The sequence below is a fragment of the Myotis myotis genome, unplaced genomic scaffold (assembly GCF_014108235.1).
Source record: "Myotis myotis isolate mMyoMyo1 unplaced genomic scaffold, mMyoMyo1.p scaffold_m19_p_4, whole genome shotgun sequence".
Taxonomy (NCBI): domain Eukaryota; kingdom Metazoa; phylum Chordata; class Mammalia; order Chiroptera; family Vespertilionidae; genus Myotis; species Myotis myotis.
The window spans coordinates 41,576,444-41,690,512 of record NW_023416346.1 but is presented as its reverse complement, the minus strand read 5'-3'; the positions used below and the strand labels follow the sequence as shown (position 1 = coordinate 41,690,512).

Sequence of the window (114,069 nt, the reverse complement as noted above, 5' to 3'; positions counted from 1 at the left end):
CCATACATGTTGTAGTATGGATTAATAAAAAGTAGTAATGAATCAGTAAAAAGGAACTTCATTCCTTTTTATAGCTACATAATATTTTCTTGTATGGATATAGTATATTTTGATTATTCATTCATCAGTTATGAATATTTGGGTGGTTTCTACTTTTTGGATAAAATGACTAATGCTACTATGAACATTGGTGTACAAAGTTTTTGTGAGGACATGTTTTTAGTTCTCTTTGGTGTATGATTAGGAGTGGATTTGCTGGATCATATGGTAACTTGATGTTTAACCTTCTGAGGAACTGCCAAGAGTGTTTTCCAAAGTGCCTTTACCATTCCCATCAGGAATCCAAGGGGGGAGGGGCTTCTGATTTCTTCACGTCCTCACCAATGATTATATTTGCCTATCTTTTTTATCATGGCTATCCTGGTGGGTGTGAAGTGGTATCTCACTGTGGTTTTGACTTCCCTTTCCCTGATGGCTAATGATGTTGAGTACCTTTTTACATGTATTGGTCATTTATTGGAGAAATGTCTACTCAAATCTTTTGCCCATTTTTAATTGGGTTGTCATTTTATTGTTGAATTGTATGAATTGTTATATATTCTGGTTACTAGACCGTAACCATATAAACGATTTGCAAATAGAGGCATCTTAATGATCCTGTTTGCCACAGGTGTAAGCGAACGCCTTCCACTATTTCTTTTCCCCAACCCAGAAACTCTCCCAGAATGCTTTTTGTGGAGGACAGATCCTAGAGCAGTGATGGCGAACCTTTTGAGCTCAGCGTGTCAGCATTTTGAAAAACCCTAACTTAACTCTGGTGCCGTGTCACATATAGAAATTTTTTGATATTTGCAACCATAGTAAAACAAAGGCTTATATTTTTGATATTTATTTTATATATTTAAATGCCATTTAACAAAGAAAAATCAACCAAAAAAATGAGTTTGCGTGTCACCTCTGACACGCATGTCATAGGTTCACCATCACTGTCTTAGAGCCATCCAGAATAAGGACATTGAAACAGTTTACATTAAATAACTTCAATAATCAAAATGCTGACACCAAAATAATGGGTTTTTAACAGGGAACATACTGAAGATAGCAGGAGTTTATGACTAGAAAATTGACAGGTTGGCTGGAAGAAGTGTACTGTTCAATATACACAAGATGTAAACCAATGGGAATTTTAAGTAATCTGCTAGCCCTCAAATAAACCCAAGTTAAACAAAATATAAAAGAAATATCAATGCAAGTTTTAAAGAATCACAGTGTTTGCTCCTTGGTCTTAGTCCAATGTCATCCCTATAGTTCTATGTTATTTGGTATTTATTGATCTTCTACTATGTGTCAGGCACTGTGCTATATACTGATTGTTTAGTGATCAATTACAAATAGTTTCACCCCCTCGTGTGGTTTTGTTTAGTGCAAGGGTGGCTAAACGTTTTTTGTAAAAGGCTAGAGTAAATATTTTAGGCTTTGAGGGCCAAGAGGTAAAATCAAGAACATCATATAGGTATTTGTATAACAAGAGAGAGAACAACTTTCCACAAATATTTTATTGATGAAATTAAAAATATAATAATTGAGTATAAATTTTTGTAATACATGTCCATGAATGAGCAGACTGGCATTCTTTAATGGATGGGGATAATATTTCACTTACTTAGGGTTCAAACCGAGTGTTCCCTGTCATCAAAATTACCTGCAATCTCAATACATCTTTAAAGGTTTTTAAATTGTTTCATATGACCAAATTGACATTTTAAGAACCTCATTTTTACTTTGTAATAAAGTATATAACTTGATTTCTCAAAAGAATCAACAAGTTGTATGCACCTGTTAATAAAGGTATTAAATACTTTTTTAAAACATTTAAAATATCCATCTGTTAATGCTTATCTGTAATGAGAGTTTGTGTATTTCATCTTTGGAAAAATAGAACAAAAATAAATACTATCAAATACTGATATCCATCCATAAGCAATCAATTTTAATTCATCATATTCATCTCTTAGAAGGCATTTTGAGAACTCAATTAGATTCTTATTTTAATATTTGCCTTTTAACATGTCATTACATTGCAGAGTAATTACCTTCAATTGAAAATTAGGTGGAAGCTCCTCAAATGCACAATTAATTTTAAATTATAGAAATTTCCTTTGCACTTTGCATCAAGGTTTTAAAAATGCCACTCGAACTATAATTTGAGCTCAGAAAATATATCCACTGCAAATTTGTGTGGGAATACAAATCTTGATTTTTGTTTTAACTTTTTACAGCACAGGAAGTAATTAAAATAATGACATTACTTTTGACTCAATGTTAGTTGTCATTGAAATGAATTTACTGCAGTACAATTTTCACATATAAGCAGTGGTTTGCCTTGTAATTTTAGGTTAAATTTATTAAGTAACATTATCAAGTCTAGAGTAAAAGCTAATTTCAAAAAACATTCAGTATTCAATAACAGTGGTTGAGAGTGAATCTTCTCATCCAGAAAATGTTCAATCTCAGTCCTGAGCTTTTAAGTAACTTTTTTAAAAACCACTGCTAAGCTAATAAACTGCAGTTAGTAGGGCAAATCAGAATATTCAGCTTCTATTTCTGACACACACAAAAATTCATGAAACTGACAATGGTTTAGTTCAGGGGTCCTCAAACTTTTTAAACAGGGGGCCAGTTCACTGTCCCTCAGACCGTTGGAGGGCCGGACTATAGTTTTAAAAAATCTATGAACAAATTCCTATGCACACTGCACATATCTTATTTTTTTAATATATTTTATGATTTTTTACAGAGAGGAAGGGAGAGAGATAGAGAGTTAGAAACATCGATGAGAGAGAAACATCGATCAGCTGCCTCCTACACATCTCCTACTCGGGATGTGCCCGCAACCCAGGTACATGCCCTTGACCGGAATCGAACCTGGGACCTTTCACTCTGCAAGCCGACTCTCTATCCACTGAGCCAAACCGGTTTCGGCCACATATCTTATTTTGAAGTAAAAAAACAAAACGGGAACAAATACAACATTTGTATTTGCATGTGGCCCGTGGGCTGTAGTTTGAGGACCCCTGGTTTAGTTCATGAGAGTGAATGAAGTACATTGTTGACACCAAGGTTGAATAACACAAGAGAGATCCAAATATTTTCCTGCAAAGTACCTGCTATTTAATAATGAAATGAATAATCATGGGATTTAAACAACTTACATTTTCTCAAGCTTTGTTCATTTGTCCAACTAAGCTGTTTTCTGCTCTGTACATATTTGTAATGCACATTAGCAGATTCTACTTCAGCTTGTACTGAATCAGGGTTTTCTTGATTTCTTTGGAAATAGTCTCATTGGTAGTTGTTCCACACAAACAACCCGTACAGGTCAATCCTTCCATCACTTTAAACTCAGCATTGACTTTTGAGTAAACAACTGAACAGTATTGGAAGCATCTGTGAACTCAGGAGTCAAGGAAAACCACTTGAAATCATTTGCCCTGTTTATTTATTTATATTGATTTGAAGGGGGAGGAGAGAGAGAGAGAGAGAGAGAGAGAGAGAGAGAGAGAGAGAGAGAGAGAGAGAGATTCGTTGTTCCACTAATTTATTAATTCATTGGTTGAGTTTTGTATGTGCCCTGACTGGGGATTGAACCCACAAACTTGGTATATCAGGATGACGCTCTAACCAAGTAAGCTAACCGTCCAGGGTTGCCCTGTTTTTTGGTTTGTTTTTTTGTTTTTTGTTTTTTAAATGACTATTGATGTTGCTTCCAATGTCCTTCAGTCTTTGAGCCACTGTTCTTGTTGAAAGGTTAATAGTCTTTAAAATGTTTATTTTCCCTGGACACATTATTTGGCTTCTGCAATCAAACACAATTTAATTAACTGATAATCAGTAAATGGTCTTCCTTCCTTGGCTAACAAATGAGCCACTCAGAAACTCACTTTAGCCAAAGCCACATTTCATCTTTTATTTTTGTGAAGAATTCTGCTATGATAACATGTTCCGTTTTAAACTTTCTAATTTTTCTAACCATTGCTTTCCCGTGAGCTGGGAACATTGCAATGAGTGCTTAGTTTAGTAATGTTCATGTATATTATATTCTTTTAGCAACACTACAGTATCACTGTGTAATAAACAGTGCTTTGACATCTAATAGATAACCAAGTAGTCTACACTTAAAAGGCTGATATTCAGCCCAACAGTGTGGCTCAGTGGCTGAGTGTCAACTTATGAACCAGGAGGTCACAGTTGGCTTCCTGATCAGGGCACATGCCCTGGTTGCAGGCTCAATCCCCAGTAGGGGGTGTTCATGAAACAGCTGATCAATGAGTCTCTCCCATCATTGATGTTTCTATTTCTCCCTCTCCCTTCCTCTCTGAAATCAATAAAAATATTTTTTAAAAGCATGGTATTAAAATTCCACTTTTATTTTCTTGTTTTGACATGATAAATATGCACTTTTAATTTTAAAATTGCCACAATATGATGATATTTCTTCAAGATGTAGAGGTGATATGAACCAGGAGGTCAGGGTTCTATTCCCAATCAGGGCACATGCCCAGGTTATGGGCTTGATCCCCAGTAGGGGGTGTGCAGGAGGCAGCCAATCAATGATTCTCTCTCATCATTGATGTTTCTATATCTCTCTCCCTCTCCCTTCCTCTCTGAAGTCAATAAAATATATATTTTTAAAAAGATATAGAGGTGATATTTCACTAAGTTTCAGTTTTTCTTTCTCTTCTCCTTCCTCCCCTACTCTCCCCCCTCTATCTCTCTTTCTCTTTCACTTTGCTCTCTCTCTCTCTCTTTCTCTCTCTATGTCCTAGGGGCTCTAAATGAACAGCATACTACTATGTTTTTTAAAATATTTTTCTAGAGAGAGAGAGAGAGAGAAACATTGATGTAAGAGAGAAACACTGATCAACTGCCTCCTGCATGCCTCCTGCTGGAGACTGAGCCCGAAACCCAGGTATGTGCCCTGACTGGGAATCAAACCCAGTGACCTTTTGGTGCACAGGACGACACTTAACCATACTACTACTTTTATTGCCCAAAGCCACACTGTGACAACTTGTTTCCTATGTGATTCTCTTGACTCGTCTTCTGAGATTATTAGAGTCAAGGAAGGCATTTTGTTTGATTTTCTGTCGTTTCTTGGTTGCCGTTTGGACTACATTTTTATCAACAGAAGTGATAATAAAATTGCTTGCCTTCACTGGCTAATAGAAATACAAACTCACAGCCTCACAGGCAGGAAATGATCAGTTATCCAGTCTCTCCTTCCAACCCAAAATAGTTCAGGAAAATCACAATCCACTCTGCATTTTGAAAGCTGCATGAATGAACTTCTACAATTTCCCTAGTCATGTACTCCTATATTTCACAGTCCTCCTTTTAGGAAAATTCTCAAATCCTTGCCTATAGACAATTTTTTTTTATCTTCCCTGAAGCTGCATTGCTAACACGCTTTCAACTGAAAAGGACTTCGTTTCTTTTTTTTCTTCTTTTTTTTATATTTTTATTGATTTTTTTTACAGAGAGAAGGGGAGAGGGATAGAAAGAAACATCGATGAGAGAGAGACATTGATCAGCTGCCTCCTGCACACTCCCCACTGGGTATGTGCCCGCAACCAAGGTACATGCCCTTGACCGGAATCGAACCTGGGACCCTTCAGTCTGCAGGCCGACGCTCTATCCACTGAGCCAAACCGGTTAGGGCAGGACTTCGTTTTTTTAAAAAAGATGATAGATAGATAGATAGATAGATAGATAGATAGATAGATAGATTTCAGAGCAAAAGGGAGAGAGAGAGGGAGAGAGAGAGAGAGAGAGAAACATCAATGATGAGAGAGAATCATTGATCAGCTGCCTCCTGCACACCCCCAATTGGGGATCAAGCCTGAAACCAGGGCATGTGCTCTGACCAGGAAACAAACCATGACCTCCTGGTTCATAGTTGACACTCAACCAAAGAGCCACGTTGGCCAGGTCAGAACATGGTTTTTGTTGGTGCTATCGCCCCCCCAGAAACTGCTTGAGTTCTTCTCTTCCAAGCCCTGCTTTCATCTCTTTTGAAATAAAGTTTATATAGATCCTTTCCAGGAAGCTTGTTCTAACCAGACCAAACCAATGAGTCACCTGCTGGATTCACATGCTTCTGCTATGTATCTTCCTGCTGCTTTGGTAGGCAGAATTCTCCAATGCAACCCCCTCCCTCAAGATTCCTGACTATTGATGTACACACACCTTCTTTTAGTTATTCAATCAGACACTAATTTAGGTTCTGTTGTGAGGGAATTTTGCAGATGTAATTAAGGCTCCAAGTCTGATGATTTTTTAAAATATATTTTTATTGACTTCAGAGAGGAAGGGGGAGGGAAAGAGAGAATCACTGATCGGCTGCCTCCTGCACACCCCACACTAGGGATTGAGCCCACAACCTGGGTCCTGATCAGGATCAAACCATGACCTCCTGGTTCATAGGTCAACACTCAACCAAAGAGCCACGCCATCTGGGCCCAAGTTAGATGATTTTAAGATAGGAGATTATCTGAGGTAGCCTGTCCTAATCAGATAAACCTTTAAAGTGAACTGGGCTCTTTGTGAAGAAAGACATTCAGAGTGTGAGAGGGATTGGATGAGAGAAAAATTCTCTGTTGCTGACTTTGAAGAAGGAACAGGCCACATGGCAAGCAATGTGGGAGACCTATAGGAGCTGAAAATGGTCCCTGGCTGGCAAGCAGTGAGAAAATGGGGAGCTTAGTCTTATAACTACACAGAACTGAACTTGGCCAACAGTTTGTGGTAATTTGTTCAACAGCAGTAGAGAATGAATGCATTTGCTTTTGTACATCATGCTTTTGTTGATTTCATAGGTCTTAGTCCATGTTTCTAGATGAGAGGAAAAGGTTTTTAAAATTTATTTTTGTCCCCCTTCACACCACAGCCATAATGTGAAGTTACTGGGGACACTTGCCTTAACTGATATTTTGGAGTTAATGGGAGATATAAATCCTTGGCATAAAAGTACTTGTTGTTAAGCAGCAACTAGAATTACTACTATTTTCAAGTGTCTCCTACCTCCCATATTAGAAACAAATTTCTACACATCTGATATCTTATGGACATCTTCATCTGTATGTCTCACCAGTCCCATGAACTCAGTAAGTTCCCAAATTTCCTCTCCCAAAGCTGCCCCTCCCCCTCTATTTTCTAATTGTTTTCATGGCACCTTCAAATCTCCAGTTGCCTCTGCACTTACAACTCCAGCCATTGATGACTCCTTCCTCTGTCTATTCCCCATCCACCAGTCACTCTGTTGCCAATTCCTCTCTACTCTCCCCCTCCTTTCCATTTTTATTGTCACTGCCTGGTTCAGTATCTCTCACCTAGAATACTTCAGGAATCTCCTAGCTGCTTTCCTGGGACCAATCTCTGATTGGCACAGTTGTAATCATGTCTCTTCTCTGCTCATCCACCTTCCAAGAAATCCATTGGTTTGGCATTCAAAACTCTTCAGGACTTAACCCAAACCTACCTTTCTCATATTTTCAAAATCTCTTTTTAAAATAGTATTTTTATATTTATTGATTTGAGGGGGGAAGGAGAGAGAGAGAGAGAGAGAGAGAGAATGAGAATGAGATCGATTTGTTATTCCACTTATTTATGCATTCATTGGTTGATGCTTGTTATGTGCCCTGACTGGGGATCCAAATGGGCATCCTTGGCCAATGCTTTAACCAACTGAGCTACCAGGTTAGGGCCTCACAAATTCTTTTTTTTTTTAAAGAATTTCTTTTTTTTTTTTAATATATTTTATTGATTTTTTACAGAGAGGAAGGGAGAGAGATAGAGAGTTAGAAACATCGATGAGAGAGAAACATCGATCAGCTGCCTCCTGCACATCTCCTACTGGGGATGTGCCCGCAACCCAGGTACATGCCCCTGACCGGAATCGAACCTGGGACCTTTCAGTCCGCAGGCCGACGCTCTATCCACTGAGCCAAACCGGTTTCGGCCTCACAAATTCTTAAATGAATATTTTGCCTACCTTCTAAGTTATTTGGGGTTAACCTTTAAAAATCATTCTTTAAAACTGTTATTGGTTTTGCAGGTCTGCATCCCAACTGTGACTCTTCCCTGCAATCTGCAGCTTCTTCCACTGCCCTTGCAGTTCTCTGCAGTCCAACATTCTCAGACCTTGGATTTTTCTGAACATATAGCAGCAGTTTGGCTTGTTGAACTGCCAAGGGAAAATGTGGTTCCAGAACCAAATTGTGAGTGCTCAGAGCTAAAACCTCATTATTGTCTTAAGCTCTCATTCCTGCCCCCCCCCCCTCCCGTCCAGGACACACCACCATTTTATTTTGCTTGGGAGTGATTATTGGCCTAAATGTTGGGACTCAAATCCCTCACATTCATTCCACAGAAAAGGGACCCACAGCCCCTTTCATAGTCGAGGCCGATTTACTCTTTGGATTTTCAGTGATTTTGACGGGACACAGAGCCCTCCCCAGTGTCCTGTGTCCGCAGAGGATGTGCATGCATTGTTCCCGCTTTTTGAGAACCTTCTGGTTTGCCTCCGCCCACTCCTCCTCTTCTAGTTTGGGATTTTATCCTTGTCCCCCCAGCCACAGGGCGCACTTCAAGTGATCTGGTCTTTTAATAAAGAAAGACAAAAAAAAGATAACTGGAAAAAAAAAGCTTCCCAGGATTCGTCTTAGACTTGACAAGTGGGGGTACAGCCCATTCCACTACCCAGTCCTGGAACTATAGGCTCCCGTTGGCCAGTGAAAAGCCTCAGCCCCGCGTGCCTCTGGCCGTGCTTTAATGACCTAAGCAACTTCCTTCCACGCCCCCCCCGCCCGTCTTGGTACGGCCCGTCCGGCGTTCGGCGTTCCATTCCCCCCCCCTTCCTTCCAGGTTGGTTCAGCCCCTGTATACTCCGGGGTGGTGCTTAGCCGGCGCCAGACCGACCCTCGACTTCGGAGGGGCAGTGCGGTTCCTCTGGGCGCTTCCTCCCAGGCTTCTTCGGCTTCTTCAGCCTCGTCGGCCTCCTTACCCTCGGCTGGGACCCGCGATTTCAGTGTATGCCCCAGCCCTGACCCCGCTCGAGATATGTCTACCCCGGCTCGGCGGCGTCTCATGCGGGACTTCAAGAGGTAACCGGCGGGGACCGCGGCGGCCGCGGGCTGGCTACCGGACTCAGGGCGGGTCCCCAGGCGGCCCGGGGGCATGGGGCGGGGGAAGCCCTGAGGTAACCGGCAGCGTCGCGGCTGCCCGGTAACGGGGCCCCGTCGGTTTCTCTAAAAGGTTACAGGAGGATCCTCCTGCTGGAGTCAGTGGGGCTCCGTCAGAGAACAACATAATGGTTTGGAACGCGGTCATTTTTGGGTGAGTCTGCTTTCCGGGCGTTGGCGAGAGATGGGGGATGCTAGGCGGCTCTTCCGGCTCTGGGGACCGGCCCCTGGTGCAGGCAGGGTGGGAAAGGGAAAGTGTTGGGGTCTGGCGGGGCCTAGGCGCCTCCCCGGAGCCTGTGCCTCGATTAGCTTGATTAGCTCGGTTCCCGCTGCCAGGGGAACCGTTTGGGGTTCTCAGGGGGGCGGGGCGGGGAGTGGTGGCGGTTAGGCGCGGCGGCCTGTACTCGGTTTCTAAGCCTGAAACAGCTTTTGTAGTGGCTTTCGACCCAGGAATCGGGCTTTTTACCAGAGGGGGAGTTAGCAATGCTTGGCAGAGCCTGGAATAGCCATTTCCTAAAATGAACCAGGGTATAGGGGACCCCTTAAGCGGGAACTGACATGTTTTTCTCTGTATTTCAGGCCCGAAGGGACCCCATTTGAGGATGGTAAGAGAGTTTCTTTACACACCTTTCCGGAGCCTGATCATTTGGGGAAAGGGCTCCTAGTCATCCTGGAAGTGCCTCCTACTTAGGAACCTGCTTCTCTCTAGCCTCTGCCTACTAAAGGCTTGAGTGGAATCCAGTATGTGGCAGGTTGTTCAGTCTTGTCTGCTTGACTAGAATTGCACCTTTTTTCTTGCTTGCTTCTTTAAAACTAAAAATCTGGGTAAGGCAGTCACTTTTTTAAAGGAGCATCGTAGCACTGATATTAAAGACTTCTGAGGTCTGGGCTGTGATCTGCAATATTCAGGCCCCCATCAAGATACTGAATATCAACCCAAACACTTGCTGATAGACTCAGAGACCATCTGGTTAGCATTCTACCACAGGGCAGGAACTGTGTACAGCAGGTGCTTAATAATATGGTTCTCAGATGTTGAATGGATGCAAGCATCCCTTGCACACAACTATCTAGTTTCTACAATCTGGCACTGAATGCCTGTCAGCTTCGCTGCTTGCTCTAAAATGGTTTTTAGTGGCCAGTTTGAATATAATAGTTTCTTATTTTAAATGAGTTTTCAGAGATTTAGATTTGACTTTAAAAAAACACGTGTTCATTGCTTTTTAAAGATTCTTTTTAAACTTCCTATTTTGAGGTAAGTATAGATTCATGTGCAGTTGTAATAAATAATAATAGACTGTGTGTATCCTTTACACACTTCCCCACCCCATTCTTTGGTAACATCTTGAATTACTATATTACAATATCACAAATAGGAAATTGACAATGATATGGTTTTATGTGCACTCAATTGTGTGTGTAGTTATTTTTTTGAGCGTTTAATTCATTTAAAAGATGATTAAAAGTATTTGAACCTCTGTCTGACATCTTTAATATTTGAGGTATTTTTTTAAAGAAAATCTGTTATTCTTTCTCAATGACTTATCTTCCTTTAGTCATGTAGTCATAATTCAGTTTGAAGGTAGGAACAAAAGCATTGTTGTTGCAAGCTACTGAGTACATATTTATGTTGTCAAGTTGGACCACTCTCTGATGCTACCAGTCCACAAGGTAGGTCAATATCAACCAATTCTATAATTTGTCTCAAATACTCAGATTTCCCTAGGAGGTTACAGACAGTCATCTAAATACTTATAGTTTCCTGTCTACCTTCATTCCCTGGGTAAATATCACTGCTCTTCAGTCCTGCAATAAAAAGAAATGACAGCAGAAGAGGGGTCCTAAAAGCACACTACTTTGGTGCAGTAAATCATTTGAACTGATCCATAGCAAGACAATTTTGCTGTGCAGCATTGGTACTAGTTCTTCCTTACCTAAGCTTTATATGCAGATTAACTGTGTATTTGCTTTAACTTTAGCAGGCTTTGTTTTCATTGGCTTCATTTTTTCCCCCTCCTGATTTTACTGACTTCTTTATCCTGGGCACAGGTTTATTAATAGTACATCACTGCCAGGGGTGACTACTTAAATATTTCAAGGGTGCTTCTCTTGTTTTAAGTGGTAACAATTGAAAAGGTACTTATGGAATCCATTATCTATCCGGACTTTCCCTCTTGACATTAATGACTCTGTTTTTGATGATGTGTATCTCCATGCTGGCATTACTGAAAGGAATTACTCATGCTAAATGTCAGTACTCTTTTCTGATTCATTCTGTTGAGCAGTCTGCTATCCAAGAATGCTTCCTCAGGTGTCTAGAACACTGACAGGGGCTACAAATATATTTGACCGTCTGTTAATACCTCTCATTTATGGTTAAGGAATTTACTGAAAAAGACTGATTAGGGACAAGTGGGGTAGTTGGTTTTTCCCTGTTTCCAATGTATGTTATAAATTAACAGCCCCAAAACTATTTTTGCTGCTTCCTTGTAAACCGTTTGTAATGGAAGTTTCTGGAATTGCCAGGCCCTAGTTAAAGAGATGAAACCTTAAGAAAAACAACTCTGATTTAATTTCACACTCTCAAAGTAAGAGGACAATGTTTCCAAGAGCTTACACTACCAAACAAAGCACTGGGGGCCGGAGGGTAGTGCTTCCTCATCAAAATATGTGGTTATGCATACTGAATGCAAAGGCTATGGAACAAAGCATTCTTCGTCACATATAAATTTTGTTAATAGACACAGTAAGATATTAGTATTTGTTTTTCATAATAGGTGTATGCTTAAGAATTTGGGTGTAAGATTTTTCAAAAAAAAATGAATCACTTAAAACCAGGGGTCCTCAAACTATGGCCCGCGGGCCACATGCAAATACAAATATTGTATTTGTTCCCGTTTTGTTTTTTTACTTCAAAATAAGATATGTGCAGTGTGCATAGGAATTTGTTCATAGTTTTTTTTTTAAACTATAGTCCGGCCCTCCAACGGTCTGAGGGACAGTGAACTGGCCCCCTGTTTAAAAAGTTTGAGGACCTCTGCTTAAAACCCACTGAGGATGTTTTTAAGCTAAATAAATCCTATGATAGAGGACTTGAGTGTTGTTATCTTAAAAATTAGAATTTTCAGTCGTCAAACATGTTTTAAGTATGTGTACTTTGCTTTATTTTTCTCTGTTTTATTTTATTTTATCCATCACCATTTATCTCCCCTATACCCTCTTCCATCTCTACCCACTCCCTCCCACTCCCCCCACCATAGACACTGTTATCTATGTCCATCAGTTTTTACTTTGCTTTCTTTTCAGGGGTCACTATCTAATGGCCAAGTGGCAAGAAATGTCTGCAGAGGTGTTTCTTTGGCCAACACAATGTTTTTAAAAATTTGAATTTGTGAATATCTGTAGCAGGACATACACTCTATTAGTTTAACCATCACTCCCTTATTGCCATACACCTAGTCATTTAACACATTTATATAATTTTCCTGGTTCCTACTTATAGATGGATTGATTGATACTTTCCTTAAAATGTTTTGGCCTCCTCAGGTTCTTGAACAAAATCAGTACAGATTGTGTGTTATTTTGAGGCTTAAATTTTAAGCCTAGCCTCCTAAATATTCAGAGGCTAAGCTCTGTCCTCAATTGCATAATATTAATTATAAGATTTTAAATTTCTTTAATATTTGTTTTGGACCTCAGAAATTACATTGAGGGTTATACAAAAGAGGTGTTGATTGTTTAATCTGGCTAGCAATATGAAATATCCCTTCTTAAATATGTGCTTTGAATAAGATTTGGGTAAGTCCTAATTTATATTCAAGTGGACATAGCAGATTATTTCACTTCTCAAGATATTAAATGAGCTGCTTTAAAAGACTTGCCTCTTTGGTAGCTAGGTAAGCACCTTGTTGAACTTCTAGGCAAATATTAGACAGAAAGCTCAAGGGATTTGAGAACCACCAACATAGGTACTCAACTTGCATTTAACTGAGTGTTTGATATAGATCAGAAAGAAAGTACTATTTAATATTTGAATCCATTAATTGTTTATTTCTTACTAAAAGTGAAGCTTGGATTTTGAGGTTTTGCCTTCTTTAGCTGTGTATCAAGATGTGAAACTTTAGAATTATTAATATTTATAGAGCACTTATTTTGTGTCACTGTGCATATTTCCCTCATTTAAACTTCACAACAATGTTAGGTGTTGGGTACTATTATTAACTCCATTTTACAGATGAGGAACTTGAGGTTTATTCAAGCTGAGTGGCTTCCCCAAGGTTTCACAACTAGTCAGTAGCAGAGCTAGGATTTGAGCCTAGGTTTGTGTGACTTCAGAGTTCCAGTTATGCCAGCCTTAGTGTTGTTTTACTACCTTTAGGTATTGTATTTAATGGTGGTTTTAATTTAAAGTACCTGAGAGCTCCATGTGCTATGAAATCTGCCCAATTGTAGAGCAATTCCTTAATGATAAATCTCTTGCCTATAATTTTATCAGATTTCAGCATTGAGCCAAATGTTACACTCGAGATACATATGGAAGCTCCAAGTTTGAACTCTCTTAAACACTGATTCCCACTTTTTCTTGCATATTATAGTATCTATAGTACTGAAAAGGAAGAATATGCTTTCTTCCTCAAAAAAGGAAAGATTTATGACCAGGTGGTGATTAAGGTGAAGTATGTTCTGAAGGACTATAGCATGTTTGTCCATTCTAAAATATTTTACCTTTTGTCCTTAGGGAGGTTTAACGATCATTTGGAGACTATTAATGGAAGCAAGAAATAAATAAATTGCCTACTCTGAAGGAAACAGTACCAAATTATACTCTTATCTGAACTGTGATCTATTATATTAGAATAAGTGATTTATTTAATATACCAGAGTAATATAGTAGAACATACATCACCTTATACTAGATAGTAACTGATTTCAGAAGTTTACTTGAAGAGACTTCAGTCAGGAAAAAATAGTTGCCCAATTGTTTTCTTGAATTTATTAAACCAAATTAAAAATAATATTTTTTAAGGAAATAATCTCCCCAAATCACATCATCCTATAATTCTTTTTTTTAAATATTTTATTGATTTTTTACAGAGAGAAAGGGAGAGAGATAGAGAGTTAGAAACATCGATGAGAGAGAAACATCGATCAGCTGCCTCCTGCACATCTCCTACTGGGGATGTGCCCACAACCCAGGTACATGCCCTTGACCGGAATCGAACCTGGGACCTTTCAGTCTGCAGGCTGACGCTCTATCCACTGAGCCAAACCGGTTTCGGCCATCCTATAATTCTTGAATGAGATCCAGTTTATCCTTTACTTATAAGCCTATAATCTAGTGTGCTTTAGAGCCTCCTGCTACCTTAGTTGACATATTTAAGAAAAATAAATTCATCATTAGAAAGATAAATTCTCTGGAGACATGAATGTAATCGAATGAGATTTTTAAATTACTTCTGCCATTAATTCCCTCCATTAGTGTGAATGATTAAGTTGATTTTATAGTGAAGTACTTTGTGAGTCATACTTAAAGGTTTTGAGAGGGACTATGAAGTTTTTTTCCCGATTCACATTCAATTATATTTTCATTATAGAGTTACCATTATATATGGAAAGGAACCAGTGAACACTTTTATGCCTATTCCCTTCTAATTTAAAAATAATTTGATTATTGATTTGTGTTTCTAGCATTGATTTTTGAACCTTTGTAATTCCATTCTCTCTAGTCCATTTAAAAATCTCTGGAGAGCTTATGATGGCAGCTGATTCAAATGGGCCTTTAAGATCTTCCAATTTTCTAAAGGAAGGCCACATTTTGGCTTTAGTTTCTTGTCATTTTAAGGCTGTCTTCAATATGCACAGTGGTTAAAGTTATCCTACAGGTAGTAATTTTTAGTTTTAAGATGGCTGTGTTTAAGTTTGGAGGAGAATAATGTCAAAACAAAAAACAAATATCTGTCCATTTTTAGAGCCAATTCCTGGAGATGTATCTCTTAGCTGGTCTCTCTCTCTCTGCATTGTTTCATTTAACAATTGGGGAAAAGTCACATAGCATTAAAAAAAAAATACTTCTGAACAAAGTGATAACTATGTTTTCTTAAACCTATCTTTTCTAACTACAGGAACATTTAAGCTTATAATAGAATTCACTGAGGAATATCCAAATAAACCACCTACGGTTAGATTTGTCTCTAAGATGTTTCATCCAAATGGCAAGTATCACTTTTAATACAGTATTTAAAACAACTGCACTGTTTATTAGGGAGGTGTTTGTTCCACGTTCCTATGGATTTGTCTGTGGTACCTGAGTATTTAGGCATCCTGCTGTTTCCTGAAAACTGAACTTGTTCATGGTGTGCTATTGCGGGCTTCAGCTATAGTCCTAGAACTAAAGCAAGGAAGCTACTTTGCCTTTGCTTGGAGTCTGAGAGCCTCCTGATTTTGATGATCTTAGTCATTTACTTATTAAACAAAAGTAAGGATGCTCTTGAGGTTTCCTTTTAATGTTAGGCCAGATTGGGGTAGTCTTATGTTGTAATTTTTCACTAGTGTTTTTTTTTTAATATTGGGAGGAAGGGAGAGGGAGAGAGAGATAGAAACATGAGGCCTGGCTGGCATGGCTCAGTGGTTGAGCATTGACCTGTGAACCAGGAGGTCACGGTTTAATTCCTGGGCAGGGCACATGCTGGGTTGCAGGCTCGATTCCCAGTGTGGGGTGTGCAGGAGGCAGCCTATCAATGATTCTCTCTCATCGATGTTTCTATCTTTCCCTCTTGCTTTCTGAAATCAATAAAAATATTTTTTTAAAAAATAAACATTAATAATGAGAGAGAATCATCACTTGGCTGCCTCCTACATGCCCCACACTGGGGATGGAACTTGCAACCTGGGCATATGCCCTGACAGGGAATTGAACTGTGACCACCTGATTCTTAGGTCAACTCTCAACCACCGAGCCACACTGGCTGGGCTCCTTAGTATTTAAGACAATAGTTGCCAACTTTGGTTACAGATCAGAATTACCATGGAACATTTAAAAAATACAGATGCTCTAGCCCCAGTCCAGACGTACTGAATATCTGTGGTTGAGGGCCAGGTATACAATATTATATTGGAAAAGCACCACAGGTCATTGTAACTTACCATTTTCTTCTTCTTTTTTCCCTAGTAGTAAGCCTGGAACAGCTTGCCTTTTATTCAGGTTAATAAAGTATTTTCCAGGTTATCAAATATTTATCTATCTTCATGCCAATATGAAATCTTGTGAGCTATCTTTTGTTATTTCATATAGGAGATATAGGTTACTACTTTGATGGGATGAATTTCTCACACATCTCTGGATGGCTGGGGACCCTGTTAGAAAATGTTTATGATTTCCTAGATAATGGGGCGCTCTTTTCAGAAGGAACACTAAGTATCTTCCAGTTTTATACTGATTACATTTGACATTCTCCTATCCTGATTATTTCATTAGTAATGCTTCTGACTATTTTTAGGAAAGTAACTGAGGAGTAGCTGAGGAAACCTTGTTAAATCTCAAAAGCAAAATATTCTTGACTGTGTTGTCTTGACTATGCTGTTAAAATCGTAATGGTTTTGTTATGTTTAACATAGATACTTCTCTGCTCTTAGTCTATGCAGATGGTAGTATATGTCTGGACATACTTCAGAATCGCTGGAGTCCAACTTATGATGTGTCTTCCATTTTAACATCAATACAGGTGATTTTTTCCTTCATGTGACTAACTGGCCTTTTATATGTTTTTATTAGCAACTGAATTGTTTTGAAAGTCATAACTTAAGGTAAAAGGTTGGTCTTAAGACCTCAGCCACCAGAATGTGTATATTTGCCTAGCTACTAGCAAATACATATACTGCATCTAGGAACTGACCTTTTACAAATTGTCTTTGTAGTCTCTATTGGATGAGCCCAATCCCAATAGTCCAGCAAACAGCCAGGCTGCTCAGCTGTATCAAGAGAACAAGCGGGAATATGAGAAACGTGTTTCTGCGATAGTAGAACAGAGCTGGCGTGATTGTTGACTCGGGTGCAGCAAATGAAGAGGCTGGGCATATGAAAACTATATATTGATGTGTTTGTCACCTTCTTATTCTTGTGTCATCACATTTACTTCATTAAAAGCAAAATAGTTATTCTGCTGTTTCCATCTTTCCTCGCCAAACTTTTCCTACCCCTTCTATCTTCTTGAACATCAAAACATCCTCTATGAGATCAAATGTACTGTACCTGGGTTACGTGCAAAAATTACTAATGCTTAATTCCTTTCCTGTTATATCTCATCTCCAGCTGTGAGGCAGTATTTTGTTACCGTACTTTACACTAAGCTTTTTAAACAAATTGTTATACAAGTGGTGCTTCTGCATAGCTTGATAACCGGGAAGTTTAACAAAATGATTTAAATGTTTCATCCTGGCTGAGACACTTGTGTTGGACTTAGAAGTGAACATTTGGAATATGGCCTATAGAAAATAGGGAAAGAAATCCATATAAACGTCCATTTTGAAAGAAATGAAAGTTAAAAATGCATTATTTCTAAGATCTAACCAATATGCATTACTAGGTGGTTTTTATTGGTAGAAAGGAGAGTGTTAAAGGACTCAGCCAAAGGAGTACAGTCATTGTAGCCACTGACACATACTCTCCTTGCAAGATATTCATTGGACACACTCATGCTAAGTGTCAGACTACAGTCAGCCTTCTGTATCTGCAGGTACCACATCCATGGATTCAACCAACCCCAGGGGGAGGAGTTTTGTTGTCGCTGATATGTACTAGGTAGTTAAGCCTCTGCTGGTTGTGTCTATTCTGATGGATACTTAGGGACAACTGTACTGGAAGTATTCTGGGTTTTACTTTTTAAAGAGGTGTAGGAGCAGAGGAATGGAAACATTTTTAAGGTGAGGAAGGTTGGTGATCCTTTAATCTCTTTAAAGTAGTGCTACCTTAGATGAACAAATTTGTAATCTCCCCTCATTTTTTAGAGTTTTAACCCAATGAAAAGAGCGTATCTGTGGCAAACTATTTTCCACGCAAATCCTGAGTTAATGCTGCATGCTTTAGTTTCTTCTTTCCTTTCAGTATTATAAGAACCTTAAAGTCAATGTTTGCAATCTTTCTTTGGATATTTATACTTTTAAATAGTACCTTTTAAGTAGCAGTGTGGGGCAAGGCTTGTAAATGTTTTGTCTAAATGTTCCATTGTCACCTTGTGTGCATTTATCACTCTTCTAAATCTAACTTTGCACAAGTAACCCATGTAAAAAATGTACATTTTTCAAAACTTGTAAATAAAAATAAACTTAAAATTTTGTAGTCAAGGTATAATTATATTTTAGCTCAGTATGAACTTTTAGTATTATTGAAATCAAATATCTACTTTCCCCCCTTTGAAATAAACATCTTAAAAGCAAAAATACAGATTCTGGGAAAAGAATAGATACTGTTAGAATCTTTTTTCTATTCAGTCATAAGTATTAATGCTTTTCAAAAAAAAAATTTAACAGAATGTAAAACTTAAAACAAAGCTGCTTTAGCATTAATATTATGATCAATCAAAGGAATGAAATTGGGATCAGAGGAGAGAATAAACAAACCCGGATTTTTACCAGCACCCTCAGAGACTAACACCTAACTTGTCCTGACATCCACCTCTTTTAAAAAGCCCTAGCTTAAAAACAAACAGCACCAAACTATTCAAGTGGTATTTTCAGTTCTGTGTAAAGTTTGGGAGTACAGGTATCCTCAAGTTATCTTGCTTAAACAAAACTCTTCTGAGAAACATCCCCTTCCTTTTTATATAGACAAGAACAGTGACTTTGTGGAAACTTACCTCTTGTTTGGGGGAGGGAACTAAATAAAATTAAATCCTTAAGGTATTGTACCCATTCATCCTTTAAGACATGGCACTTTAAGGAGGCTCAATGTGGACGAGTTCATTCTACACTGACCACATTAACTGGTTTGTTTCACTTAGGAGCAGTATCCTTATTTACTTTAAGTCCATTTCTGCTTCAAAGTAGAAACATTAAATTGGTCTCCACTTGATATATTAGTTTTACATTTACTTTTTTATCCTATTGTGGTTGGGTATCTTACTGACACTGTTAACCACACTTTAAAAAATTAAGGTGAGATCAGTAATGTGAAGATCTTATTTTTTTATTTTATACACCTCCTGAGAAACACTAGTCCCAATCTCTCATGGGATAACCCTTTCAAAACCTCACAAGTCAACAAGCTGACCTCCCAAAGCATCATACCCATGGTAAAAGGTATCAGAAACCATTCATTTGACATTTAATGCTAATTTATCTTTTTTCTTTACCATTTTTTTCCCCACAAATGCCTCAGGCTGCCTGCATATAACAATAATTTATAAAGTTAAAAGTTTATGTGAGGCTCCTTTTAAAATGACAGATCTGAACTTGAGTCTTCAATTCTGCACCTGCTGATGTGGGAAAGGGGGCATGATAAGGAGAAAAGTTGTAATTACAGTCCTTTATTTTAGGGCTCTCTCCAGCTTCAGGGACTGTTAACTGTCAAGTGATGCATTGTACTAAAGAATCCCAACAGAATGCATAAAATTCCATTCATTTTGCAGTCAAAAGGGAGTGGGGAAATTCTAATATCTGAAACTCAGTGTGTGTGTGTGTGTGTGTGTGTAACTGAAAACAGTTTCTTAGTATAACATTTAAGTAACTCAAAACTTAAAACTGGTCATATACTGTGCAAGGTTACTGGGTTAAAACTTACTATTTCAAAGGAAGGGGAAATACAGGAACCAATAGGGGACAAAAACAATAGCAAGGTTGTCAGCAGCTCATTATTGCCAAACCCATTTCTCAGCATACTTTGTTTTCAGAGTTAAGTGACTTCACCCTATTTCCACATCAATACCAAAGCTGATCTAAGAAGTTGGGAAATCTTGGGCCCTCAAATCCAGAACCAAATACATACTTAGCCCAATTACTTGGGAGTCTTAACTTTAGCTAAATTAATATTCTGCTCTGTCAAACTTACCTAAATAAGCCAGATTTATATGTAACATTCCCCTACTCCTTCCCCCCAAAAAATAATTTTGGGAAGAGGAAAGAAATGTAGAGAGAAAAGAATTTTTACATTCCTTAATCCCTAACTCACTAATTGAACCATAGCTTCTCAAGGTTGGTATGAGCCTTTTAGGTACAAAAAAAAACCAAACAAAAAAAAACTATAAACATTTTAGCTTAGTTCCCTTTGCCATTGTTAAAACATTAGGTGCCAAATAAAATGCACACCTCACTTCTCTTCCTACCAACATTAGGAAAGGGCCACACACGAGGCAGAGACTTAGTGGAAAGCAAGTATCATATACTGTGTCAATCATTGTAGGTGATTAAAAGTTAAGAGATCCAGGTATAAAAGTTAATCCCTTTATATTTTTAAAATACTGATTTAACTACAACGGACAGCTTCTTAATGTCAAATATAAAAAAGAGGAGAAAAGAAATTTCTGTTTATTGTGGGACAGTTACATGTCAAGCATGGTGCTGAATGTTTTAAGACACTGCAAACAACCTAATTATACTAAATATTTCATTGGAGGTGTTTAACATTAATATTCACTTCTGAATATTAGTAGTGTGAATATTAATACTTGATTTATCTGAGATACAAAAACATAAAATTAAACAGCCTGAGATTTGGTTGCAGCCAGCATATTGGTCCATAGGAAAAACATGAGTGACTGATGAGCCGTTCCTCTCTGCTAAGTCATTACGTTCATCCACGTGTGCTCTGGTGTTGAAATACTTTGTGCAAACACCACTTCCCCTCTTCAGATCCCCAAAGTGTCGCTACTAGGCTACTGCCCAGAAATAAGCACACCGCCATTTTGATCAACTTTGGCTCCTTTTTATTCAGGAAGCACACACATTCTTTTTATATACTTTCTTTTTACATTCCAGAAATAAGCGAAAAATAGCTGTTTTAAATATGTTACAAAGTTGGCTTTTGAGCTTAATAAGCTTTTTGAGAGAGTGACCAGCCAACAGACCTTTTCATCAAAGCACCAATGTATCTTCAGTCTTTTACCAAGTTCTACTACAGCTCTGGCCGCCCTGGATGCGCTGTACATCCAAACTGCGTGAAAGCTACAATGGAGAGTTGCTGTGAGTCTCTGCAAGGCACCAAGAACAAACAGTTCCAGCTTCCTTTCTTCAGGTTAAACCAAAGTCTCTGAAAGTTTTCAAGTGCTCTCTCAAGTAGTGCTCGTTCAGCATGAAGACTAGAATTTGTTAAAACTGATATATCACAAGGTACAATACACACTTCCAATATGCTGAAAACCACATGGTAGAAGTTATAAATAAGCGAACACTAAATTCATTTTAAGAAAGTTTTACATCATTTAGTCGATAAGGACATTTACACGTACAGCACAAGTTACTGTTAAACATTCTATAACTGGATTCACACAAAGATGAAAATAGATAATACAAAATGATCTGACATTTTAAGTCTGGAATTAAGTTTAACTGTAGTTAATATCAACTTCACATATTGTTGCGGGTTGCTGTGCTATGCCCTTCAAGATGGGAATTTCTTTCTCAGGGTGAAATTTCACTTGGATATGCGCTCTTGCTTTGTACAAACTACTAAAATCTGAGGGACACAGCAATATCAAAGACACAAATGGTAACTGCACAAAAGCATCTGCTGGATTAAGCTAATACAAGTGGACATACTTTTTCAGGTTCCAATATCTAATAGAGCTCTATATGAAATGAACAAGGTGAAACATCTTGAGAATGAATATACTCTGCAACTGGAACATGTAGCATTTCTTTAATTCACAGATATGCCTCATTAGGCATTTACAAAATAAATTAGTAAGATCTCAATTTGCTTGAGGCATCACAAGCTCATAATGCCCCACTTGGCCTTCCTGTTTGAGCTGATCTAGGAGGTCTTCCTTCCGTCTTTTTCTACCTACCACCAGGTACCTGTCATGGCCTACCCCATGAGACTTACTTTTAAGACCATACTTCTGGGCGATTTGATGTATTTGCTTCCGCTCGTCGTTAGTCAGCTCTGTAGAGAAAGTCAAATCGCTGTGGCTCTCGGAGCGGGCGTAGTTTCTGATGATCTGTTCAATATCTCTCTTGGCAATTTTGTTTACCCTTTCTACATCAAGACCAAGCCCTTCCCGCTTATGCTGCTCTTTGACAGAGATTGGCTCCCGAATGCCCTCACCAGATTTACCTAAACCACCACCCGTCCAACCCATCTTTCTCAGCAGCTGATTCCCTATGTTATCTTCTTTGATTTGTTGCTTGTAAGCCTCCTCTGCTGAGCGGCCCTGAATTTCATTTCTTGAAATCACATCTTCAATAGCTCCTTTCTTCAAGTTGTTAATGACAGTCGGCTGGGTCTTCTTGAGGATTTTCACAGCTTCCCCAGCAGCTTCGTATTTGACAGTTTTCTTCACCCCAACTGCTTCTGCAATGACTTCACTCTCCAGAATCACCTTGCATTTCCATCGGAGGCCTGTCATTCTTTCATAGACGTATTCAACTGTCATTCGGTTAAACTGAGCTGTGTCGTTCATCGTGCACACAGGATTTGAAGAATTCTCATAAACTACAAGATCCTTTATATCTTTCTTCTTGCCAGATCCCTTGGGTGAAGAGCCTGCTTGGCATTGTGAACTTTTGACAGATGGGTAAGTGGGTTGTGTTTTTTGAAGGATTTTCAAAGCCTCATCAGCAGCTGCATGTTTACTTGTTTTTTTGGTTCCATAACCTTCAGCTAAGCAATGATCTTGCAAAAACACTCGACAACGCCATGTGCGGTTTGGCATCATCTCATATTTGTATTCAACTGACATTTTGTTGAATGAGGCGGAATTGTTAAGGATACCAATAGCATCGTTTGCATTTTCTGTAAGGACAAAATTGGTCCAGTGTTTGGCAGAAGCATTATAAATTGGCTGCCCAGAGGCATCCTTAGCCAACACCACCAGCTCCTCTGGCGGCTTCAGAGCTGGAGGAAAGTCATACGAAGGCATGCCAATCTGACACACTACAAGGTCCTCTCCAAATGTGTGTTTGAATTTCCGCCGGATAACCCTAACTTCAATACGCTTCTGCAAGAGTTTTACAGCTAGCTCAGTAGCTCGATCCCTGGACCCATTCTTGCTGCCAGCATACCCTGTAGTTAAGTAGATATTTTGGCATCTAACTTCACAAGCATAACCATCTGTCAGAAGTTTTTTATTTTTAGGGATGTCAGCAGGGGGGATTTCTTTTAAAGGAACATATATATACTCAGGATTTGTCTTACATGCCTGAATACAACGAGTTAACATGTATGTATAATTAATTTTATCAGATCCGGAAGTCATCTCTGGATTAGAAAGGTTGCTCCAGATGGTCGCTGTTAATTTTTCAATAAAATACTGCTTCTCGGCTACCACTGACTCAGGAAATGTCTGTGATAGTGAAGGCTCAGGAGCTGACTGCAAGTTTGCCTGCTGTGCTGTGCTGCTTGGGGCAGGGTTCCCACGGTCAAAATACATGTTGGATGTTACAGGCTGGTCTTTTGTGAAAAGAAATCCTGCTGAATCACAATACTGAGAATTCCCATCTTGTGCACTGAAAGAGTCTTGAGTATAATCTTGGTAGATGTTTCTTGGCATTCTGGCAAAATGTGTTTGTTCATTTACCTCCTTTGTTTGAGAGCCATAAGGATCTTCCTGTCTTTCAAAATCTTTTGAACTACTAGCTACAAAATGTACAGGCTCAAAACGAGGTCTCACATGGAATTTGGAACCGGCTTGCTTTTTAGGAGGATTTTGACCTATAGAATGAGTGAAATTTACAATTCATTAAAGAGGGAATATTTCAAAAGAACCAAGCAGGAAAACAGTACCAACTCTATTATTTGCAAGCTGCATTGTTGGTACAAGATACTTTCTATCACAAAAACTTCAGATCATTGAGGTGACGGCAATCAAATAGCAATGTAAGGTTCCAGCATAAGTGGGGATGATTCCTGTCCTTTTGTGTGTAAGGAAAGGAACTTGATAGAAAATATGCCATTGAATCAAGTATGCAGGTCACGGCCATGCACGATGGTAGTTGCCTTTGCGTCTAATAAGTTAAAGCACAGGAGATGTGTACAGACTAAGAAGTTGTTCCAGTATTAATCTCATACCACCTGTGCTGAAAAGCTCCCTTCATAAAGACTGCAAATGGAACAGATGGCTCTGCTGCAACACAGATGATGACCAGAGGCATTAACAAAGCTTCTCTCTTTTGTGTCAGAGGTGAGTGACCCTGTGATGGCGCTTTACATGTAGTTGTGACTAAAACTCAAATAAAAATAATTCTCAAAAGATCCAAAAGGTTTTCAACTTCAAAATCTTAGTTCTGACCTGTTATGCACCAAAGAGTGTTTGCTACGTTTTATTTCTAGAACAAGCAACAGCTGGAAACTAATGTTTTATGAGGTATATCAAATTTAAAGCTATGGAAGAACTCTGATGAAGCTATACCAGACACTAGAGCTTCCTCCCTACAACAGTATTCAGTAGAAAGCTGGTCCATCTTGGACCCATCCAAGAGGATTTAGTTACTTAGATGCTCAAATGATCAGAGTATAAGGTTTTTCTATTTAGAGGGAGGTTCATGGCATGGACTTTAAGGATAGCATTATAGTGTGACTTCAGTATTCTTAGTCTTCAGTTCTATTTAGCATTCTCAAAAAAAAAACCAACCCAATTGTGCATAACCAGAAGTTAAATTTTTTTTACATTTGTGGAAGATCCAATGTCATGAATGTTATACCACTCATATTGTTTTTTTTGTTTTTTAAAAAAGGCCATGCCGTTTCTTCAAATCCCATTTTCCAGAAACAAGTATACTCACCATCATATGTTGAGAGGTGACGTTTATGACCCTTAGAAGGTTTGGACAGCATCAGATCATATGAAGGCATCTCCCCAATATCAATACCTTCAGCCATTTGGAGAATTTTTTCCATCAAGCGTGGGCTATACCTATTTAAATTAATATAATCTACCATTAAAACAGATAAGAATGTAGTTTTTTAAAAAGCTTCTAAATGAGCCAATTTTATAATTGTTCCCACGGGACATTTTTAACAGAGTATCTTGGCTATAAAACTGAAGAATCTGCCCTAAAATACTTACCTATCAAATGAGTAATTATGGTACTGTCATTTCAAGCCATATAAGCATATAATCAAGAAATTTAAGCCAATATCATCAATGAACCCACAAACAAGTGCTGGCAAGGATGTGGAGAAAAGGGAACCCTCTTGCACTGTTGGTGGGGATGCAAATTGGTGCAGCCACTATGGGGAACAGTATGGAGGGTCCTCAAAAAACTAAAAATGTGCCTGGCCAGTGTGGGTTAGTGGTTGAGCATCGACATATGAACCTGGAGGTCATGATTCAATTCCTCGTCAGGGCACTTGTGGGCTTGATCCCCAGTGGGGGGCATGCAGGAGGCATCCGAAAGATGATTCTCTCTCATCATTGATGTTTCTATCTCTCTCTCCCTCTCCCTTCCTCTCTGAAATAAATAAAAATATATTAAAAACAAACAAACAAAAACAAAAACCTAAATATGTAACTGCCTTATGACCCAGCAATTCCACTTCTGGGAATATACCCAAAGAAATCTAAAACACTAATTCAAAAGAATATATGCACCCTTATGTTCATTGTAGCGTTATTTACAATAGCCAAGATATGGAAACAACCTAAGTGCACATCAATAGAAGAATGGATAAAAAAAATGGTGGTAAATATATATAGGATGTCCTCAAAAATGTATACGCACACTTTGAATAATTATTAAGGCAGTGTTTATTAAAATACATTTCATTTGCCGAAACCGGTTTGGCTCAGTGGATAGAGTGTCGGCCTGCAGACTGAAGGGTCCCAGGTTCGATTCCGGTCAGGGGCATGTACCTGGGTTGTGGGCACATCCCCAGTAGATGTGCAGGAGGCAGCTGATCGATGTTTCTCTCTCATCGATGTTTCTAACTCTCTATCCCTCTCCCTTCTTCTCTGTAAAAAATCAATAAAATATATTTAAAAAAAATACATTTCATTTTCAAAATTGAGCTATGAGCTGTTAAAGTATGTATACTTTTTTGGGACACCCTGTATATACAATGAATATCACTCATCCACAAAAAGAATTAAAAGTTTACCATTTGTGATAGGATGGATGGACCTAGAGGGTATTATGCTAAGTGAAGTAAGTCATACAGAGAAAGACAAATACCGTAAGATTTCACTTATATGTGGAGTATAAAAAACAAGATAAATGAACAAACAAAATTGAAACAGACTCACAGATACACTGAGTGGACTGTTGGTTGCCAAAAGGGAAGGGCAATTGGGAACTGGGTGAAGGAGGATGAAGGGACTGAGAAGTACAAATTGTAGTTACAAAATAGTCATGGGAATGTAAAGTACAGCATAGAAAATGCAATAACCATGTATGGTGCCAGGTGAGTACTTGAAATATTTGGGGGAACACTTTATAAAGTACATGACTGTTTAACCACTATGCTATATACACCTAAAACTAATACAAAATAATACTGAATGTGCCCGGCCAGCATGACTCAGTGCTTGAGCGTCAACCTATGACCCAGAAGGTCAAGGTTCAATTCCAAGTCACAGCACATGACTGGGTTGTAGGCTCTGCCCCCAGGGTGGGGCATGCAGGAGGCAGCCAATCAATGATTCTCTCTCATCATTGATCTCTCCCCCACTGTCCTCTCTGAAATCAAAAAAATAAAAATAAAAATACTGAATATAAACTATAATTGAAAAATAAAAATTTAAGTTCTTTTAAAAAAAGAAATGTAAGCCCGGCTGGTGTGGCTCAGTGCTTGAGCACTGACCTATGAACCAGGAGGTCATGGTTCGATTCCCAGTCAGGACACATGCCCGGGTTGCGGGCTCAATCCCCGGTGTGGGACATGCAGGAAGCAATTGATCAGTAATTCTTTCTCATCATTGATGTTTCTATCTCTCCCTCCCTCTCTGAAATCAATAAAAGAAAAAAAGTGTAAGCCAATACCTTATCTTTAAGTTTGAATTGAAAATATCCGTATAAATTCATGATTTATTTTTCCTCTATCATATATGTATATTATATGCAAATAATTCATTGATATATTTATCAAAGTACTAAGAGTGTTAAGAGCTGCTGGGTTAACATCCAGATTGTGATCTCTATCATTTCCATGAAAAAGAATCAAAGTCCTTAGAGAAATGGCTGATTCCAAGTCTGGGGCAAGAAATGTGTAAGATGAACCTGGCAGATATTCTTGTGCCTGAAAACAGGGAAGCTGTCAAAGACTTCAGGAATTAGATCAAGTGGACTCAGAAGCCAACTTGAATAGCCTCCCACTGGCAAAATAAGTCAACTTGAGTATCAATAAGAACAATAATAGCAGTGGATTGAGACACATCAAAGATGTTAAAAATCCATTATCTCAAAAAGGTACTTACAAACTCATTATTGGTCATCTTTGGAGGATGGTAGAAAATCAAGTCATTATTCCAAAAATGGGTAATATTAAGGAAGAAACCAAGTATTTATTTGGCATTTTCCATATAAATTATACCTCAGAGGAACTAAAGAGTTGATGAAGAAAGTCTCTTTTACAGAAGCAGCCCAGCTATTAAGTGTAGGAATGAAAGAACACTACCATTTTGCAACCCATAATGCAATAATAAATGGTCATCAATGGCTGCTAAGCCTATTAGGTGAAAAGTTGATGGGGAAAAACCCAGAAATAGACCCGCACAAACATGCTCAACTGATTGTTAACAACACTGCAAAAGCAGTTCAACAGAGGAAGGACAGCCTTTTCAACATATGGTACTGGAGCAAGTGGGCATTCACAGGCAACAAACAAAACCTCAACCTACACTTCAAACTTTATACAAAGATTAATTCAAAGTGCATCACAGACCTCAATGTAAAATGTAAACCTATAAAAGTTGTACAAAAAAAAAAAAACACACAGGAGAAAATCTTCAGGATCTGGGCCAGGCAAACAGTTCTTATACTTGACACCAAAAGCATGATCCATAAAAGGAATAGCTAGCTGATAAAATGCACTTCATCAAAATTAAAAACTTTTGCTCTCAAAAGATCTTGTTAAGAGGATGAAAAGCTACAAACTGGGAGAAATATTTGCAAGCCACACACTTGACAAAAAAACTAGTATCTAGCCCTAGCCGGCTTGGCTCAGTGGATACAGCATCAGCTTTCGGACTGAAAGGTCCCGGGTTCAATTCTGGCCAAGGGCCCATGCCTGGGTTGCAGGCTTGATCCCCAGTGGGGGGCGTGCAGGAGGCAGCTGATCAATGATTCTCTCTCATCATGGATGTTTCTTTCTCTCTCTCCTCCCTTCCTCTCTGAAATCAATAAATATATTTCAAAACAAAACAAAAAAACCTAGTATCTAATAGAAATGCCTCTCAAAACACAACAGTAAAAAAAATCATATTTAAAAACAAACAAAAGATATGAACAGAACATTTTACCAAACAGGAAATATAGATTGCATATAAGCACATTGAAAACATCATTAACCACCAGAGAAATGCAATTTAAAACCACAACGAGATATGACTACACACATCACAATGGCTAAAATAAAAAATAGCGGCAACACCCAATGCTGGCAAGGATGCAGAGAACCTGGATCACTTACACATCGCTGGTGGGAATGTAAAACAGTCTGGCCACTCTGGAAAATCTCCAGCAGGTCTTTAGGGTTTTAAAAGGTAGCTTATTATGTACCAAGATTTTGGAAATCAGGATGCTATTCAACTGTCCCACCATGCCTAGCACATAAAAGATGATTTCTAATAGACAAAAAACATCTGAGTTCATGAACTTACATTCTTGAACAAAAACAGGTACATGTAGGTGCATATTTATGATATATAATGGCACCTGAAATTTAATAAATATTCAGTAATAGATGCTTTAAAATTTTTTTTAATATATTAAACCGGGTCTACTAAATCCAAGTAAGAAAGCTGAAGTTTGAAAACTCAGCAAAGATTAAGATGGCCAATTATAGCCGAAACCGGTTTGGCTCAGTGGATAGAGCGTTGGCCTGCGGACTGAAAGGTCCTGGGTTCGATTCCGGTCAAGGGCATGTACCTGGGTTGCGGGCACATCCCCAGTAGGAGGTGTGCAGGAGGCAGCTGATCGATGTTTGTCTCTCATCGATGTTTCTAACTCTCTATCTCTCTCCCTTTCTCTCTGTAAAAAATCAATAAAATATATTTAAAAAAAAAAAGATGGCCAATTATAAAATTACTAAAGGCCCGGTGCACAAAATTCATGCATGGGGGAGGGAGGGGGTAGGGGAGAGGTTCCTCAACCCTGCCTGTGCCCTCACAGTCTGGGAGCCCTCAGGGGATGTCCAATTGATGGCTTAGGCCTGCTCCCCCTGGCTTGTGGCTGAGTGGTGCTCCCCCTGTGGGAGCACACCGACCACCAGAGGGCAGCTCCTGCATTGAGCGTCTGCCCCCTGGTGGTCAGTGCACATCATAGCGACCAGTCTTTCCACCGTTCAGTCAATTTGCATATGAGCCTTTTATTATATAGGATTTATTCAAAACCATTCATAAGACTCTTAACATATGTGAATAACAAACAACCAGATTATTGATAAATCTTTTGAACACTCACACTTCCACTTCATTAGTGGTGACTAATGCCCTCTACCTACTGTGGGCAAAGTTAGTTTTACAGCATGAGCCCACTGGCATCTGCAACAGCCTCACATCAACAAGGAAAAGAAGAGACAAATAATCAAGGTGGAAAAGCTGGTTGCATTTTAAGATATATCTTCCTGATTAATTAATATCACATCAAAGATCAATAGGCCAGAATTCTGATTCTAATCCTGTCGATGAAGAATGATTGGAAAACAATGCTCCAGTTAACCAAACATTCTGCTTCATTAAATACATATACATTTATCCACAATTTAAGTACATATCATGCAGATCCCTAGGCATTCATATGAATAATTATTTAAGTGCTACAGATATAACTTTTCATTAGCCACAAGATTTTTTTTTTTTGGGTCAATCCTCACCTGGGGATATTTTTCCATTGATTTTTAGGAGGAGTGGAAGAAAGGAAAGACAGAGAGAAACATCAGTGTGTTTGGTTGCCTCCTGCATGTGCCCCAACCAGGACCCAGGCCAGGGAAGAGCCTGCAACCAAGGTACGGTACGTGCCCTTGACCGGAATCAAACCCAGGATCCTTTGGTCCCCAGGCTGATGCTCTATCCACTGAGCCAAACCGGCTAGGGCACAAGATATATTTTAGAAATGGCTTGCAGAAGAAAGTTCTTGACAGATTGTTTTCTTTTATAAAACAGAGAAATAATTTCAGCTATTTTGAGCTTCCTAATTGCCTAGACCAGCGGTTCTCAACCTGTGGGTCGTGACCCCTCTGGGGGTCGAACGGCCCTTTCACAGGGGTCGCCTAAGACCATCGGAAAACACATATATAATTACATACTGTTTTTGTGATTAATCACTATGCTTTAATTATGTTCAATTTGTAACAATGAAAATACATCCTGCATATCAGGTATTTACATTACGATTCATAACAGTAGCAAAATTACAGTTATGAAGTAGCAACAAAAATAATTTTATGGTTGGGGGTCACCACAACATGAGGAACTGTATTAAAGGGTCGCGGCATCAGGAAGGTTGAGAACCACTGGCCTAGACTACGATGGAAAAATGATGAAAAGGCAGACTGGAAAACATTGTTTTATTTTATCCTTTATTATAAAGCAGTGGCTCTCATAGTGTAATCTCTGGATGGCATCACTCGATTATCAGCATTACCTGCAACTTGTTAGAAATACAAATTCTGAAATTCTGGGGCCTCACCTCAGGCCTACTGAATCAGAAACCCTGGGGATGGGGCCCAGCAATCTGTGTTTTAAGAGGCCTGGCTGGTGATTCTGATGCCTGCCTATATTTGAGAACCACTGTTAGAGTTAAAGAGATACAGTATTCAAACTTGTACCTTGAAAATCATTACCACCAAAAAAATGAAACATGTTTTGCCTTCCTGCACATTTGAGCCCCTCCTGGCTTGGTCTTATAATTAAGAAATTTTCAAGATATCCTCGAGCCCTAACCGGTTTGGCTCAGTGGATAGAGTGTCGGCCTGGGGACTGAAGGGTCCCAGGTTCGATTCCGGTCAAGGGCATGTACCTTGGTTGCGGGCACATCCCCAGTGAGGAGTGTGCAGAAGGCAGCTGATCGATGTTTCTCTCTCATCGATGTTTCTGGCTCTCTGTCCCTCTCCCTTCCTCTCTGTGAAAAATCAATAAAATATATTTTAAAAAAAAAGATATCCTTGACCAAGGAGTTGATACAGTTGATACCTAGAACTGAAACAATACAAAAAGTCCTGCTAGATGGGGGAAAAAATGCAACAAGTTCCCTTCTTGCTACTGTTAACAACCTGTTCTAAAAGTCAAGGGTGGACTGTAAAGTTTAGAATATGCACTTTCGCCGTGTATTCTGCAGTTCCCTTGAGAGAAAGAAGACTCTTCTGTCACAAAAAAAGACCATAAAACAAGAGCTCTGCCAACATCAACATTAACAAGTACATAGATTTTCTCCACCTGAAGATGACAGCTAACATAAAAGTGGAAGACTGCACTTGGTTCCTAGCTCCCAAAATTCTTTATTGCCTCTTCTTTTTCCTATATCTAAACTAGATATAATGCAAACATTACTTTTCTGTTATGGTATATTTTTTGGTGTGTTTTTTTTTGCTTTTGTTTTTTGTTAATCCTCATCTGAGGATATTTTTCCATTTTTAAAAAGAATGGAAGGAAGGGAGACAGAAACATCGACGTGAGAGACACATCGATGTTTTTTATCGATTGGTTGCCTCCTGCATGCGGAGGGGCCATGGATGGAGCCTGCAACCAAGGTACATGCCCTTGACTAGAATTGAACCCAGGACTCTTCAGCCTGCCTATGCTCTAACCCAGGGGTGGGCAAACTTTTTGACTCGAGGGCCACAATGGGTTCTTAAACTGGACCGGAGGGCCAGAACAAAAGCATGGATGGAGTGTTTGTGTGAACTAATATAAATTCAAAGTAAACATCATTACATAAAAGCGTACGGTCTTTTTTTTTTTTTTTTTTTTTTTAGTTTTATTCATTTCAAACGGGCCGGATCCAGCCCGCAGGCCGTAGTTTGCCCACGGCTGCTCTAACCAGTTGTTCTAACCAGCTAGGGTTGTTATGCTATTTGATAATGTTATGGCAACTTGTGTTGACTGAACTGACTTATGTCACATGGTGACTATAGTATATATACTATCCACAGGTGATGTGCTTTGGCAAGTGCACATACACATATAAAATGCTCTGAAAGCTTGAGCTTTTAACACTGACTACCATTGGCCTGGCTTGTGTTTTTAATGCCCTCCTTATATATAAGACTGCTGTTTTTGGAATGAAATCCTGAGGCATAATAATGCGGTGGTCTGTGTGTGTCAGTTACTTGCTTTCATTCCTGGTCCATCCTTCCCAAATACAGCAGCTGTATTTCAGTGGAAAGAGTATCAGAAGACTGTGGGACCTTGGAAAAGTCACTTAACTTCTTGGCCTCCATTGATTCAGCTGTAAAAAATGAGACACCACCTAATTCCCAAAGCTGTTGTATTAAGTGAGATACATAAATTTTAAACTATTTTGTACATTATAAACCTATATTTATCCATTTATTGAGCATCCATTACACAGAAGGCACTCTTCTAGGCACTGAGAATAAAGGTGTGAACAAGAAACCATAAACCCTTTCCCCAAAGGAGCTTACATTCTAGTGGGAAGGTAAGATTTATTAACACAAAGGATAGATATTATCCTACCATGTAAGATATTTTTTAGGATTCAGATTCCCCATGGCCTTCTGTAATATTAAGATCTATGATAAAGGTACCTTTTTAACTGCAAAAACAACATTATTAAATGAAGGTCAATTAGATTTTTCTGACTTGATTAATAACTGAGGCTTCCCCAGTTGTAACCAGCTCCTCCAGTGAAATAATCATTATCTCTGGAGGCAGAAATTACACTAACCTAGAGAAGATAAAAAAAACACACACACACACACATTAATTTTTGTGATGAGTTCAAAGTACCACACTGAATACCATGTTCAACAATTAAGGGTAAGGGGGACAATCCTATTTTTCTGTATCTGTTAGTCATTTCTAGACCCGAATTGACTGAATTTTATCTGATAATTTTCCAGAATATCTCATCCTTCCTAATAAAAAATTCACTGTGAGGCAAGAGTCAAAAAAGCCTCTCAATCGATCAAAGGAATGATTAGTCTAATATAAGACCGAGTCGGGGGCTCTGAAATATAGAGGTCCAAGTAGTCCTGTTTTTTAAAAAAAATGCGTTGGAACCATACTGCAGTCTCCAGTCTCCATCAAATGCAAAGAGCTTTCAAAGAGGCCTGTTCAGAATGCGCACTAGGTTTTAGAAAAGGGGGGAGGGGCAAACACACACACATAAAAGCACACCTAAAATCTCACCCAATGCTAAATGTTAATCCTTCTGATCATAATTAAGGTGAAAGGAGGGCAATCCATTTTTATAGTAGATATATCCATTTCTTTGTTTGCTTCCACACATATGCGCAAATCTACAAGCAAGGCGGACCCTGCGGCTGAGACACCTCATACAAACCGCCTTTCCAGGAGGAGACAGTAAAACCCAGCGGGGGGGATGTTTTATTTAATGGGGATGGAAAGACAGTGGTCAGGAGACTAGGATTAGAACCGCAGCGCCCCCACCCCCGCGGACCCTGGAAACCGCGACTGTAGGATGTTCTCTGCGGATACCGCATCCTTGGAAGGTCCTACGCAGGTCTCAGGTTCTGCTATTTGTCATTTCCCACGCCCTCCAGAACCATCACCACAATGTTCACCTCTCTAATGGTGATGATTCCTCTTCCAAGCACACCTCTATCTCCATTCCTGGTCTTGGAGGGGTTTCTCCCGCGACCCCCCGCACCCTTCTAGCCGTTATGTCATCAACCCCTGCCACCTCACTCGGCCAACCCCCTCCCCAGGACAACAGTGTCCTCCAGCATTTCCAAATCTCCAGCCTCTAACCCTCTGTATCCTGCCCCAGTCCCTGTCCCAATCCCCATCACCGTTCTCCTATCCCTGTTCCTTAACCGGATCCGCGCACCTTCCTCACCTGCAACCCAGGAAAACGTGGTTGGTCCAGGCGGCGGAGAGCGCTAGGAGCTGGTCGAGGGCAGCCCCGGGATAGCTGTGCAGGTGCCGACAGATGAAGCTGCGTCGCAGAGCCCACTGCCAGTCACTTTCGTGGCTATAGCGCCACTGCTCCAGCACTGGATCAGGCGGGGGCGGCGGCGGCGGGAGGGGGAGCAGCGGCGGCGGCGACAGGAAGTCGCCCCCCAACAGCAGACGTCCGCCAGCCATCTTCTCCGCCCCCAAGCAGGGCCACCAGGGATGAAGCCAACTACGGACCTGGAGCGAGTTGGATCGGGGGCCGGTGGGAGGGGCCGGGTGAGGAGGGGCGCGCCGTGGCGCGAAGACCAACTCTCTGGGGACTAGGGTGTGTGCTTGGAGGGCGAATGCTAAAGAGGAAAAGGAGCTCAGGTCCCGATGCCAGGGCGCGCGCCTGCTGCACTCCAACTCGTGGAGGAGCAGGAGGGCGCCCACTGCAGTCCACGCGCGTCGGGGACGCCGAGCCAGGCCCCGCGCTCCGCACTTCCAGCCACCCGCAGACCCACGCTCAGCGCGGGGAGGAGGGGGAAAGCCACCAGCACGCTCTGCTCCCCCTCCTCTGAGTTCCTGCCTACCTACCCGCGTGCAGCCCAGCGGTAGCGAGCCAGTGCGCATGCGCTGCGTGAGATCCCTAACTTCCAAATCCCGTGACCAAATATCGCGCGATGTACATTTCCCCCTTCTATGACGACTACGGGCCTTTGACGCACTACGGTCACTAGCGGAGGGAGGGGACTACGGGAAGTAAATTTTGGAAGATTCTCAGAGGTTCTGGAACATGTTTCCATTGAATCTCGGGAAGACGACCTCAGGTGATTGTTGGCTGCAATGACTCCTCTGACGCTTTCCCCTGAGTTTCTGAGCAGCACGACAATGCGGTGTTCTTTGGGAGGGACTTAGGTTTGTAATGGATTTTACACTTTTCTTTTAATGTCAGCTCTCCGAGGTTCCTTTTCTTTAGAGGATAGCTTGAAAAGCTATGTGCGTTATGTGTCGTTAGCTTTGCATTTTATTGTGAGAACATAGGCGAGATTAAATACTTGCAAAGAAAATAATCCACAATGCCACTTCTCGTACATATTCCATTCCAATTGCTGACAAATAGAGACACCGTGCTTACACAGTTCTTATCATGATTGCAAGTAATTTTGCATTTTCTGTAGCAATTTAAAATGTGAAAAATATTACAAAATACAAAAGGGCCCCCAAAGAGCCTTAAAAGCTGCACAGCAACAAATGGCAAAACCACTGTATAGCTGAACACTTCGCTCTAGCAGTGCTCCGGTCAGTTCCCTCAGTCCCTGTCTGCCAACCTGTGTTATTTAAGTAGTTCATCAATGAGTATCTGTCAACAGGAATTTACACAGCACTTGTGTGCCCAATACAGGGTGGGGCAAAGTAGGCTTACAGTTGTTTGTATGGAAAATAATACAATTAATAATAAGAAATAATAAACTGTGTTTCCAGTACAGCAAGCCTACTTTTGCCCCACACCGGCAGTAATAAAAGGAAAAAGAAACTGGGTTTTCTCTGTCATCCTAGAACTGATTACAGTCTTGGTGGGGAGAAATAGTCCTCTATGAAACTCAATGTCCCACTGGCAGCAGGTCCATTGGATGAGGTGGCTTTGACCCATTGCCCTGTTTCACATTTTAACGACACATTTTTCATTATATGGCACATCTTATGTGTAGGGTGTATTGGATTGAGAAGAGAAGATAACATCACTTTTCACACCGTTTCATAATTATTTATTTCCATGTCTGTCTTGCCTATTTCCTACCTAGTGAGTGTTTTGTCTTTGACTCTATAGCAGGCATTCATGTTGATTGAAGTAAAGGCATTCTTTGAACCACAAGATCAAAACACGATATGAAATAGGAAGCTTAGAGATCATAAATTAAAGTCATTGCAGTATGAGTGAAAAAATTAAGGCTGGAGAGGTGAGTGACTAGTTGAAGACTGTAGAGACTGTAGCAAAGCTGAGATCATAATCTGGGTCACTTGACTCCTCATCCAGTGCTTTTCCAGCCATTTGTCATTGAATTGCCCTGTTTTTAAAAAAATGTTTTTCTTCACATGTATCATCTTTTGAACTCTTTAAGAAAGTTTGACTTCCCCCTGCCCAGTGTCAGCTCCATGAGAACAAGGAACTCACCTGCCTTGCTTTTTGCACCTATGCCTGGCTACTGTGGGCACTCCATAGATATTTCTTGAGTTGAATGAATGAATGAGTAAAGGCTCTTTCCATTGTCCCAATCTTGTGAAATTCATTTTCTTGGAGTCTATATTTTAAGCTGATTTGTTATTTTACAGTTGGATTAATTTCAGCCTAAGTTGCCAACCTTCATCAGCAAAAGCATTGTCATCAATACATATTGTTCCTAGAAAAAGATTTGAGAAAATAAAAGCTACATCCTCTTAGCTTTGATGAAAACATGTTCATCAGATAGGAACATATAATTGCAATCTGACTTTTGAACTTGGATTACAAAATGAAAGGCAATGAAACTGATGTTAGAGGCAGGCCATTTACTTTACAACAGCCATAACTGGACTCCATTTGAAATTCCCACTGTGGAATACAGGTTCATCTCTAGAAAGCGAAACAAAAATTTGCATGATTATCCATGACCTTATTTCGCTAGTAATCCTTCTGATCAAAATCCTCCAGCCAACCTATATCATCCAATTCCCTTTTCACAAGCCACATATTTCTCTGTTACCAGGAATTGAAACCCTAAGCTGAAGTAGATTATCTAAAACATTGTTGAAGATAGGTATAGCAAGGAATGATGATAAACGTATCCATTGCAATCCTAAAACAATCCAGAAATTGGTAGTCATCCATCCTAGACACACACACACACACACACACACACACACACACACACACACCCCACACTGACAGCTCTGAGCTTCTCTTGATGCCCTTTCCTATGGGGGATTCAGTGAGTGATCACAGGAGGAAAACTTGGAGACTGGTTAAGCACCCCCCATAAACTATCCCAGAAATCAGACCACCAAAAGTTCTTGACCAGAATAGTAGTCTGCACTGCAATATTCTCTTTGAGGTATGTTTACTAACAGATTAAAAGCAATAGCTAGGAGCTCCCACTGGTCACATCTTGGTAATTTGAGTACAAAAATTATTAAGGACAGTAAGGAACCATTGAAACAATAGGAAACTATAAGTCAACAATGACACTAAGTTGACAAATAACAAAGGGAAAGGGAGGGGCCTTGCTTACAATAGAATATCATAAATTTTTATAGTTGTTGAGCCCTGAGTATGGACTTTCTAAAGCTCAAGCCAAATAAGCTAAGAGGTAGTGGAGGACTTGGAGGGATACTGATGGAAGGTAGGTCTAGGTGGCAAAACTTCTGTGACGTACTATTATTGTTCAAATGCACAACTCTTTGAAGGGGTACCCACATTTTAAAAGAATGCCCTTGCAAGAAAGCTGTCCTTTCAGTAAGAGATGAATCTCTTGAAGTGGGGGCATTTCAGACAGGAGAGAACACTGCTTAACCTCAGTGCTTAAACAGGAGCCCTGGTTGCTTTGTGTTTTTGAGGGTATTAGAGGCACAGTCCTCTATCTAGAAGTAGTTGGGGTTCTCACCTGCTCAGTACCCCAGGAGCAGGAGCTCGACACAGCAAGCCCCTGCCTCCCACCTATGCTCTAGCAAAACTGTGTGCAAATTTTAATTACTCCCCACTCAACTTGCATTAAAACTTCAGCCATTTGTCTTCATTTCTGATTTATTTTGACCAGCCAGTCGCTTCTAACACCTTTAGTCTGATGATGCATCAACAAGCATTAAAATGCGTTACAGGTTGGGTAAGCATACTATGGCCTGCAGACCAAATCTGGTCCCACCGCCTGTATTTGTATGACCAGCATGCTAAGAATGCTTTTTACATTTTTTAATGGTTGAAAAGAATAAAAATTTATGACATGTGAAAATGAAATTCAGATGTGAATGTCAAATTTCAGTGTCTGTAAATGAAGTTTTATTGGCACACAGCCACACTCATCCTTTTACATACATATTATCTATGACTGCTTTTGTGCCATAGTAACAGTTAAATAGTTGCAGAGACCATCTGGCCTGCAAAGCCTAAAACATTTATCAGCTGGCCTTTTACAGAAAAAGTTTGCTGACCCGTGGCCTAGAGTAATGATTCTCAACATGGGGCTATTTTGTCCTCCAGGAGACACTTGGCATTGATAGGAGACATTTTTGGTTGTCACAATTGGGAGTGGGGTAGGGTGCTACTGACATCTAGTGGGTAGGGATGCTTTTAAACATGCTACAATGAACAGGTCCCTACAGCAAAGAATCATCTGTCCTCAAATGTCAGTAGTGCTGAGGTTTAGAAAGGGTGCATTAGAGGGACCCAAGATACTTCTAGCAAAGGGGAAACTCCATCCTTTAATAAAGGGTACCGTTTATGGAACACCTGGGTCTTTAATTTACATGAGTTCATGTAGCCTTCATGATCATCCTGCAATGGAGTTGCTGATAGTCTCCTTTTGCAGGGAAGTTTTTAACACAATTTTCCCATAGCGCACAGGCTAGCAAGGCTGTCTGGCTGCAGAGCCTGTATTTTTCCACACCTCAATGCCTGCAGCTACTCAGTGACGTCAGAGGCTAATGTTGTCTCACTCGGCTGCCCTCTAGTGTGCAAACTATGCATACGCAGGCCAGTGTCGCTTCCTTCAGGCCTGGGCACCAAGAGGATATGGACCACTCTCCTGACCCCAGTATCTGGCCATCCAGGATACGGAGCCAGGGAAAGGAAACCCCACACTTGCAAGCATTTATGAAAACTGACCATGCTCCCTCTTGCCCACTTTAATGCTAGGAGTGGGGACTGAGGACAGGAGCTTTCCCTCCCTGGTGGATCCAAGACACAAAATACTGCTTGCTATCTTTTGAGTCATAAAGAACAGCCATATGCATGAATTTTTGGGATGCTCCCATCACAGGATTAAATAAGAGAATCTTGTTCTGTAGGATCTGGCACTCCACTTCCTCTGTTATCATAGATGATAAGGAGCTCAACGGGTCAGATAAATATATGCTAATAAAGAACAAGTAGAGGACTTCCTGTCTACCCCATCCCACCCCACTGTGGGAATTTCAAGCTCAAATAGAGGAAGGAGGGGGCACAGCAGCCCACCTAGGAAGGTTGCATATGGGCTTATGGTGCCTCCCTGAGCCCTTCAAATCATCCACTTGGAAGGCAGCCACCCACTCCTAAGGCAAACCATGATGGGTCGAATCATCTAATGGTTAAATATCAGATCACACAGCCATTGAGCATTTCTTTGAATTTTATTGAAAATTGACATGGACATTAGAAAGGTATCAAGCTAAACAGTGCTGGTTTTGGGATGTTTCTCCTGGCGAATGAAAGCCCCAGAGGGGCAGTGAATGGCCACACCGTTGAGCAAAAAGAACAAAGGAAAAGAAAGGAAAAACAAACACAGATTCTGGAAAACATGCAAAGAGGCTCTCTCAAGAGACACCGGACAGTGGGATGGTGATGGTTGTAGGGATATATGGGAAGGAGCACACTTACATGGTATTTTGATGCAAGTTAAACCAACAAATTCAAGGCAGATTTATCAACATCAAAGCTCTCCAGCCAGATCCCAGGTTGAGCAGAAACCTCTCAGAACCCCAACTAGCCTTGGAAGGTTGAATGAATTAATTTTGCTCTCACTAAGCTTAACCCCCCTCCCATCTTTCCTTTCTCAACCGGTCAGTTAAATCCATGCTAATAAAGGAAAAGTAGAAGACTCTTCCTCTACTTTTGAGTGTTAGTGGATCCATTTTCCCCTTGGCAGGGGTCTGCAGAAGGTCTGGGAATGCTGAAGAAGATACAAATGTCACTTGACTTTCTCTTCCATTCAGAAATGTTTACTAGTGGCTGTGGACAGTCAACCCACTGAACCGGAGAATTCGTGTTTAAAAAGAAAAACAAGAAACTCAAACGAAAACTTGTGAACAGCGCTTCCACACCCACAGCTGAGGTCTCCTGCCCCAGTCACTTACACTTGGGTGAGTCATCCTGAAGTTGTCTCTCTGAGGTTACACTTGGTCCATTCTCCAGCTCTGATGGTTCTTTTCCTGCCTTGTTAGGCTAGGACAAGACACTTTCGTTTAAAATACCATGTAAGTCAGGAGAGAGCTTCTTGCCTGGACACAGGGACACATGGACACTTGCTGAGTGTGTAGTGTGTGTGTATGTTTGCGCACGCGCATGGAGGGAGAGGGAGTTGGTTGGTTTCGGGTTTGAGACAATGTGGAACCCTAACTCTTCTCTAATGGCAGTCTTCTCCTTTAGACTTAGTGCAGCTGCTGAAGACAAGATTAAAAAAAGCTGGAGAGGGAGAGAGAAAGAGAAAGAAAACATGAAATTAGCCAAAGAAAAAGGATATTCAAAGTAAGACAAGGCGAGGGGAGGGGGCAGTGTGAGGTAGAACAGATTATACTTGCAGAAGACAGGTTAGAAATGGGGTCACTGACGGACCATCACCACCCGGAAATCTGCTGACAAGGCTTTAAGAACAACACACACCAGTTTAAAGCTTCTTGTTTTAATTAAAAAACAAGCACATATTAACAGCCACATGGGAATACCATATGATTAGAACAGGAAACAAAAACAAAAGTGATCTGCACTGCAGCTAGGAAAAGCAAACTTCTTGGCTTAAGAAATGAGGTGTGTGCGTGTGTGCGTGTGTGCACATGCACACATGGGGATTTTTCAGGAGAGCCATTCCATTCCAGAATGGAAAAATAAAAGCACAGACCATTTTTAATGACTGGTTTTGTATCACCAGAAGTAAACAGAGTAGTTAGGGTATTTCTAAAAAACAGCAACAGCCTGGCCGGTGTGGCTCAATGGTTGAGCATCGACCTATGAACCAGGTGGTCACAGTTCGATTCCCGGTCAGGGCACATGCCTGGGTTGCTGGTGCGATTCAATTGTGCAGGAGGCAGCCGATCAATGATTCTCTCTCATCACAGATGTTTCTGTCTCTCTCTCCCTCTCCCTTCCTCTCTGAAATAAAAAATATGTATATTTTAAAAGTAATAAAAAAACAAAAAAACAGCAACACTTTTACTAATTAGGAAGCTTTTTCACTGAAGGGGAAAAAACCTTTCTGTCTTACAGTGAGAAAACTACCATTAATCAATGTCACCCCAATCAATGCCATAAAATAAAAAAAAGAAAGAAAACTATCCAATAAAATACAATTTTAATTCTTTTCAAAGTGTTAATCGACTTCCTAAAGGCTTTATGATCACTCAGAGGTTAGATTTTTGTTTACTAAACTTTCTTGATTATGAGCATCATCTAGGGCACCAGTTAAACATATGAGTGCCTAGGCCCCATTCCAGACTTCCAGGAAAGCTGACCAGCTAACAGGTGCTGGTGACCCCTTCTGCCAGCAGAAGCACTCCCTTCAGGAGTTGCTCTGGGGTCTTCAGCTTTGCCTGCCCCTACGTATCCATCCTTGAATATTTTTCTATGGGAAAAAAATCTCAAAGGCCCTCTAGGAGCAACTATGCAGTTTCTCTGAGCATCAGAAGACCTGATCTCAGCCCTAGCTGGTTTGGCTCAGTGGATAGAGCCATTGGCCTGCAGACTGAAGGGTCCCACATTTGATTCCAGTCAAGGGCACACGCCTGGGTTGTGAGCTCGGTCCCAGGTGAGGGAGGGGGGCATGCAGGAGGCAGCCGATCAATGTTTTTCTCTCATCATTGATGTTTCTATCTCTCTCTTCCTTTCGCAAATCAATAAAAATATCTTAAAAAAAAAAAAAGACCTCGTCTCCAGGAACATGAACAGATTGAAGCCCTTTGTGAAATGGATCTGGAGTCAGGAGACACTGAGTTTGGCCTGGCTCTACCAAGAAACAGCACTGGGACCTCTGGCAGGTCCATTCACTTCTATGGGTCTCAGTTCTCTTAAGAAAAAAGTGGGGCCCGACCAGCGTGGCTCAGTGGTTGAGCATCAACCTATGAACCAGGAGGTCATGGTTCCATTGCTGGTCGAGTTGCAGGCTCAATCCCAGTACGGAGCGTGCAGGAGGCAGGTGATCAATGATTCTCTCTCATCATTGATGTTTCTATCTCTCTCTCCCTCTCCCTTCCTCTCTGAAATCAATAAAAATATATCTTTTTTAAAAACGAAAAAAGTGGGTCATGTCTGTCTTGTGGACCAAAATTTCTCCCTTAATACGAAATTCCTGCCTAGGCTCTGAAGGTCTTTCAGGCTGTATGGCTCTAAAACTTTTGAAGTTTTCAGAGCTCTTCAAGCCTCAAGTACTTAATCTGTAAACAAATGCAAATGAGGAGGCTCTATTTGTGACAAAAATAATTACCCAGAGGGGATGGAAGCCAGTTGGTTGTTTTAAGTTTGGGATTTGTGCAGAAGCATCTGTGAAACTGGACTGGAAACATCAAAGCTGCAAATAAGCCTTTCTCCAGAGGGCTTGACAGCCCTAACTTAGCATCTCTCTGAGCTACTGGCTCAGTATCCCAGTTCTTTTTTTTTTTTCAAACTGCTAAGCATAGAGTCTCCTAAAATGCTCCATGAGACTTGGATTTTTCAAGAAACTAGCTTAAGCTTTGGCAGCAACCCCTTCCTTTTTTGCCTGTGGCCACTAACAAATCAGTGACTCACCAAACAATACGTATCAAAGCTGTACTCTTGCTTAACCAACAAGAAAAGGTAACGTGTGCATATGTTTGCTTTTCATTTTTTCTACTTTTCGCTTCCTCTTATCTGTTATTAAAGATAGAAACCCTCTTCCCATGCTCAACTCTTCAAAAAACGGCCTATTTGACATAGCCTTGATAGACTGTTTCCAAAGAAAGTAACAACAACAACAAAAATACCCTCAAAATTTTTTTTTTTTAAAAAATGAAGTCATGGTCAGTGCCAGTGACACTGGGAGGCAGAACTCAAAAAAAGAGGTGGTGCTTGAAGTGGAAGTACATGGTAGGGGCAGGGGACCCAGCTTCCTGGCACCGCGAAGGAAAGCTGTCAGTTAAAATAGGAACCTTGGCTTAAAAGGCTAAATGGAGTCCAGTCCAGCTGTAGCCGGGAATACTATTCAGTACACAGCCATAGATTACTGCAAAGGAAGGGCAGAGAAAGGGCGGGTTAGCCACAGAGTATTGCCAGCTCACCTCCAGCTCTCACTCTTGCCCTGGCTAAACACCAAAGGCCACTGTGCCTGACAGTGGAGCACTCTCTACTTTAAAGGGTTTCCCAAAGCCATGACCAGAATTAGGACTGGAATATTTATAAAATATCAAATCCTTAGACTGCAGATAAAATTAGGGACCTTCTGAGGATTAACACTTCTTTTCTCTTCTCCAGCTGAAAGATCCATGTCTTCTCATTGTGGGGGGTACATGCAAAATACAGATTAAAACTCATCACATTCACCAAACAGACAGGAAGACTCATCAAAGCAAAACTGAAAACATTGACTTTTTGACCACTCAGTTTGACAGCTTATGACAAGGGTTATTATACCTGCTACTGGCCCTGCCGTTGGGGAATGGCGTGGAACCCTAAAGGAGATTACAGAGGCGATGCCCAGACACCTCAGAATTCCTTAAGCCCATCATTCAAGACACTAGGCTGGCAGTAATATGCAGGTTTATTTCCCCTTCTGCATCTGTGGGGTACTCGGAGTTGTAGGGAGAGGACATTTATGCTATTTTCTTCAGCAGTCATTTTTGGGGGAGGGGGTATGGGGGACTTGGTGTAAACTTATTCTGGATTTTTAACACAGCTTGAGTACAGTCACCTTGAGTGAATCAAAACTGGAAAGGGCTGGGAGGCCAAAAGGAAAAGGCATCAAAGGATCTCCTTCTGGAGCCCTCTGAGAAGGAACTGTGGCTGTGCTGGGAGGTGGCGAGTGCTCAGGGAAGCCCAATGACTAGGGGCCAAGGGGGAAAGCCTTGTTGACTGGTGCTTACCCAGTCACGGTGGATGCAAATACCTCGGGGAAGCGAGCAGCCATCAGAGTTCGAACAGGGAAACTGGCGGTGGAGAGTAGCAGATAGGACCCCTGAACAAGTTACACTCTGGCAAAGTTGGAGATGGGGAGTGGCTGGCTGGGAACACTAGGAGGGGAAGCGGGATGCACGATGCATCTCTAAACCACAGAACTGCTGGCTTCTTAACCAGAGGCCAGACACCATCCTCAGACTCTCAGGCTTCTATAAACTTTGGCAGGAAGAGAGGAGAGGGCACGGGTTGTGTGCCCCCAGTCGTGTTAGGGGTAAAGATAGGGAGGCCCAGCTCTGTTGTGCAGGAAAAGAGCATCTACAGGAAGCCCAAACTGAAAATGAAAAGAGAAGGTAGGTTAATGAATGGGTGGATTAATGTACCCCAAACAAAGGTTAGAAGAAAACTGTTTGTCATGATGACTAGTAGACAAATTAGAATATATACCTATGTTAGATGGTTTTAAGGTTCTATATTGCATTGGCTCCTGGGAACATGCTTTCTCGCCCGTACACCCACACACACACACCTCTGAGTGGCAGCAGTAGTGGTATTAGCTAGCAAAATAATTACCAAGAGTCTCAAGAAGACATTCTCTCTCTTCTTAATTACTAGGTCCTGACTAATGCCCCACACCCAGACACCTTGTGCAGGAATACCTTCAGCAAATGTCCAGGTGGCCTCAGGCCCCTGCATAGAGCACCAGGCTCTCAGCTATTAATTGCCTTGTCCCATAGGGAAAGCAGAGGAGGTTGAGGTTTCACCTCAGGTAGCCTTTGGAGCAGTCCCAGTCAGCTAAGTGGTACCCTGGGACAAGAGCTGTTTGAGAAGTGTCTGGTGTAGACCACAGTTATCTGAAAAACTGAACTACGGAAATCCACTATTGGCTTGTGTTCACATAGCACTTTGACCTTTTTTTTTTTTTCATTTAAACTTCATCCTTGTGACATAATCATGGCAAGTAATATCCATCCCCATTTGACATATGAGGAGACTGAGACACAGGGAAATCAACTGTCTTGCCCAGATCACAAAGAAAAAGATGCAGCCAGAATCAGAGTCTGAAACCCTTGGCTGTTTAATCACACCACAGTGTCCCTGAGAATGCCTTGGCTGTGGATCTAAGCCCCTGTTTTTTATCTGAAGAATACATTTATTCCATTAAATAAAAACTATTAGATATTTGGGAGGGATAGTTAAAAGCATTTGCATACGTGAGTATGTAAAGTCACTACTTCCTCAGAGTGAATACATCCAAACACCTCAACACCACACACACACACACACACACACACACACACACACACACACACACAGGAATAGCAATATACACCAAGAATTAGGAGTTCTACATTCTTATATAGTTTTTTCAAATATTTTAAAAATTGATTTCAGGGAGGAAGGGAGAGGGAGAGATAGATAGAAGCATCAATGATGAGAATCATTGATCGGCTGCCTCCTGCACACCCCCAACTTGCGGTTGAGCCCACAACCAAAGCATGTGTCTTGAATGGGAATTGAACTATGACCTCCTGGTTCATAGGTCGATGCTCAAACACTGAGCCATGCTGGCCGGGCAGGAGTTCTCCATTCTTGTTCCAGTTCTGCCACTAACTCACTGTGTGATCCTTGGTCAAGTCTATTAAATTCCCTGCTCCTCCATGTACTCATTTTGTCAACGGAAGATTATTCCTTCTGTACCACATGACTGTTGTAAGGTGAAAATGAGATATCATGTGGAAAAACACTTTGAAAAGTATTAGAATGTTATATGAATGCTTCTTTCTTATTTTATCCTTTGCCTAATTCCTAGGGGAAGGGAAACCTAAACTACGCAGCAACAGCCTATTTTCTGCTTCACAGGAAGGCTGACATATTTGGATACACGTACACTCTTCCCTCTACTGTGTACCCCCAAGAGTCAAGGGTCAGTAACCATTCAGATATAGTATCACAACTGTGTACAGGTCACAGGAGTTATTTCCTATTACAGTTTCCGACTGTACCGTTTCCAGCTACAAGTAGTGCCTCAAGCAATTTCAAGATCAGTGAGGAACAGTAAGCCTCATTCAATTAACGAGAGGTAGACTTTGTAATCCACCCCATGAATGAGGGCTCTGGAGAGGGGACAGGCTGCCTTTGCTGCTTTCAGATCCCAGGGAGTCAAGACCTCTCTCCCCTATTTGGTTTGGAACTGCTTTTGTGGTCTTCTGGGGAGAAGCCTGCCAGAAAGAAACAACCTACTTGGGTTGAGGTTGGCTGTTCCCGCTGTTTGTTAAATTGCCTCTCACCTATAAAGTAAGGTTTTAATTATAGTTTTGCCAGAATTCATTTTAGTAATGGCCACTAACAATGGCTCACTCAGGGAAACCTGAACCAAACTGTGTTAAACCACATTAATTCAGTTCCATTAACTGAAAGCTAATTTACCAGAATACATATTTTCTACTCTCCACATTGACACTGGGGAACAAAGAAGATACACGTGAACTGAGCTTCTACAGGTGTCAGACCCTTTGCAAGGCACTGGGACCACAGCAGAGGACAGATACTCTAGGACAGTGGTTCTCAACCTTGGCTGCACATTAGAATCACCTGGGAATCTTTTTAAAAATCCTGATTTCTGGGCCTCATCCTCCGGAAGTTCTGTTTCTTTGTTACTAATATTGTGGCCTCACCCCATAACAAAGAAACAGAACTTCCGGAGGATGAGGCCCAGAAATCAGGATTTTAAAAAGATTCCCAGGTGATTCTAATGTGCAGCCAAGGTTGAGAACCACTGCTCTAGGATGTGATAGTCTTCCTTAATGGAAACCTGCTGTTTAATTCCAGTCAACTAACAGGGGCTCTAAAGACTTGCCCTTAAGCCAGACAATAAATCTTTTCATTGTTCTTTTAGGGTTGTTTCCTTTGGCCCAATTTCATGGGGCTTATGTTTCAGAAACCTCTATGGACTTCCTCTTTGGAACTTGCTTGAAAATAGGATGTTTTGCCAGCTGCTCAAAGTCCCCAGTGCAATAGCTGTAGCACTATTTGGTGATGAATGGCAGGCTCTCCATTTAAATTATAAACTGGTTTGGCTCAGTGGATAGAGCGTTGGCCTGCGGATTGAAGGGTCCCAGGTTCAATTCTGATCAAGGGCACATGCCCGGGTTGCAGGCTCAATCCCCAGTGTGGGGCGTGCAGGAGGCCGCCAATCAATGATTCTCTCTCATTGATGTTTCTACCTCTTCCTCTCCCTTCCTCTCTGAAATCAATAAAAAATATTTTTTAAAAATCATAAACTACATTGCTGAGTGGGGAGAAGCCCTCTCAATATTTTATATTCCCTCCCTGATTCAAACAAACCAAATGTAAAGGCATTTATGAGACAACTGGGGTATTTTGAACACGGACTAGGAATTTTATGTTAATGATTTGTTAATTTTGTAGGTATGTTAATAGTGACATTGTGGTTATGATTTTTTTTAAAGAGTCATTATCTCTTAAAGATACATGCTAATGTATTTGCAGATGAAATAATGTGGGTTTTGCTTTATAATAATCCAGCAGGTGTGGGATAATAGATGAAACAGGATTGGCCCTGTGTTGACAGTTGTTTGGGGGGCGGGTTGTGGGTACCTGGGGCTGCACTGTGCTATCCTCCCTCTTCTTTTGTGCCTGTTTGAAAGTTTCTATGGTAAAGTTTAAAAATAGTAATGAGCTTAATATGGTTAAATTAACCATATTCATTTTCCTTCCCTACTACCTGAGTCTAGTACAGACAGAAGGTGCTTAATCATTGTTATAATCAACCTATAAATTACATGACGCCAGGGACTGCTTTATCCTTTTCTGTAGATACAGCCTGCAGCCCTTAGGAACCCATCTTATCAAAGGTAGGTGTTCGTGAAGCTGGTACTTGTAGAATTAAATGTAAGGAATTTTTCTATAGTATCTGATAGCGCTTCAGTTTCTTCACTTTCATTATGGTTTTGGGGGGTTACATAGCCAAAGGAAATTTGAGAATTTGAACCCTTTGGATAAAAAATAGACACCAGCCTGGCTGGTGTTGCTCAGTGGTTAAGCATTGACCTAGGAACCAGGAGGTCACGGTTTGATTCCCAGTCAGGGCACATACCTGGTTGTGGGCTCCATCCCCATTGTGGGGCATGCAGGAGGCAACTGATCAACGATTCTCTCTCTCCCTCTCCCTTCCTCTCTGAAGTATATATAAAATAGCCACCAGAGGGAAACAGAGAAGCAAGTTTCCATTAGTTTGGAACATTCCCAACCTGGGGTCAATGCCACTGTGACAATTGCAGGACAGGGCTGCTGAACCCAGCAGTTTCCCTCCTTACTACAGCCTAGTTAATTTTGAAACTAATCATTAAGGCTTTTTAAGAAAAAAAAATGGCCAAAACTGAACCTCAAATATTAACCCACTTATGCTACCCAGCTGTTCTGGCAGCAGAAGTCTGAAAATACCCGGCTTTTAATCAGGCAGGCAAACACTGCACCTGTACACTTGAAACCACACCAGACTACTTAATATTCTAACTCACAAGAGGAAACCAGCTAGGACAATGAAGCAGCTTCTTTTGTGATGGGATATGTGTTTGGGGGGTGGGGGTGGGATTTGGGGAGATGTGTTCTAGGAGCCACTGCCAGTTCTATTTAGAGTTAATAAAGCTTACCAGGACCCTGGGTCTCATGCAGCATGCAGCAAACAGCAGAGTTAACTGTAAAATAGTTAAGAGCTGATGAAGATGGAGTGAGCTTGAAGGAGAAATTAAATATTATGAGTTCACACCAATAATGAAGAGTTAGAGGTCAAAGGAGATTAGGAGGAGTAGGAGGGGAGGGTGGGAAGGGGGTTGGTACTCTTTCTTAACCTCTTTAAGGGCAGCCCATGGAAATTTTAAATATGTGACTCTGTTATATTCAATCACCATCTCTCCAGAAGAAATGCTTATCATCATCACTTCTACCCTCATACCCCACTACCGCCATCATCACTATGGACCAGAGGGACACAGGTGTCATGATGGGTCTTCCAGAAGTTAGCTGCCTGTAAGGAATTATATAAGAAGCCCAGGCCTGTGGCCACCTACACATCTGGAAGTAAGAAAGAGGACAGTCTATTTGTTCAGGTTTCGACTCACTCAGAATAGTAAAAGGGTACCTCCACCAACCCCAAATATTCCTACAGACTGTAGAAAGGGTCTTCTGCCTGGAGTTGGGGGGATGTCAAGTAATTTGAGGCAACTGGGGGGAAACCTGGTCTGGAATAAACTTCTACTAACACCGGAATAGAGAATATTTAGAGCTTAGTGTCTGTCAGAGGGGTCCAAACAAATGAATCTAATTCCTACAAGCAGGCTGTGCAACTACCCCAGGGATTGAGTTAACAAATACCACAGGGCTATGAAGACAGCAGGTTAGAGCTGGAAGACAAATTTAGACCTTTCTGATCTTAAAAATAGGAATTCATGCCTGCTGGTGCAACTGATATACCGTGACTGATCAGTTAATATGCAGTATTTCCAAAGAGGCTTCTTTTCTGGCTAGTTGAACTTTATCCACTAAGTAATACCAAAAAGAGTTCATTAGTCAGTGAATTTGACATACAGTGTTATGGTTCACTAATAAAAATCTTTAGACTAATTGGTGAAAATGTTCAAATTATATTAAGAATAATGAATAATCAAACTGGAAAACTGAGTGTCTTCAAATATATTTTAATGCTGTACAAAAATTACAGTTTTATTCCTAAGTGATGAGCCAGGCACCGAGGAAAGGAAGATGTTTCCTCCTGGCAAATATCCAATAGTTGAGCCCTGGCCAATGTGGCTCAGTTGGTTGGAGCATCGTCCCGTGTACCAAAAGGGTTGCAGGTTCGATTCCCAGTCAGGGCACATACCCAAGTTGTGGGTTCATTTTCTGGCCCGGGCATGTACAAGAGGCAACTGATTGATGTTTCTCCCTCACATCTATGTTTCTCTCTCCCTCTCCCTTCCTCTCACTCTAAAAAAAAAAATCAATAAAATTATATTTTGTAAAAAAAAAAAAAAAAAAAAATCCAATAGTTGAACCAGGAACAAGTGGCTAAAAACAGAGGGCAACGGCCATGGACATCTTTCAGATCCTCAGGCCTCTTTAATAAGGACATTGCCTAACCAGGGGTTCCCTAGTCACACTGCACAAACAACTTCAGAGCCCAAGGGACCACTGGGGTTTTTCCTGCTGTTGAATAGGTCCTGTCAGAAAGGCTTTTCTCTTCTCTGGTTCTGGGATGAGGAATGGGTTGGGTCAGGATAATTGGCCCACATGGTAACCAAGAGCCCATGCTACCCTGCCTTACCAAATACCAGGGGAGAGAGATAGATTGTAAAATCATTCCCCAGGTTGAGGATGGGGCACCTAGAATATACTAACATCTAAAGGCTCCCCACCAAGTTTTTAGTTGTACCCCAGGCCAGGAACAGCTAAGCAGTTAACAGGATGGACAGCAAAGGGGTGAGAAATCAGAACGGGGCTACAGCCTTCAGCAACAGCAGTTAAACTCTGCTGGCTGCAGCTAGTGAGAACTGAGGCAGAGAGAGGGTTGGCCTGCAGGCACGGAGAGTTCACCTCAGGTATGGGGCGAGCGAGTGAGCGAGCACGCCTGGGAGCCCAATTGGTTCCAACCTCTCAGACTCTCTCTCCCACTACCCTCTATCTACCCTCCTTTTTATCTCTTTCTTACAACTTTGCAGTGTTCATTGTTTCCACCCTTCTTCTTTCTACTCTCTCACATTCCTTTTGCTTTTTCTCTCTTTTCCTTCCCTCTCCTCCTACCTGACTTTGCAGGACTTTCCTAAGAAGGCCAAACAGAGAGGGCTGGGCTTCTGGGGCCTACTCTCAATTGCCCAAATCCAGGAAATCCGAAAATTGTGTGGGAACACGGAGACCAGTTATAGGCACCCAAACTGGTCTGACAGCTCACCTCTCTCTGCTCCCCATCCGTCAGACCCCTGAGCCTCCAGGTCCCGCCCTGAGGAGCAGAGAGAAACCACCACCCCAGAGCAACCTCCCACTTACTTTTTCTTCTCTTTGTCCCTTTTCAGAGTCTGTGAGCCTCCAGCCTGGGAGCCCTGGGACTGGAGCAGCTCGGCTGCCGACTTTCTCTGTTTGAAAGCGTTCACTTCATCATCCAGGGATTTCTTCTTATCCTCCAGCTTCTTCTTCTCATCCTGGTGTAGTTTCTTCAGACGGTCAAACTTCTCATGCAGCTGGCAAGAAAGCACAGGGAGTTTGGGGGGAGTCCCCTGTCAGCAGCTTCCAACTGAGCTGAGTCCAGGGCGGCAGTGGACTGGCACGGTTACAACCCTGCAGGAGCCCTGGACCTCAGGAGACATTTCTGCTAGAGACAGCTATGATGGCACCAAAGGTCTCCATGTTCTGGATAGTCCCCTTCCCCTGCCGTTTTACCTCCAAATTTCTGCTCCTGAATAGGGGACTGTGCATTCTGCTTAATCAAACATTTTATTTAAAAGAGTCACCACACACGGTTAGTAATAATTCTATCCTATATAATAAAAGCTTAATATGCTAAGTGTTCGACCATCTGACCAGTCGCTATGACGTGCACTGACCACCGGGGGGCAGACGCTCCAACCAGTAGGTTAGCTTGTTGCTGGGGTCTGGCCGATCAGGACTGGGTGAAATCGACACGCCTGGAGCCCTCCTGCGGTCCCTCCCCAGCCCAGTCGTGCACCGGTGGGGTCCCTCGGCCTGGCCTGCGCCCTCTCACAATCTGGAACCCCTCGGGGTATGCTGGAGAGCCGGTTTCAGCCTTATCCCCTCAGGCCAGGCTGAGGGACACCACCGGTGATCCGTGCACTGGGCCTCTAGTATCAGTTATAATAGTATAACATTTATTGAGTGCTTATTGTAGGCCAGGCACTGACTTTTTTAAGCACTTTATATGTATTAACTCATTTAATCATCACAACATTCCTATGAGGTAAGTTCTGTTATTTGCATTTGATGTGGTGACAGAAGTTAAGAAATTTGCCCAACCAAGGTCCATCCATTCTATAGAGGATTATAGAGTGAGGTCTCCCAACATGTTAGGGGTCCTGCCATTTTTTATCCCCTCCAGTCAGGGAGGATCACCATGGAGCACAGAGCAAACTGAAGCAATGCCAAAGCTGTTCAAAGGAAGTACTTGGCCCTAGCCAGTTTGGCTCAGTGGATAGAGCGTTGGCCTGTGGACTGAAAAGTCCCGGGTTCGATTCCAGTCAAGGGCATGTACCTAGGTTGCAGGTTCAATCCCTGGCTCTGGTCAGGGCACTTGCGGGGAGGCAACCAATCGATGTGTCTCACATCGATGTTTCTCTCTGTCTCTCCCCCTCCCTTCTACTTTCTCTAAAAAATCAATGGAAAAATATACTCAGGTGAGGATTAACCAAAAAAACAACAACAAAGGAAGTACTTGTTCTTGGACATGAAAGGAGATTTTTTTAAGTTTTATAACATGGCATGAGTGTGGAGACCTCAGCCTTGACCAAGGAGAGGCTTAACTAGCCCTGAATAGAGCCAGAGTCCAGTAAGAATATTCTGGCATGCTGTTGCGGTCAGTGGATCAAGAGGTAGAAGTGGGGCCCTGCCAGTGTGGCTCAGTAGTTGAGGTCAACCAGTGAACCAGGAGGTCATGGTTCAATTCCGGGTTAGGGCACATGCCTGCATTGCAGGCTCGATCTCTGGTAGGGGGCGTGCAGGAGGCAGCTGATCAATGACTCTCTCATCATTGGTGTTTCTACCTCTCCCTTCCTCTCTGAAATCAATAAAACTATATATTTACAAAATAGGTAGAGGTGGTATGTGATACTACCCTGAAGAGTAGAGCAGACCAAGCATAATTTCACTTTCTTTTGAGGATTCAGATGGGATTCTGTAGCAGTTGCAGCACACCATGAAGAAGGTATTTGGGACTGTCACTTGGTAAGGGATGGTGGATGACATATTCACAGGGTAAGCCAGCTTTTATTAGTCATTTGGGGTAGCGGGATAGAAGCTCTGCCAGTCAGTTGCTTTAACTTGGCTTTTGTCCATTGGCTTTTCATTCATTTCTCTTTGAGGTTCCCTTACCACTCCTCCTAAAAGTACTGGGTGATATTTTTCTTTTGAAAAGTGAAATTGAAGTAAATCCAACAGCCTTGTCCTGGGTTTTGGTGATAACCCTAGAGAGTCACAGCAGATTACAGGGAAAGATACTTGGGCAGTAATTAAGTGCTTCCCTTCATCATGGGCTCCGAGGCCCAGAGAGTGAAGCAGTTGTTAAAGTCACCAAAACTGTAGCTGAGGCCACAGTTAATCAGGCAGCAGTGGATGTATTGGTAGGGGGACCTGGAATACAAGGCAATAGTTGTAGGACCAACTGCACTCTATTAGGCACGGCTTCAGTAATGGAAACCCCAGGGGGACCATCAAACCTTAGTTTACAAACTCTCTAGATGCGCACAGATGTTTCTTTAATGCCACCATGAAATGGAACAGAATATCCAAATGACTCAGGAAGTGCCCAGCTGTTACTGTTTTAGGTTTCAACAAGGTACCCAGGATTGCCTGGGACCATCTTTCACCATGGCCGTCAGAGAGCAGTTGGATTGGGCAGGACAGCCAAGAATCAGTTTGCACCTGACCTCAAGGGGCTATGTGAGGTCTTTTGTTGTTGTTAATCCTCACCCAAGGATATTTTTCCCTTTGATTTTTTTAGAGAGTGGAAGGGAGGGGGAAAGACAGAGAGAAACATTGATTTGAGAGAGAGACACATCGATTTGTTGTCTCCTGCACATGCCTGACTGGGGTGGGTATTGAGCCTGCAACCGAAGTATGTGCCCTTGATGGGAATCGAAACTGAGACCCTTCAGTCCACAGGCCAATGCTCTAACCACTGACCCAAACCAACTAGGGCAAGGTCTTGACTCTGGAGCACTGCTGCGCAATAGAACTTTCTGTGGCAATAGAAATGTTCTCTATCTGTGCTGTCAAATACGATAGCCACTAGTCAGATGAGATTGAGCATTTGAAATGTGGCTAAGGTGACTGAGGAAATGAGTTTTAAACTTGTTTATTTTTAATTAATTTCAGTTTAAATAGCCACATGTGGCTAGTGGCTACCATATGGACAGTGCTGCTCTAGAGAACTAAGTAACACGGAATGAGACAACATCCTGGTCTTGGAGAATGAGGGATTAAGAAGACAAAGATCCCTCGCAGCTCCCTCTGTGCCAGCCGAGGCAAGGCCTCAGATGCTGTGCCCCATTTCTTCCTGGAGGCTTCGAGGCTCTGGCTGGCTGTGCTCTCAGGGCAGAAGCTCTTGCCATGCCCAAGCTCAGCTTCCTTTCCCTTCCTGCCTAACCGAGGCTCCCATTTACCTCTTTCTCTGCCTCTTTGAGTTCAGCTTCTTTCTCTTTGACTCTCTGGACGAACATCTGTCTCATCTCCTCTTCTTTTTTCTGGAGCTCCCCTAGGAACTCATTCCTTTTGGCCTCATACGTCTCCTGCAAACTGGGAACATAGGTTAATTCTCCTGCCTTTGGAATGGCTCCTATTGGATGGAAACTGACTCCAATGATCCTCCCTGGGTTCCCCCATCCTCCCCTCCCTGATTTTGGGAGAGGTGCAAACACAGAACCACAAAGCTGTGGGCAGCTGACTTGGCACGTGACAGCAGAATCACAGGGCAGCTTGAGGGTAATGGGGCAGTCCTGGTGAACTGGAGAGATATTTAGAACTGGGAGTGACTTAGAACATCTGCCTCTATACTCTCATTTTACAGGTGAGGAAACAGGCCCAGAGAGGTGAAGAGACTTGCTCAAGACCACACAGCTAGTTAGAGGTACAACTGGGACTGGAAGCTGGGTCTTTTGTCTTTCACTCTGGGGCCCTCCTATTCCACTTTGCTGCCAGGTCCTGGCTCTGAAACTGACCACATTAATGAACTATTGCAATACACACTTGATGAGACCCCAATACGTGCTAGACACAGGATTGAGTGACATGAATATTAGTCACTCAACATCTAGAGCCAACAGCCACAGTGCCTGCCATCAAAGAGCTTACAGTCTAGTGAGATGCCTGGGCTATGTCTCCCTGCCTCAAGCCTGGGCTTAGTTTAAAAAAAAAATAGGAGTTAGCCTGGTGAAAAAGAAGGAAATGTGCTCTGAAGAGAGCGGCATGTGCAAAGGCACATGTGGAGAGAGACTGGCATACTCGGGGAGCCAGGCCTAGTTCCACATGGCTGGAGAATCTAGTGTGAGCTGTGGAGTGGTGGGATATGAAGTCCCTGAGTCTGGCAAGAGAGAGCAAGCGTTGGAGGCCATATTAGACTGGGACATTTATCTACACTATAAGGTTTTAAGTTGGAGGACTGACTTGACCCAACTTGAAAATGAGAAAGAACACTCTGGCTGTTGCATAAAGGACAGACTTTCCAACAATCCAAGTAAGAAATGACAGGTTCTTAATGTTAAGAGTTGGTGAGGACGTGAGGGACCTGAAGGAACAATAAGGGAAGCAGAACTCCCAGGACTGGGGAGGACTCAACATTTATTTCGGTTTTTGGCTCGGGCAACCAGGTGAATGGTGGCACTGTGAGCTGCGACAGGGAACACTGGAGAAGAAGTATGGTTAAGAGGGGAGAAGTTGACTTAAATTTTAGACAGCCCGCGTTTCAAGTATGCCACCTATGGAACATCTGAGTGAAAACATCCTGTATGCAGTTAGCTCTATGGGTTTGGAGCTCAAACATAGGATTTTAGCTTGGGATTCATCTATTTCTGGGTGGTAATTAGGGCTGTGAGAGGAGAAATAACCAGCTGCAAAGAGAATAGAGATGAAAGGAGCAGAGACCCTACAAAAGAATCCTGGGGCACAACATTTAAAGGAGTAAGCTGAAGAAAATGAACCTGCTGATGAAGCTGAAAAGGAGTAGCAAAAGCGATTGGAATAAAACCAGCCAGACCAGTGCTAGAAAAGCCAAAGGCAGAGAGAACTTCGGAAGGAGGCAACGAAGGAATTTCAAACGATGAGATTAAAAAAAGATGGGACTTAGCCTGGCAGGTGTGGCTCAGTGGTTGAGTGTCAGACCATGCACCAACAGATCACTGGTTCAATTGCCAGTCAGGGCACATGCCCAGGTTTCAGGCTCAATCCCCAGCAGGGGGTGTACAGGAGGCAGGCGATCCATGTTGATGTTTCTCTCTCATGTTGATGTTTCTCATGTTGATGTTTCTATCTCATCTGTGTTTCAATCTCTCTCTCCCTCTTCCTTCCTTTCTCTCTTAAAAAAACACACACAATAAAAACATATTTAAGCCCAGCCAGCATGACTCGGTGGTTGAACATCAACCTATGAACCAGGAGGTCATGGTTTGATTTCCGGTCAGGGCACATGCCAGACTTGCAGGTTTGATCCTCAGTAGGGGGCATGCAGGAGGCAGCTGATCAATGATTCTCATCATATCTCCCCTCCCCCTCATCTCCCCCTCTCCCTTCCTCTCTGAAATCAACAAAAATATATTTTAAAAACCACATTTAAAAAACAACAAAAAAAGATGAGACTTAGAAGCCACACTGTAATTGGCTCTAAGTATGTAATTGCTGATCTTGGAGGGAGGCATTTCAGTGGTGTGGTGAGATCAGAAACCAAAAAATAAGAGCAACTCTTTCTCCTTCCTGTCAGAGCCGAACCTCTTGACAGGGCAGAGGCTGGTGAGGAAGAGCAGTTAAGCGTGAATTTCTTTAGGATGAGAATATTTACATGCAACATCGAAAGGAGCTGGCAGAGGAGTGCAGAGGGTGAAGACACAGGTAACAGGTGTTCAAGATGGAGCAAAGGAGGAGGGGAGGGGACTAGAAGAATAGGTTGAGGCACATCTCTTCCTCCACAGATGCAGATTAAAGCTGGTGGAGGGGAAGGACAGAGAAAGCTAAGGAAGCACCCACTGGGGAGACAAGCATACCTTCCTCCAACCCCAAGAGCTCCAGTGGCCCCTGTCCGGGATGGGGACTGAGTCTGCCCCTCCAGAACCAAGCAACCCTGAAGGACTGGCTATGCTATGCTCCCTGGCCAGGTTTCCACTGTGAGCAGGTACTGTGGATCTCTGACAGCCTTCTTAGCCCACAACTCTCCCCATCACTTGCTTATCAAGGTTTGACATTTCCTGAAAGAAGACCAAGCCGTGGTAAAGGCAACACATGGTCATTTAAAATGTGGGGCTTATATCAGACATCGTGCATACAGATCTGACAGTTGGGACATTGGCTCCTATTAGCAGAGTAAACTGCTTTCAGAAACATTCCTCTTCTGTGGAAGCATCTTAAGATTCTGATTTAAGAAGTATGTCAATGACTCTTAGCATCCTTTGGTCAAAACAAAACCTGCACTTGACAGTGAATGAAGAGCCTCAAGTTCATCAGTGCATGTGCAATGACTGCTAGCTGAACCCGTCTGGTTTTGATAATGGGCAGGAAGGTAAAGAACACACTGGACATCTGACAGAGCAGCAGGAGCCTGATGAAGAAAGTGGGGCATAGGACAGGCAGAAACTGCTCCAGCTCAGGGCCTCCTCCATGGCCCACTGCTTACCAAGCCCACCTGGCTACAACTCCCCCAGGAAGGCAGAGAGGGACTGGCAGGTAAAACTGGCCAATGACTGAGTCCTGATGCTCTTGGTTTCAGCACAGGTGTCTGACTCCTTTGTGGAGGCTCTACAGCAGTGGTTCTCAACCTTCCTAATGTCACGACCCTTTAATACAGTTCCTCATGTTGTGGTGACCCCCAATTTCATTGTTACAAATTGAACATAATTAAAGCATAGTGATTAATCACAAAAACAATATGTAATTATATATGTGTTTTCCAATGGTCTTAGGCGACTCCTGTGAAAGGGTCATTCGACCCCCAAAGGGGTCTCGACCCACAGGTTGAGAACCGCTGCTCTAGGGTAAAGCCTCCATGCCCCCTGGGTTGGCTCAGCTGAATTGGGCGGAGTTGGGCGTGAGAGATACCTGAAGGGTTTGCTGTCAGGGTCAGTGTCCTTGAAGCCCATCTCCTCCAGCTTGCAGCGGCGGTACAGCTCATAGTGCCGGCTGTGGGTCTGCTCCCGGAGGTCCTCCATGTTGACCCGAAGCAGCATCTCCCGCAGCTTCACAAAGTCACAGTGGGCCTCATTTTCAACTGCATAGTAAGGGTTGGGGAGTTGAAAGTATATTGAAAGGAAGGCCAGAAGAAGCAGAAATGGTTAAATAAGCCCAGCCAGTGTGGCTCAGTGGTTGAGTGTCAACCTATGAACCAGGTGACAGTTCAATTCCCAGTCAGGGCACATGCCTGGTTGTGGGCTCAACCCCCAGTAGGTGGCGAGCAAGAGGCAGCGATCAATGATTCTATCATTGATGTTTCTATCTCTCCCTCTCCTTTCCTCTCTGAAATCAATAAAAATATATATATTTTAAAAAAGAAATGGTAAAATGAGAAGCAAAATGTCTTACAGCGACACAGCCTTTCAATCTGTATACAGAGCTTATGAATTTGCCTCCTGATTTCCTTTTCTACTGATAAGACCAATGAAAAGTTACAAGAATGACAGTCATGGAAACCGCAATGCCATAAAAAAAAACCTACAGACATTCAGTAGCATCTCAACCCCAATTCACCGATCAGACCCTCCCAAGAGTTTCTGCCCTGCACCATTCTTAAGACAGTGACACACACATGTTCAGCCACCTGTCCGGTAAACATTTGTGGAATCTCTGTTCCCAGTATTGTATGAGGCACTGGGAATTCAGAAACGAAGGCATGAAGTCTTGCCCTTGGCAGTTTAGTGGAAGAATAGATGCAAATAGACAAATACAACACAATGCAAACATTATGAAAATAACAGTAGATAGCCAAGGTGCAATGAAAGCCCAGAAAAGAGAGGGGCTTAAGAACTCATGGGAGAGTGAAGGCTTCACCAAAGAGGCAACCGCTAAGACGACTCTTGAAGGAAGAATAGTAATTTATCAGGCAGAAGAGGAAATAGTCTTGGCAAGGTCTCAATGAGGTCAGGCAAGGTTAAGTAGCTAATAAGTTGCAGGGTTAGGCTTCCAATACAAGTAATCTAAAGCAGCGGTCGCCAATCTTTCGGGCCTCACAGACTACCAGTGGTCTGTGGACCACCGGTTGGTGACCGCTGCTCCAAAGGTTTCCTTAAACCAGCGGTTGCCAACCTTTCAGACCTCACGGACCACCAGTGGTCTGCAGACCGCCGGTTGGCAACTGCTGACTAAAGAATAAGCAAAGTATATAACTAGGTGTCAAAGTCCCCAAAGAATAAGGAGGAAGAAGTAGGACATCAATAGCTGACAGTGACAAGGAGGGGTATGGCCCATCTGGATGGTAGAAGCTTCAAAGGAGGTGTGTTTTAGAGGGTGGATACGGCCTGACAGCAGCAATAGTGACCGAAGAGGACCCCACTTTCCAGCTTGAGTGGGTAAGCCCCTCCTCAAAAGAGTGTGGCAAAGGTCTGCATTTGGGGCAGTGGCCAAGAAGGACAGAGATGTGGACCAAATAATAGCAATGTGGACTTCTGGCTCAAACACAAGTTTGGGAGCAGTGCTCTGCCTCATGTATCCAGGCATGGCTGTCCTGTGTCAGAATGGGAGTGTCTAGTCTGACCATGTGGGGAAAGGGGGGCTTGAGATGATGAACAAGCACAGTCACCCCATACCCTGTCTTGCAGGGTATTTTGGAGAAGGTAGTGAGGGCAGGGAGAGGGTCCGGGATGACACCATGGGACATAGTTGCAGCCAGCTGCTTTGCAGTCAGCAGAGTCATCTTTCCAAAGCCCAAATTAGCTCACATGACCCCTCTGTTTAATGCCCATTCCCTTTGGGATAAAGCCCCTCACTGTCATAGAACATAAGCTAATATGAAATATAGCCTCTGTCAGGCAACTTTTCAGGACTTTCACCTCCTCTGTCTCCGGACCGTGACCCCTGGTGGTCGGTCAGAAGGAGTGACTCTAAGGCCCCTATATGCTGCCCAGACAACAAACAGCTTCTTCCTCACTTGAATACAACAGTTAACCCCGACTTATAAGAAAAATGTTCAAAAACCACTTTGTTGGTTAGGTGGGGAGTGGTCTAAGTTGGAGGAAGTACTGGAACCACACCTGCTAGCTTCACCTCAGGTTCCTGTCTCTCAGACCACAAATTCATTCCTTCTGTTGGCCTATTGGTTCAGAAACCATTTGCAAATGTTCCTAGTGGACCATCTCCAGCCCCAACTGGCAGAGAAGACCAAAACCTGACACAGTTCTGACGACCAGTCTTGTCTTAGCCATGGCAAATTCCACTACTGCGGAAGGGTCTCTGTTGTGCCCTAAAGTATGCCGGCCTGTGGGTGAGATATGGACAACTTCCCACTAGCTTTCACTTGTTTCTCAGCGTTAGGGATGAGTCTGCAGTGAATCAGCCACCCTGTCACACATGGTGCCCCTGCAATCCCAGACCTAGCTTACAGCTGCAGGCTCGGGAGGCCGGCCACCTCTTCCACCCATGGCAGAGTCCTAGGCCTAGTTTCATGTACTGAATTGACTAGTCCGAGTGTAACTTCACATGCATCAAGCAGACCACAAAAGGAACTTTCCTGATTGTATATACGTTTGTTTTTAAATTGCAAAATAATCCATCACACATACAAAACAGTGTATGAAATGTGCAATTTAAAGAATTTTTTAAAATGAATACCAATGTATCCAGGGCCTTGGTGAAACATTACCAGCACCTTAGAAGCTCCCTAATGGCCTTTCCTGAGCTCATGATCCTCCTTCCTCACCATGACATATAACCTGACTTTTGGGTTGATCATTCCTTTGTTTTTCTTTGTAGTTTTACCACTTACATATGAATTCCTAAAGATATATATCTTGTTTAGTTCTGTCTACTATTGAAATTCATGTAAATAGAATAATACATGTATTCTTCTGTGACCTATTTAGCTTCTATGACCTATTCTTCTATGATCTATTTCTGAGATGTATTCATGTAGATGTAACTATAACCCATTCATTTTCACTGCAGTATAATATCCCATTATATGAACATTTCAAAATTTACTTTTTTATTGATTTTCAGAGAGAGAGGAAGGGAAAGGGAGAGAGAGAAACATTGGTGTGAGAGCAAAACATTGATCAGCTGCCTTCTGCACGCCCCCTATTGGACACTGAGCCCGTAACCGAAGTATGTGCCCTGACCAGAACCAAACCAGCAACCTTTCGGTGCATGGGACGATGCACAACCAACTAAGCCACACCGTCCAGGGCCATCTAATTTATTTTTAATGGGTATATGAGTTGTTTCTAATTATTTACTATTATGAACAACTCTGCTTTGGACATTGTTGTAACTCTCCTGATGTGCTAGAGCAAGTACACATGCTCTCTTGCACACTCCTTCCCACCTTGCAAGAGGTACATTTATTTTTGTTTTAGGAATGCTTTCTCCATTGGAGACAAAGAGAGCCTACTCATGGCAGAGAATCCCGAAGCCAGAGTTTGCCTGCTGGCAACTACTATGGCTGTTTGAGGCCCAAGATAAAAGAGTAGAGACCTGGAACAAGTTAGGGACTGGTCAACCAATGGGGTCAAGCAAAGAGACAGATAGAAGGAGCTTCCTTCTCCCGGTCTCCTGGAGACTCACCCTGCACTGTGCCCCAAGGATACTGCCGGGCCCTCATCATCTTGTTGCCTATCTTCAGTTCTTCTGTGCTGCCAACGACAGCAAAAGGCAGGTGGGCCTGAAACAGAAGGCAAACAAAAGCTCAGAACTCCAGGAGGAAGGCAGAGCTCCCCAATACAAATGCTGCTCATCTCCTGGGCCTCAGGCCCTCACACTGCAGCGTCCCTCACTGTCATCAACAATCAAGAGGCACTTCTAAAGCTCCTGGGGTGCCTGGGGATAAGAGGCCTAGTCCAGACTTCGGCTGTTCAGAAATTCACAATAAAAGGTAACAATGACATGGCCAAATGCATAGGGAATAGACAAAGACAGCAAGCAAATCAGCAGAATAATAAGCAGATATACACATTAGTTCACAGTTGCTGAGGGAAAGAGCCTTTGGAAGGTGGGTGAGTGGGATGAGGGGGGTGTGTGGGGGGGACCATGAGGCTAAAGGAGAACAGTTGTACTGGGATCACTGGCCCTCTCCCTTCCCTAGAGTGTGAGTATATACACACCGAAAATAGGTGTATACTGAAACCAAACTGCTGACTGAGCTGTATGCTCCTTGTTCTTGTCCTTCCCTGGAGGAAGAGCTCACACTGAACTCTTGAGCCTAGAAGTCAAGTCCATACGTATTTATCCACATGCCCATGACTGTGTTAGATTCTGTTTTAGGTGCTGTAAGGGAGACAAAAGAAGTAGAAAACATATTCCCTCGCCCTTTAGGAGCTTACAATCTTGTTGGGGAAGCTCGATTTACATACCCCAAATCACATAAGACAGAATATGACCAAGGGCTCAAATGTATGCTTTGGTGTCTGGCACATAGTAGGTGCTTCATCAGTACTCCTTGAATGGCAGTGGCAAGGCCATGGGAATAGTAGAGAGGAAAGAAAGACCAAGTATGAAGAGGGGTCTGAGCTTGGTGCTTGCAGGGGGTAATGAGGAGCGAAACCTGGCTAATGAAGGCTCTGTGGGTCAGAGAAGAGGAAGCTGCCCCCAGTTGGTAGTGTGGGGCCTGGGAAAGCGCCCCTTCTGCAGGGAGGTGGTCAGGTAATAAGAGCTGAGTGACCACTGGCCAAATGGAAGCACTGAATAAATACTGTTTACAGACCGGGTGATTCCAAGCGGGGCTTTCCCTAAAAGGACTCAACAAGGGCAAGTAAAAAGTCCACTAGAGCTTTCTTAGCCTGCTTGGAGAAACAGGCCTCGATCGCAGATATTTTGATCCATGGCTCATTCTTCCATTCTATAAATATTTACTGAGTTCCTGCTATGTACGAGGCATTAAAAAAAGAATACACTATTAAAAAAGTTCAGAGCCTGCCCTTGGAGAGTGCACAGTCTGGTAGGGGAGAGACATGCCAACAATGATAACACAGTAAGGTCCAGATTATAAACAGAGATTCGAGGGCTGGAAGGACACAGAGGAGGGAGCAGCTAACTCCGTGGGAAGTCAAAGCAGGCTTCGCAGTAGGCAGTAGCAATAGTGCTAATAGTATTGTAGCTGTAGAACTGATATTAGCAGCAGCAATTCACTCAACTCTATGTACGCCATATCAGCTGCTCTATCTTGCATTATCTCATTGAATCTTTACAACAATGCTTGAGGTAGGTATTTTTTATCCCGTTTTACAGAAGAGGAAACTGACGGCCTGAAGGGCTAAGTGACTTGCCAGCAATCACACAGTAGTAAGGGGCAGAACAAGAGGTGGAATCCAGGTTTCTCAGACTTCAAAGCCCACCCCTGCTGGTCTGCCACCCCCATTTCGAGGTTAGAGCAGCAGATGAGGTGAGCACTCCAAACCCTAGGATGAACTGGTTGTGCAAAGTCAGATTAGCAGAGGCGGTTCAATTCTGGGAAACCTACAGCAAATGTTTTTTGTTTATTTAATTTGTGCACTGATCTCAGAACCAGCCTGTCCTCTCCATTCTCTTCTAGCTCTGCACCCCAAGAATGTTCTTAGGAGTGGAAAAACACCGGACTTAATCACGAGCTCAGCTCCAGGACATCTGCTAATCCCCCGTGGTGCTTGACCATCCAGCTGAAGTGGCTCACCTCATCCTCTCTCAGCTGCTCTCAGAGTAGCATCTAAGGCCACCCCTTCACATTCAGCTGACCGTCCCTGAAACAGGGACATAGGGAAGAGGGAAAGAGGAGGTTATGGATACGGAAGGTGAGAAAGGGGTAAAGGTGGGAAATGTTTCATCAGTCCTACTAGGGGAATGAATGATCAAGAGGGTCATTGGGGCCCGGCTGGCGTGGCTCAGTGGTTGAGCGTTGATCTATGAACCAGGAGGTCACTATTCAATTACTGGTTGGGGCACATGCCCAGGTTATGGGCTCGGTCCCCAGTGTGGGGTGTGCAGGAGGCAGCCAATCAATGATTCTCTCTCATCCTTGATGTTTCTGTCTCTCTTCCTCTCTCCCTTCCTCTCTAAAATCAATAAAAATGTTGAAAAACAAGAGGGTCAATGGGCATGCATGTGATACATGTGGCATTAGGGGGGCACTGAAATCTCAAAAACCCTGACCAAGTGCCAGAGATCTCTGACCTCTGCCAGCTGGCTTTGCCAGGGGGTCATCTGGGTATAATTCATTCTCACTCAGGAACCAAAGACATGTCAGGAGCCTCAAACCCACCCCCAAACACTTTCCAGGAAAATGTTGCCCTTCCTGCAGAGACCCCAAAGCTTTGGCCACATGATACAAAAGAACCAGGGGGCAGGGATAGTGGAGGGCTGGATGGCGGAGGGCTAGACTGAGGGAGGAGGTGAGAAAGAAAAACCACATTGTATCATTTTCACACATCCTGGGCTCTCAAAGGAAGTGATGGAGGAGGAGGCTGTGTGAAGTGGGAGGTTTTTCTCTGGGCTCAAGAGAAAAGCAGAAAAAAATAACAAAAAGAGAATAAAGGCATAAAAAATGTGAGTATTCCCTTGGGCCTATTATTTTTATCTCCAAAAGACATTGTTAGTTAGAATGACAGGGTCACTTGCTTCCTCTCTTCCTTAAACTGCTGTTATTTTACCCCTCCCCATTCAAAAATTCACAGCCCCCGCCCAGGCAGCTTCAGAGGGCTCAGGAAACCTCCCACGGCCCACTCCTTTGCAATTGGCATCAAAGTCTGTTCTGATAAGTATATGCAAGGATAGCATGTCCTAGTGCTCCCAGGCAGATTTCATTTGATTCTCACAACAGTGTTACAGGACAGTTATTATCAACCCCATTCATGATTTGGGAGAACTGCACACAGAAGGGTTAAATGAGTTGCCTGGATCCCTAACTCTCCAAGCTTTAAATGCCAGCTTCCCCCCAGTCACCCACAGCCGCTTGCACTGTGCCTCCAGGTTAAATGGCATTTGCTAGAAGTTAGCTAACCTGTGAAGGGCAGGAAATCATGGGGCCAGGCTCAGGCCCTCTTTCTGCTGCTCTTGAGAGGCTAATGGCTATGACAGCCAGAATAGAGTCAAGAAGCTCAGAGAGAAGCTACTCCCTTCATACTCCCAGGGGTGACATTGGGTATGTGTGGGCCCAGGGAGGAGACTCTGATGGATGCAAGACAGTGCTGCAGCTGAAACAGCGACAGACTCCTAAGGGGACTCCGTCAACCTGTCTCACCCAGAAAACCTCTGATGAGGTGCCCCCAGAGGTCAGATGCCCCAGTCTCAGAAAACTTCAACAAGAGAGAGCCTCAAGCTTCATCTTGTGAGTCTAGCTCCAGATTCACCACCTTTCCTGTCTCATGTCTACCTTCAATTCCTCTTGGCATATTTTAAAGTGTTTGATAATCCAGTTGGCATGAATGATTCTCTCCTGGTTCCACTACATCTGTTATACTTTGGGAGGATAGATGATCAGTCCCCTCAGCCTGGTGAAATAGAGACTGTCGGGGCCCTTTTCTCCTCATCTGACAATATCCAGTTAGGTGTGGCTTCCTCCCAGGGCTGACAGTATTTCCCAGTTGTGCTGCTAGTTATGTTCGCCCCCATTTCAGGCTCCTATGGCGACTGAGCAAGAGCATTGACTGATTTTCAAGTCAGTCCTTGGTGATTCCCACAAAAGTGTGTGCAAACGATGGAAAGGGCACTGCTGCCTCCGGAGAAAGAACAGGCTTGTGCCTGTGGGTCTCCCTGTGACTCTACAGGTCACCCATGTGACCAAATGCCTATATAAGGGTCAAACCCAGGACCTCACAAGTGGCCACTCAAGTGAGACAAGTAAAATAATTGGGCCTATTGCCTGATCCCTGGCCATGGTTTGAGCCATACAAAGAACAACACTGAATTTGAAAAACACAGCAATTTTTAGTATTAAAGTCTACAATCTTGAGAGTTATCAGAGCGTGGACTGAAAGTAGCATGCCATGAGATCTCTCACTACTTTGCTCCCTAAATCTGAAACCAGGGTTTTCAGAGCCACCAGAAGTCAAGGGGAAGGCTGAGACCTCATTATTTTCATTTCCTGCCATGAAATGGTGGGTAGGGGAATGGCTACACGGTCCTCTCCACTTAGGCAAGAGGCTTCTCCACTTTTTCCAACCCAGTTCCCATGTTAATTGGCCGGGGTGGCTGAGGCTGTGGGGCTGGAGTCAAATCCAGAATTGAAAGGCCAGCACCCATTCCTCTTCCCACCCAAGCCCAGGTTTCAGATGATGCAGCTTCATATACGCTTGTCTGAAGGCCCTGGGGACTTTTGACACAGTTGTAACGGTGGCTAAGCAATCCTGTGTATATATTTTATAGCATCCCATCCCCCAGCACAACACACATAACACATAGCATTCACATGCATGACCCCTCCCACAAGCATGCCCAATTCCAGGCACAGTAGCTGGAGGCCACCCTCTCTTTCCCATTCAAAAAAGCATGGTGGAATGCCAGGGAATGAATGCTGAGTGATATTGTTATAATGATAACCCTAAACCCACTAAACCTCCAGTTATTGAAAAAAATAATGAGTCATGGGGATGTGTACAGCAAAAGAAAAATAATCAATATTATTATAACTAGAGGCCCAATGCATGAAATTCATTCAAGAGTAGGCCTTTGCAGTCCCAGCTGCCTCGAGGCCCCACGGGCTTGCCCCCACCCCCCGCCCACTTGTCGTTCTAGAAGGTTGTTCTGGAATGTTGTTCCACCATCCTGTCTACTTAGCATATTAGCTCTTTATTATATAGGACTAGAGGCCCAGTGCACCAAATTCATGCACTGGGGGGGGGGTTCCCCTCAGCCCAGCCTGCACCCTCTTCAATTGGGGACCCCTTGGGGGATGTCCGACTACTGGTTTAGGTCGGATATCCCTCTCACAATCTGGGACCGCTGGCTCCTAACTGCCCAGCTGCCTGCCTGCCTGATCGCCCCTAACTGCCTCTGCCTGCCTGCCTGGTTGCCCCCAACTGCCCTCCTCTGCTGGCCAATTTGGTTCTGATCGGTTGGTTTCTATGCCAGTCAGTGTCAAAAGCTCTGCCTCCTAGGCAGCCATTGGAATCACACAGCACCCAGATTTGGTTCTGGTCAGTGTCTATGCCAGTCAGTGTCAGAAGCTCCGCCTCCTAGGCAACCATTGGTTCTTCACAGCACCCACATTTGGTTCTAATTGGTCGGTTCCTATGCCAGTCAGCATCTCCGGGCCTGATCAGAGATGTGGGGCTGAACAGCAGCCCCGGCAGAGGCCTGGCTGCTGGTGAAGCCTGGAAAGAAAGAGGGAGAGAAAGAGAGAAGCAAGTACTGATCAACAGCTGCCACTGAGGCTGCGGATCAGACCCAGTCGCCAGGCTGCAGTGGGGCAGTCAGTGCTGGGTCTCCATGGCAACCCAGTGCTGACTGAAGGAATTCCAGGTTGATCAGCCTTCGGTCGTGATCGGTTGTTAGAACCCTGGGCTTTCATATATTAGGATAATTCTGTATAGTGACAGGTGGGGACTTATGGAGGTGATCACATCATAAGGAATATAAATATTGAATCACTATGTATGTTATATACCTGAAACTAATATAAATTTCTATGTCAACTCTAATTTTTAAAAAGGAAAACGATTTAATTTTTCAAAGTGAACTACTGGCAACGTTTAGACTAGCATAAAAAGGACCCCAACCCCTTCACAGCCCAAACAGTGTGGTTGAGAACTATTGCTTCATAGCATGGGAAGTTTCCAACCCTAGCTGTGCCTGCCCCAGTCAAACAGGAGGACAAGGTTGAGCTGGGAGCAGGGGCCAAAATAATTGCCAGTCCTGATCCACAATGTAGTGACATGTAGTTTTGTGTGACACCTTAAAAATTCAGAGAACTCTTAGCCCCTTTCCATTCTTAGGAAAGCAAACCACAAGCCTGAAAAGTTTCCTGGTGACTTAAGGAATCCATGTTTAAAGATGTCTATGAGGTCCTATGTTCTGAGGTGACAGGTGCTTCCAGACATCAGTGCCAGTGACAAGTGACACTTCTCTCTGGGCTCCCATTTTTCTGTAGGCTAGGCACCCTTTCAGGTTTTCTCATTGTGACAGAGCCTGGTTTCGATTCAAACATCCTGACTTCTTGAGAAAATAAGTACTAATCTGTTTTTTTTTCTTCTTTTTTTTTTAAGTGCTCACGGCTGGTTATAATTTCATCTACCATAATCCACATAGCCATCCTCTTGGGCCAGATTTGTCAAAGGTGATAAGGGACTTCTCATCTCAGGTGTACTGATAAGCAGGAAGTCAGGACAGACAATGACTTGCTGCCCCACTATGCTAATTTGTTGGTCAATTCATAGGAGGTGGCAGCTGAAGATATAACGATAACTTACGGGGCAGCAGCAGCAGGAAAGTTTCTAAAAATGGTTTTTATTACAAGGCTTTCCTGAGTTTGGCTATACCCAGGCATTATGTCATTAGGAAAAACTGATGCCTCTCAGTAGAGAAAAAGCAATCTGTTCCCAAAGCAGAGGCTTTCCGCAAGCTATTAGCTGTCTCCTTGAAATCATAACATTGAAGATTTCACAGCAACAGCATCAACACATTGTAAAGAAGCATGAGGCGATGTTTGACTCTCTGCCTTCTTCATTACTCACTCCTCTAGGGGAGGGGGAAAGGGGGAGGAGAAGCAAGATGGCAAGTTGCTTTTTAAAAAAAAATTCATTGACACTTAATAAACCAAAGCATAATCCTGAAACTTTAAAAATAATATTCCTCTAGTCACCAGAAAAATGGGGGCCATATAGCATTTTTCCTCCCAGGAGCAGAGGGCTTGATTATCTGAGTACAGATTACCCCCGAGTCTCCAAAGCCAGCCAACATTTTTAGCCTTGTCTTCTTTCACCGCATCAATTGTCACAGCATTGTTTTGGTCAGTGACAAAGAATGTTTGTCTTTCCAGCAGTCTCTTGGGGCTGCCTGGCCTAGACCAGAGCAGGCATCAAAGAGGAGGGCGGAAGGGGAGGTCTGAATCTCCTGCTCCAGACTCTTTCTGGAGTCAGCCTTTCCATCCTTTAGTCTCTGGCTATTTATCTCTGAATCACTGAGGCTTTGAAGCAGCCACCACTAGGAAAGAGGAGCTATCTCATCCTGGATTCTCTCTCACAAATACTCAGCTCATCCGGTGTGGCTCAGTGGTTGAGCATTGACCTATGAACCAAGAGGCCATGGTTAGATTCCCCGTCAGGGGCATATGCCCAGGTTGTGGAGTCAATCCCCAGTAGGGGGCTGGCAGGAGGCAGCCGATCAATGATTCTCTCTCATCATTGATGTTTCTATCTCTCCCTCTCCCTTCCTCTCTGAAATCAATAAAATACATTTAAAAAGAATATTTAAAACAAACAAACACCTGAGACTCAGATAACCAAGAATTAACTACACTAAAATGGATAGTGAAGATGTATGACAGCTATTTGGTGAAATAATAACAATAATAAAAATAAAGAGCAAATGGCTAGAATGTTGAACCCCTGTGCTCCCACTCACGTTCATGGTTCCGTTGATCTCTGCCACCGACTCGTCATCCGTAGGAAACTGGTAAATCTGGACCCCGTTACTGACAAGCTCGCTGGTGATTTTGATTTTGAACTTTGTTAGCTCACTCTTAGAAATGGCATCTGATTTGGCAATGATGGGGATTATGTTCACCTACGGAAGAGAGGAGCACAGTAGGAACATCGTTGGTAATTTGCAACTGATAGCAGCATGGCTTAGGACTTCCACCAGCTGCCAGAGGGAGCAGCTCAACCCAATGGTCTAGGACTGGCCAGCTCTATAGCCAAATAATATAATCAATGACAATGAGTGCTTACGAAGTGCTGGGCGCTGAAGTAAGTGCTTTACATAGATTAACACAATCCCGACCATAGCCCTCCCAGGAGGTATCATTACTGCTATTTTACCAATGAGAAACTGAGGCATGGAGAGGTTAAATAACTTGTCCAAGGCCACAGAGCAGGTAAGTAGCAGAACTGGGATCCAAATCCAAGTTTAGCCTTATTCCTAAGTCCACAAGCTTAACCATGAGCTGTCTACCAGCTCAGATCCAAATTGATGAGCCGTATGATATCTTCATGTCAAGGTCACTGTTCTGGTGATTTGCAGCAGAAAGATGAAAGGCTGGAAATCTGTGGTTGACAAGGGGAGAGATAGCCATTCCTTGCTAATAATAAACTGTCCCAACCCATCCAGTGCATGCCAGCCCCAGGCAGGGTGATGGAGACCCACATGGGGGATGGTAGGAAGGGGAGGTTCAGTGAAGATGCACACTTGGCCCTCTTTCTAGCAGCAAACACTGATGAACCACCCCCATTAGGTGAAGAAGACCCTCTCAGTTACCAATTTGATCAGACATATTAAAAAATAATGCATATAAAATGCCATCACAGTGTCAGGCACCTATAAAACCTTAGGAGGAAATGCACTAGCTGCCTGAGGCTTGTGGTTAATTTCTGCATAAAGAAAGCAAGCAGAAATGCCCAATTTCAAACAGCAGAAGAAAGACTTAATGCTACCCCCCAGATTCAAGCCACCTGAACCCCGATCCTTGAAATTCCCCCAAGAAGGGACAAGGCTTTAACTGCTGGAAGGTAAAGAAACTTGAAATGCACATGGCTTAATGAAACAGAGTGCCCCAAGCTCAGGTTCACATGAAGAGCAAGTCATTCCTGCCAGCAGCCTCCGATGGGGTGGCATGGATGGTGCTGGGGCCCTGAAAGGAGCTCTGAAAGCAGGGCCTGGGAGCTTTAGACTTGGAAGACAAATTCTGTCTCCTTTGCACGTTGCCTCAGGAGACTGTTATCACACAGCGGACCTTGGAAGCACTTCCCTTGAAGTCTTTTTTGGGAGAGGAGGGGGCCAAAGCCCTTGCCAAGGTAGAACAGCAGGCAGAGCCAATTCTCCTCATCGCTGTTCCTCACACCTCCATCCGCACACTATAAATATGCCAAAGGCTGCTTACTTAACCTGCCCACTCACCGGGCCACCAGCTGTGTGGCTCTCTGCTGCCCTATACAGGGCATGCAGGGCGTGGCGGCATTTCCAGAGCAGCCTCTTACTCATGGGCAGTTAGCTCACTGCTGCAAAAAATGAAAAATTGCTTCTATTTTTATTACAGCTGATTTTCAGTTTTCATAGTGGATGTGCTACTAAATAATTGCACATAAATTATGTTTTTGTTAAAACAACAACCTTGGAGTCAGAGAGAGCTCAGTCTGAATCCTCTGTGCCTCCATTTCCTCATGTGTAAAATGGGAATAATAATAGTACCCACCACACTGAATAATTAGAAAGGTGAAATAAAATAATGCCTATAAAATGCCATCACAGTGTCAGGCACCTACAAAACATCAGGAAGAAATGCACTAGTAATTGGGTTTTTTAAAGAATTCCATGGTCAAGTCTTTTGTACAGCAAATAGTCCTCTAACATGAAGAATCATCGTCTAATTTATATCTGGAGTGGGATTTGCATTCTTCATTTTCTCTTAAAGTGGGACAAGCCCAATTTCCGCAGCCATCTGTTTCAGGTATGGAGGCAACAGAACATGGTGCCACAGATCTGAATTCCACTCTAGACTCTGCCAATAGCCAGCTAAATGACAACGGGAAGTCACTTAACCTCCTAGAGCCTCGGTTTTCTTCTCTGTAAAATGGGGGATATCGACTGTGTTTGCCTCATAGTGTTGTTGTGAGGATTCATTGAGATGCTCCATGAAGTACTTAGCACAATGGTGACATATGAAAGCTTAACAAATGTTAGCTGCGATTAGAAAAATCAGTATTGATGATGAGAATAATAACTTTCAACGTCAAGTTTGCACGTTTGATTTTAGTACAGGTCAGTTAACATATGGACAAAGAAAAAACATCTTTCCACTGCCAAAGCCCGAGCCCCTAGACCGGGACAGCCATCTTGATTACATGTACCTTTATGCCCAAGAGGGATCAGGGCAGAAAGGTGGCTCAGGGGAAACCTGTGCCTCATGTTGGGAAAACAGTGTGTTTGGCACAGGGTCTGAATCAACAGCACCATCTTTATGGAGGGACAGGGAATAAAGGAGAGGACGAAGAGACCATAAAACCTCTCCTGGAACTCACTGCTACTTTGCATGAGAGACCAATAAGAGTGATCCAGCTTGCCTAGCCTCGCCCCTGCCCTCGCCCTGCCTCCATACCTTACTATCCAGCTTCTTCATCGTCATTAGGTCCAGAGACTTCAGGGAATGACCCGTGGGGGCGATGAAGTATAAGCAGACGTGGATGCGAGAGTCGTGGTAGGTGTGCAGGACCCTGCGGATCTTCAGCTCCTCCTGCAGGTAGGCTTCGAATTGGGCATCGAGGAATTCCACGATGGGCTTGTAGCTAAAGGGGAGAGAAGGGAAATGGCCTGGCCACTTCAAAAATGGGGATTTCGATACAATCCCTTGTCGAAGTTTAAAATGTCCTCGGTAATTGACTCTCCCCATCGAGCTGGATTTTTCCGTCTCCTCTCAGTGCACCTCCAATCCCATCTGGCTGGTCACCTCCTTGATCCTCACATGAACCAAGCTTATGCCCATCTGTGCACCTTCGTTCTGGAATGCCCATTTTTCTCTTCTCACCACAATACTGCCCTCCCAGACCCCAGGGCCCAGTTGAATGCCCATCTCCTCCATACAGCCTTCCCCGATTATGCCAAAAATCCCTTCTGTTCTGTGCTGGGTACCCAGTGGTGGCCAGGACCTCTCCCTGACCCTGTTGCTGGGGAATCCCGTCAGAATGCTCTGGGTTCCACTCAGTATTGCAAGGTTCAGTGGCGCTCCCCACTTGACTCCCCTAAGGTCCAGATATGTTTTCAGTTCTCATTTCCTCCAAGGTTGTGATTTTAAAATCGAAGTAATTGGGCAAATTTTGATAAAGATACTCGCCCCCACCACAGCCTTCACAAGTGCACCCCCCAAGCTCACTGAGTCTCCTCCATATGCAGCCCCCCTTTGCGGCCCTCAGGTCTTGCCAGGACTTCTTAAACAACAGCTCCCTGTCCTAGGAAGTTTCTCCCTTCTCCCTTGGGCCATTCCTGCTGCCCCTGTGGCCTCTTTCTGCTCTACCTAGGTCAGCTTCACTTCAGCCCGGACTCTGTTCTCATCTCCCTGTCTCTGCTGTCTCTCCATCTGGGGCTAGAAGAGCTGGGGCAGTGAGTCTGCAGATACCACTGCCAGAAGGGAATCTGATCAAAGGAGGAGTGGGGCCTAGGCAGCACCTCCTACCTGCAGCAGACCCCAACCTGAGCCTTTTTGAAAGATTCCCCCTTTTAGAGAAAGGAAAACAGCTTTATAAAAAAGAATCACTGCCCTGACCAGTTTGGCTCAGTGGATAGAGCATCGGCCTGCGGAGTGAAAGGTCCCAGGTTCGACTCCAGTCAAGGACATGTGCCTTGGTTGCGGGCACATCCCCAGTGGGAGGTATGCAGGAGGCAGCTATCGATGTTTCTCTCTCATCGATGTTTCTAACTCTCTATCCCTCTACCTTCCTCTCTGTAAAAAAATCAATAAAATATATATTTTTTAAAAAAGAATCACAGCTCTAGTTGGTGTGGCTCAGTGGATAGAGCATCAACCTGCAGACTGATGGGTCTTGGGTTTGATTCTGGTCAAAGGCACATGCCTCAGTTATGGGTTTGATCCCCAATAGGGGGTGTGCAGGAGGCAACCAATCAGTGATTCTCATCATTGATGTTTCTCTCTCTCCCTCTCCCTCTCTGAAATCAATAAAGATAAATTTTTAAAAAAATAATTACAGAATCCTAGATTCTAGGAGCCACATACAGAGGAGAGATCCAGGTGCAGGTTACCTCTAGAGCCCCAGAAAAAAATCTAAAAATATAGTCCTTTCTTCCTTTGATCCCTCTGAGCCAAACATTGTTCTGAAGGGTAATAGCATCAAAGAATCTTTTTCTTGCAGAGAACCTTAGAAGGTTCCTGAAGAATTAGGAGTGAGGATGCAGGGTGCATCCCTTAGACTCATATAATTAAATTTTGGATGATCAGCTGGTTTGAATGATCTAATCATGGCACTGCTTCATTTTTTTTGTCCATTACATAACTTTTTTACTTTAGTATTTTACTCTACAAAAGAGATCAAAGGAGGAAAGAAAAGTGCATTTTTAGCTTTCCTCCCCTGAATCTCTGGTGATGCCCTGGGCCTATCTTTCTGCTGCTGCCTCTGGCTCTTAGGGTCTCTTTAGGGGTATATGAATCAGACCAGGCAAACTAGCCAATCAACCAAGAAGATTTGGTTCAGTCTAATCCTAAATAGGTGATTCATCTTTGTCTCGTCCGTGTTCAGCATGGAATCTGAGATAATGGCTCTGCCCCCATTCCCAACAGCTCATCTTCCCATGGTAGTCATCTCTCCCACCCCACTCTGTTGTGCTCAATGGACTTCAAAACACGGTAAACAAGATCCTGTACTCTCACAGGCAACCTCTTCACAAAATGCTTCCTTCCTGTGATACCTGTCTCCTCTTCAAGCAAGTTGTTTCTCTCATATCCTTCTCAACTAGAAACTGCTACTTCTTTTACACCCAAGTTCCATGGGTGTGAGGGGTAGAGGGAGCGTTCTCCTAGCTAGTCATTCCCTGACTTATTATGATTTCTTCCATCTCCTACAAAACCAGCTCTAATATACTCTCCCCCTCTTCATCACTACTGTTTATCTTTTACATTTTAGGGTAGGAGTTCTTCAACTGGCGTCTACAGACCTCTAAGGGGTCTGTGGGTAGAATTCATAGTGTCCATGAATTTGGACAGGACAAAAACACATCTTTTTCACTAAATTTTAACTAAAGTTTAGCATTCTCTTTAGGTGCAAACGTTGGTAACACTCTACTGTAATTTTAGCACTACCCAAGATTTCATAATCAATAGAAATCACTGATATTTTTGTTTCCTATTATAGTTCAGCAAATATCTCAAAACAACATTTATACTCATCAAACTTTTAAGTTATGATACTTATTAGACCTGCCTATAGATATTGTTATTTCAGGAATTAAAAGAAGTACATGAATTGTTAAATCACAATTTAAAAATATTTCAGTATTAACTATATTTTAGTATAATTGGTGTATTTTAGGCATTTAAAAGTGTTATTTTGAAAATGAGCCCATAAGTCTCACTAAAGAGTCCTAAGGCACAAAGCAATCCCTGCTCTAGACAGTTCTTCTTATTTATTTCAGTTAGTGACATGCATTATAAAGACAATAAAATAGGATAATTGGATAAAAGGTGACTCAGGGTTCAGCTACTTTAAACATAGTGATTAGGCTTCTCTAAGGATGTGACCTTTGAGCTGCAAAGATGAGAATGAGAGAGCCAAGGAGAATCTGGGAGAGGAGCATTTCAGGAAGAGAAATAACAAATGTAATGGTCCTGAGGCAAGTTTGAACAATAGGAAGAAGGCAAGGGAGCTGGAGGCTAGTTAACAGAAGAAGAAGAATAAACTATTCACAATAGCCAAAAGGTGAAAACAGCCCAAATGTCCATCAGTTAATGGCTGAATAAACAAAATGTGGCATATCCATACAATGGACTATTAGCCATTTAAAGGAAGAAAGAAGGTTCTGATACACTGTAGCCACATGAATGAACTTGAAAACACCATGATAAGTGTAAGAAGCCAGTCACAAAAGGACAAATATTGTATGATTCCACTTATCTGAGTCCTAGAGTACTCAAATCATAGAAACAAAAAGTAGAATAGTAGTTACCAGTGGCTGAAGGGGAGGGAAGTAGGGAGTGTTATTTAATGAATTTCCTTTTGGGTTGATGAGAATATTTTGGAACTAGGTAGAGGTTGGTGGTTGCATAACATTGTGAATGTATTAAATGCCACTTAATTGTTCACTTTAAAATAGTTAATTTTATATTATGTGAATTTCACCTTAATAGAAACAAGAATAATAAGAGATAAAGCAAGTAAAGCAGCAGGGAACAGGTCACATAGGGTCTTGTGGGTAAGGTATAGTAAGGTTTTTGTGGGGGTTTTTGCTGTGAATGGGGTCTTTTGTTTCATAATGTTTTCAAATTGGTTATTGTTGGTTGATCAAAAGTCTGTGGCTTGAACTAAAATACAGAGCAACCATCATTCAGAACCACCTGAAATCTAGCTGAATGGAAGTCCTACAACTAGAGAATTAAAGAAGAAAACACATTGGAACTGGAGACATAGCAGCTCTACCTAACACATAGAAACAAAGACAGCAGCCAAAATGAAGAGACAAAGAAACATGTCACAAATAAAAGAACAGAAGAAATCTCTGGAAAAAGAATTAAATGAAATAGAAGCAAGCAAACTACTAGATACAGAGTTCAAAACAATGGTTATAGGGATGCTCGAGGAACTTAAGGGGAGCTTCAAGCGACTTAGTGAGACTTTCAAGGAAATTAGTGAGAACATCAAAGACATGAAAAGAGACTAGTCAGAAATGAAGAATATATTAACTGAAATGAAGAATAATTTACAGGGAATCAATAGTAGGGTAGAGGACACTGAGAATCAAAGCGATTTGGAATTGAGGAAGCAAAAAACACCCAATCAGTAGAGCAAAAAGAAAAAAGAATCAAAAAAAGAAAAAAAGAATCCAAAAATATGAAGATAGTGTAAGGAGCCTCTAGGACAACTTCAAGTGCACCAATATGTGCCTCATGCTTGAAGGAGAAGAAAAGGAGCAAAAAATTGAAAACCTATTTGAAGAAATAATGACAGAAAACTTCCCCTACTTGGTTAAAGAAATAGACATACAAGTCCAGGAATCACAGAGAGTCCCAAACAGGAGGAACCCAAAGAGAACCACACCAAGATACATCATAATTAAAATGCCAAAGGTTAAAGACAAAGAGAGAATCTTAAAAGCAGCAAGAGAAAAGCAGTCAGTTACCTACAAGGGAGTGCCCATATGACTGTCAGCTGATTTCTCAACAAAAACTTTGCAGGCCAGAAGGGAGTGGCAAGAAATACTCAAAGTGATGAAAACCAAGGACCTACAAACAAGATTACTCTACCCAGCAAAGCTATCATTTAGAATTGAAGGTCAGATAAAGAGCTTCAAAGACAAGAAAAAGCTAAAGGAGTTCATCGCCACCAAACCAGCATTATATGAAATGCTGAAGGGTATTCTCTAAGAAGAAGAAGAAAAAGATAAAAAAAAATACTAACAATAAAATGGCAATAAATACATACCTATCAACAATTGAATCTAAAATAAACAAACAAGGAATCTTATGAACAAAATAAACAGATGAATAAAATAGAGCCTGAGGCATGGAAACATGGAACAAATGAATCTCAGAGGAAAGGGGGGTGGGCAGGAAGAGATTAACCAAGGATCTTATATGCATATGTGCATTACCCATGGACACAGACAATAGGGAAGGGATACCTGGTGAAGGCCTGGGGCAGGGCAGGATCTGGGTAGAGGAGGGCAATGAAAAAAGGAGTATTACATCTGTAATACTCTCAACAATAAAGATAAAAAATTATAGCAGCACAAAAAAAAGTCTATGGCTTTCTGCATGTTTATTTTAAAATTGGATACCTTACTGAACAATTGTTCATTAGAATTGTTTTCCAGTTGATTACTTTGGGTTTGCTAAACAGACATATTATAGAAAAATAATAATTTTATCTCTCAGTGAACACTTCAATTTTCATCTTTCTTGCTAATGTTGACATCCCTTCTTTTAAAAAAATATTTCTTTTTAAAAAATATATTTTATTGATTTCAGAGAGGGAGAGGGAGAGAGAGAGAAATAGAAACATCAATGATGAGAGAGAATCATTGATCAGCTGCCTCCTACATGCCCCCTACGGGGGATCAAGCCCACAACCCAGGCATGTGCCCTTGACCGGAATTGAACCCGGGAATCTTCAGTCTACAGGCTGATGCCTATCCACAGAGCCAAACCAGCTAGGGCACCAGTCCCTTCTTGAAACACTGTCCTCTGGCTTCACTGCCACCATTATATCCTACCTCTATAACTCTTACTTTCTCACTTACCCTACCTTGGCCTGTTTCTAAGCTTAATCCTGGACCACTTCTGTTGTCCTTCTACACATTACATGCATATTATCCCTGAGTGGTCTCACTTATTCCCATGGTCTCACTTATCATTGTCTTCCTATTACACTTCCTAGACACCTGGACATCATCCTAGTATCCTTCCTCCCCCATGTGCCAGTTCTCCGCCAACACAGCCATCAGAGGCTTCCTGCTGGAAACCTGTAAGACCTGGTCACAGACACTGTACTTGAACACCGCCATCTTAGACAAAAAGCCAAGTTACCACAAGGTCAGGTCTTCTAGAACAATGCCAAAAGTGACAACAGCTAATTCACTCTATTACCATCCTTCCAGTCACCTCTTCTTCCTTCTGCACGCATCCCTCTATGGGTTCATCCTCCTGTAGCTCTCTTCTTTCAAAAACATTTCCACTGTGCCCTCTGAAATCCCTGTGCCATGATAAAACAAAATTGCTTACATTTTTGCCATTCAGAGTACAAGAGTGTGGTTCTTGGACCAGTAGCATTAGTATCACCTGAGAGCTTGTTAAAAATGCAAAATCTCCAGTACCCAACACAGACCTACAAGATCAGAATTTGCATTTTATTAAACACCTCCAAGGCTTGCATACAACATTAAAGTCTGAGAAGTGCTGGCCTATATCATCTGCCTCTTTCTAGAACTTGCCTACCTTTTTCCCTTAATGGAAACCTCATTCTTCCCTGGGGACACCACAACCCTGAGGACACTGATACCTGGAAACCCTCTTCAGTGTAGGCATCCCATTCTCCCACAATTGGGGTCACTAGGGTGGGCATTCACGGGGATCCTCAGAGCCACTTTTAGACTGAGACTGTTACTCCTCTACCTCAGTATAAAGCCCTCTCTTCATTTGAGACCTCTTCCATCTTCTTCTGGTAGCACCTGACCCATAGTCTTTCTCCCCATTCTGGGTGATTACAATGTGCTTTAGATAACCCATCAACCTTCAACCTCTTAATTCCTTGATTGCCTCAACTTCACAACCTTTAGCTCCTTCTGCTTCAGCCACCTACACACCTTACCACTAGCCATATCAGTTTCACCCAAGACATACTAGTACTCTCTCTAATACCCCACTATGTGACCACAACCTCACATTTTTCCAGCTCTCTTTTGCTTTCAATCCTCTTAAACCTGATCTTTCACTCCATAGAGTCCTCTTGTACCTTGACCTCTCCTTTATCTCACAAGATATCAGCCTCTTCCTGGCCTCATCGTTTTTCTTGGCCCAGGATCAACCCCATAATTGATTACCTGAACCACTTTTTTTACCAACAACCTCATTTCCATTGTATCCCGCCTTCTATCCTACTTCCCTAGCAAAACTGCTGTGCTGAACAAATTTTAGTATCTGCTCTCTCTGCTCCTACACCACTGCTGCTGAAGTTGGCTAGAAGCAATCACAAAACTGTAGGTCTTGGCACCACTACAAATTCATGGCCTCCAACCTCTCATGGGCCTTTAGAGCAACATGACAATCCATTTACTCAGCTTTCATTGGCTCCCTTCCCATTGCCTTTGTGGACCATTCCAAATTTTTACTACTTTCCTCAAGCTCCAAAACATATTAATAACCCCTTCACTCTCACAAGATGATCTTACCTCCTGTTTTACCAATAAAATTGAGGCCATCAGGCTCACACTACCCCAACTTCCTGCCTCACTCCCTCCCCTCTAAAAATGAATCAACTCTTCCTGGTTTCTCTTTAGTCTCTGAAAATGAAGGGATGCTCATCCTGTCCAAGGCCCATTACCCCTGTGCAGTTGATCTCATTCCTTTCATGCTCTTAGAACCTTATTTCGTCTATAAGCTCCTCACCTCCTATTGACTCCTTCTTCTCAACTTATAAACATACTTGAGTTTTCTCTCATCTCCAAAAAAAAAAATCCCCTCAACCTAATCCTCCTCAACCACACATTTTTCTCCATCTACTCCTCTGTCTGTTTTTTCCTTTAACAGTCAAGTTTGTTTTCTGCCACTATCACAGGGCCTGGCCTACAATAGGTGCTCAATAAATATTTAATGGATGGATGGAAATGTTTTTTAAAGAATAATCTATTCTTTTTTATTTTCTCTTGATTTGAGAGAGAGGAAGGGGGAGAGAGACAGAGAGAAAGACAGAGATAAGGACAGAGACATCGATGTGTTGTTCCACTTATTTACACATTCATTGGTGTTTCTTTTTTTTTTATAATAAGGTGGGTTTTTTTAAAAATATATTTTACTGATTTTTTACAGAGAGGAAGGGAGAGGGATAGAGAGCTAGAAACATCAATGAAAGAGAAATATCGATTAGCTGCCTCCTGCACACCCCCTACTGGGGATGTGCCTGCAACTAAGGTACATGCCCTTGACTGGAATCGAACCTGGGACCTTTCAGTCCGCATGCCAACGCTCTATCCACTGAGCCAAACTAGTTAGGGCTGGTGTTTCTTTTATATGTCCTGACCAGGGTTGAATCCAAAACCCTGGTGTATTAGGATGATGCTCTAACCAACTGAGCTACCTGGCCAGGGCTTAATCTATTCTTTTTAAAAATTTACTTCTCATTCACTGCTGAACACATTAGAGACATTTTCTACCCTCATCGGCATCCTAGTTAACACATTAATTGAATACTTTTGGTTTTGAATGATGTAAATTTAGAAGTATTGTCTTTAGTGCTTTATTTTTTTCCATCAATGTATATATCATCCATTCATCAAATATATACTGAATACTCACTACATGCTAGTTGGCTAACTTGTATTCATACTACAAAATGTCAAGACATAGTTCAGCCATTTCTGATCACATTCTCTCCCCTTTCAGCAACCTCCACCCTACACTCCACCAGGCTTGGCCAATTGCTACTCTTCCTATTCCTACAGCCCCCTTCCACATGCCTCTGTTATTATATTTAACATATTATATAAAATTCGTATATGTATTTGTCTCCTCTTCTAAACTGCAAGTTCCTTAACTAAAGACTGCCTTATTTCTTAGTATCCCTGGCACTTGACACTGTACCTGTCACACAGTTGACATTTAGTATTTTATAAAGTGAACCAGATCCCCCACCTCAATTTGGTTACTAAGTCTTGTGGACTCTTTCTCTCACACCTGCCCCCTCCTTTCGATTCTCAAAGCTTCTGCTCCTGTACAAGCCCTCATCATCTCGCCCATCCCGACCTTGTCTTCCCCTAGACATTGTTTTATCTCTTTTTTCCCAGGTCAAAAAAGCTTAAACGAGTAGTCTACACCCACTTTATCTAACTCCTTTTTAAAAACTTCATTCTTTTTTATTTCTTTTTTTGTTACTTTCCATCTTTTTTATTTTCCTTATTGATTAAGGAATTACATATGTGTCCTTATCCCCCATGCCCTCCTACCCCCCCGCTCATGCCCTCACCCCCCTGGTGTCTGTGTCCATTGTTTATGCTTATATGCAGCATACAAGTCCTTTGGTTGATCTCTCCCCCATACCTCCTCTTTCTTATTTTTAATGATGCAAGCAATACATGCACTTATTCTCCCCTCCTCAGAAGTAATACTATTTTCAGTTTGTTGATGATCCTTGCAAACATTTTTTATCCGTTTACATACAGAGAGAGAGAGAGAGGGAGAGAGAGGTGGAGAGAATGTTTGCTGTTGTGTTGGGAAGGGGCAGACTTACACAAATGACATCATGATCATATCATCCTGCAACTTCTTTTTTTCACTTAACAACATGCCCACATTTTGGGGCATATAGATCTACCTCCTTCTTTTCAACTGCCAAATACAAGTCCATGGTATGGTTGTATCATAATTTATTTAGTTGCTCTATTGGTGGAAATTTAGACTGTTTAAATTTTATAAATTCCATAGCAAATGTTATAGTGAATATCCTTTTTGTATGTTTTTCATGAACATGTGCAACTGTTTCCCTAGGTTATACACCTAAAAATGGAACTTCTGGATCACAAGGTATTCACATTTTACATTTTAATAGATTCTGCCAAACTTGCCCTCCAAAAAGCTGCATCAATTTATAGTCCCAGCAAAATGAATGAAATTACCTGGTGTTAGTGGATATATTTTTATCTTTTATTTTGATTGGCCATTTGTATTTCCCTTCTGTCAATGACCTGTTTATTTCTCATTGAATTGTAGAAGCTTTTTACATTTTATTTTTTTAAAAAAATATTTTTATTGATTTCAGAGAGGAAGGGAGAGGATAGAGAGAGAGAAACATCAATGGTGAGAGAATAAGTGACCAGTTGCCTCTTGCACACTCCACACTGAGAATCAAACCGAGACCTCCTCATTCACAGATCGATGCTCAACCACTGAGTCACACCAGCTGGGAGCTCTTTTACATTTTAGAAAGATCATTTGTCTGTTATATAGGTTACAAATATTTTCTCCCAATTTGTACTTTGTTCTTACTTTTGTTTATGGTATCTTTCAATATACAAAAGGTTTTTTTTGTTTCAATGGATTTACATTTGTCAGTCTTTTCTTCTATAACTTTTGGATTTTGTATTATAATTAGAAAAGCCTTCTATACTCCCAAAGTTATAAAATATTCCTCTACATTTTCTTCTTATATTTTTAGAACTTGTTTTTAATCCAACTGGAATCTATTTTTGTAAATGATGTTTGTGTGGGAGGGTCTCTTCTTATTTTTTCCTAATGGATGGCTTATTTTCCCAGCGCATTTCCTTGAATAGTCAATTCTCTCCCTGATGACTTCCTTATGCTAAATTTCCATATACACATGACTTTGCTCTTGGAGTCACTTTTCTGTTCTATTACTCTTTTTGCTATTCTGACGCTTTTACTTCCTTATCTCCCATTCAGTCACAGCAATCTGGCTTCTACCCACAATTTCCCTGGAATTATTATTCCTAAATGTGTTAATGACCTTCTTGTTACCAAACCCAATGGATATTTTTCAGTCCTTATCTTCCTGGACACCATTTATCATTTCCTCCCATATGCTACATGATATAATTCTCCCTTGGTTCTTCTACCAATAACAGTCATGATTATAGCAGTATCTTCTGTTCATTAGTTACTCTGTGCCAGGCACTGTTTAAGCTTTTCATATGCCATACATGTCAACTATGCCTCACCACAACCCTTTAGGGTAGATAGTAGTATTATCATCACCCTCACTTTACACGTGAGAAGACTGAGGCATAGAGAATTTGTGTCTTATGGTAGTGTAAGCCCTGACAGTTCTCTTTTTCTCTTTTGTAATACAAGTGCCTGACTTGAGTTCTGATTGCCAAGGCATCCACTTCAAAGTTGGCTATCTGAATAAACACATCACCAGCCACTTAAAGATGGAGAGCTAGGCTACCCCCACCTCTGCCTTAAACTCCTTTGTTTTAGGGGTCTTGGTTGATTTCCATAACTGAGCTTTTGGACCACTAGTTTTTTTCTCTTCACACACTTTATTTTATTATTATTATTTTTTTAAATCCTCACGCAAAGATATTTTTCCATTGATTTTTAGAGAGAGTGGAAGAGAGAGGGAGAGACAAAGAGAAACACTGATGTGAGAGAGACACATCAGTTGGTTGTCTCCCGCATGCCCCCAACCAGGGCCGGCAGCCTGCAACTGAGGTAGTGCTCTTGATGGAGTAGAACTTGGGACCCTTCAGTCTGCAGGCTGACGCTCGATCCACTGAGCCAAACTGGCTAGGGCTCTTCCCCCACTTTAAATTCCTGCTCCTATGTTTTAAATTCACCAGTAAAGACTGAGCCGACAAAACCTTAGCCCCAAACCCTCAACCTCAATCAAAACAGAATCCCAGGCCCATGTGCTCCCTCTCTTTCTCACAGTGTGGCCAGTATGCCCTGTGCTTTCCAGGATCTGTGAGTAATAAACCTCCCACACACACACACCCAAAGTTTCCCAGTGGTTAATGCAGAGGGTGTCTTCCAATCACAATAAGAATCACTAGGGCCTATCTGGCCACAATACCACTGGAGTTGAGGCTGGCACAAAACACTTGTCCAAAATCCCTGGGCTAATTAGTGGCAAAATGAGATTTGAACCCAGGTCTGTCTGAGACCAAAGCCTAAATTCCTAAGCCTATGCCCCTCTCCAGCCAGTCCTTCTGTCTCCCTCTTGGGTTCCTTTTGCTCCAGAATCTTTTCAATGGTGACTTTTTCCAGGAAAAATAAATGATGGCATTCATCACTATCCCTCTGTTTATCTGTGCACCCTGAGTAAAGCAGGCATTCTGATGCTCTGTTTCCATGTAGTTGCACTGACATCTCTATACCCAAATGGCCCTATCTATATGGAGAAAACATTGGGGTTTTTAAATTACAGATCCCTGGAGTTTACTCCACCTCTGCTCTCCAGCCATTTCAGGGAGGCTTTTCATTTCTACTTATTTTTTTAAAATATATTTTTATTGATTTCAGAGAGAGAGAGAGAGAGAGAGAGAGAGAGAGAGAGAGAGAGAGAGAGAGAGAGAAGCATCAATGGTAAGAGAGAATCATTGATTGGCTGCCTCCTGCACGCCCACACTGGGGATCGAGTCCCCAACCTGGGCATGTGCCCTGACCGGGAATGAAACGGTGACCTCCTGGTTCCTAGGTTGATGCTGAATCACTGAGCCATGCCAGCCAAGGTCGTTTCTACTTATTTTAGTTTCTATTGCAGGAGTCCCCCCTTATCCATAGGGAATATGTTCCAAAACCCCCAGTGGATGCCTGAAACCACAGATAGTACTGAACCCTATGTATACTGTGTTTTCTTCTCTACATACATACCTGTGATAAAGTGTAATTTATAAATTAGGCACAGTAAGAGATTAACAACAGTAACTAATAACAGAACAATTATTACAATATACGGAAATAAAAGTTTTGTGAAAGTGATGTCCTCTCTCTCAAAATATCTTACTGTACTGTATATACTAGACTCACCTTTTCACTTAAAGGAAGCACTTTACAGCTTCTCTTTGGCATATCCAAATTGCCAGCATCACTACTCTTGTGTTTTGGGGCCATTATTAAGTAAAATAAGGATTACTTGAACACAAGCACTGCAATACCGAGAGTCCATTTGATCACTGAGATGGCTACTAAGTAATAGGAGGGTAGCATAGACAGCTACCCTGAACAAAGGGATGATGTGCTCATGGGCAGGAGGGAGTGGAATGATGCAAGATTCCACCATACTACTCTGATGGTGTGCAATTTAAAACGTATGAATTGTTTATTTCTGGAATTTTCTATTTAATATTTTCAAATCATGGTTGACTGCAGGCAGCTGAAACCGCAGAAAATGAAACCACAGATCAGGGGGACCACTGTATTCGATTTTGTATAAGTATGTATCATATTTATAATCAGGAAATACAATTAAGATGATACAAATATAATGGGAGTAGATTAGCCTCTAAGGTGTTGTATCAGTTCAGTCCTCCCAAACCACCATCAAGACGTTTTCCAATGTTAGATTTGCTGAATGTATGTTACTGAGAACTGAAAGAAATTTAACCGAGAACTTGAGCGATGTGCAGCTGAGATTAAGCATTCGTATTGTGACCTGAATATCCCTGTTTCAGAGTGTCTAATTCATTCTCAACCAAATAAGATTAGCACAAAAAACAAGCCTATAAAAAGCAGAGATGTCCTTTATTTAGAATTTTAAATGGAAAACAGAAAGCAGTTCAATTTTTAAGAAACTAAATATATTTATTCAGTCCAGCCGGTGTAGCTCAGTGGTTGAGCGTCGACCTATGAACCAGGAGGTCACGATTCGATTCCCCATCAGGGCACAAGCCTGGGTTGTGGGCTCGATCCCCAGTGCGGGGCATGCAAGAGGCAGCCAATCAATGAGTCTCTCTCATCATTGATGTTTCTATCTCTTTCTCCCTCTCCCTTCCTATCTGAAATCAATAAACATATATTTTATATATATTCATTGTAAGGAAATAAGAATGGCTGTTGTAACTTGAAGGGAGAAATAGAAGAATTTGGGATTCAGTTCATCTAAGAAGCAATAGAATCCTGAAAGAATGAGCAGAGACTGCTCAAAATGATAAATGGCCTTGTCTGGGATGAGCATATGTGATAACCATGTAACTTCCAGTTAAATGCAGATGGTGCCTGACCCCCATTCCTGGCCCTAGCCCACATCACATCCTCATCTCTGAGCTCTCCCCACCCCTCGTTCACACACCATTAGAAATACCTCAGACCTCCTCCTATCTCTCTGCTTATTCCTGAACTGTCTCTTTTAGGATGTCTTTTCCTCCATCTGCTCACTTAACAGCCTAAGCTTTTCATCTTTAGCCTAGTGTTCAACTCGCTCAACTCTGATCCCTAAGTGATCTCACATACGTCTGCAGTTAAAATCTCTATTTCCGGTCTAGACCCTTTCCTGACCTCTAACCCTGTATATTCAGCTGCATACCACTGAAGGTCATCAAGTGTCTTCATGGTCCACAGACAACTCAAACTCAACATGTCCAAAACAGAAGTGATTCCTTTAAAAGCGTATCCTCTCTTACTGAATTCTGCCACCATTTGTCTACTCTTCAAAGCTGGAAATCTGTCCCCTCATCCTATCTCAGCACCTGATATAACTCTGGCCTAGTGCAATTGGGCCAGTAATCTCCTAATTGATCTTCCTACTCTCCAGTTTATCTCAAAGTACCTTCTTCAAAGGCCAATCAGATGACATCATTCTATTCTAAAAACCATTCAATGGCTTCACATAGGCAGTTCTGTAAATCCCTCTAGGACTTGGCACCTGCTAGTCTTCAGGATCATCTCCTTTACTTTTCCCAGCTTATCCCAGCACTAGCTCAGGGGCAGACTCGGGTTTATTTGTTTGTTGTGGAGTCTTAAGCTTATATGATTTGAAGGGCCCTCCAAGAAAGATAATATAATATTATGACTAAAAATTAGTTACATGGCCTTGAAAGGAGACTGTGTAAGTGAGGGCCCTGAAGCTTAAGTTTCATTAACTTCACAGTAGCTCTGCCTCTGGTCTGGCAAAGAGAGCAAGCTTCAGTTCCCTAGAATATACCATAATCTTCTACATCTCTGCCTTTGTACAAGCAGTTACCCTTGCCTGGAATGCCCTTCCCTCCCTGCCCTTATCCGTCTGGCAAAACAATTCACTCTTCAAGGGTCAGCACAGGGACACCTCCTATGTGAAGGCTTCCCTGACCTCCCCACATGGAATTGACTGTTCTCTCCTTTGGGTTCTCATTGTAATTTGTCCTTTACCTCCTTGTACCCTGTTCTTTACAGAGCATATCACTCTGAATTGATTTGTTTAAAACCAGCCTTCCCCGTGAGTGCCTCAAGGGCAAAGACAAGGTCAATCCTTTTCAGATTGTCAGAGCACAGAAGTACCTGACACAAGATGGGAGCTCAGTAAATGTCTGCTGAATGGAATGGAGACCTCATCCATGCGTACTAGAAAGACACCCTTCTTTTGGCAAAATCTGTAGAGTAGAAAAGTTGCTGTACACAGGGACCCTGGGTGGAGGTGGCACTTATGAGGGATCTGCTGCCTGCCTATACCATTCTGAGAAGAGATCGAGGCTGGACCAAGACACCTGTGGTCTCTCAAGACTGTTGTGGTGAGCTATTTCCCATGGCCTCCCACCAGCCTCCCACCCCACCCCTGTCCTTACCTGTCCTCCTTGTTGATCTGGTCCCCAAAGCCCACCGTGCTAACAATTGTGAGCTTTAGCCCCACGTGGCTCTCCTGGAGGTCATAGGTATTGGACCGAAGCTGGACACCTGGCTGTGTGTGGGTGGCTGGCTCCCCCTCGAACTTAGTGTTGAACAGGGTGTCCATGAGGGTGGACTTGCCCAAACCTGTCTCTCCTGAAAAGCAAAAGGATAAATTATGGTCCATTCACATAGTGACTGTGAAGCCATTCCACATCATGTTTTGGATGCATATTCATTGACATGGGAAAGTGTACATGATAAGACACTAAGTGGACTGTTTGATCTCAATTAAGTGAAAAAACTGAAAGGAACTGCATCAACATATTAGCAGTAGTCATCTCAGGATATTGCAATTGGAGTAATTTTCCTTTTATTCCTCATTTTTTTTGTTATGTGAAAATTGAGTACACATTGTTTTATAGTTAGAAAAAGAAACTGTTCTAGGCAATGATTGGAGAGGTAGAGTTATGCCTAGAAAAAGACTGGAAGGAAATACAATATATTCCTTACCAATGGGTATATGTGGTTTTCATTTCTTTCTTTATGCTTTTCTCTACTTTCCAAACTTTCTGTGAGGAACATGTATAGCTTTAGTAATAAAAATTAAAAGCTTATTTTAAATTTTAAAAGAAAGGTACAGCAGTCTCTCATCAAATAAATATCCCCTTAGTCCCCATGTCACCTCCCTGCCAGGACCAGAGTGCTCTGCCGATGATGCCCAAATGAATGTGTGTCCCAGTGGGGAGACTGTGTGGCCTTCGGCTTCTCCTCCCAGGGGGTTGAGCAGGTTTGGGAGGCTATTTCTGGAAGACCTAAGGAACTCAAGCCACTGCCATAAGCCAAGGAGTGTTCAGGGAATGAGACATTAGAGGGAAGCTGGTGGCATGGGAGTTAGGCCAGATGTTAAGCCACAAGCTGGGCTGGGTATTACAGCTGTTTACAGTCTCTTTGAATCCAGACTGTTTTTGGGTCCCTGCCCCAAGCAATTCAGGAATACAAGATTCAGTAGTTAATTACCTTGGATTGCCTTTGACTACCTAGACTACCCTGCCATTCTGTTATCATCACCCCTCTTCTTCCCTCTCCCTCCCAACCGCTGAGATGTGAGTGTTGACTGTCTTTATAGTCAAGAGCAGGTTTACACTGTGCAAATCCTGACCTGGCAAATCCCCCCTGTGACTGACAGCACATACTAGTATCTGCAAGGCAGTCCAGGACTAGGGTTAGGGCTGCCTAATTGCAAATGGTCCATCTCCCCTCCACCCTCTGGGTGCGTCTAGCTTTGGATCTTCCATGCCTCTTTTCTCCCAACTATGAATGCAAGAGGTGCTTTTTAAAATATCTGTTGATGAGAGCTTCTGTGTGTGGAGAGATGAGATGAGAGAGAGAGAGAGAGAGAGAGAGAGAGAGAGAGAGAGAGAGAGAACAAGGAGAACATTCAATTCAGCCAGCTACCCGGCCCCCCAGCCCAATTCCATAGCCAGGCCTGACTAATGGGGTTGATTGTCAGGGTGCAGGAAAATGGTTCCTCACACAGATCATATTTCCACCCAGGGCCTGCTATACCTATTAGCAGCAAAGATTCTCCCAGAAGAGGCCCCTTTGTTCCTCCCCAAAGAAACAGGAAGCATTTGGGTCCCAAGAAAAATGTGGTGAGGTGAGGCCTTTGCAATGGGAGGTGACAGACTTGGCCAAGCAATGGAATGTATCACCCCCTCCCCGCCCAAGGGTGGGGAGCAGCTAACTGCAAATGGGGCCAGCACCTCTGAGGTGGAAACACAGGGTGGCTCCCACACCCTAACTCGCCTTCCCTCTGGGCACTGAGGTTCAAGCTACATTTTAGCCTGGCTTTGTACATTCCCATCTCCACCCCCTCTTCTGTTCCCTGAGCTCTTTGTTGAATGCCTGGCAACAACTAAAGAGTGGTGGGTCCTGCCTCCCCAACACCCAGATCTGGCTCCCTGGCTCTCTGATCCAAAGGGTTCTCAGAGAGCAGGGAAGGGGACAGCTTCCTGTACTCCAGAGGGTGCCTAGCTCGGCCTCAGGACCAGGACTACAGGGTGAGGGGCCCACCCTGTTTGCACAGCTGAAGAAATAGAGGCCTGCAGGCAGGGCAGAGCAGCAGGGAGTGGCAGCAGGGAAAATGACCACCCAAATGCCTGCCAGCACAAAAAGGCTGTGGAAACTGTATGCCCAAGGACGAATGTCTGGAAGAAAAGAACCCGTGGGTGTCTAGGGAATCGTGATAAACGCAACATGAGAAGAGGACAGAAAATCAAGTGAGCTGTCCCATGGCTATTGAGTGCCCCCATTCCAGCTTTCCCATCAATGTGGAGCCTGGGGGTGGATAGAGTAGGCCCTCTCTCTCAATGGCTGGCACAGCCTCAGCCTGAGCCTAGGAAGATGTCCCCTCCCATGCTGCCCCGGGCCCAGTATTGAGTGGGAGGGAGGGCACATGTGGCCAAATTCAGATCAGGTCAGCATATTCCACACCCCTGCAGGAAGGTGGGGCTTGGCAGTTAGATTTCAGTAGGAAACCTGAGGAGTCCCTAGGGGTCAATTTCTCTCTCCTCCTCCCTCCTCATAACTGAGCAGGGTTTAACCCTTTTAAAGTCATCACCATCAGCCAGGAGGATTTCAAGTCACTGCAGATAGCATTCTGGAAACACTAGATTTTTTAAAAAATTAAAAAAACCCCACATACTATGAAATATGCTTTTTCAAACTATACTCCCTAGGATAGTCCAATGTTGACCTCTGTACACTGAGTTAAAAACCACTGTAACAGCCCTGGCCGCTGTGGCTTCGTTGGTTGGAGCGTTGTCATATACACCAATGGGTGGCAGGTTCAATTCCCAGTCAGGGCACATACCCATGTTTCAGGTTTGACCCCTGACTGGAGCAATGATTGAGGTCTCTCACATCAATGTCTCTCTCTCTCTTCCTCTCTCTAAAATTAATTTTTTAAATGTAAAAAAAACCCTGTAGCCCTTTTCTTCATCTGCTGCTAGTCTTTGTATCCTCTGGCACCTGTGCAATGAAGTCCTTGCCAGTGATGAAATGCAGAGCCCCAGCCATGTCATCACTAAATGAATGTGTGGCCTGAATGGAGCCCTTTCCCCTCTCTGGGCCTCAGTCTCCTTCTCCATAAGACGATCAGGTTAGAGTAGTAATAACAGCTATCATTTATGGAGCACTTACTATGTGCCAGGCACTGCTGTAAATATTTCGTATTTTCTTATTTTATCCCCCAAATGAGCCTATGAAGTAGATATTACTATCTGTCCTTAATTTACAGATGAGTTAACCAAGCCACTTCCTAGCGATGTGCATTTGCCCCCGTTCTCAGCCTCTCTGCACCTGACCTTCCTCATCTGTATAATGTAAATGAAGTAACTGGCCCAGGGTTACAAAGTAGTAAGTGGCAGAGTCAGCATGTGAATTGAGGCAGTTTGAACTTGGAACCCATGCTTATAACCAATATGCTCTAGTGCAGTGGTTGGCAAACTGCGGCTCGCAAGCCACATGCGGCTCTTTGGCCCCTTGAGTGTGGCTCTTCCACAAAATACCGACTTCTGCGCATGGGCCACGAAGTTTCAATCGCACTGTACGTGCGCACCCGCACGTGGTATTTTGTGGAAGAGCCACACTCAAGGGGCCAAAGAGCTGCATGTGGCTCGCGAGCCACAGTTTGCCGACCACTGCTCTAGTGCATCCCATAGGCATCATATGTTGGCTCATTCGGTCATTGAGCAAATATTTACAAAGCCTCTAATAGGAGCCAGACAGCGTTTTAGGGGCTGGGGAATACAGCAGTGGACAAGAGAGCCCCAATCCCTGTTCACATAGAGCTCAGTCACATGGAACTAAAGTTTCTTCCAGCTCCAAATGATGGAATAAACCAAGAGAAACATCCCTGAGTTCAAAAGGGAGGAGTCCAAAAGGAAGCTCTCCAGGAACTCCAGTTGGCCAAGGGAGCCTGTGGACAGGGACAAGGTCATGCCTGGCTTTGTGACCTTGATTTTTTCTCCTTCCTGATCTGGCAGAGCAAACTGCTGTGCAGGAGCCAGCTTGCCCAGCTTCCTGCAGCTCTTCCCAAGCCCATGTGCAGTGACGACAGGTTGGCAGCAAAAAAAAAAAAAAAAAAACCAAAAAAAACCCCAGCTATGGTGGGAATAATGACACAACGGAAATCGGCAAATGCTGCACACCATGGCAATTTTCTCCTGAGCACAGATGGTGAAACACTGACGAGCACACCGCTGCTGGCAACTTGTCTTTCCCAATTGACCCCTGACCTTGATAGAATGCTAGCTGCCCTTCCCCTCCTCCTTTAGTGAACCTCAATCCTGTTTCTCTTGTATGCTTTTTTCCAAGTTCGACAGACTCCAGTTGTGACTGGAATCCTGAGCAGCTTCAAAGTAAATATTATCATTATGACTCTCTGTGCTCCTCGCAGGCATTACTGTTGCTGGCACATTCGGAGGGCTGAGTCGTTTTGGGGCTCTTTCCCAGCAGAACATTTGTATTGCTGTCTCTGGCGGCTCCTCTGAGGCCTCCTGCACTATATCGAGGATCATGGGATCCTAGCAATTTGCAAAGCTAAGCGACCAGTAGATATTTTTTATTAGGAGAGGAGAACATAATCAGTAATTATTATCAATCCTAGAGAATTTGTTGAGGAGGAGTCTCTTTTTGTTGTTGTTGTTGTTGTTAATCCTCACCTGAGGTTATTTTTCCATTGATTTTTAGGGAGAGTGGAAGAGAGAGGAAAAGACAGAGAGAAACATTGATGTGAGAGAAACACATCAGTTGGTTGCCTCTTGCACAAGCCCCAACCAGGGCCGAGGCCAGGGAGGAGCCTGCAACCAAGGTATGTGCCCTTGACCGGAATCAAACCCGGGACCATTTGGTCCGCAGGCCGACGCTCTATCCACTGAGCAAAACTGGACAGGGCTAGGAGGAATTTTAATATGCTCACACCCATATGCTTAGCCCTCTAAAAAAATAATCACTGTAAGTGCCATTTATTGGTATTCTGACATATAAATTGGGCTCTGGATTCATAAAAATTATCTCTTCCAATCTCATTATACACACATGCACACATGTACATGACAGGTACCTACTCTGCTAGGCTTGGGCCTCTGTTCAGCAGCCCAGCACCAAGATAAATAAATACTGTGCTAAAAATACCCTGGGTCTCTGTTAATAATAGAAGCTAGTGCTACCATAATTTTACACTTAAACTGCCTTATTAGAAAAGAAAAGAAATCCTTTGGGGGAACATATTCTATGCCCAAACAGTCATTAAGGGAGTAAACCTGTCAGTTATGCACAGGCGGTAGACAGGCGTGAAAGCATGGTCACTGAGTCCTGTGAGAGAAAAGATCACCTTCAGCAGCTAAGCTGCAAACCCTTTGCCAAGTCAGCAACAGCACCGAGCCCCATGGCTGAGCTGAGAATTGCAGGCTTGGAGCCACTCTTAGCTGCTTGTGACCTTGGCCAAAATTGTGGGTTCTCTGAGCAATGACAGGGTCGCAAGCACAGTCAGAGAACAGAATGCATGAGCTGAAGGCTTTTTTGCATCAAGGATGAAGAATGAAATTAACTCAGTCCAGGCTGGTGCATTGAATGGTTGCACCTGCAGGGCTAAGAGGGGAGCTATTAGGGCAGCCATTTTATGAAGCTTGACATTAGGGGAAAGAAAGAGACAGGGTGACTGCTTGGGGATGAATGTCTCCTTCCTACCCCACCCCTCTTGGAGGGTCTGTCTCGGGCAGTTAAGCAAGGCTAGCCCAGCAGGTGCACGCTAAAGCATTCACAGTTGTACAATGCCTAGGCTGGAACTCAAGGACAGGGGTTTACTATTTCTCCCACTTGTTTGCCATGACTTTGGCTGCCTCTTCCTCTGGGCCGTTGGGGAGCCTGTGACCCACATGTCCAATTACCCGACACGTCCGACCTCAGAGAGCTATACTTGTTTGCATGGCCTCCCTCCTGAAGCTTACTAGCCCACCCAAATTGGTTGAAAGGTTGCTTGGTGTGGGTATGTCATTTCACTTCTCATCTCCTCAACTTCAGTACAGGTCATACAAAGCTCTGGGAGGAATGCCAAGAGAATCTAGTATGTTTGTGTGGAAATTTTTAGTAATCAAATATTATGTAAAATAAGTTGGCCATCAGCCAAAGATTGGAGAGATCTGGCAGCCCTCATATTACATGTGATAGCATTTCATCTTGATGTCAATCATCGTGACTTCTATTTATGTTGTATCCTTCTCCTAATAGCAACTAATCATAACCATCAGAGAATTTCTGGCATTTGATGAATTAACAGCCTAGATCAGGGGCGGGCAAACTTTTTGACTCAAGGGCCACAATGGGTTCTTAAACTGGACCGGAGGGCCAGAACAAAAGCATGGATGGAGTGTTTGTGTGAACTAATATAAATTCAAAGTAAACATCATTACATAAAAGGGTACGGTATTTTTTTTCAATAGTTTTATTCATTTCAAACGGGCCGGATCCGGCCCGCGGGCCGTAGTTTGCCCACGGCTGATCTAGACTCTAAGACCCATGATCTGAAATTTGTGAAGCACTTATTTTCATTTCATAGGTTCCAAAGCTGGTGTGTGTGTGTGGGGGGGGGAGCCATTAAGCTAGTGAGTGAGCTTAGCTGACAGCCTGTCGTCCATATTTAGAAGTGACTTTGTTGTGCTCCACTTGCCTTTGAGTGTGCAGTTATTCTCCTATAGACAGTGATATGGAAGAGTGCTGGGGATGGAGGAGAAGAAAATGAATGACCTTGGTTAGAAAACTTTACATTAAAGAGTAAAATATCCAATTCAAGAGTGGCTCAACATGATCCTCAACATGAATGAGTTCCCATAAGCTCTATACAAGAATAAGAAAAGGCAATTACCAGAGGTATTTGAGTGTTTCAACCAGCATGAAAACGGACTTTATTATGGTATTATACAATTATTAAGGTTTGGAAGTAGGTCAATGAAAATATGTAGGTATGCTCTACTGCACTGTGTAGTGAAAATTATATGCTATGATCGTGTTTGCAAATTTGGGATTTTTTAAGGTCTAAGGAGAGATTCTTAAAGAATGTCAAGGAACTTTTGTTCCTCATATTTGGTTGGTGCTTGAGTTTTTACAATGCTTTTGTGTTCTCAGGACATGTTGCTAGCAGCGGTTAGAGAAGTAGAAGGCGGGACAATGGGTCAGCTAGATGTGGGTCCTTGTCCTTGCTCTGCCACTTATTCTGTGTTGCCTCAAGTAAGTCCTTATCCTCCCAAGCTTCTGGGTCTCCATCTGTTCAATGAGGATATGAATGCTACTCACTCTGCTCACTTCACAAAGCCCTGTTAAGGACCCAAATTGCTAATGTGGGAGTGTTTGAGAAGCATAATAAGTGGATCCTGTGGGCTTAACTCACTCATTCCTTTCATAAACATTATTGAACTCTGTGTGCAGAGATTAGCATATCAGAGGTGGCTAAGATGTGGTTTTCCACGTTTGAGACTACAGGTCCAGGCAGAGATATACTTAAAGGGAATAAAAGAACTTTGCACACAGCTATGTGGTCCGTGCATTTGAGTTCCAACTGTAGCAAGCATCGCAGGACTGCAGAGGAAACAGACGGACCAACCCACTACCCAGTAGCTGTATGCATATTTTTGCAGCCATTACCTCCATCCCAATTCTGCCCTGGCCCCCATTTTCTGCAGTCAAAACAAACCTGACAGCAATAGCTGAGCCAGCAAGCTCTCTTGCAAAATTTCCACAGGGTATCACACAGCTCACTTTCCCTCAAAGTATGACCCCATATTCTGGTCTGACCAGCGGAAAATGTCATTACAGCCAGGTGTTTAAAAAAAACAAGCAGAGGATAAAAGAAGAAAGCAGGGGGAGGGACGCTCTTGCAAGTAGATCAGAATGACATACTATTTAACCTAATTACCTGCAAAGCCACATCCAGCTATTAAGTATCTATATTCTGTAATAGAAATTTCTGCTGTGAAAATACTCACCCACACACATGATGTTGAAGCAGAAGCCCTGGCTGACTGACTTATTCACCAACTGGTCCGGCAAGCTGTCAAACCCCACGTGTCCAGCCAGGGGGAGAGTTCGGCAACCTTCACCCTAATTTGGAAGGGGATGGAGGGGAGAAAATGAACATGTGCTCACAAACAATCTGAGCCTCACTTCTCCATCCAAATAATATATGTGTTAGGAAGTAACATCCGCCCAGGCTCCTGTCACCATAGTTCCAGGCAAAGCAAACTACAGAGGTGCTTATAAGGGGTGGGAGGGCAGGGGCAGGAGATGAGACCGCTGGCTCCAGAGGTTCACAAACTTGGTTAAATTCTCAACTCACTTACAAGCTGGATAATCTCTCAGAAACTCCACTTCCTTCTCCGTCTGTCATATGAGATAATATTACTTATCTTACAGGTGATTGGGAGACTCAAATGTGCTCACACATGTAACAAACTTAGAACAATGCCTGGTACGTGCATACATGTTCAGTAAATATTACAAAGGGATTTTAATTACTCCTCTCCTAGGGCATTTTGGGGATCTACAATGGTGGTACCATGTAGAGGTTAAGAGACTAAGCTTTGATAAAATATGGAAATAACCCGAATGCCCATCAATAAATGAGTTGATTGCCCTGACCGGTTTGGCTCAGTGGATAGAGCGTCAGCCTGCGGACTGAAAGGTCCCAAGTTCGATTCTGGTCAAGGGCATGTACCTTGGTTGCGGGCACATACCCAGTAGGGGGTGTGCAGGAGGCAGCTGATCGATGTTTCCCTCTCATCGATGTTTCTAATTATCCCTCTCCCTTCCTCTCTGTAAAAAATCAGTAAAATATATTTTTTAAAAATAAATGAGTGGATTAAAAAAGCTGTGGTACATACACACAAAGAATACTATTCAGCCATAAAAATGAAGTCATACCTTTTGAGACAGAAAAAAACAAGTATCACGTGATCTCACTTATATGTGAAATCTAATGAACAAAATAAAGTAGAAATAGACTCATAGATACAGAGAACAGACTGACAGCTGGGTGGAAAAGGTGAAGGGATTAAACAGTACAGATTGGTAATTGTAAAATAGTTACAGAGATGTAGATTACAGCATGGGGAATATAGTCAATAATATTGTGATAACTCTCTATGGGGCCAGGTGGGTACTTGAAGCATCAGGGGGGGACACTCTGTAAAGTACATGATTTTCTAACCACTTTGCTGAAACTAATACAGAATAATATTGAATGTAAACTGTAATTTAAAAATGTTTTAAGTGGGGGAAAAAGAGACTAAGCTTTGAATTCAGGCAGGAGCCCCACCTCCTCCACCTTCTAAACTTGGACAAGTTACTTAACTTCTCAACGTGTCCCCATCTGTAAAATCAGGAACTAGTAGTTACTACTTCATAGGACTGGTGCGAAGATTAGATAGGCTAATACTCCTGAAGCACTGAGCTTGGGGTAAGCACGCAGTAAGTATCTATCAACAGTAGCTGCTGTTCTGATTTCACTGGAAGGTTATCCTTCCACTCAGACATCCCAAATGACATGTGATACTATGGCACAGTGAGAGAGAGAGAGAGAGAGAGAGAGAGAGAGAGAGAGAGAGAGACCTCCTTGCTTCCTCTGGTCCCCTTGTCTCCATCAGGATCAGCCAAGCCATTTGTAGCTCTGGAAAGCAGAGGGCCTTTGCTTCTTACTGTTAAAGGTTTTACAAAACAAGGAGAACCTCAAACTGGGGCAGGCTTCCAAGGAGCCAGCGGGGACGACAAAAGGGGCCTGCATGTACTAAAAAAAAAAAAATTAGTGTTAACTGCCAATCCGGGCAGCAAGGGAGGGAAAAAGAGAGGAGAAGGAAAGCTGGAGACAGTTAAGCTAGACAAGAGGGGCTGGGGGCTAGGTAAGCAGTCAGGGGTTCTGTTGTGTGGGGCTACACTAAGATTTCCATAACCAGAAGGGTGCCAAGAGTAATCCAAGAAGGACATGGTTAGTGCCAGGAGGCCTGTGCCAACATCCCAGGCTGTTAGCAGGCAGCTCTTAGCCTGGACTGGACCTGTTTTAAGACTAGGTCCATAAGGGTTCACTTCACACTATGATGGATGGGCTGCATTGTTGGGGAAGCCTCACAGAGGCTGACATTGTCAGAACTGGTTCCCAGATAGCCCCTTCACCCAGCTTGGGATCCCACTCCCATTGGTGCCATCAGATACTCCAAGAGTGAGAGACAGGGATAGGTGCCAGTGACCGCCACCTGGCAAGTTCATTACCCTCACACATCTCACCCCACACATGGTCCCAGTAGAGTATTCTTGGAACACAACCATCTGCCATCATTCAATCCAGGCTGGAGTATTCTGGGTCCCAGTGGGGCACCTGAAGACAGCTGGGTTTCCTGAGTGGCCCACATCACTCAGGGCCTTGTTCTACATTCACCCCTTTCCACACCCCCTCACCTCTTTCTCCTTATTCTTTTTATTAAAGCAAACAAAAAGATCTAAGTTTCCCACTGTTCATTCTTGTTCCTCAACACTGCAGGGAGACAGGGCTTACGAGCCAATATGCTTTCTCGATGGAACCTCCTACATAGCAGGCATCGGAAATTGGGAGGGACTCAGAGTTGAGATTTCCTGAACCATATTTTATCGCCCCTGGATGCCTCTTCCTGTCTCCAAATGCAGCACCATGCTCCAAGGCCTCTGGTCCAAGTGCCAAAGGCAAGGGAAGGGAATTTTCAAACTGAAGACAGTGGAGGGCAGTAAGGAGAACACCACACCGTATCCTGTGTGTGTGTGTGTGTGTGTGTGTGTGTGTGATTGGTTGGTTAATCCTCACATGAGGATATTTTTTCCATTGCTTTTCAGAGAGAGTGGAGGGGTAGGGAGGAGGAGGAAAGGGAGAGAGAGAGAAACATCAGTGTGAGAGAGACCCATTGACTGGTTGCCTCCTGCACGCGCCCCAACCAGGGGTGGGTTCGGGACTCAAACCCACAACCCAGGTATATGCCCTTGATAGGGAATCGAACCTGTGACCTTTCGGTGTGCAGTTCGATGCTCTAACCACTGAACCACCAGTCAGGGCCATACCTTATTCTTAAAGATTTACTTTATTGTCAGAGACTGACCAAGCACCTCATATGTGCCCACCTATTACCTGGCACTTAGCACAGTGCTGGAAAACACTCTAAACAGCAAATGGAAGGATATGGGCTTTATTCCCTAGGCCATGAGGTTTGGGGGCATACAAGTAGTTTTTTTGAAAGATCATTCCAGAAACAAAGTGCTTCATTGATTGGAGGAGAGAGAGAGAGAGAGGGAGGAGGAGGAGGAGGAGGAGGAGGAGGAGGAGGAGGAGGAGGAGGAGGAGGAGGAGGAAGAGGAAGAAGAAGAAGAAGGAGGAGGAGGAGGAGGAGGAGGAGGAGGAGGAGGAAGAAGAAGAAGAAGAAGAAGAAGAAGAAGAAGAAGAAGGAGGAGGAGGAGGAGGAGGAGGAGGAGGAGGAGGAGGAGGAGGAGGAGGAGGAGAATTAGCAGATAACTCCAATAATGTTGAACTGGCACTGAGACAATAAATGCTTGCTGAAATGAACTGATCTGACTTGAGACTCAGGAGGGAAGAACAAATTTGAGAGATGTCCTAAAGGGATGAGACTCAATGAGTGGGCAGAGGGAGTGAAGGAGCAATCAAAGCTCTAAGGCTGCAGTATTCTGATATTCTGAGCCTGGAAGCTTGCATTGATGACATTGTTCAACATTCATCCCTTTGGACCATGGCCAGAAAGAGGGAAGCCAGGAAAGGGGGCTTGTTTAGTGGGGAAGTTGAAGAATCTGGTTTTAAATAAGCTACTACTAAAAGAAATTACATTGATCAGGTTTTTTATTTTATAAAAGTAATCAATGTTCATTGTAGATATTTTAGAACATGGGAAATTATAAAGGAGAAAAGTACAATCACCTATATCACTCTCCAGAAATACTCACTGTTAATATTTACACGTATTTCCCTCCAGTTTGTATATGGTGTGGGGGTTTTTGTTGTTGTTGTTTGTTTTACAAAATAGGGATAATTTTGTATAATCCTTTTCATAAACTGACTTAATAACCTGATATTCAATATAGTGTGGATGTTTTCTTCGGTGATTAAGTATACTTCTTTTTTAATTTTATTTTTCTATTACAGTTGACATTCAATATTATTTTATATCAGTTTCAGGTGTACAGCATAGTGGCCAGACAACCACATAATATTAAGTATACTTCTAAAACTTTACTTTTATTGGTCACATAGCATTCCACTGTAGGACTCTACAGATTTTATTAACCAGTCTTCCACTGCTAGACATTCAGCATGCTTCCAAGTTTTCAACAACATACTAGTAAACAACAATTCTTGTTCTTACAGAATAACATATCTCTGATTATTCCTAGAATTGAAGCCCACTGGGCCCAAGGACTCACACATTTGAAAGACTGTGGTACACACTGAAAATCACTCAACAGAGAATAGTACAAATGTCTACTTCCACCACCAATATACAAGAGTGTCTGTTTACCCATACATAGACCAACACTGAGTTTCTGAGGCTTTTTAGCTATTGTGAATTGCATCACTGAAAAATGGCATCAAGTCATTTAATTTGCATTTAACCATTATTTTTATTGTTCAACTATATATGTATATTGTGCATATGCATACCTACATGTGAGTTGCCTGTGCATGTCTTTGCCCAGTTTTTAAATAATAGGTGTTTGTCTTTCTCTTCTGAATTTGTGAAAGCATTTTATATGTTAAGGAAAATAAGATAGTTTTGATTTTATGAGAGATACCAGAAGAAGAAATTCAATAAGTACTTAGTAACATGGGATTGTAAGCTCCAGGAGAAGTCAGGACTGGGATATAAATTTAGAAGTGAAAGGTATGAAACTGGTGTGTTCGCCAAGAGATAGTACAGGGAGAAAAGAGCTAAAGATTGAATATAGGAAATGCCCACAAGTAAGGAATGGGAAATTGAAGAGGATTCTGCCAAGAAGAGGAATTGATCGGGTAAGAGATGACCCAATAGTTTTCTATCACCGGAGGCCAAGGTTGAAGTCAGGTAGAATTACAGAGAAATAACTGTTGATCTGGACTTGGTGAAGGTCACTGGTGATGTTTAGAATCCTTGTTTCTTCTGTATCTTTTTACCCACTGTCCAATATACCTAAATTAACTGGAAGGTTAATGTGGAGGTGTTTCTTGAGCCGCAAACTTTTTGTCTCAATGCCTGTAATTGAGAAAACTTCAAAAATGTAGTATTTGTGTATATATAGTTCGTGCTTTAGGAACTCCTATCTAGCAAGCATCATTCACTCTTGCTTTGATGACTTTTATAAAATGTAAAGGTCATCATTATGGATACCAGTCCTCATTGTTCAGAGCTAAATATGCAGAGGTAAAAAGGACAGGACACTGGACTGAATGTACACTGATCCCTGATCAGCCCCTGGAAGTTTCTTCCGCGCTCCCTCCCTAAAACCTCTGATATATTATCTCTTTCCTCTTTCTCCATAAGGTGGCCTGATTAGTGGAGGTCCTCATTACTTTGATTGCAATTACAATTGAACGTTCCCCGGATTACAATGTTCACAAGAGGAGATGGAACTAGCAACTTAGCCCAGCATGTCTGACACTAAAACTTCAAGTTATCATCTTGAGTAGCAGGTGGCATCATGTTCAAGGTTTGAACTGAGATGCTAGAAAGGCAACAGTAACCAAAATGTTAAATGGCCCATCTCCACTAATCCTGCAACCTTCCCTCGGAATCTATTCTACAGAAACTCACACATCTGTACAAAGATCCATGTACTATAAGGAAATTCATTACTATACTGTTCATAATACTGAAAAGTTAGAAAAAACTGTTAAGTGTCCTACAATAGGAAAATATTTAACTAAATTCTGGTGCAGGCCTATTCTGGAATATTCTGCAGCCATTAAGAATTTGGTTGGGCCCTAACTGGTTTGGCTCAGTGGATAGAGCGTCGGCCTGCGGACTGAAAGGTCCTGGGTTTGATTCTGGTCAAGGGCATGTACCTTGGTTGTGGGCACATCCCCAGTGGGGAGTGTGCAGGAGGCAGCTCATTGATGTTTCTCTCTCATCGATGTTTCTAACTCTCTATCCCTCTCTTTTCCTCTCTATAAAAAATCAATAAAATATATATTTTAAAAAAAGAATTTGGTTGGTCTATAGGTCCTGATGTGAATATCCCCAAGATATATTATAAGTATATAAAAGAAGTTCTAGAACAATAAGCACAGTATAAGCCCATATATGCAAAAGAGCCCTGTATATGTGCGTTTGCACATAAATGTACATGAGTGCATAGAAAGGGGACTGGAAAGAATCCACCAAACCAAGTACTGTGGCTACCTCAGGGGAGGGGAATGGAAACAAGGGCTTACTCAGGGGGTAGTCAGTATGCTTCCGTATTGTTTGATTCTGTTACAGCTTGAAATGTATTCACACACTATCTATGTAAAAACATCTTTGCCCTAACCGATTTGGCTCAGTGAATAGAGCGTCGGCCTGTGGACTGAAGGGTCCCAGGTTCGATTCTGGTCAAAGGCAGGTACCTTGGTTGTGGGCATATCCCCAGTAGGGGGTGTGCAGGTGGCAGCTGATCAATGTTTCTCATCGATGTTTCTAACTCTCTATCCCTCTCCCTTCCTCTCTGTAAAAAATCAATAAAATATATTTTTAAAATAAATAAAAATAAAAACAGCTTTAATACAAAGAAAGAGAGGTCTTGCTCAGTTTTGCAGCAAGAGCAATTAAGAGGCAGAATCTGAGAGGAGCTAAAAGGAAGGCAAAATGAAAGAGCGCTCCTGAGTACTGGGAGAGCCCCACTCCCCTCCCCAATTACATTTCCTGTTTTCTCCTCATCTGAAGTCACTTGTGGTTTTGAAATCCGTTATACCACATTTCATGTCATAGGCAGAAACACCGCTCTCTTTCTCTTCCGCCTCCTCCCCTGAGGACACACCAATTTCGTTTTTTAATTGAGTAGTCGAAGGTTCATGTTATGAAGAATGACTTATGGTGGTTCCAGTTGTGCATCTTTCTCCCACTGCTGTTATTCTGCAAATAAAGAGTCCCAGCCTGGCTGCGGTGGCTCTGTGGTTGAGTGTCGACCTCTGAACCAGAAGGTCAAGGTTCCATTCCCAGTCAGGGCACGTGCCTGGGTTGCAGGCTGGATTCCCAGTAGGGGACGTGCAGGAGGCAGTCGATCAATGATGTTCTCTCATCATGGATGTTTCTATCTCTCTCTCCCTCTCCCTTCCTCTCTGAAATCAATACAGACTTTTTTAGAGTCCCATAAGCACCCAAGTGGGCAAACCCCATGCCCCTCAATCACCTGCACCTTCTCCGATTCCTGGTCAGGGCACATGCCTGGGTTTCGGGCTTGATAGCCAGTAGGGGAGGTACAGGAGGCAACCAATCGATGATGTTCCTCTCTCATCTCATCAGTGTTTCTCTCTCTCTCTATTCCTCTCCCTTCCTCTCTCTAAAAAGCAATAAAAAGCATATTTTTAAAAAACAACTGTGGTGCCAAAGTTAGTAGCTGCCATTCTGAAGGATGAGACCAAAGCCAAAAGTTTGGAGCTCATTGCTGATGACTGGGCTTTCCCTAAACTTTCCCTCTAGCCTTTGCATGTAGATGTTAGGAAAGGACAGAAACACTGAAATAAGATTCTCCCCATGTGTCATTACTGGTGGGCCTCTCTCACACTTTCCTTTTCTCCATCTCCATTCCCAGCCCTGAAGACCAATCTCTGTTAGACCCTGTAAATCTCTAGGACAATCAAAATCAGTGAATAATTCAATGATGTGCAATGGGATATGAAGCAGCGGATTAAAATATTTTCTAAGAATATTTAATGACATGGGAAAATGATTACCAAATTCTGTCAGGCAAAAAACAACACACCAACACTGTATATACAGGATCATCCCAATCATGGGGGGGAAGTATATATGCATTTTTAAAAGCTTCAAAGAATACAATAAGATGCTAACAATGGTTACTTTGAGTGGAGGGGCTGTAGGTATTATTGCTTTTCTGTGTTTTCCAAATTTTCTGCGATAGACATATGTTACTTTTATAATCAGAATTAAAATGTTTTTTTAAAGTTCTATGATGATACTTTCCTATGCAGAAAAGTGGCCTCAGATATTATAGCAAAATCTTCAACTACAACCAAAAAGGTGCTTTAAATACAGATAATCAGAAAATTCAGGTGAGTATTCCACTTTCAGGCAGTTTTACTGTAATATTAAACATTTTACCATTAATACAAAAAACCTACTATTATTATTATTTACATAACATTATTATACACTGTAACTTATTATTATAAACTAGAGGACCAGTGCAAGGGATTTGTGCACTGGATGGGGGGTGGTGTTCCTCAGCCTGGCCTGCCCCCTCTCACAGTCTGGGACCCCTCAGGGGATGTCCACCTGCCAGCTTGGGCCTGATCCCTCTCACAGTCCAGAACCCCTCTCTCCTTACCGCCCGCCTGCAGCAGAGGCGGGAGAGGCTCCTGCCACCACCACTGGGCTCACCAGCTGTGAGCCCAGCTTCTGGCTGAATGGCACTTCCCCTGTGGGAGCTCACTGACCACCAGGGGGCAGCTTCTGCATTGAGCGCCTGCCCCCTGGTGGTCAGTGCACATCATAACAACTGGTTGTTCCACCCTTCAGTTGATTTGCATATTAGGCTTTTATTATATAGGATAGTCATGCAAACCAGAAGTAAAATCACATATCCTGAAACATGTAGCAGAAAGTCTTGAAACAATCAAGTAGGTGACAACCCTATCTGCTGCCTCCACTATTGTCAAGGGTGTGGATGCCACTGTATTATCAGCCATAAGAACCACAAAAACACTGATAAGTTCCCAGAGGTTAAAAAAAACCACTCTAATGTGCCTCACACATCAAATGTCAGGATTTCCCTCGTGCTGATTAAGCCAGGCTAAGAGAAAACTGACAGTAGTAGCAATGCCCTGAACTGGGAGAGAGCAATTTGGGGGCTTTGACAAGGAGAAATAAAGCTGCAAAAGCTGGCAGCAACCCCTTAGGGGCCCCAGAAATGCCCTTCAGTGGGGAACAGCTTAGGGGACCCAGGGGATGCGCAAAGGAGACCATTCTCACCAAGCAGGGAGAAGACCTGTTTTTTGGCAAATCCAGTAGATGAAACTCTGGATTTTAATTCACCGGATCAATTCCTGAGTGGCTTTTCATTCTATAAAAGGATTCACAGCAGGATTCTATTAAAGAGCCAGCTTTCCTTGTGCATTTAAAATGGGACTCAATAGACAAAAATTCAGCTGTCATGTATCTTTATAGGAAGACAAAGGCTATATACACATACATGGACAGACAATATCTGAAGGGTTGTTTCTAGTCCACTTATAAGGACCCTGTTGAGCTAAAAGCCCAGACTTGCCTTCTCTCCAACTCTCCCCACCCAGCTCAAGGAGTCTAAGCAAGGAAGGGGTGGAGTAACATACTGCCACCTCATTCAGAAACAGAAGCAGGCAAGGACCTAACAAAATTAGGCTGGAGAACAAGGAAACATAAAGAACCATACAATAGTTGAGCTGGAAACGCCCTTAAAAATCACCTAGTCCAACCCACTCAGTTTACAAAAGGGGAAACAGAGACTCAGAGAGAGGAAATGACTTGTCTCAAGTCAGAGTGATTTAGTGGCAGAAAGTGCTGCTAGGATCCAGGACCCTGTCAAGCGGACTGCCACTCTCCAATGGAAAAACTGCCTCAAAAGGCAGATATAGATTTTCATGCTGCTAAAATTCCGGGACATTGGGTTTGTGGCTTGATGCTTAGTAGCAGGGAGAAGTGTCACAGAACACGACCTCAAAGCCAATGGGCTCACCAAGGTGACTATGGCCCATGGAAGGCAACGGAGACCGTGGATGTCATGGAGGGCCTTTTGCTCCTCTTTTGCCTTCTCTCTCCCATTTCCCTCCCTTCTGACTCTGACTTAAGCCTAAGCCTGGCCAACCACTTAGCTCTATTCAAGAATCCCAGGGCTTCCCTAACCACTTTGGCTCAGTGGATAGAGTGTCGGCCTGCAGACTGAAGGGTCCCAGGTTCAATTCTGGCCAAGGGCATGTACCTTGGTTGCGGGCACATCCCCAGTAGGAGGTGTGCAGGAGGCAGCTGATCGAAGTTTCTAACTCTCTAACCCTCTCCCTTCCTCTCTATAAAAAATCAATAAAATATATTTTTAAAAAAGAATCCCAGGGCTACCTAATTCACAAGCCAAATTCTTAAGTAAAATATCTCCATCAGTACAGGGACAACCCTTTGCTCAGAGTGCATCAACTTTCCCACAAATACCAGACAGATTCCCTTCAAGCTTGGCTATTTAAACAGAGTTTTCTAGGTGTTCTGGATATTGTTATCTCTGATCTATTTTTTTTTTTTTAAAAAAAAAGGTTTACTCACAGGCCTCTGGATGAATGCCCAACTGTCCTCTGGGGAGCCTGAATTGGCCTCTGCCTCCATCTGGTCTCATTTAAAGGGGATCTGAAAAAACCTAGTTCCTGCCTCAGCGCCAGTGCTCAGAGCTAAGGGGCCTCTGCTGTGAAAGGAAACTCAAGGCTTACCTCACACCTCATCAAGGGCCCAGAAAGCAGAGTTCTGTCCTGTTACCCCAGCGTCTTCGTTAGGGGTCAGAGAGGGCCCTGGCAGGAGAAACCTGAGCCCTGTCCTTGAGAAGGCCTGCAAATCTTTTCCCCAGTCACCTTTAAGTGAGTGGAACGGATGACCCAACCCAACTCCGGGGCCAGCTGAGAGCATGCTGCATAATTCAGCAGATGGCTGCCTCTAATGAGAAGATACTGAAGGAGAGGATAACATTATGTCTCACCCTCATGAGCATGTGGCCTCCTTCCTCTGTGCAGGCAACAGAGAAACCCACGGTTTCAAATCCCAAATCGCGGCAGCAGAAGCCTCCTCCTGCCAAACCGAGGAGGAAGGGTCTGTGTTTCTAATTTATTCTGCCCCCCTCCAGTTGTTACTTAAAATAATCCATCATTACATAGCTGGTGGCTCCAAGATTTTTATTTAAAGCAAGATGGGAGAAAAAAGAAAGAAAAATCCATGACTGTGCTATCTGGATTTAAGCTAAGAATCGTTTTAACATCAAGAGTCTTCAAAGCACCCACGTATATTCTCCTCTGACCTCCAAGAGTGTGCTGGAGGGGGGGCAGGTGCAGTGAAAGAGGGAGAAGAGAGGACATGGCAGGATTTTTATTTCTTAGAAACATCATGAAAAGACCAGAGGTGTTTTGTTTGTTTGTTTTTAATGAATCTGTGTCATCTGTTGGTGTTTCGTTGTTTTATCCACTGACTAGCAATAACACTTTGGACTAAGTCCTTGATCTCCATGTACCCATAAAATGAAGAGGACAATAATACTTGTCCAGGAAGCTGTTGGAGAAAATGAAATCATACAGATGGAAGTATTCTGAGATCGTTGAAAGAAACGTTACACTTATCCATGGTATTCGTTTGCTTTGCTTTTCTCTCTTTCTTTCTTGAGTGCAGTTTTAATGTTCATGCAGTAGGTACCCTTCTCCATTGTTCATGCCAACACGAAACCCCAGCTCTGATCATCCAGGAGGCCAGGCAAGTCCAGAAATCAGTCCTATTTCACTCTGGAATACCTTTTTCCAGAGTACTTAGCTTCCTAATAACTTTTGCTCCGGCTAATACAACGGGTTCACTCCCTTACAGCACACAGAGGGAGGGACCTGCTGAGTAACAAAGCCAGCAACTAATGAAAACTTTGCAGCAGAAATTACACAAAGTAAATGCTACACACATGACAGCAGGTCAAAATTTCATTGTACTTTACAGACAAATCGCTCAGCTCTAATGCAGTTTTGGAATAAGAACACCGCTAACACACATTTCCGGGATTCAGAATAGGAAAAGGAAACCGGCTTATTCCTGCCTCTCATCTGGAAGCTTGGAGAGAGCAGCATCCTATTTTCCTTGGCCACACTAGATCCCAGCACCTGGCACAGGGCCTGGCAGAGTCGCTGCCCAATAAATACACACATTGAATGAATGAAAATAAAAGTGTGTGAATTAACAAAGGAAATGTTCCCAGCCCAGTAGCAGAAGTGAGATCTCACCCATCTTCACACCTACCCTTTTCCTAGTTGAAGCCTTCAGGAAGCCTTTCCTGTCACACACCACCACTGCTGGATTAGGTCCCCTTGTAATGGAGTCTCATGGCAGGCAGCACTCCTGTGCAGAACTTACCACATGGTAATTATATACTTCCTGGTGTCTGCCTCTGCTACCAGACTGTAAATTTCCTGAGGGAAGGGGCCATGTGCATTTTGAAAGGGGTGTGCACTGTAATCCCCCCTACTTTTTATTTTGAAAAGTCTTAAACATACAGAAAATTTGTGAAATAGTACAATGATCAGGCATATACTCTTGACTTAGCTTTAAAAAGTTGAATATTTGGGACCATGTAAATTTTTTTCAGTGCTATATCCCCAGTAGAGGTATGGGTGAATATTGGAGTTTGCTCCCCCTGTTTATATTTTTAGTGTGAAGTGGTGGAGATGGTTGAGGCAGGGAGCTTCAAGGGGAATCAAGGGGAAGTGCCATTTGATAGCAAGCCCAGAGTGCAGCCACCTGTAGACAGTTGCCCTAAGGCACTTGTTCCAGGCCAACCCCAGCTAGGGCAAAGTTCGCCCCTGCAAGCACTTTCATTGGGAGAAAGATCATTACCTGGCTGCTACTGGTAGAAAGCATCATTTCCCACATTGTGGATTGTTTCAAGCCAGCATCAAGGTTCTTTCTATGGGCCAGCACTTACAGTCTACAACTCAAAATGCAACACTGAAAGGAACAGCTCAAGAGCCAGGAAATGCAGCCTCTGGGGCCTGCACTGTGCCCAGCTAGGTTACCTTGGACAAGTCATGCATTCTTTCAGAATATCTACACTAATAAAAGGGTAATATGCTAATTAGGTCAGACATCTTCCGGATGTCCTTCTGGACAAAGCCACAGTGGTGGGGGCTGAGGCAGAGGTGGTTAGTGGCAATCAGGCCAGCAGGGGAGCAGTTAGGGGGTGATCAGGCAGGCAGGCAGAGGTGGTTAGGGGCTATCAGGCAGGCAGGCAGGCAGGCAGGTGAGCGGTTAAGAGCCAGGGGTCCTGGATTGCGAGAGGGATGTCCCAGATTGGAGAGGGTCCAGGCCGGGCTGAGGGACACACCCCCCGCCTCCCCCCCCCCCCCCCGCACGAATTTTGTACATCGGGCCTCTAGTATATATATTAATAGCAGCCAAGCTACTTCACAGATAGGGGTTGGGAGTAGAGACATCCCAAAAATCTGCTGTAGTTTCCTAATTATTTTGTCCACAATTTGTCTCCCCAACTAGACTGTAAGCTTAAAAGCCAATAACTTTATCCACTACTTTTTTTTATATAGTTGACCAGGGCTAGCCATCATGTGGGACACTTAGCAGTCAATCAAATAAACACTTGTGTTCACAACAGAGAAATCGCTTTGTCATGCAGAATCTTTGTAGTGTTCATTCAAATGGGATGGGATTGTACTATGTACAGGAGATCTGAACTTGCAAGTTGCACGTATGCCCAAATAAGGGCCCTACCCAACAACTCTAGGGCCTGTTTTAGTCTAGCCAGAGTGACCCTCAACTGGCTCTGGAAAGAACACACAAACACACACACACACATACCAGAGGACTACTTGCATGGCGCCTTGTCTCAGAGCTCACTAAACAGAACTCTTAAGCCAGGCATACTCAGGTTTATTCTCCAGTCTTCTCTTCCCAACCCCTGGATACATGTTCCCTGGAAGAAACAAACTGCAACCAGAAGGCCAAGGTCTCCTGAGTTAATTCCATCTTCCCCTGGTGAATTACAACTTCTTGCAGACACAAAGGAGAGCAGAGAGACAAATGACACATTAAACAAGAGCTTCATTGGCTGGGGGAGGGGGACATGGAGAGTGACGTCAGTTTTCCCAGAAACCCATTTATCACGATAACAAGGTCTCAAGTGCTCTGCTGCTCTTTGAGCTTCAGAATCTGGCATACAATTATGTTCTTCATCATACAGTACAGCAAGGATAGCCAGAGCAAACTGTAACCATGCAAAGCAAACTAAGTGGCCTTAAACCACTCCACCCCCACCTGCAGAACAAAGGGATGCCTGGGTCGCTGGAGTTGTGCCTGAGGTGAAACACAACCTTCTAGAATGTTCGTTCCCCTTGCAACATCTGCCCTGCAGTCTTAATCCAGGCAAAAGGACTGGTGAAAGCTTATAGACAGGTCAATGCAAATTAATTAGCTGGCAAGAAAAATCATTAGCATCCTTTTTGGTCACTAAGGATAGGACAAATGTAATCCAGGAGACTAATTCTTCTATTAAGCCATGCTATGTCTAAAATGCAGGTAATGAGAAGAAAGGCACTCTGGGAACCCTCAAAACACTCAAGTAATTGATATCACAGTGCTAATCTTGGGAGATTAGCTAAAATTGAGAGAACTCTCTCAATTTCCATTATCCCAGCGCATCCTATGTACTGAGTCCTTCCACATCGTGACTACATAAAAAGCTCCATCTGGGGTCTGCAGGAGTTGGGGGAGGTTTCAAAGAAATCATTCTGCCCTTCCAAACAGGGACGAGAGGGTGGAATAAATTCATACATATCCTGTAGAGAAAACACTTGGATTCTGGATTCAGATTTTGAAAACAACTATACCAAATACCTTAGAGGCTTTTTATTGCCCTGGAATTGTATTGCACAGACTATTTCCCTTAATAAGTAAACACAAGGTTTTAAAATATGTGTGTGTGCACGTGTGTGTTTTGAGATTTTCATCAAGTAGAATTTGGTGTCATGGGATTTGACCTACCTCTACTTCACTCTCCTTCCTGGCCTCAGGGTGCTGGTAATTATGGGCTTCTGAAAATTCCAGAAACCCGTGGAGGAATAGAAAGGCTAGGTTGTTCCCCCAAATGGGATCATCCCCTCCCTTTGCAACCAAACTTCTGATCTAAAAAAACAAACATGGGGCCTCGGATCACTTCAATATGATTTCTGTGTACACCTCAGGCTAGAAAACTTCAGTTCTTTAAATGAAGATTTCCGCCCCCCCCCCCCAGTCTGTTGCCAACAAAGAGAGGGCACCATGTTTGCAAACCTCACAGTTATTTTCCTGAGTTCCCTAGAAAGAAGCCAGCTCCCCAGACTTTGGTGCTCAAGCCCAGTTACACAGAACACGCACCACTACAGACCCCCAGAGGCCGCACAACCTGGGTCAGGTGCTCAGAACCCTGCCAAAATCCGCAGCCAGCCACCTACAGGCCAGTGCACTGCACCCCACACAGAGGCACAAATGGGACCCAGAGACACACAGCACAAGCAGAGAGGCGTCCGAACACTCACCCTGAAGGTGAGCACACTCAAGACAAACTGGCGGACTCATCTAGGGTCAGAGAGCAACGGGGCGCCGCCGCCCGCCGGGGAGGCACGAGTGCGCGCGCGTGCACTCAGACGCACACAGTGCTACACACTCACAGACGCAGTCACATATGTAATGCATATGGAGAATCCCTCCCCCAGCCAGTCACCTCCCCGCCCCCCTCACCACTCACCGACTCCTGCCCCAGGCTAACCCCAGGCCCGGGTCCCTTTTCCCAAGGAGGCCGAGTCGCAACGGGCAGCTGCGCTCAGGGGCGCGGCCCGGCGGTCCAGGAAGCCAGGCCAGGGTGCCCGAGACGCGGAGGGCTTGGCGGCTCTTGCAGCCATTCATTCGGCAACGCCCCAGCGGCGGGACCGCTGCTGCAGCAAGGGAAGCGGCAGCGCTTATTGCAGATATTGGGCAATTCAAGTTCAGCCGCCGGCCCGCAGCCTTGGCCACCCGCCCGCCACCACTGTGGTTCTCGGGGACTGGCTGGGGGACTGAGCCGCTGATCGCGGGAGCAGAAGTCCCACCGCACCTTGACTCCTGGATGCCGCTCACTGCCCTCCTCGCGAAGGCGGTGGAGGTGGCCAGGTCCCCCCCGGCCCAGCCCAGGCCCTTGGCCCGGGTCCTGACACCCAAGCCCCGCACTCACCACCTGGCGAGCTATGTCGGTCGCTGCCATCCCTCCAACTGCTCCTGCCTCCTCCAGGGCTGCCTCAGGCACCTCCTCAACGGGAGATCCAGCACGGGAAACAGGGGAGCTCCTCCGACAAAGAGAAAGTGTTACACTTTGGGCGCGACCAAGTCCTGTGGGGGGAGGTGCAAGGGAGGAGCCCCCTCGCCGCTGCTCCAACCCCAATCTCCCCTCTATCGCCCACCCCCTCGGAAGTGGGGTCTGGGGAGGAGACGGATTTAACGCGACGCTTCCCCCTACTAGCGCGCTTCCAGTTCTCCCTACAACCTCAGTCGCTGGCCTTGGCGAAGGGAGGCGGGGGCTCCCCTCGGTGACCACGTCCTGCCCCACCCCCGCCACTGGGTTCCATGGTACGTCCCGACCTCTGCTGAATTGTCACACCCCCCTGCTCTCGCCTTACATCCCTGAGTCTCCAGACCCCCAAAGGCTGGAGGGGAGCCCCTGCCCCTCCCCCTCCCGCGCACAGCTCTGCGGCTGAGCTCCGCAGTCCTTCTCTCCTTCCCCTCAGACCCCCTGGACCCTTTCTCCCTCTCCACCGAGATATCAGGGTGCAAGGGTTCCGGTGCCCGCCACTGGAGTCTTGATGCTCTACCACACCTGACACCCGTCCCCCCAGCCCCCATCTTGGCCCGGGAGTGCTGCTGAGGCCGGAGGGGGGGGGGGGGCAGCTGCTGCGGCACCTGCAGCTCCGTAGTGGAGCTTAGAAAGGGGACTGTGGAGGGAGCCGCACTGCCGCCCCGCAACTGAGCTGTGACCAGCGGAGTCCGAGGCCAGCAGTTCAGAGATGAAGCGCCCCTTCTGCCCTGGGGTTTCTACGCTTCGGGTCCTGTGGGCTGTAATTTCGTGGAGCCAAGCCACCACCGTTGGGTACTTAATACATGCCTCCTCTCCCCACCCAGCCCCAGACCGCCTACCCTCTCCCTCTCTTGCCTGGACCCTTGGGGAGTCAGAGGAGGTGCTTGGGGATGAAGATCCCCAGCTCTGTGGACCCGGATAGTGGGCAGTGAGGAGGAGCTGACTCTAGTGGCTGTAGGCCGACCCCTGATTGTCCCTAAACCTTGGGTGAGCCCAGGAGAGCCTACAAGGCACAGGCTATGTCTGTCTGATTTTCTTTTCCTTTTGGCCAGCAGTGCTGCGGGTCCCCTCTCTTGCCCTTGGCAC

General features: G+C 43.2%; 3 protein-coding genes and 1 long non-coding RNA gene across 10 annotated transcripts; 2 read left to right on the top strand and 2 right to left on the bottom strand.

Annotated features, from left to right (window-relative positions):
• The first annotated feature begins 8,916 nt into the window (after nucleotides 1-8,916).
• Nucleotides 8,917-17,395, top strand: UBE2A (ubiquitin conjugating enzyme E2 A). 2 transcript variants are annotated; one of them, XM_036305909.1, is made up of 6 exons: nucleotides 8,919-9,161; nucleotides 9,313-9,393; nucleotides 9,819-9,844; nucleotides 15,362-15,451; nucleotides 16,872-16,960; nucleotides 17,154-17,395. In XM_036305909.1, the coding sequence occupies exons 1-6, from the start codon at nucleotides 9,118-9,120 to the stop codon at nucleotides 17,280-17,282; spliced, it is 459 nt and encodes a 152-aa protein (XP_036161802.1). In that variant the 5' UTR covers nucleotides 8,919-9,117; the 3' UTR covers nucleotides 17,283-17,395. The 2 variants fall into 2 exon arrangements, with proteins under 2 accessions (XP_036161804.1, XP_036161802.1); XM_036305911.1 differs by lacking the exon at nucleotides 15,362-15,451 and having other exon boundaries at nucleotides 8,917-9,161.
• On the top strand, nucleotides 9,851-14,199 carry LOC118654542. The gene is made up of 2 exons (XR_004967002.1): nucleotides 9,851-10,910; nucleotides 13,835-14,199. It is a non-coding gene; the product is annotated as an uncharacterized LOC118654542 (long non-coding RNA).
• Nucleotides 17,396-21,131: 3,736 nt separating the features above from the next.
• Nucleotides 21,132-35,252, bottom strand: NKRF (NFKB repressing factor). 2 transcript variants are annotated; one of them, XM_036305903.1, is made up of 4 exons: nucleotides 34,584-35,252; nucleotides 32,876-32,990; nucleotides 25,170-25,300; nucleotides 21,132-24,099 (listed from the first exon to the last, which is right to left on the bottom strand). In XM_036305903.1, the coding sequence occupies exons 3-4, from the start codon at nucleotides 25,282-25,284 to the stop codon at nucleotides 22,139-22,141; spliced, it is 2,076 nt and encodes a 691-aa protein (XP_036161796.1). In that variant the 5' UTR covers nucleotides 25,285-25,300; nucleotides 32,876-32,990; nucleotides 34,584-35,252; the 3' UTR covers nucleotides 21,132-22,138. The 2 variants fall into 2 exon arrangements, with proteins under 2 accessions (XP_036161796.1, XP_036161795.1); XM_036305902.1 differs by lacking the exon at nucleotides 32,876-32,990.
• Nucleotides 35,253-39,963: 4,711 nt separating this feature from the next.
• On the bottom strand, nucleotides 39,964-113,178 carry SEPTIN6 (septin 6). Of its 5 annotated transcripts, XM_036305907.1 has the most exons (11): nucleotides 112,867-113,178; nucleotides 96,684-96,798; nucleotides 88,599-88,794; nucleotides 73,051-73,237; nucleotides 70,362-70,523; nucleotides 62,400-62,496; nucleotides 58,728-58,896; nucleotides 55,091-55,223; nucleotides 51,750-51,940; nucleotides 49,364-49,408; nucleotides 43,149-45,021 (listed from the first exon to the last, which is right to left on the bottom strand). In XM_036305907.1, the coding sequence occupies exons 1-10, from the start codon at nucleotides 112,894-112,896 to the stop codon at nucleotides 49,405-49,407; spliced, it is 1,284 nt and encodes a 427-aa protein (XP_036161800.1). In that variant the 5' UTR covers nucleotides 112,897-113,178; the 3' UTR covers nucleotides 43,149-45,021; nucleotides 49,364-49,404. The 5 variants fall into 5 exon arrangements, with proteins under 5 accessions (XP_036161799.1, XP_036161800.1, XP_036161798.1 ...); XM_036305906.1 differs by lacking the exons at nucleotides 43,149-45,021; nucleotides 49,364-49,408 and adding an exon at nucleotides 39,964-41,033; XM_036305905.1 differs by lacking the exon at nucleotides 49,364-49,408.
• Nucleotides 113,179-114,069: the final 891 nt, after the last annotated feature.

Bases quoted from the DNA above. Each gene is read 5' to 3' on its own strand.
- NKRF (XM_036305902.1), bottom strand. From the start codon at position 34,831: ATGGCTGGCGGACGTCTGCTGTTGGGGGGCGACTTCCTGTCGCCGCCG. The intron at 25,301-34,583 runs GTGAGGAAGGTG...TAATTTAAATAG, and splicing joins CACGTTTTCCTGGGTTGCAG to GTATAGCCCACGCTTGATGG. The intron at 24,100-25,169 runs GTGAGTATACTT...CTCATTCTATAG, and splicing joins TCACCTCTCAACATATGATG to GTCAAAATCCTCCTAAAAAG.
- UBE2A (XM_036305909.1), top strand. From the start codon at position 9,118: ATGTCTACCCCGGCTCGGCGGCGTCTCATGCGGGACTTCAAGAG. The intron at 15,452-16,871 runs GCAAGTATCACT...CTCTGCTCTTAG, and splicing joins TAAGATGTTTCATCCAAATG to TCTATGCAGATGGTAGTATA. The intron at 16,961-17,153 runs GTGATTTTTTCC...TTGTCTTTGTAG, and splicing joins CCATTTTAACATCAATACAG to TCTCTATTGGATGAGCCCAA.
- SEPTIN6 (XM_036305904.1), bottom strand. From the start codon at position 112,896: ATGGCAGCGACCGACATAGCTCGCCAGGTG. The intron at 70,524-73,050 runs GTATGGAGGCAG...TCTCTTCCGTAG, and splicing joins TGAAGAAGCTGGATAGTAAG to GTGAACATAATCCCCATCAT. The intron at 43,801-51,749 runs GTAAGTGGGAGG...CTTCCTTTGCAG, and splicing joins AGGGACAAAGAGAAGAAAAA to TAATCTATGGCTGTGTACTG.